The sequence below is a fragment of the Thamnophis sirtalis genome, unplaced genomic scaffold (assembly GCF_051295495.1).
Source record: "Thamnophis sirtalis isolate CommonGarterSnake01/CBP01778 unplaced genomic scaffold, rThaSir2_p1.2 scaffold_13, whole genome shotgun sequence".
Lineage (NCBI taxonomy): Eukaryota > Metazoa > Chordata > Lepidosauria > Squamata > Natricidae > Thamnophis > Thamnophis sirtalis.
Window position 1 is genome coordinate 18,951,231 of NW_028261393.1, and position 126,488 is coordinate 19,077,718.

General features: G+C 41.4%; 6 protein-coding genes and 1 long non-coding RNA gene across 12 annotated transcripts; 2 read left to right on the plus strand and 5 right to left on the minus strand.

Annotated features, from left to right (window-relative positions):
• Positions 1-223: 223 nt before the first annotated feature.
• SH3BGRL3 (SH3 domain binding glutamate rich protein like 3) lies at positions 224-5,083 on the minus strand. Its single transcript, XM_014054528.2, has 3 exons — positions 4,921-5,083; positions 4,031-4,198; positions 224-1,213 (listed from the first exon to the last, which is right to left on the minus strand). Exons 1-3 carry the CDS (start codon positions 4,966-4,968, stop codon positions 1,148-1,150), a joined length of 282 nt encoding a protein of 93 aa, XP_013910003.1. The 5' UTR covers positions 4,969-5,083; the 3' UTR covers positions 224-1,147.
• Positions 5,084-6,537: 1,454 nt separating this feature from the next.
• Positions 6,538-24,064, minus strand: CEP85 (centrosomal protein 85). 2 transcript variants are annotated; one of them, XM_014054527.2, is made up of 13 exons: positions 23,945-24,064; positions 20,791-20,909; positions 18,627-19,309; positions 17,350-17,480; positions 16,600-16,717; positions 15,834-16,019; positions 14,856-15,008; positions 14,524-14,678; positions 13,401-13,518; positions 12,318-12,368; positions 12,120-12,227; positions 10,638-10,863; positions 6,538-8,107 (listed from the first exon to the last, which is right to left on the minus strand). In XM_014054527.2, exons 2-13 carry the CDS (start codon positions 20,843-20,845, stop codon positions 7,944-7,946), a joined length of 2,148 nt encoding a protein of 715 aa, XP_013910002.2. In that variant the 5' UTR covers positions 20,846-20,909; positions 23,945-24,064; the 3' UTR covers positions 6,538-7,943. The 2 variants fall into 2 exon arrangements, with proteins under 2 accessions (XP_013910002.2, XP_087583703.1); XM_087727577.1 differs by lacking the exons at positions 20,791-20,909; positions 23,945-24,064 and adding an exon at positions 19,597-19,768.
• A 2,345-nt stretch (positions 24,065-26,409) lies between these two features.
• CNKSR1 (connector enhancer of kinase suppressor of Ras 1) lies at positions 26,410-65,474 on the minus strand. Of its 3 annotated transcripts, none has more exons than XM_087727064.1 (21): positions 65,325-65,474; positions 62,150-62,307; positions 61,600-61,802; positions 59,678-59,762; positions 54,845-54,886; positions 53,174-53,293; positions 50,763-50,822; positions 50,029-50,097; positions 46,559-46,687; positions 45,214-45,287; positions 41,722-41,855; positions 40,906-41,090; positions 39,821-39,851; positions 38,121-38,293; positions 36,017-36,090; positions 35,247-35,318; positions 33,684-33,757; positions 32,433-32,497; positions 31,974-32,097; positions 30,614-30,795; positions 26,410-27,185 (listed from the first exon to the last, which is right to left on the minus strand). In XM_087727064.1, the coding sequence occupies exons 1-21, from the start codon at positions 65,374-65,376 to the stop codon at positions 26,985-26,987; spliced, it is 2,307 nt and encodes a 768-aa protein (XP_087583190.1). In that variant the 5' UTR covers positions 65,377-65,474; the 3' UTR covers positions 26,410-26,984. The 3 variants fall into 3 exon arrangements, with proteins under 3 accessions (XP_087583190.1, XP_087583189.1, XP_087583191.1); XM_087727063.1 differs by having other exon boundaries at positions 45,214-45,290; XM_087727065.1 differs by lacking the exon at positions 50,763-50,822 and having other exon boundaries at positions 45,214-45,290.
• An 11,683-nt stretch (positions 65,475-77,157) lies between these two features.
• On the plus strand, positions 77,158-84,161 carry LOC148043092 (uncharacterized). Its single transcript, XR_015698267.1, has 3 exons — positions 77,158-77,313; positions 77,712-77,848; positions 83,868-84,161. It is a non-coding gene; the product is annotated as an uncharacterized LOC148043092 (long non-coding RNA).
• A 10,568-nt stretch (positions 84,162-94,729) lies between these two features.
• On the minus strand, positions 94,730-98,306 carry ZNF593 (zinc finger protein 593). The gene is made up of 3 exons (XM_087727068.1): positions 98,069-98,306; positions 95,783-95,845; positions 94,730-95,306 (listed from the first exon to the last, which is right to left on the minus strand). The coding sequence occupies exons 1-3, from the start codon at positions 98,263-98,265 to the stop codon at positions 95,174-95,176; spliced, it is 393 nt and encodes a 130-aa protein (XP_087583194.1). The 5' UTR covers positions 98,266-98,306; the 3' UTR covers positions 94,730-95,173.
• CUNH1orf232 (chromosome unknown C1orf232 homolog) lies at positions 98,306-112,687 on the plus strand. Of its 3 annotated transcripts, none has more exons than XM_087727067.1 (6): positions 98,306-99,730; positions 102,692-102,816; positions 103,592-103,678; positions 105,146-105,243; positions 108,999-109,323; positions 112,263-112,687. In XM_087727067.1, exons 2-5 carry the CDS (start codon positions 102,730-102,732, stop codon positions 109,294-109,296), a joined length of 570 nt encoding a protein of 189 aa, XP_087583193.1. In that variant the 5' UTR covers positions 98,306-99,730; positions 102,692-102,729; the 3' UTR covers positions 109,297-109,323; positions 112,263-112,687. The 3 variants fall into 3 exon arrangements, 2 of the variants coding, with proteins under 2 accessions (XP_087583193.1, XP_087583192.1); XR_015698268.1 differs by lacking the exon at positions 98,306-99,730 and having other exon boundaries at positions 101,800-102,816; positions 112,263-112,416; positions 112,504-112,687; XM_087727066.1 differs by lacking the exon at positions 98,306-99,730 and having other exon boundaries at positions 101,800-102,816.
• Positions 112,688-113,485: 798 nt separating this feature from the next.
• Positions 113,486-116,897, minus strand: FAM110D (family with sequence similarity 110 member D). The gene is made up of 2 exons (XM_014054516.2): positions 116,700-116,897; positions 113,486-116,595 (listed from the first exon to the last, which is right to left on the minus strand). Exon 2 carries the CDS (start codon positions 116,536-116,538, stop codon positions 115,495-115,497), a length of 1,044 nt encoding a protein of 347 aa, XP_013909991.2. The 5' UTR covers positions 116,539-116,595; positions 116,700-116,897; the 3' UTR covers positions 113,486-115,494.
• Positions 116,898-126,488: the final 9,591 nt, after the last annotated feature.

The window sequence follows — 126,488 nt, forward strand, 5'->3', positions numbered from 1 at the left end:
ATAGGAGGTAGTTGTGCCAAACACTTCCTTGCGCTTCTGCCATTCTTCTGGTACATTTGGATTTCATTTTTTAAAAGAAAGATAATATTGCTCAAGTATAACAACGAAAGCAATCGAGTTGCTAAGATTTAGAAAACAGATTTCCAAATGAAGGAATAGAGTAGCCTCCAACTTCTGCATCCATCCAGACCATTTAAAAAAAAACACCACAGAACCACTGGGATGGAGGTTTTTAAGCAATATTTAATGGCATCTTAACAAAAACATGGCTGTTTATACATTTTGCTTTCAGAAATTGAAAAGAAAAGAAAATGCACCTGGTCCAAGTTTGCAAAAAGCCAGTTCCAAAAAAAAAATGGGGGGGGGGGGGAAGCAGGAAACAGCTGAGGCTAAAAGAGAGTGGAAATTGCCTTTCCCCCCTTGGGGAGCAGGAGGAATGGGTTTTTTTTCCCATTGCCAGGTGGGACACAAGGAAAAAAAGCACTAATGGACTAGGAGAAATGTTCTTGGCCCCCCTCTGGAGAACCACTTTAAGAATGGCTGGGCTACCTCACCCTGTTTTAAGACAGACACATACACACTCCCCCCCCCCCACTAACAGCTGGCGGAGAAGGCAACGGGAGCACAAAACCATGTGCAGCACATTTTGCATTGCTAGACAAGAATCGTCCCAGCAAGAGCAGATGTCTGCTGCTCTCTTTCCTGGGTTAAAATGAAAAAGGAACTAGGGGAATTGACATTTGCACATTGAAGGACATATGGTGGTAAGAAGGGAAGAAGCAACCAGCTCTTCCCTTTTAATACTAAGGGCAGTTTGAGCTTGAGAAAGAAAAGGGGGACGGGAGGGAAAGGTAGGGGAAAGCTCTGCTTCCCATGGTCCTTAATTAGAAGATTAGCATCAGTCTACCCCCATAGGCACAGGAGAGGGGCCCAGCTGCATTCGAAGGAACAAATGAGCCAAATGAGCCGGTCTTTGGAGACCATAGTGAAAGAGGGAATGCAATTCAGAGGCAGTTGGAGAAGAGGTTGGTCGCGCAGAGCTGACAATCACTTAGGAGGTGATCCATCTGGAATGCAGAATTTCCAAGTCCTGGATGGTTTTCATGTGGGGAGGAAGGTTTTCACGTGGGGCAGGGAAGAAGCCAGCTCAGGCTAACTTCAGGAATTGCTGCAGGGTGTTCTGTTCCACTGCTTCCACAAACAGTTCGTAGTCCTGTCAGGTGGGAGAAAAGTGTACTAAAAAACATAGGGATATGTGCAGTGAAAGGCTAAGAATTCCTTAGCATCAAACCAAAACAGGCTCTGGAGCCAAACAGAACAGTTTTCATTACAGAAGGTTCAAAGGCCTGTTTCTTGTGCATCAAAACTGATTATATAGCCCTCTTCTTTGTAATCCTCTCTAGATACTTATCTTCACTTAACAACTGAGAGGTTAATCACATCAAAAGTAAGGTTTGAGGTAATGCAATTATACTTACATTGCTTAAATGCAGTTGATACTATTGCTTCCATGTATTTTGTCCCCTTCTATCACAGGGAAAACAATAATTTGGTGGAAACATCTGCAGAATCCCTGGGAGATACACCTAAAGCCTTCAACTAAATGACTCCCTAATGCTTTTGCTCAGACACCAGCCTGAGGGTGTATCCAGTCACAATTACTGTGAAAGCCACAAATACCTTATATATCCTCGGCTGTCTTCCTTTCCTACTAGTCTGTCTGATACAAACTGAGTCACTCCCCACTATGAGCCTTTACTCAGGATTTAGTTAATAGAATAGAATGGAAAATAGAATAGAATAGAAAATGGAATGGAAAATAGAATAGAACGGAAAAGAGAATACAGAATAGAATAGAATAGAAAATGGAATGGAAAATAGAATAGAATGGAAAAGAGAATACAGAATAGAATAGAATAGAAAATGGAATGGAAAATAGAATAGAATAGAATGGAAAAGAGAATACAGAATAGAATAGAATAGAAAATGGAATGGAAAATAGATTAGAGAATAGAATAGAATTGAGAATGGGATTGAATGGAAAACAGAATAGACAATAGAATAGAGAATAGGGAACATAATATAGAATATAATATAGAATAAAATTTAGAATTTAGAATAGAACAGAATTCTTTGTTGGCCAAGTGTGATTGGACACTGCAACTTTCAGCATTAATACAGTCCATACATGCTAGACAATGTCTGAAAAATCCTTTTTTTCACAGAACAAGGCTAACAATCACTCTGACATGATGACATTTTCACAGTAAATGCCTTTAACCTGCAGTATTTTCCTTGTCAGTCTCAGTACGAAGGCACACAATCAGAGATATTTTTTTACAGATACTTTCAGGTAGAGGGAAAAGGAGAGTATCCTTATGCCCACAGGGCTGCTCCTTCTGCAAATGACCCTCGGCTTTGTCAGGAAATGGCTCGGGAACATAATTTAGGCTGGAGTCAATATTCATTTTCCTCTCAAAGAGATGCATCACCATGGTCTATTAATATTTCCTCCTGCTGTCAGCAAACCAAATAACTCTTCCTCACCCTAACATTAATGATTCATTTTATAGTCTGAGACATTTTGTAATAAGCACCCAAAAGAGGATGGAAATATATAGAAAGAGATGGGATTTTCCCTCCCTGTCCTAGCAAGATTCCGTGTCTAGTTTCATGCCAAGCCCAGCAAGATTACGGCTTTCCTTTAACTTACTCAAGGGACTTTCATTGTAACAGGTGCTATTAAAAATGTTTGGCAATAGCAAGAGTTGTCCTATACTTCCTATTTGAAAAAGGACAAAAATTCATTTAAACATTTGCTGGAGGAATTTGAATCTCCAGATGCAGAATGTTGAACTACAATTCCAGATGTTGATGAACTACAACTCCTAGCAACCCCACCCAGCATGGCCAATATCAAGGGATGCTGGGAGTTGTAACTTGGCAATATTTGGGAGGAGAGAAGCTTCCTTTCACCATTCTAAACCATACAAAATGACACAAGTAAGCATGCCACCACAGTCATATTGCACACAAGGAATTGTTACTCTGAGCTACTTCAGACACAGCCCTTGACATGCAGGCCATTCATTCATTTAGCATTAACATCAAAATCTTGGCCTAGTCACAAAATGAGGCTACCAGAGCCAATATTCCATCCTGTGATTGTAGACTAACCTCTTATGTAAAACTACAAATTAATTATTAAAAGCCAGAATTTCCAGCTGGCCTAGCCAAGAGTCTTTTGCTGATAGGGAATTCTGGTTAACACAAGGCCAGCATTCATTGGAGAGCACAGAGAGAAGGGCAACATTCATTCTCATTTGAAAGGGGCAAACAGAACTGAACAAAGTCCAGGTTGAAAGCAAAAGAAACCATGAAGCCCAGAGACGAACAATTAACCTAAAACAATTGTGAGAGACACCAGATGGCAGCACTTAGCCAACCTTGAAAGGGAAAAAAAATTGATCAAGGAGGGATGGGCATAATATTTACCAGGAAATTCAAGATCGCAGCTCAGACTGGGGAGTTAAAAACGAAACACACCCTGGAAAAAGTCAGTGGCACTGGCAAGCCTCCCTCATCTGTATTGTAGCCAAATCCACAGATACTCCCATGCCAGGAGATTGACTCAAGAAGTCAATATTTACCATGATCATGATTCGTTCTTCATCTACCTCCCAACATTTTTATGCTCTTGCTAAAGGCGAAGGAGCTATAAATCCTTGGCTTTACATCTATCAGTACATTTACTTTAAGAAACCAGTCGATTCATTTTGTTGTGGAGGTAGTGGGCATCTCTGCTATTTGTATTTTTATTTTTTTTGCCTTCAAGTCAGTTTTGATTCCTGGCAACTGCATGGATAAGTCTGCAATTTTGTTGGCATTAACCTATTAGGATGCATTCAAGTGGCTCGTTCTTAATGAGATGCAAAACATTTAACGTTGCTACTGCTGTCCCAAGGAAAATTCTCCCAAACAGTAATGTACAATTGAGCACCTACAACCTACAGCCAGGGATCACACTCACCCCGCAGTAGTGGTCCCCGTTGAAAATCTGGGGAGGAATGGCTTTGGGGTTGCCTGATTTGGTCCTCATTTCTTCCCGAAGGGCATTGTCTTGGGAGATATCCACCATGTTGTACTTGATGTTCTTTCCATCCAAGATCCTGGTCACTTCGCTCTGCTGGGATTTGATCTGTGGGGCGGGCATATCAAAGGGGGGGGGGAGAAAGAAGAGGAAGAGAAAAGGGGAAGAGGGTGAATCACCCTGCAGGAGGCAACTGAAATACTAAGAGCCAAAGTCATACTTCCAGTGAATGAATCCAATCTAGCTATACAGGCAGCATTGATCTCCACTAGTGATCAAGGAGATGACAGCCCCCCAATAGGAGCAAGGATGGCTCCACTGCTGGGGATGGGGAAGGAAGGAAGGAGGGGAGGAAGGAAGGCTCCATGTCTCCGGGTGGGGGAAGAGCCTTTGGTAAAGGAAGACCCTCCCTCCCCTTTGTCACAGGATTGGATTTCTTCCCGTTCAGGTTTTCCTCAAATCGCTCAAGGGTCTCCACGGGAGTGGGCGGGAATTTGGAAGCGAATTAAGGAGTGGCTCCCCTTACATTGAAGGGATCCACCCTCGCGGGGAGCCTAAAGGGAAGAGAAGCCCACCTAAAAGCTAAGAGGAAAGCGTCTTTGCCCGCCCTCCAGATGTTCCGGCTGGAGGAAGCAGAGGCGAGCACATCTGGAAGAGCTGGCTGTGGGGGGGGGGGAGGAAAGTGCGGAGAGAGCAGGACCATTTGGGGTGGAGGGCGCGCAGGCAGCCGTCTCAGGAGAAGGGGAGGAAGACCCCCACCCCCGTAGGCAAAGCATACTGCAAAGGGGCGGCACCGACGGGCGCTTGTGGGTGGTCTGCGCTGGGCTTACCTCCCGAGAACCGGTCACCGAAGTGCTGTAGATGGTGAGACAGGCCATGGCTGCTGGTTGCTTCCAGCCGCTCCCTCTCGCTGGGTTGCCCGGTGGTGGGTGGGTGAGTGGATGGATGGATGGGTTGGGAAGGAAGCGAAAGGGTGGGCAGGGCTCCCTCGCCTCCCCAACCCTAGTCAGCACGTGACCGCAGCCAGACCAATGGGCTGAGCGGCCGCGAGCATGCGGAACAGGCGGGCAAGGCAGGCTTCACTCAGCTGCGGCCAGAAGAGGTTGCTGGAGGGGGTCGCAAAAGATTCGGAGCCAGCCCGCTTCCCCTCCTCTTCTCTTCCGGAGCTGCAGCCGCGGGCCTCCTTGCAGATCTCCCGGAGCCTCACGCCCAGAACGCAGCTGGGGTGGCTGCCCAGGAAAGGGGGCGTCTGCTCTGCGGGCGTGGAAGGTCTCTGACTCATTAACTGGCAGCGCTTCTTGATGTGTTTGTGTGTGCACAAATCGTGGTGGATAGAGAATAATTGCTCCACTGATCAACTTAAGTCTCCGTTTCACACATTTTGCCTTTTTTTAAACGAATCCCCGTCCTTCTTAATTTCAGCTCGTTTTATTACCAAAGATGGAAAATGGCAGCTATAAAAATAGGTGGGATCTTTTTTTACTTCTGCTTTAGGCAACTGCTATACTTTTACCCTTAGTTATTTTAATAACTTTGTTAAAAAAATGAATCTGAATGGATATGCAGCAATTTTATTGCTACACTGTTTGCATCAATGAAAAATGAAAATGCTTTTTCTAAATTTCTCATTTAAGAGTCAGAGATTAGGTCCAAAAAATCAGGGCTGGAATTCAAAACATTCCATATACTTTGATTAAAAGCAATTAGGTCAACTCTACCAAAACCGGTTTTCCCCCCATGTTTTTAAAATAATTTAATTTATTCTGAAAGAAATATGTTAAAACAATGAACAGTTGCAGCTTTTCCATAAAGGAGATATCCCTACTTTGAAAATGAAATGTAGAAATTGTGCAGTAAACTACAATCTTACAGTGAAATTCAAAGCAATCCTTGTATTGATATACTTTATTTTAAAAAGTTGTACCCTTGCAATAAAATAACCAGTATATAAACATATTTTCCTTATGTGCAAACAATAAAATGTTATGCCCCTGAAATTTTTCCTATACCTGTACAAAAAGTTCAAGTCAAACTTTTTGCCAAAAGCTGACAATAAAGCAGCATCTGTTGCAATTTCAGATCATAGCTTTACAAACACTATAGCTCCTATTTTTTCAATTGAACTTTTACTACAGGATAGTAAGTTGTTAAAATGTAGAATACTAACTATTATAACTCTATTGCATCTCAAGTGTACCAGAATTTGAGAAATAGCGATCTGCAAACCAACAAATGTCAAATAGTGTATGGACTGATAGAAGGGTTTGAAATAAGGACATAGAAAGATGCTTAAAATAAGGATTGAATCTATACAAAATAAGACAGTCCTCCAGAGAATGGGCAAAGATAAGGAAATAGTGAATTTCATCCAAAAAAGAAAATTGGAATATTTATGACCCTGGGTTAATGATAAATATCCATCTTAATTATATGAAGAAACATTCAAGGGGTTGTCAAAAATATATTGTTTCAAACAATAAATAGCATTGATTACAGCCAACCTTCACAGGAGACGCCACTAAATGAAGTAATTTATCATAAGCAATCTATTTAACTACATTACATAAACATCCATATACTTAGTTAAATTCATCTACAGCTGGGATTGTAATCAAAAGAACTAATCAAAAGAATGGAGAATGCTTGATTTATAGTTCTCTCATTTGAGTAATTTCTACAGGTAAAACATTTGACATGTTGCAGGAACATACTCAGCTTTCTTTTCAAGGTCAATTTTCAATTTTAAGAGCAAGTGTAGACCATTTACATGCCTTCATCATCGATCATGCTACCTACAGTTGACAGGAATTCATCAACATCAGTAGCCACCACCAGCCATGCTTGTCCTAATGGAAGGTCTTTTTGTAAAGTGCTGGCACAGCATTAAAGACTTCTCCAATATTACAACCTTGTGGAGGAATGAGCATTCATCTGTTCAGTCATAAGGACTAACAAATTATCACCTTCTTGTTTCACAGAAGGGCTAGTTTTAAAACCAACCTGTAATTCTTTCTATTACAGTGTGTAAACCTAATTGCCCACATTGCAACAATATGAAAATTCAGTTTCTCTTTTTCCAAACGTTTATTTCTAGGAGAATTAAGGCATTTCAACACTTGAATCCATACATTCTAGAATGTCAAGTTAATGCTTGCATAGAGAACAGTGATATGAAAATAGTTTAAAAAGTGCATCTGCATTGAAAACCTAAGAATCCAGGGCGACAGACTGACATTGAAAGTGTCTATGCCATTAGCAGTGGTCATAAGAAACCTGGGGAACTAGCACAGGCTTTGGAGATCTAATATTTAAGGAGAAATGCTACAACTTCATCATATTAGTTCTAGTTTCTGGAAGGAATTGGAAAAAACCTGAGAGTACAAGATTATCTTACAAATTTCAAAACCCTGTTAAAAACAGATCTTTCTTCTGTTCAGACTTGCTTTACCACAGCTGATTCAGTTTTTCCTACATAGGGACTGCCATTTTATATTCAATCCTAACTCATCAAAGCTTTCGCAACCTCGCAGCTATTCCATTACAAAGAAAGAGTGTCTCCATGATTGCAGTGTCTGAAAAAATGCTTCTGCCATAAATTACAGAAATAAATGCTGGCAGACATTTTCCTGACTGCAGCTGCTAACAGGAACCAGATCCAGAATTGCAGGATACAAAAAAATATTTTTTTTGGCCACGCCTTTACAGGCTCATTGTCCTTAGAGAGCTTTCCTGTCAAGAGAAAATCTGATTTCCAGCTGTGGGAAGCATCTTCACCAGAACAGGTTATAAAGACCTTTTGAAAACTCACCCTGCACAGTACAAACCTACTTCACATCTTCCACATATTTGGCCTTCACTGAGTAATGCAGTTATCACCCATATCTTGAGCATATCTGTCCGAAATAGCAGTCCTCAAATCTTCAATCTCTTTGTGTAACTGTTTTACATCCTCCACTTTCTTTGCTAGCGTGTCTGGTTTCAGCAAGTCTTTTTCTTGTTGAACAGAATAATGTACAGCTGTGAAATCAGATGAAGGCTCTCAGATTAATTAGTCATTTTCCAGTGAAAAGTCAGCATTGGGGATTGGCATCCCTATAGCAGCTATGAAATTGGGGTCCCCCCCCCTAATTTTTTAAAAAAGAATGCAGTTTTTAAAACTCTTATTAATGATCATGGGGACCACTTCCAAGCAGTTTGGAATTAGATGGATAGTGCAAAATACCACAAATGTAACCATTAACACCACAATCTTGAAACTCTACACAAGAAAATTCTAGGGAGCTCCACAAGAAGCAATCATGCTTAAATAAAGTGGAGGGAAGAGTTAAAAGATTTTCTCAGCACAAAATAGTGTTGTCCCCTAACTTCCATAAGGTACTATTAAAGAACATCAATTGGCAACACTGTTCCCTCTAAGGTGCGCGCGTGCGCGGCCGCGCACGTCGCTAGAAACCTCCGCGCAGAGCTTTCTAACTGCCGCGCAGAGCTTTCTACCAAAGCAAACGTGGAGAAGTCCTTTGCAGGCAGCTAGAACTGGCCGCCTGCAAAGGACCTCCCCAGACTTGTTTTGATGAGCCGCCAGTCCTCTTGCTTCTTCTCCTTCACCAGCAAAGCTCCCGCAGTGCTGCCTCTCTCTCCACACGGAGCACCTGAGCTGGCCCCCGCGTTATCCCTCCCCCTTCCTCCTCTGCCGTGCTTTTGAGGCCGCGGGAGCTAGTAGGAAAGCGGCGGAGGTGGAGGCGATGGCAGGGATAACCCAGAGCCCAGCTGAGGTGCTCCGAGCGAAGGGGGAGGCACCACCGCCGCTGCTTTGCCGGTGAAGGAGAAGGAGCAAGAGGACTGGCAGCTTTGAAATGGTCCCGCCGGCTGCAGATTTGATTCAGCGTAAGCAGGGGCCGAACACATGCTGAGCCGACTTTGCGCAGTGAGGCGGAGTAATTCAACCCCCCCCAAAGAACACGTGTCTCTGTGTGTGTGTGTGTGTGTGTGAGAGAGTGTGTGTGAGAGAGAGAGAGAGAGAGAGAGAGAGAGTTGGATCAAAATTGGTGGCCAAAGGAGTGGAGGGAGGGAAGGAAGGAAGGAAGGAAGGAAGGAAGGAAGGAAGGAAGGAAGGAAGGAAGGAAGGAAGGAAGCCCTGCCCCCTGTGAAAAAAACTGAAGATGGAGCAGTGAATGAATAAACCATAAAAGCAACAAACAGTTAATGCGTAAGTAAGCTGAGGAGGAAGTTCTCAACTAAGGAAGAAATATTAGAAAGAAATATAAAAAGCTCAATATGCCAAAACACTTATTTTAGTCTTCATTTAATTACTTGTATTGTAGTCTGATGTAACATCTTTTTAAAGTTAACGTTAGTTAGAAAAGATAGGGTACAAAACTTAAATAATAAAAAAAATTGTACATTCATTTTGAAAAATAAATGCAATACTTGATTAATTTCATATCTTTATTTAAAATAGTTTTGGCATGGCATATGATTTTATTGACTCAGTTGGAAATGATGTGGATGTTGTATCTGATTCTGAGGCATATATATTCTTAAGTAACATAACATATAGCATATTGTCCAAACTTGCTAGACTATTTAATTGATCTTATTACTTTAAAGGGGGAGAGTTTCATGATGAATTATTTTATTACATTTATGTTGTATTTATATATTATATTTATTACATTTATATTCCACATTATATATTTGTATTGTTATTTTAGTGTTTATTGTCAATTTTGATAGATATATTGATATATCAATACTGATTTTAATCATACTAAATAACAATTACTGCTATTATTTATCAGCATTAAATATTTACATTTTTAATATCGAGTTAGTCATATTTTAGAATAATAGAATTATCTTTTAATAGGATAATTGGCAAAATCTAATTCAAATGTGATGGGTTGCATTCCAAAGGAATGTGAGAGGACAGGTTGCCTGCAAAATGCCAGGACCCAGGACCCTGTTGGTGCCATGTCTCTCTCTAGCCAGTCTAATGATCTAAAAGCTGAGCAGAAGTCTTTTTTTTTTCAGGGTGAGCGGAAAAGTATAGTGTTTGAGTAGCACATTTTCATGCCTGGCATTCATCAGGCTGAAACCTCGCTCACAATTGGTGCTTGGCGCTTGGAATGTTGCGCAAATGTCCAGCAGACGTGACAGCAGTTCAAACTGTTGCTCTCTTAGGTGCTCAGGCATGAAACTATGCCGCTCAAACACTATACTTTTCCGCTCACCCTGAAAAAAAATTAGAGGGAACATTGATTGGCAAGATAGGACATGAGGGTGCCTACACGGAGGGCAAGAACAGCAAGTGAAAAAATGTACATGTCGACATAATCATGCAAGTGCTGTGACGTAAGAGATTTGAGTCAGATTATCAGGACCCAAGGAAGGAATGGGAGGATCTCCATGAGGGTGTCCCTGGGTAGGTGCTGTCATGGTTTGCTGTGGACACCATGCTAAGAAAGCTACGAGGGTATTACAATCCCAAAGGATTACAAACAAAGGGACCATAATTTATCACTACAGACAACAGGCTCCTATGACTTACTGTGAATGCCTAACAGCAACGACAAATTGGGATCTTTTCCTTGAGCTCGCTGAGTAACCACACTGTAGACAGAGTGCAAGTCCTGTAGGCAGCTGGCTAGTTCACTATGCAACTCTTGAGTCAGGCTGGCTGTTTCACTTGACTGCAGCTGGCCCAGCTCTATCTGCCGGTGATGCTCCTGGAAGGTCAGGTTTTTTTCCATCAATTCTTGGTTCTGAGAAGAGAGCTAAAAATAAGATGTAAAAAATCAGGGCTTTCAAAAACAATTCCTGATTCTTCACTAGTCATGATTCCACAGCTCTGGATTTTACAAACATGTTTGGGAACTTGGACATCAGAAAGTACATCTGTAGCTTTTGCCTTTATTTCTGAGATCATTCTTAGCATAGTATAGGCCAGGGGTGTCAAACTCGCATTGTCACATTCCCCCTTTGTTAAACCAGGCATGGGAGCGTGGTCAGCGTGTGATGCATCCAGCCTGTGAGTTTGACAGCCCTGGTACACAGTTGGGAGACTGAAAAGTTATATTTGAGGACTGGGATATTTGGCTTTTACAAGGAAGGAAAAAGACAAAGTTTAGATTATTGCATTTGTGCTACCAGGGAAAAATGGTCTTACAAAGGAAAGTGGAAATTATTGAAAGTCTTCTGACAGGAGACATGCCAATCAATACATTTGTGCTTCACAGAACAGAACTTCCAATTTGGAGACAGTTGTAATTTCTCCTCTTTTCCACACTCCAAGAAGTAAATGCAATCTCTCTTTGATTAAGAAAACGGTAATGGGTCAAAATACAGAAAAAAATAAAATTCCTCTAATAGGAAAGACAAACAACATACAATAATATTCCTTAGATACATTTCAGGGAAATAGGAATTGGTATAAATTGTCCTTGCTTACAAAATATTGGAGAATGAAGGAGTTACAGGTGCTTTGCATATATTCTATGGAACTTTTTGATTGATTTGTGTTTCATTGATTCAGACATTTTCGGCACCAGACAGAAGTTTGCAGTACAATAATGCCAAAGATGAATAACATAATGAGCTGGTCAAAAGACTTGAATCATGGGACTACAAGCACTCTCCAGGTCTCATGTAATCCCTCTAAACTGTATTTGTTTTTATTTTGAAGTGATAGAAAGGGGATTTATTTAACATATATAGAGAAATAACATTCTTGTTATCTTAAGTCTGTTTTAATTAAATTTAAATCAAATGGAGTTTTTCCTCATTTTACCTTCTTTTCAAAGTATGGTCCCTAATATTCTACTAAAGGTCAAACTGCAGGCATTAATTTAAAAAAAGATTATGCACTTCTGAACTAATTAAGAGGGAAGGTTTAAGTCAGGCTATAGATTTGAACTGGGAAAAATTAGATGGATAAGGATACCCTAGGCAAAAAGAGAAACTGCAGTAGTAAACTAGTGCGAAGAATCAGAATTGTTAAAACTACCAACGCTTTTTAAAAAAGAAGCTATACCTCTTTCACTGCTCTGCATAGCTGCTGCATTGCATTTTCCTGCTTCAAGGCTTCTGCTCTCAGAGCTTGGGCTGTACCATCATCCTGGGCAATCTGTTCCTCCAGATCCTGGGAGTCAAAGACAAATTGAGATGATGTCACTGGTGAAGTGTTGCTTCAACAAGAAGTTTGCCTTTAATGCTTCAATCAAAAGCTTACCTTTATTTGTGAAGACAAGTGATCCAATTTCTTCTTCTGATTTTCCACAATCTAAATTTAAAGAATCAAAATGATCAAATGTTCCCATACATCTTCCAGCATTATATGCCTGCTGCTGAATAAATGTGCTCACAAGCATTTGTATCCTTGCACATGATCTAATCTAAAGGATTTGAAAAGTTTTAAGCCTGGGGATAATCCCACCTACTCAAATTGCTAATTAGCATAATTTATGGGTTCTTTCAGAGAAGCTATTTTATTGCAAATCTGACCTCTCCCATACAATGCAGCCTTAGTTTAAAACCATATTTGAAGGAAAAGCTAAAGTGCCAAACATCTGTGTTCATCATAAAAAGGTATAATCAATATTTATGCAAAGAGAAAGAACAAAATTAACAACCACATCAAATCTATATAATGCCTAGCTTTTCATGTTATTTTCTTTAAAATATCACATCTTCAATAAATGTATATCACATGTGAATGCATGTATATGTAACATCCACTAGAAGCTACACTAAAATAGCAGTTTAATAGTAATTGAACTTACTTTAAAATTAATTGTTTTAAAATTATATACTCTGTAATTAATCCTTTGTGTGCAAATAGTAACAAAAAGTTGCAGCAAGGAAAAGGCACTGGTGCACTAAGGAAGGGAGAACAAAACTGAGTAAAGATGAAGAGATAAAGAGAAGACATCACCACCAAGAAACAGATGAAAGGATTTTTAAAAGGCTTAAAATAAACTAGGCAAACATCCCACTCAAGACACTGTTTCTTCAAAGACAATGTGGGAAGATTCCTATATTTGTAACTGAAGACTACAGAATTAACCCAGGTATGCTTATTTTAAGTGAATGTGACTGTCAATTTTGATTTTTTGTGATATAAAACTTTGATTGGGTTTATAATCTTGACCAAGTACATCCCAGCCTGATCAATGAAATATTGATACGGGATCCTAATATAAGAATATTGATCTATACAAATGATCATAAGATCATAAAGGAAGAGGATGCTGATCTTCTAATCAATACAGAATAGACACCCCCGTAAGAGCTCCAATCTCAGCTGTGGGGTTACCTTCCTGAGAAGATCAGATTCTTTTTGCAGAGCCTCTTTTTCTTCTTTCTCTCTCTCTATCTCTTGGGCATAATCTTCTGGTACTGAAGGCTTCATTTGCTGCATTTTATCTTGTAAACTAAGAAACAGGAAGTTTTCATTAAATGAAATCAACTTTATGTAAGCTCACCCTTTGAAAGTGAGTCTCATAATTCTGCCTCTAAAACAAATTAAAAACATTGCTCCATTCCAAAGACATGCGCCAATTAAAAAAAAAACAACCCACCCAACTATTAAAGAGACTCTCTGGTCTCAATTTTGTATATGTTGAAGTTTCATGTCTGTGAGAAATTGAAAAGCTAAAACTGTCTACAAACAATGCCCTTCCATTCTCACAATCAAGTCTAAGCAACAAGGCAGGTTCTCTTACCAATGTTACCAAATTCCCATTGTATTCAAAGAAAAACATGATGGAAGCAGGCAAATAAAGATGCCATCAAAGCCTCTTCCAATTTGGTTGCCCCCACCTGACAAGCCAAATGCCCAGTGAGACTGATTTTTGGAAGATGCTCAGAAGGAAGTGAGTCCTAAAATGTGTAATAAATAGAGTGTCTCCAAAAATGAGCACCCAGTTGAGGGAAAAGCATGTATTGGAAGGAGATATAAACACAATCCCCTCCCAAAAGAATTATCCTTCCCTAAACAGCTCACATATTATAGTCCTCGACCTATAACCATAATAAATCCTAATAAACAGAAACAGAAACAGAATAGAGTCCAACATTTTTGTTGTTAGGTGAAACGTTTGTTAAGTGAATTTTGCCCCATTTTATGACTCTTCCCCATTGACTTTGCCTGTCAGGTGGTTATATGACCCCAGGACACTGCAACCATCACAAATAGGAGTCAATTGCCAAGCGTCTGAATTTTGATCATGTGACCACGGGGATGCTGCAATGGTCATAAGTATGAAAAATGGTCATAAGTCACTTTTTTAGGGCAGTTGTAATTTGAACAGTTACTAAACCAACTGTTGTAAGTCGAGAACTACCTGTAATATCTTCTGTGACTACTACTCCCAGGATCTTTTCTGAGTTCAAAGCCCACACAATGTTCTTGTTTTTCCCCACTTCCCTGGTGTTACCTGCGCACTGTGGAAAGCAGTTCCATTTCTTTGTGTTTCTGCACTTCTAGCTGCAACTTCTTCTCTTGGCAGTCAGTGCGAACATCTCTTAGCTCCCTTTCAAGAGTAGTCACTGTTTCTTGTAAAGTGCTAACTGTCTGCTGAGACTGCTTTAACTAAAAGGTTGGGGGTGGGGTGGGGTGGAGAGAGAACAAACATATACATTAGACTTAAGAGGAATTCCTTCTAGCAATTGGGACTATTCACAAAGCTAACACATTTGTTCAAGCTTGCACACCTACAATATCCAGCTACTCTTCAAAGCCAGCTACATCCAGAAGATGCCCTCCTACCTGTTGACTTTGTTTTCGATGATCCTCTAATACTGGGAGGTCAGCAACATAGCGCTCCAGAGTCTCAATTCTCTGCTGCTTCCCATGGTTTTGATCCAATTCCTTTTGGCATTTCTTTTTCAGGTATTCAATGTGCTTGTCTCTGGACTTGACCTGCAGGATAGAATATCAGGGGTAGGTAGCAGCACTTTATACTATTGATTTCAAATGCAAAAATGCCCATGACCTAAAAATAGACCATTATGTAGAACAAAAAGAAGTGATTCTGGGGCATAGCCTATGTTTTAAAAAAACATACTTTCCAGAAACAGTTATGGAACCCACTCTACATTTTACATTAAATAAAGAGCAGGGATTTAGCTTTCTGATGAAACCCTGAAGCATTGTAATAATACTCTAGCCTAACTTTAGTGCAATCATTTTGGGAAAATGTTAATGCTTTACCTTTTGCTCCTTTCTTTTATTAACTCCTAAAAATATCATTTCCCATAGCACTTCTCTATTATACAATAGGGCCGTGATGGCAAACCTATGGCACATCTGCCACTAGTGGCATCCGGAGCCCTCTCTGAAAGCATGCGAGCGTCGCCCAGCTTAGCTCCACCACACATACATGCGTGCCTCCCACCGGCCAGTTGAATTTTGGGTCTCTGCAACACATGTGGGAGACATGCCCGCATTTGCAGTGTGTGTTTGTCACGCACACATGTGCAGGGGCGGTCGCGCGTTCATGCATGGGGGGTGCGGCACAATCCCTCCCTCCCCACACCCTGTTTTTGGTCCTGGGCGGCTTCAGGGTTTCAGCGATTTTGGCACACAAGGAGAAAAAGGTTAGCCATCACTGCAGCAGGGTATGAAATGTATCAAAGCTTGAAGTGTGAATATTAGAATAATGAAATATTACAACAGAAGATTGCATTCCCATATAAAGAAGCAGACATTTCGACATCTGTTGGGGCTTCATCCAAAAAAGCCTACCCTTTCTTCTTGTTTCTTCAATTCTACTGTATGCTTCTGTATGGTCTCTTTGTGAATCTCTTGGATCCGTTTAATACCAGCTTCTGAAGCAGCCAGTTTCCTTTCCAATTCAATTTTTTCCTTATTGAGTGAGTCTGTTTTTTCAGTAAACTGAGCCCGTAAAAATATATTCTCCCGCTGTAACTCCTGCAAAAGATATTAAATAAAATAGTAATAGCCAGAACATCTCCTAAAATTGATACTCATCATCATATTCATTGAAGAATTGCTCAAATTGAATGTGAGCTTAGTAAATACTGGGGACAAGAAGAGAAACACATCAATATTTGAAGGACAAAAAGAATATTTGATTTTCTTCAGTGTGCTCACCAGAGAATCAAGCAGGCCCCAATGCTTAGAGAACAAAACACCTGCATGCTAGTCTAGAGGTGAAGACGCCCACCTCATACTCAGGTGGCTAAGAGTTCAATCCTAGGCAGTGGCAAATGTTTCTCTATCAGGACACAAAGAAAAAATATATGCTGCATACTCTGTATAGGCATTAGAAAAGGCATCCGGCCAATCAAAGCTCAGCTCCATTCAGTTGCCCTGACTGCACTCCAATAAAAGGGATTTTAAAGAAAAAATAATTGCAGAGATTAAAGATTCCTGAAGGAGCAGCTATAGAGCATGTCTCTTCTCCATTTAGGCCTTCTCTAATCCCGCAATGAATTTAAAATTCTTTTCCCAATAGCATATTTCAAGTGCCACCAGTTATAAGGGTTACCTGCATTCTGAAGAGATGCATATCCCCATAAGGAGCAGGATGGCCATAGAGGGCACTGTGGACTTGCATTTCACTTTCTTGTAGTTTCTGCTCCAGCTGGGAAATGTGCTGTCTCTGCCTATGAGAATAAACCCATGCAGTATATTAACACTGACAAAATTAAAAGTATAAAAGGGAACATTAGAGGCTTTCAGTAAAATGGTTAAATAACATTTATTTTTTCATGTTTGTAACTGAGCAGGAAATCAATACATGGACTCAGAGTGATGTATGGGGAAAAGCTAACTGAGAAAGAGTTGTCCACCTCCATAATTCCTCTCATGTCAATAAAAGCCAATTAAATGCACTCAAGAGAAATCACAACTCCCCTAGAAGCAAAAGCTTTGTTATCCTAGTTAAAAGACAAGCTACATCTTAGTGTAACCAGAAGAAGCCATGCATGTCCTTTTTAATAGAGAGGAAAGAAACCCTCTCTTTAAAAAGTGGTGTTCCTCCCCACTCTTCCTATGTTTTTGACACAGCAAACACCAAAACTTCTTAGTATTTGGGCAAAAATAGTCTTGAACAATTTAATTTCTTCCATGGAAATATAAAGCATAAGCTCAACCACTCATAAATAAGTTGTAGAGTATTCAGTGAAGTTTATGATGCCAAAGATTGTTTGCTTTTCTATCAATATGAAATACAATCTAAGCATTGTTACTTTCTGGTGAAAAAATATATAAGGTAAACTAATGTTTAATTCCTTACCTGTCGATGAGAATTTCTTTCTCCAGGAGCAAATTTTCATTTGTGCTGGCAATGCCAACCCACTGAGCTGGATCAAGTGTGTGAAGTGAAGTACTGTTCACCAAAGGATAGTAACAAGGTTTATTTTGAAGCTGGAATTATGACATTCAGAGACAAGGCATGAGATTCAGTTCTCAAAGAGAAAGTCAGTGTTAGATTTTTTGGGAGAGGGGAAGGAAGGAGGATTGTATTTAGATGTTAAAACATGTTAAAACATAGAAACTCCTATTTCAGTCTATATTCAAACACCATCAGGCATATATAATCTCTCTGACATAATTTCATATCATTGTGTGCCACTATAAAAGTACTAAACTATATCTAGAAAATAATGCATATTTTATGGCAGGGCTCCTTAAAACAAGCTAATAAGCCACTCAGTTCAGAAAATAGAAGTCAACAGCCACAATATTTAACTCAACAAAGCCACCCTGAATTCACTTGAACTATATCTAATTTTCAAAAGTTTGGTTCTGGCTTATTAATGTTGCATTTTGGCTGACATAAATAATATCATTAATATGACTCTGGATTGATCACTGGATTTTACAGATCTTGGCTGAATTGGTCTATATATGAAGTTGGTGTAACATAATTATTGTACAATACTGGTAAAATAAATCTGCACCTAATTTGCAGTGATGGACTGTTGATATTATTTTGCTAACATTTGACTTTTTTCAATCAAGGGACTTTCAAGCAATGTCATAATAGTTTTTTGAACTATTAATAACAATTTTAATTTCTTCTCCATTCCCCATTTTTCTTTAAATTATTATATTTATCGATTTTGAGATTGCATTTTTAAAATTTGGTAGTATATATTTGTATTTTTCTTTTATTGATTCGTGTTTAGTACAATTTTATTGTCCCTGCTTCATACTATATCTTTTATTTGTAACCTCTCCTTGAAAAGGTACAGTGCCACCACTTTTCAAAAGTCTAATAAAGCTAAATCTATAGCCCTCAAGTCCTTGTTTTCTTTCCTAAAGGTTTGATTCTGCAATAAAAGCACCCAGGGAATTATTTCTCCAGAAGTACAATACTAGAATATACTAGGCTTTTAAATTAAGACACTTCTACAGATTTCCCATATTCAGCATTTGTTCCCTTTGAAAATTATATGCAACAACATTAGCTCTGGTCTACGTACTTCTCATGAGCCCTGGCAGAAAAGTTACAGGCAGAAAAACTACATATGCAGACATTCCCTATAGACAGAGGTTAAAATAACTTACATGCATCTGTTCCAGTTGCAGTTGAACACAATCTAGATGTTGTTTCCAAGCACTGTGTGCACAATTTTCATGTGGATGTATTGTACAAGATTCCTGCTTTAATGTCTGAGATTGAGCAGCCAAGGGGGTAGAAAACATACTAGCAGCATTAAATCCCAAGGATACTTGCTTTCCACAGACTCTATTGGAATCTGTTGTTTTAGTATTCTGCAGTATTTTATTGTATTCTTTTTCTAGGCCAGCAGAAGTGCTATTTGAATTGCCTGGAGTGTACATCTGGAGTTGGGACCAAGGACCAAGAGAATGCCTATCTAGAAAAGCAGAATGGGTGACTTCAGCATTTAGGCTGATAGGTTTCTGAACACAGTCCACACCTGACTGACCAGAACTACGAAACAAGGAATGATTATAACCATTTTCTGCTGAAGTCTGATTCAGACAAAGAGAATTCTGGTTGATCACCTGGGATTGCCTCACAGTATCAGAGTCATAGCTGGACATCAGTCCTCCTGTGTCACCCAGTGAATTTGGCATTGAGGAAGCCAAAGTGGTCTGAGGAGGGCTTGATTCACTTGCTAGACAAGATGATCTGTCCAATGTGGAGGGCATGACGTGAGCTGTAGGAATGGCCACTTGGGTTTTGATGGGTTGAAATGAAGAACCATAGCTGAGACTGCTGGATGCTAGAAAAGAAAAAACAATACTGGAATTAAAAAACAAAACTTTATAGATTGGCGGATATTTCACTTACCCTGGCTTTTGTGTACACCAATTATCTAGAAAATTGCCCAGAATAATTACTGTTTACAGTAATTATAATAATGATAGCTTTCTTAATGTATAGTGTTATGACTAATAATAAAATCTTGATAAGCAATCAGAGTAAGCATTTTTGATTAAATGAGACTTTGTAATCATGTAGCAATCTAGTTGCTCATAAAACACAAGTTAAAGTTTTGTCAAAACTTACCTAGGAATCGAGACCTCAGATCTTAATTATATTCCCATTCACTGAATTGAAATCCTCATTTGTTTCCAGATATATAAAGGAAGAGGCTGCTATTCCAAGGGAGCAGTTAACTAGTTACTGCTTTTAAATGCAGTAAATGGTTCTATGGCTCTTCTGAAAACAAGTGTATGTTTTTGCTAATCACTATATGGGATAAGGAGAAGTTGAATGCTGAAAATACTGACGTGGAAATACCAGAGCGAACTAGATGGACATATGAAGTTATTCTTAGTAGCGCTCAGATTTCAATACAGGAAAAACAACAGCAGCTATGCTAAACTCTGCAAGGGGCATGGTGTTCTAACAGTGTTTCCCTCTCATGAGATTCACCATATAAATTTCAAATGCATATATAACACCAAATCAGATTATTAGGAATGCAAGTTGATTGTAAAGTTTAAAATCCATTTTAAAAATGTGAGAAAAATGGATTGATCAAAAATTTGTCCAAGAAGGCAATGCAGAAAAGAAGCTTAGTGCTGTTTACATTTTAGTTACAGAAAGCCAGTTTGATTTAGTGGTTAAGATACTGGACTAGAAACATGGAAGTCTGACTTCTAATCCTGCCACAAAAGCCAAGTGGGTGACATTGGGTCAGCGATTCCCTCTCAACCCCAGGAAGATGACACTGGCAAACCATTTCGGTTGGGGGGGGGGGGATATTGCCAAGAAAACTGTATCAATTCTAGGAGTCAATTCTAAATTTAAAGAAAAAACAAAGACAACAAGGGAGGAAATGCTAAATAAAATTACTCCAGGAAGAATATCCCTGGCAATAAGTAGTACTTGTTTCTTAATGTCTAATAGGACAAGTATTTGGAGAAAGGTATCCAAATATTAAAAGAACTGTCAGGCTAGCACATGCAGGAGACAATGCTTTAGAGACTTGGTTGTACAAATGACATTAAACTGCCTTTCAGATCTCCATGCCTGAATATACAGAGACAGAATTATGAGGATGAATCTCTGAATGTGATCCACTTAACTGATCAGACTAATCTGCAGCAACCTGCACAAACTGTTGGGGCTATTCTCCAATTTATTGGTCCTCACTGAGTGTGTTATTTGTCTGAATATTTTTACAATTTCATCTAATAAGGGAAGAAAAAAAATTAAAGGAACTCTAAGAATTAAGGGATTAAAATGTACATTTACCATCATTATTGCTTGATGAGGGGACTCCAACAAATGTTCCCCCAGAGGCCGCCATTCTTGATTTTTGATAAAAGCGTCTCTTTAGAACCACAAATTGATCTGGAATTTTCAGATGGTACCTAGGGAGTTGAACGTAAGAGCAACAATATAACACTTGGATAAAAATAAAAAGGTAACAATCTTCCCAAGTCAAATTTCAATTCTGGTGACTGCTTTCATGAATTTCTGTTTGGATCAGTTCTTCAGAGCTATGATGCAATCAGACCCAACTGAATCAAAGCTCTCCGACTGGTCTGAAACCTTCCAAAATCTCATGTTATGTCCAGAAGACGCTTTGACCAGGATGTTTTTATTCATATATAGAACTCAAGAAGTCTTCAGGAAGGCTATGTATCATCTGACTTTTGAATTAAATTCTGGGCTGCTACTCCACAACAAAGTTTGTAGATCATAAATCCTAGCTCATAATTTTACAATCATATCAACAAAGAATAGCAAAACAGCCAATGTGCAATGCAGACCAAGAGCAAACATGAGCCAACGTATTTGTTTAGTGTGCTATTTTTTAAAAATGAAGCTTATAAAGATCAAAAGATTTATTGTATCATTATCTCAGCTTTTTTCCTCTGAATGCAATTTACTCAGTATTACACCCTATGATAACACTTTTGGATTCTTTTCCTATTATTCAGCTAATTATATACCGACTTATGTCTCTCAACAAATGAACCTTTCGTGAATCTGACAACATAGATCTAATCCATGAAAGGAAGGAATGAGTAAATATTGCTTGTATATTATCTACATAATTGCCAGAATTTTTTCTTATCTTCCATTTGTTTGACTGTGCAATTGTGTCCAAACTTAGCTGGAATTAAATCCTATTGAATTTGAAAAAAAACATTTTATTATTATTATTAAATCTGTTTGCTGCCCATCTTGCTGTGAGGTGACTTTGGGTGGCTTATTGGTTGTATTCATACAACATATTGACCCAATTACTGAGTTCACGTTTGTACAATACAGTAAACTAGCATTTCTCATAATGTGGTCTGCAGATGCCTAGGGATCCCTAAGATCCTTTCAGGGTGCCTATGAAGTCAAAAAAATATTTTAACATTGCTTTAATTTCTAATAAAGTAAGTGCATAGAGATAGATATAAGCTACCTAAACAAAACTTTTTTGCTTATTTTTAAGAATGCAAATTGTTGTGAGGACCACTGGGCTAAACATCAAATAATCAAAGCATTTTTGTTGCCTGCAATCAAGTCAAACAAAAAATAATGAAGCTTAGCCCCTACAGTGTAATGTTAATTACAACATGCTGTGTGAACCTAACCTAGTGATGGCACAGAGTCCCAAAAAGGGAGCGTGTGTGCAGGAGCTGCCCAAGGAGCATGCGCACACCGGAAAAAGAACTTCCAGTTTCCGGCACGTGCATGCAACAGTCAGCTGGCTGGCACCGGAAAACCAGCTGTTCCAGTTTCCGGCACTGCCACATGCATGAAGGCTTGCTGATAATTGTGTGCACATGTGTGCCAGAAACTCAAAAGAGAAACAGGCAAGCGGCGCACATACCAGGCGACATGGCTCCGCATACCACTTCGGGCACACGTGCCATAGGTTCACCATCATGGACCTAGCCACTGAATAATTCATGTTTCTTAATAGATGCTTGTTATCTGGAGTATGTTCTATGGCCCCAGAAAAAGCTGTGTGGGGAGGGGACACCAGAGCAAAAGGATGATTGTGAGGAGAATAACTATAGGTATTTGGTTTGTGAAAGAAAAATAGTATACATACGTACGGCCATATTTTTAGCTCTTTTTATGTGTTTAATTTTGTTCTCTAGCCAGAATCTACTGGAATTGGATGGCCTATACTTTTAAACACAATAAAATAAATACAGGTAGTCCTCAACTTACAACCATTCATTTAGTGACCAAAGTTACAACAGCCCGGAAAAAAGTGACATGACCATTTTTCACACAACTGTTGCAGCATCCCCACAGTCACGTGGTCAAAATTTGAACATTTGGCAACTGGCATGTATTTATTTATGACAGTTGCAATGTCCCAGGGTAATGTGATCACTTTTTGCGACCTTCTGTCAAGCAAAGTCAATGGGGAAGCCAGATTCATTTAACAACTGCAGTGATCCACTGCAGTTATTAAATCCACAACCATGTGACTAACTTAACCAATGCAATGATTCGCTTAACAGCTGTGGCAAGAAAGGTAATAAAATGGGGCAAAGCTTACTTAACAACCGTCACCCTTAACCACAGAATTGTTTGGATCAATTGTGATCATAAGTGGAGGACTGTACATAAAGGTAAGGATTCCCCTCACACATATGTGCTAGTCGTTCCCGACTCTAGAGGGCGGTGCTCATCTCCATTTCTAAGCTGAAGAGACAGCGCTGTCCGAAGATGTCTCCGTGGTCATGTGGCCAGCATGACTAAATACCAAGGCGCACGGAATGCTGTGACTTTCCCACCAAATGTGGTCCCTATTTTTCTACTTGCATTTTTACATGCTTTTGAACTGCTAGGTTGGCAGAAGCTGGGACAAGTAATGGGAGCTCACTCCATTACGAGGCACTAGGGATTCGAACCACTGAACTGCGGACCTTTCTGATAGATAAGCTCAGCATCTTAGCCACTGAGCCACCGCATCCCATGTGGAGGATTACACCTGTAAATTAATCATTCATGTCACCATTATATACCAAGAATATCATTCCAACAAGCAAAGTTGGGGGGGGGGGGCGTGTGTGTGTGTGGAGGTTGGGTGCTTCCCCCATGCAACAAGACCCCCTTCTAGCGCCAGCTCTGCGCATGCTCCAAACTAAGCCGCTTTCCCCAACGTGGAGCCTTTTCGACCCATTAATTCCCGTTATCCCCAGCCTGAAAGTCGAGGCTAGGAAAGATGGACATCGTAGTTGGCGCTGCCTCGAGGTCTCCAATTGGGATAAAGCTGGGGTGGGGGTGGGGGGCAAAGTACACAATTTCACTTTCCGCCCCCCCCCCCCCAAAGAAAAAAGCAGGGATGTCAATTCCAGAGGTTGAAGCACTGAGGAGAGAAAAACGAGAAACTCTTCAGGGCTCTTTTAAACTTTTTTAAAGGAGAAAGTAAATTTTCGATTATTACCTCCGACCCTCGGGCCTCCACTTAAAAGACAACTTTAAATGGAGATTAACGACCACCGCCGGCGGAAAACGGCGCCTCAGAGAGACCGCGGCGGTAACCCTGGCCGGACCCGCGGCTACTGCGCGTGCGCAGCAACCGTTGCCAGCAGGAGGTTACGACATCCCAGGCGCGCGGGTTCCATGAAGAACTCGCGGCGTCCGGCCCGCTGTCTCTCTCTATTGGTCTTTCTTCTCCGATTAGAACAGTCTGTGGTTGTCCAATAGAAACTCTGTTTGGGCAAGAAGCTCCGCCCCTCGCCCCAATTTAAAATCGAGAGCGGGACAAAATTGTCCCCTGCCGCTGGCCGTAGGAAGACTTTAAATCATGTAAGAATGGATCTAAGTTGATTATATGATGATGATGATGAAGATCTCTTAGGGGCGGCGTGACCGGGAACCTGTTGCTTGTGGAAACTGCTCCCTCTTCTGTCAGCGTTCTCATTTTTTTTGCTAGACAAAAGGCAGAACAGCTAAATCTTATTTTTTAATTATAGAAGGCTCAGATGCCCAAGAGGGTTGAGACGGGCAAATATAAGAGAGGGTTTTTGGGGACGGGAGATCTACAAGATGAGTGATTCCATGAATCTGAATTATTAGATCTTTATCCTGTCTTTTTACATATTTATATGAATGCACATACCTGTATACAGTATATACATATACATATATACATACATACATACATACATACATACACATACATACATACATACATACATACATACATACATACATACATACATACATATATAAAAGCCAAGTGCCACTCACTCATCACGAAATCTCCAGAAACTTAAAGCCTACAAACTTGAAATTTGGCACGTATGTTCCCCTTGGCTTCTAGGTGCTCGCTAAGAAAGGATTTGTCGAAATGACCATCAGATCATTAGTATTTCTTATACAGTAAATAACACGCTCTGATGCTAAGGAGTTAGACATTCTATTACCCCTCCCCACCTGAAAAGAACTCTGTTCCAATTGCCAGTTGCCTCACATTCCATTATCTCAGTTCAAACTGGCAGATGTTTCACTCCTTCACTCAGGAGCAGCCTGGGGCTCCTTACAGTACTAAACGCTCACCAAAATGTCTACATCTTATACCTATGGAACTACTACTGGACTTAGGGCGGTGGAAGCAATTTTTCCTTATGTGATTCAATCACTGAGCGAACGGATTGAACTGGAGTGAACTGGATTTCTCCTGCATTGTCCGATCACATAGTTTCGTCGCAAAGCACAGGTATCCAGCTAGTACTGTATATATGTATGTCAACTCAAGGTGGCCACCACGCCTAATACAGTTACTCCTGCTTTCTATTTTTTTCACAACAACCTTGTGAGGTGGTTTGGTCTGTGAGAGGAAGATTAGTCCAAAGTCACTAGTTGGCTTTAATGCTTAAAGCAAGACTAGATCTCAAAATTCCCCGGTTTTTAAGCCAGAAGCTCCACCACTACACCAAACTGGTCCTCTACAATTAAATAAAAAAGAAATGTGGTTGGTTAGATTTGACCCACTGCAAATCAGACATTTCTACCCACTATGTCAGGAATCAGAATAGAGCTGGAAGAGACCATTGATACATATATGAGACAAACAGTTTGTAATGTTATAATATAATTCGTTTAAAAAAAAACAGCCTTTAAGTATTTTTCAATAACTGCAAGGATTTTGGAAAAAAAAATTCAAAATGTGAATATTTTTAAAAGTTAACAATTTTGAGTTAACAAACCAGTTTTCCTCTTGGCCACTGAGCCCTGGTGGCACAGTGGTCAGAATGCAGTACTACAAGCTAACTCTTCCCACAGCTTTTAGTTCCATGGGGCCCAAGGTTGACTCAGCCTTCCATTCTTCCAAAGTCAATAAAATGAGGACCCATGATTGTTGGGGAACAATATGCTGATATTTGTAAATCACGTAAAGGTAAAGGTTCCCCTTGCACATATGTGCTAGTCGTTCCCAACTCTAGGGGGCGGTGCTCATCTCTATTTCAAAGCCAAAGAGCCATTGCTGTCTGAAGACGTCTCTGTGATCATGTGGCCGGCATGACTAAACACCGAAGCACACGGAACGTTGTTATCGTTCCATCAAAGGTGGTCCTTATTTTTCTACTTGCATTTTTACATGCTTTCAAACTGCTAGGTTGGCAGAAGCTGATACAAGTAATGGCAGCTCACTCAGTTACGCGGCACTAGGGATTTGAACCACCAAACTGCCAGCCTTTCTGATCGACAAGCTCAGAGTCTTAGCCACTGAGCCACCGCTTCCCTCTAAACCACTTAGAAAGTGCTGAAAAGCACTATGGGGCAGTGTATAACTCTAAGACTAAGTGCTATTATTATTGCTATTCATTCTGTTTTATTGCAGCTGGATTGTTGCCAAATGGTCATTTTGAAAATGAAAATAAGGAGAGAGAAAAACCATTAAACTATCTTTAGAAACATATTGTAACATTTATTTATATAACTAATTTCTTACATGTTTACAGTATCCCGCTTCGAATGCAAGCTGGCTTTCAGTATAAACTATCATTATTGAAAACCACAAACTGGTTTACTCAGATGTCTCTTGGTTGCTAAATGTTTCCTTTTGAAAGATGCTGAAGGAAATGGCTTGTTTTGAAGAAATCTGAAAAACACAAAGTCTATGCTAGTCAATGCCAGCTCTTTCCCAGGTGCTTAGGCACCAAAAGCCACTTTATCCTTCGTTGGTCTTCTATTTTGCAGTCAGGAAATGTCCATCGTTATGTAAAAATCCAACAATCCTTTCTCAATTGTCACCATCTTTGTAATCCATCTCTCTAAAATGAGAGAATCATTTGGAGCCATTGTTGCTGCCTGGATAAAACTTTTAGATCAATCCAATGCCTTATAAAGATGAAGCTTGTCGTAAAACATTCCTATCCAAAATTTTAGAAATGACAAAACTGCACTTGTGTCTGGTGCTGTGTAAGTCGAACTGGGGGAAGGAGGTTTTAGCTCACAGGCCAGAAGTCCCCCAAATGCTACGGACCTGCAGCTGCCTCCAAGTGGAGGTCGAAACTTGAATCTATTGAGCTATTGTCTTGGTCCAGCTTTTTAGCCCGCCACATTTGTATTTCCTGGTATAACTCCTGATGTTGTTCTTTCCAGCTCCTGAATTTCTCAGAGTTCAATTCGGTGTCCTCCAGTAGAATATCAAGTAATTGGAGCTCAGCAGTTTTGGCCTGGGGAAGGAAAGGAATGTTCTGAGGCTGATGCATGACTCACTTTTACAAGGACAACGGAGGCTCGAATAGCAGTCATTTGGAGTGGCTTTTAAAAGGTTGGCTAGTTCCCTTTCAAGAGAGGCAAGGGCCCACCACCTTTACAAAGCTGTCACAAAATATTTTGGTGTCTCTTGAGCAGCAAAACCCCTGATACATTAATAAACCTCCAGGTACAAACTGTTGTCCCGTGAGGTTGTATTGATTTCAAAATGATTACAGTTTTAAAAGGAAAAACAATATACATATACATATACATATACATATACATATACATATACATATATATATATATATAAGATTTTTACAACCCTTGGTAAGCCCCAATTATGGGAGGAAGCTAACTGCTTCCATCATCTGTCCTTCGGCTCGTCACAAGAGTCCATCACGACAGAAACCCAATATTTTTACTGTTGCCTTTGTTATATTTGTGTTTTTTTATTTGTGCTGATAAATAAATAAAGGGAGACTAGTATAGATCTATTTCAAGCTATTTAGCTTGAAATAGCTAGCTGATGAGAGCTAAATAGCTTGAAATAGATCTATACTAGTCTCCCTTTATTTATTTATCAGCACAAAAACACACACACACACACACACACACACACACACACACACACACACACACACACACACACACACACACACACACACACACACACATATATATATATATATATATATATATATATATATATATATATATGTTATATTTATGCTGATAAATAAATAAAGGGAGACTAGTATAGATCTATTTCAAGCTATTTAGCTCTCATCAGCTAGCCACACCCTTACTGGGAATCGATTCCCAGTAAGGGTGTGGCTAGCTGATGAGAGCTAAATAGCTTGAAATAGATCTATACTAGTCTCTCTTTATTTATTTATCAACATAAATATAACAAATATAACAAAAAGGCAACAGTAAAAAATATTGGGTTTCTGTCTGGATGGTCTCTTGTGACGAGCCGAAGACAGAGAGTGGAAGTGTGACCTTCCTCCCATATTTGGGCATACCAGGGGTTGTGACTTTAAAATATATATATATATATATATATATATATATATATATATATATATATATATATATATATATATATATATATATATATATATATATATATATATATATATATATATATATATATATATATATATATATATATATATATATACACACATACATACATACATACATACATACATACATACATATACACATATATATACATACATACATACATGTGTGTGTGTGTGTGTGTGTGTGTGTGTGTGTGTGTTCCAGCATAACTCTGGAATGCTTTGAGCAATTTCAACCAAACGTGGTACACAGATGACTTACTCTCTGGAAAAAAAAACACTGTGGGGGGTAAGACACCCCTAACACTCCTCGGGGTGAGTGTTCTGTTAAGATACAGCCTGTTGTGCTTTAAAATGGCTTCTACTGTACTGTAAAGTGGATTCTACTGTACAGTGCAGTGGAGTTGCCATGGTAACAGCTTCACAGTACTCCACAAGGGAGCTCTCTCTGGTAAGGGGGAAAATCCAACATTAGAAATTATGTTTGGTCCAGACATTTTCCCCTATAAATAAATACACGGACAATGCCGAGTTATCAGCTAGTAAATAAATAAATAAATAAAACTCCATTCAAAAACAGCACAGGAAACATCAAATCTATTGTGCCAGATTGGATCAATCGCTTACATTATTAAGCCTTAGAAATGTAGAAAAAAGGACTGGCTTTCCCTGGAGTAAAAAGACATTATTATGGGAATCAGGTATGCCTAAGCCCACCCAGTTGAGGAAGTCTTTATAAAGACAAGGAGAGATTCAACCTGGAAATAAGGAGACATTTCCTGACAGTGAGAACAATCAACCCATGGAACAGAAGTTGCCTTCAGAAGTTGTGGGAGCTTCATCACTGGAAGTTTTCAAGAAGAGACCGGACTGCCATCTGTCAAAAATGGCGTAGGGTCTGCTGGGTGGGGGGTTGAACTAGATGACCTACAAGGTCCCTTCCCACTCTGTTAATCTGTATCTGCCTCATATGGGATGTACACTTGGCCTGGATACCAGGCAAGATCTCAGATGGACACCAGGCATGACATTAAAAAAAATCTTTGATAGTTAAAATTCTCTGGTCTCAGATTGATCTAGGTTGTAAAAGGATCACATCAAAACCTTGCATTGGATCCAGATACAGCCTGACAGTGATATATCAGGAGTATGGATGCTACTTTAATTGACTGAGAACTCTTGATGGCTTTACTGTGGTATTTTCCACTACTATTTATTAGCAGCAGCTCTGAGGGATTTCAGACACATCTATTTTCCTTATATGGAAAAACCCAAGAATTGAACTGGGGATCCTCTGCTTAGAATATATGCTACTACTGTCCTCTCACTGATATCCCCAATATATGTACATCATCTGAAGCAAATTCTTATAGCCTTCTTAGTGATACGTTCAGCATAGGACCTTATACATGTAGGGCTTCAGCTGTTGTTAAGCCCCATTAGGGTGTCAAAAAGAAAACTTACTCCGAAATCTTTTCAGGATCTAGCCCCCGACACCTCACAGCTAGCCTGTTGAATGGATCTTGGGGAGATCCTGAGTTAAATCTCTATGTAATCATGACAGTGGTCTAATGCCTTCCTTACTTCTCCAAAGGATTATTGTGAGGCTCAAGCAAGCAAGAGATGGAATCATTTACACCACTCCAGGGGTGAAATGTTCTGAAATCTGCTACTGGTTTGCTTTGCATGCATGCGCCCCAAACACATGCTTCGCAAGCATGTGCACCGCAGGCGCTACCACACAGCGCTGAAAAACGAGGATTAAGAAGCCTTTTCTGAGTCTGCAAAGGTAAGTAGAACAGCGGGGAGAGGTACAGCTGTGCCGCACGATTTAGATTCACTAGGAAGCAGGATTTCCTGCTTTCTAGCGAATATAAGTCATGCAGCACAGCTGATTGTTGCACAGCTGATCGTTGGAACGTTAAAAATTGCTACCGGTTCAGGCGAACCAGTTCAAGTGAACCGGTCCAAACTGGTAGCATTTCACCCCTGAGCCACTCTCTTTGCAAGAAAGATAAACCATGATAAAAATAAAATCCACATTTCACACATTTTCTAGGCTAGGATTCAAGAAAAGTAGCCATTAAAATAAAATAAAAAAATGGAATTCTATCTGTTGTGCCTATTTAGTGAAGTACATTACATTTGTAATCGGGCTTCTTTACCTCCATCTTCCATAACTTTCTTTCAGTAAGCCACCCCCAAAAATGTAAAACAAGTCCTACCCAATCGCTCATCACTCCCCTCCCCCTTAGAGGCATCCATCCCATAAATAGGAGCCATTTCCCAGCACAAAGTTACATTCCACCTGCCTTGAGTGTGCTTTGAAGTGTCCGAATCAGATGTACTTTCTCGTTGATCTCTGGATTCTTGTTACGTTTGACAAACGATTTCCGATAATATTCACGGGTGAACACCTGCTGTTTCCCAATAAGTGATACTCCTCCTTGTTTCAGACACTTGATCAGGGACTGAAGTTCTTCTTCTGCTGGATCTTCATAAGATACAAGATACCACCATGTAACATCAAACCCCAACTTTTTACTTTTATATAAGAACATAAACTAGCCACAAACCTATCTAATCGGCAAAACCCCAAATCAAAGTTTCATTTATTGCCACCTCAAGCACAAAGTCCAATAGTGGTTTCCAAGTAGAAACAAAATTATTTGTGTCCTTTTCTTTAATCAGAGCAGTCAATTTGGCCATCTCTGCTAACTCCATCAACTAAAAACGTCTTTTATTTTTGTGCAGACCTAGCAATTCAGACCTTGCAAGAGCCATGAAACCAGCCTGCTACTTGGGGAAAGAAAGAAAGACACAGAGAGAAAAGTGATAGAGAGAAGGAGAAAGGGACATTTTCAAGAACAGATTGGCACATTTATTGGCATGTAAAGGTAAAGATTCCCCTTGCACATATGTGCTAGTTGTTCCTGACTCTAGGGGGCGGTGCTCATCTCCGTTTCAAAGCTGAAGAGCCAGCACTGTCCAAAGACGACTCCATGGTCATGTGGTTGGCATGTTTAAACGCCGAAGGCACACAGAATGCTGTTACCTTCCCACCAAAGTGGTCCCTATTTTTCTACTTGCATTTTTGCATGCTTTCAAACTGCTAAGTTAGCAGAAGCTGGGACAAGTAACAGGAGTTCACTCCATTACACGGCACTAGGGATTTGAACCGCCGAACTGCCAACCTTTCTGATCAACAAGTTCAGCGTCTTAGCCACTGAGCTATCTTCTTATTGGCATGAGGATGTCCTAAATAATAGTACCAATGGAACAGTCTCAATATGAAAAAAAAAAACAGTTGCCAAATCTTCATTTGGCTACTGACATATGCACACACGTGTCCATACTCCCTGTCCATTTGGCAGAGGAAGATAAACACTGTAGTCTGAAATAGTTGAATGATTCCAGTTGGAGAAAGCTGCCTAAAGTTTCATACCAAACTTCCTGTTTCAGTTCATCAGCTTAGAGATGTTCAACTATTATAGCTTATCTTTCTCCTATTTGCCTTTGCTATGGGAACACTTCAGAAAACTTCTGGAGAAATCTGTCCTATTTCATCCTTCTGCTTTAGAAATGATGTTCAATTATACTTGATTTTTTCCAACATCTCACCTGCCATGTTCTTTCCAGTGCAACTTGGGAAGGTACCAAAGGTGAGCTCACCTGGAGAAGAGGGAGATGCTGTTTTCTCATCTACATTGTCCTGGAAAAGTGGGCTTCCCAGGTTTTGGCTATTCCCCATAGCCCCTGATGGCAACTGAGCCTTCTCCAATTCCTTCTGCTTTGTCTGCCAGAAATGAAGAAAGAAAATAATGGATGGAGGCAAAATATGAGTAAATATGACCCGCTTGAGTTCAACCTCATCACATGCAACATTCTTCTGCAGTGATCTTTTCAATGGTTACATTGCAATTCCTTCCAAACACAGTCAAATGCATGGATTCCCACCTTAAATTTGCATGCTGGAATCAGGGCCTTTTTGGAAATCACAATATGCCTGTTGCAGTTGCCTCTTATTTCCCCAAAATAATAAAATCCCAAATGAGTTTATAAAAAGCATCAAGATATTTTAAAGAACAGTCCACCATTTTTACAATTATGTTCCATCAAGAAGATACTGACCTGATCAAAACTATGCCTAGGAGAGTCATCCTCGTGATCTTCTGCTTCTGTTTCGCTGTAGCAATCTAAGTTGGAATGAGTCCAGAGGGGGGAGGGGGGAAATGAATGGAAACTGTGAAATGGGATGAATTGCACCATACCAGCTTTCTGCCTCCATCCTCAGGAATCTATCATCCCCAGCCACCATGTTCCTTCTCTTTTTCCCTGATCTAAGAGCAATGGTGGCACAGTGGTTAGAATGCAGTATTGCAGGCTAATTCTGCTGACTGCCATGCCGGCAGTTCAAATCTCAGTGGCTCAACATTGTCTCAGCTTTCCATCCTTCCGAGGTCAGTAAAATGAGGACCTGGATTGTTGGGGGCAATAGGCTGACTCTGTAAACTGCTTAGAGAGGGTTGTAGAGCACTGTGAAGCGATATATAAGTGCTATTGTTATTGCTATTTCTCCCTTCCTTTCCTTGGCCCTGGTGATGCAGTGGTTAGAATGCAATATGGCAAGTTGACTCAACCTTCCATCCTTCCGAAGTGGGTAAAATGAGGACCAGATTGTTGGGTGGCCAATATACTGACTCTGTAAACTGCTTAGAGAAGGCTGTAAAGCACTGTAAAATGGTATATAAGTCTAAGTCCTATTGCTATTGCTACCTTAACTCTGCATGCCTTGGTATCTCTGTATGTTCATATTCCCATTGCCCCTCAGCTTAAGAAGGCAAGGACTTGGAGAAATTATCCATATCCAGGTTGACATCATATTAGTGAAATCAGGTAGATATCAATACTAATATTAGGTCAAAATATGATAATGGAGGCATATTTTTTGTCTGATTTCCCCCCCCCCCCAGGGTGGGTGGGTATAGAATTGTCATCTTGCTTCAAGATCTTGCTTCAAGGTCTTCTTGCTTCTTGCTTTCAGGTGAATCTTCCCAAAGGTGCTTTTTCAGATGGCAACTGGACTTTCTTGGTTTTTCTTTGAAGATGTTTTGCTTCTCATCCAAGAAGCTTCTTCAGCCCTTACAGGATAGTGGGGAATGGAAGCTCCTGTCAGAGCTAAAGAAGCTTCTTGGATGAGAAGCGAAATGTCTTCCAAGAAAAAACAAGGAAGTCCAGTTGCCTCCTGAAAAAAACACCTTTGCGACAACCATGACCTGGATGACTTTCAGGTGAATCCCTTATTTAGTATATGTGATGCAGATGTATCATGTCTTATGTACTTGGCCAGGAGAAAATGAGCTACTTTCAATAGGCACTCACCTTCTTGGTTAGATGGTCCAGATTTACGGGACACTGTATATTTAGTCATTGATGTGATCAAACGACTGACCCACCTGGGAAGAAACACAGCTCATTATTACCCCAGGTTGCAAGGTGTCTTCCTCGCAACTTTAAATATGAACTTGCTGAAAACAAATCTTTCTTCAAAGCAGTGCCCTTTTGAGACTTAGTTGCCATATTTTTATGCTTCTGGAAATTGCCAAAAGCCAGCAGCTTCAAAATATTCCCTTATGTCTTTGGAAAATTCTGGCTGGAATCAAATCAGCAAAGCTTTCAAAGAAAGCTGCCTGTTTATAGTGCTTTCCTTCCCTGTTTTATCTCATCAGCAACAATCTGTTCAAACAGGAAGATCTAGAATGAAAATGCCACTCAAGTTAAAAAAGCTCTTTGACACTTCAGGTTTGGATGGAGGTAGTGCTGATCAGTTTTTCTCATTATTATTAATTTTTATGCCACCCATATCTCTGATAACACATCTCTGGGCAGGTTTCTTCCTAGATCAGGGTTCCCTCATGCACATGTGTGCTAGTTGTTTCTGACTCTATGGGGTGATGCTCATCTCTATTTCTAAGACGAAGAGCCAGTGTTGTCCGAAGACGTCTCCGTGGTCATGTGGCCAGCATGACTAAACACTGAAGGCGCACAGAGCACTGTTACCTTCCCACCAAAGGTGGTTCCTATTTTTCTACTTGTATTTTTACATGCTTCCGAACTGCTAGGTTGGCAGAAGCTGGGACAAGTAACAAGAGCTCACTCTGTTACGCGACGCTAGGGATTCGAACTGCTGACCTTTCTGATTGACAAGCTCAGCATCTTACCTACTGACGCTCACTGCATCCCTTCCTAGATCAGTCCCTCCATCATCCATAGCTGAGCATAGAAATCTATTTCCACTCTCGCTCTCATGAAGTACAATATCCCAAATTTCCATAACTTTGATTATACAAAAACAATTCTGAAAGGAATTGCATGCACAGATGAACTGATAAATTATATATAAATTCATAGGTCTTGCCAGTTGGGGAGGTGGACAAGAAGTGGTCAGGCCTTCTTCTCTGCTCCTGTGACCCTCCATGATGGAGTTGCATGCAAGACTTTGGGAACTGCTAATATTCCTGGAGGAACAATCTCAAGTTCTTCACCAGTGTTGATCAAATGCACTAGAGCAGGGATGACAAACTCAAGGCCCAGGGGACCAGATCTGGCCTGCGGGGGCTTAGATCTGGCCCATGGAGCCACACTGAAACAGCGGACTGGCCTGGGCACTCTGCCAGAGAAAGTGGGCTCCCGAGCTCCATATTTGGCAGCCACAGCCTCCTGTAACCCTCTGCTAAGGGTTGGAGGAGGCCGCAGCAGCCAAAAACAGAGCTCAGGAGGCTGTTTTCACTGGCAGAGAGCTTGGGTCATCACAGGCACCAAACAGGAGTGATGTTGAGCTGGCCATGTCTACCCTGGCCATGCCCCCCGCCCCAGGTCAAACACAACTCTGATGCGGCCCTCAATGAAATAGAGTTTGACATCTCTGCCTTAGAGGCTACTCACATGCTCAGATCAGCCAGGGTTTCTGCTGCAAAGATGAAGGGCTTGTACTTCTCATGGGTGAATTGGAAAACACTGGAGAGGAAAAAGAAGTGACAGCAGTGGGATTTCTCACGATTCCTTGCTGTTGGGAATCACACCTATACCCAATTACCAATCTGCATGGATACAGCTGCAAATGAAGCTTGAAAGGATTGTGTAACTAGTGTGACACCCCACTTCACCCTAAATTTTGCATCAGGGTATGGTTCTCTCAAGCCTACCTGTAGTGCCCTCAGATATATAAATGGCAATCTCTAGGCTAAGTAAAGATTTAACATAGATATCCAGTTTGCTCTTAGTGCGTATATCTTGTCAAGTAACAAACCAAATACTTTTGGAGCCCACAAACTACTGAAATATCTCTTCTAGCTAGAATTATCTCTTCTAGCTAGAATTATGAGAGTTTAAAACAGGGGGCAGCAACCTTAAACACTCAAAGAGCCTCAAACAGAAGCCACCCATTCAATTCTGGAGCCAACTGGAAGTCTGGTACCCCCACCATGGAGTCTCCTCCTAGCATGGCGTCCTTTTTCCTCTACCTGTCCTAACAAAAAACCCTATCAATTGTGGAGCCATCTGGTGACAGGGAGCCACAGAAGAGGGATGAAAGAGCCTCATGCGGCTCCAGAGCCGCGAGTTACCGACCCCTAGTTTAACATATCTGAAGAACTGATTCAGAGGTTGTTCCTTCTCAGAAAATGGCTCAAGGGGACCAATGAGTTTGCACTCACTATTTCTTCTTCTGTTCCTTGGTGCTCTCCAATCTGTAGGCAGACACATTGATCAATCCCACGGCCTTCTCATCCTAGTTTTCATAGTCCATTGACAAGAAAAGAAGAAAAGAGGTAGACGTATTAATCTTTGGCCAGAAACAGAAAGATTTGGGACCTTTTATTTATTTGTTTATTTTAAAATTGATTTTCTATTAAATACACTTCTTAGTGCTTTATAAACATTTGTGTTGTCTGGGTATTTAATTTGCTTAACGATATAGATTTACATTCTTAATTCCCTTTTTTCCAACCATTGGTAAAATAAATTCCATATTTGATAGTATTCGGTGTCCTCTTTCTGCTTAATTTTCAATATCAATCTTTCCATTTCTGCACAATCTAGTATCTTCTTCACTATTTCTTCATCTCGCAGTATATCTTCATTTTTTCCAATATCGTATGAAAATAATCCCGGCTGCTGTTAAAGCGTGTAATATTAAATACATACTTTTCTTATCAGTTTTTCTGATATTATACCTAATAAAAACAATTCAGATTTATAATCTATATGTTTCCCTATCATCCTTTCTAACCACCTGTGTAACTTTGTCCAATTTCTTTTTGCTTTGACACCACATATGATAAAATGTGTCCATTTTTGGATTATATTTCCAATGTAATCCAAAAAAAGATTTGGGACATTTTAAAGGCTTTTAATCTACCACACATTGTTTTAAAAGAAGCCAGTCTTTGTTGAATGAATGGAAAAAACCTGAGCTAATTCACTCAAGAAGATTTGATCTACAGAGGCTTGTGATTTTGTAACATTGGCTACTCTTAAAGGAACAACCACGAACCATTCATGCAATGAACTGCTCTCTTTGTTCCTTTTTGTACAAAGAAGCTCTAAAATATTCAGTGACCCAAATCAGAAAACCAAAGCAAAATTTTAGGGAATATATACTACTTTTTTTAAAAAGTTGATTTAAAAATTCACTTTTTTAATGTTTGCAACCTACCAAGAACTCAAGAAGCAAGCATACACTTCCTTGCCATCTTTCCACAACAGCCTTTATGAGCGAAGACATGGTGACCAGTTTAGAATCACTTAAGGAAGTTTTATGAAGCTGGATCTCCCAAGTCATATTCCTGCACCTTAACCACCTTAACTGGCTGTGCGAAAATGCAACACAACTGGAAATCGAGGCTGGTGAAGGCCAGGCTAAAGCAATCACTGATTAATTATCTATCGAACTTATATTCCATCTTTGTTTCTGCACAACTATAAGCAGCATGTATAATACTTGCATTTATTTTCTCAACAAGAACCCTGTGTGGGAGGCCAGGCTGAAAGAGAGGGACTGGCCCCAACTCCCTCTCCTCTCCCCTCTCCACTCCTCCCCCTCCTCTCCTCCCCTCTCCCTCTTCTTCTTCCTCTCCCCTCTCTCTCCTGTAAGGTAAAGGTAAAGGTTCCTCTTGCCAGCACTGTCCAAAGACATCCCCGTGGTGATGTGGGAACCACGAAGGCGCATGGAATGCTGTTACTTTCCCACCAAAGGTGGTCCCTATTTTTCTACTTGCATTTTTACATGCTTTTGAACTGCTAGATTGGCAGAAGCTGGGACAAGTAACGGGAGCTCACTCTGTTACGCGGGCACTAGGGATTCGAACCACCAAACTGCCGAACTTTCTGATTGACAAGCTCAGCATCTTAGCCACTGAGCCACCATGTCTCTCTTGTATTTTCTTCAAATCTCTCTGGAAATGGAAAAGCAACATTCTGATACGAGTCTTCCAATCCAGGTGGAGAGTACTTATCAGCGTAAATCAGGACCACATGAAATGGGGAAACACACCCCCTGAGCTTGCCATTTTGCAGGGCTTATAATTTCCATAACATCACTCAAGAACTCAACCTCTAACATGATATAAGTGGGGGATCTCCAAAATAGTGACCTTGCTCATTTTTTCCGGCACTCATAAACTTGTTATTTTGGCCTACGCATTCATTGTTGTTTTTTAAAGTAGTGTTTAAAAATAAGTGGAAAACTGATACACCGCAAAGGTAGTCCAGCCTCCCTTTGAGTTTACTGTTACCACAAGTGTCTTGGAATGCACTCACGTTGGGGTTGCTGTACCAGTAAAGGTTGTGTCCTTTCAACACAAACCAAAACCGTTTCCATTTCTGGGCCATGAAGCCCACGTGGTCCTTCTTTTTTAAGAGCCAACCATCACAGTCCACCTGTCCCAGTTCCTGGCAGGAGATGCGTCGTCGACTTAGCCGGGTAGTGACTCCTCATTAAAGAAAAAGCAAAAAAAAAAAAAAAAAAAAGATTGCCTAACATATTTTTAAAAGCTCTGGAAGGGACACCCACACCACAGTTAAGTTCAACTGATGGAATGAAAGAACTGGTGGAGTTAGAAGCATTCCTGCTCTCCCCCAGGGCACATTCACACATGCACATCAGTGGTGGGATTCAAAATTTTTTTTACTACCGGTTCTGTGGCCGTGGCTTTGTGGGCGTGGTAGGGGAAGGATACTGCAAAATCCCCATTCCCTCCCCACTCCTAAAATTTCCGCTACTGGCTCTCCAGAACTTGTCAGAACTGACTGAATACCACCTCTGATGCACATGTGCACATCCAAAAGCATGTGCTGTATCTTGCTGATTTTGGAAGGAAAATCAGTGGTGGGATTCAATCGACTCTCACCTATTCGGGAGAACCGATTGTTAACTTTCTAAGCAGTTCGGAGAACCGGTTGTTGGAAGAAATCTCACTTTGTTTTTTTCCACTTTATAGGGCTAATCCTGTAAGGAAGACAGGAAGGAAACATTCTGGTGTTATTTCTAGCCTAATCTTTATTGCCCTGTTTACAGAAACAGCCTCTCTGGTTAACCCTTATTACATTGTAACAGCCCAAGCAACGGGCCCATCGACATGAATGACGCTGAGTTGGCCATGCCCACCCAGTCACCTGCCCACCCAGCTGGTCATTAGGGCAGAGAACCGGTTATTAAATTATTTGAATCCCACCATTGCTCAGGGATATCCAACCTTGGCAACTTTAAGACCTGTGGACTTCAATTCCCAGAATTCCTCAGCCAGGTGGGCGTTAGCATAGCAAAAGCATACAGGTAATCCTTAATTTATGATCCTTAGTTTAGTGACAGTTCGGAGTTAGGACAGCGTGGAACAAAGTGATTTATGACTGGTTCCTCACACACGTTTTGCAGCATCTCAGCAGTGACACAATCGCAATTTGGGCACTTTGCGATTGGCATGAACTTACGAGGGTTGAAGAATTGGGGCGATCACCATTTGCAACCTTCTCAGCCAGCCTCTGACAAGCAAAGTCAATGGGGGAAACTAGATTTGCTTAATGATCGTGTGATTTACTTAATGACCATGGCAAAATAGCAATAGAACTTAGACTTATATATCACTTCACAGTGCTCTACAACCCTCTCTAAGCGGTTTACAGAGTCAGCCTCTTGCCCCCCAACAATCTGGGTCCTCATTTTACCCACCTCGGAAGGATGGAAGGCTGGGTCAACCTTGAGCCTGGTGGGATATAAACTGCCAAATTTCAGGCAATCAGCAGGAGGAGCCTGCAGTACTGCACTCTAACCACTGTGCCACTGCAGCTCTTAGATCATAAAATAGATCATAAAATTGGGTGTGGTCATGTAATGACTCACTTAATGACCACATCACTTAGCAATGGAAGTTCCAGTTCCAACTGTGGTCATAGGTTGAGGAGTACCTGTAGCTTGATATTCAGACACCTGCCCATGGTGAACACAGAGGGATTCCACTTACCCTTCTGTTTCCGTCGAATCTCAGCACTGCCCTGTAGGGATCACACAGAGAGAGAAGAAAACACAGTGACATGATTGATGAGGGACTTGAAATATGAAATATGCGCCAACTCAGAAAGCTGAAACTACCCAAAGAGCTGCTGATTCAGTTCTACAGAGGAATCATTGCGTCTGTCATCTGCACCTCTATAACTGTCTGGTTTGGCTCTGCAACCCAACAAGACAGACACAGACTTCAGAGGATAATTAGAACTGCAGAAAAAACAATGGCTACCAACCTGCCTTCCATCGAAGACCTGTATACTGCACGAGCCAAAAAGAGGGCTGTGAAAATAACTACAGACCTCTCACATCCTGGGCATAAATTGTTTCAACTTCTACCCTCAAAATGACGCTATAGGGCACTGCACACCAGAACAACTAGACACAAGAACAGTTTTTTCCCCGAATGCCATCACTTTGCTAAACAACTTATTCTCACAACACTGTCATATTACCTACTAAGACTGTATTACTATTATTCTTCTCTTCCTTCCTAGTACCTATCTCTTCCCACTTATGACTATAACCATGTGGCTTGTATCTTTAAAATTTATATTGTCTTATTTGTTTCCTAGTATGATTTAACCTATGATTATCACTAAGTATTATATATTATAATTCTTGATGAATGTATTCTATTTTATTTTTCTTTATGTACACTGAGAGCATATCCACCAAAGACAAATTCCTTGTGTGTCCAATCACACTTGGCCAATAAAGAATTCTATCTATTTGCAATCCCCTTTCAAAAACACAATATTCTCTACCTTTTCTCCCCAACCCAGTTCTTCTGAGGCTGAGTGGCAACAGGATGGACAAAGAAGTATCATATGTGCATATGAACTAATCAATGCGATTAAATGTTTGGATTTGGATGTCTGCATTCAATCCATTTTGTAAATAAAAAATTAAAACGTAGCATTGTTTGCGCAGTCCTAATATGAGTAAATTTCACCTAAAATGCCTCTTGTATTAGCATCTTTCCTTGAAGGTGTTAGTCCTAAACAAACGAGTAAGTTAGTAAAAGAACAAAAAAAGTCTTACCTCTTTGGAAGCCGCCGATGCCAGGCCCTGTTGGCCTCTGACAAACCCATTCTCATGCTTTGCAGAGTTTCCTAGTTGTTGCCCTTGCTTCTTGGGAGTGGAAGGGACATCAGCATCTGGAGATTTAGGCCCCATGGCATCTGCTCCAAAGTCTTGCCTTTCCAGAGCAGGGTCAGGCAATGCCTCTGGGAAAACCAGAAAGAAAGAAAGAAAAAACAAGTGGTCAATAAATTAGACCATTTTGGCAGGAGGCTTGAATGGTAAAATATGCATGGAAAGCTAAAGTATAAGGAGCAAATCGATAGGCTACTTCCAGATGTGCTAAACTAGAGAATGTCATAAGTGGCAATGAGCCTACAGACTGTAACATGAAACTTATCTGGTTTTCGAGTCCACTTGGAGTTTTTAAATGATATTCTAGGGTTTTGGGGAGGGATGATCATGGTGATTTCTGAGCTCCATGGGAAAAATGTGATATAAAGGTAATAACAATAGCACTTAGACTTACATACCGCTTTACAGTGCTCTACAGCCCTCTCTAAGCGGTTTACAGAGTCAGCCTATGGCCCCTAACAATCTGGCTCCTCATTTTACCCATCTCGGAAGGATGGAAGGCTGGTTCAACCTTGGGCCTGGTGAAGTTTGGACTGCCAAATTGCAGGCAGCCAGCAGAGGTAGCTTGCAGTACTGAACTCTAACCACCGCACCACCATGGCTCATATATTATTATTTATAATATATAAATTAACAACGAAATGGAAGAGTCCAGGATAATTCTGCAGTTCTTCACTAGATGCAACAGATCAGGCTTCTTACCTGCTCCAGAAAGGACCTCTTCCAGTCCACTGATATTATCCACAGGACACCTGCAATCAATTCCTTTTGATTCCTCCTGAGTGGTGGGGAGATCAAGCTTGGAATTCTGGGTTCCCTCGAACTCAGCGGTCATGCTTTAACAAGAAGGGGGGGGGAATTATAACCTTTGATCTCTATTACATAACAACTACATGTTGCTCACCAGAAGCACACACACACCGCCAGATATCAAACAGCGTTCCCGCAAGATGAATGCATGTAAGGTCCATTAAGGAAAACACCTGAGTATTTGTGGGCACTGAGAATTCAAAGATTGGCTGCCGTCCCTTCTCTTGGCACCAAACGTCACGAATGCTGGATCTCCATTTCAATTTATCAATCCTAATTACCATATTTGTTGGAGTCTAAGACGCACCTTTCCCCCTTAAAAGAGGGTGAAAATTTGGGTGCGACTTATACACTGAATGTAGCCCCACCCACCCACCAGTCCCAACCCTTTGGCCTCTGCCTCCCAGCAATTTACCTCCTTGCAGCAAACGGGGAAAATTGGGCTTGCGGAGGCTGTAATAGGCTATAGCAATCCCTGCAGCCTGAAACAGCTGATGATTGGGAGGCCCAAGCTGAAATTGAAATTGAAACTTGCTGTTTGCTCCACGAGGCAAATTGCTGGGAGGCAGATTTTTTTTTCCTTCTGCTAATCAGGCTGTTTGCTGCAAAGAGGTAAATCAATAACTATAACTGCCTATAGAACGTTCAAATTATTAGACTTATTTTTTAAAGGCTGCTTTGTTATTGTTCTAGACAGCTTAACAAAATGAAGAATCTTTTTAAAATAAATGCTTGATCTGAAGAGGCCCAATGCTATTGTATCTTCTTTTAAGTAGCAGAGAATAACTATACTTCCAGAAAGCACATCAATTTTAACAGCATCTGTACAAGTATAATCTGAAATGTAACACTACAAACAGTGTACATTGTCTGTACTGTTTGCTGTTTGTTGCAAGGAAGCAAATTGCTGGGAGCTAGAGGCATATTTCCCCCCCCCCCTTGTTTTCCTCCCCAAAGCAAGGTGCGTCTTATGCTTCGGAGCGTCTCATACTCCAAAAAAATACAGTATTTTTCAATCCAGCCTTCCCCAACTAATGATCATTAGACCATAGGATTGAAACTGTAAACATTCTTTTAACAAAACAAGCAAATGGTTTTTGCACCATTTTACCTCCCAAACAGCTTATTTATATATCAGCAAGAGAATTTGAAAAAATAATGTGTAAATCCGCAAGGGGAGCATCCTATCAATTTTGGCCCAGTGTGCAAATAATTGTTGACAACAGTTGTGGACAAAATGGTTGGTTGGTTGGCTTTTCTATTCACCAAATAGGAGCTGTATTGGACATAACTAGGCACAAAACATCTGTTTATCAGATTATCAACTACTCTCCCTTCTGTATATATACTTTTATTCCTCTTCTGGGCAGGGTGAAACTCCTGGAGAAAACATCCCAACCCTTGAATTCTCTATGAAAGCTCATGATACCCCATTTGTGGCCCAGAAGCGTTGCTGGGTTTGACGGCAACAGAAGACAAATAGGTCAAGGATCTAAGCTACTATCCCCAAGGACACTTGCAATCCCTCCAATGGAAACAATTAGAGAGAAAATGCCTAAATTTATTATTGGAAAGTTTAAAGTGCAGCCAAGATGTAGCTTGAGTAATGGGAAGCGGGAAGGTCACTAATTTCTTCAAGAGATATTCCATCTGTTCCTTGAACCAGAGAGTGTCCTCATGTTGCAACATTCCCATCAGTGGTTTCTTTCCTATGGAAAGCTTGAGTGAAAAGGGCATTGCATATTTTGTTATGGAGGGCTATGTCACGTCTGCAGAAACACCAAGAAGCCAACCTCTACTAGGAAATTCGTAAACAGTTTCTTGAACCTTTTACTCTATTCTGTTACTCTTATCTTCTCCTGTTGCTATCTACTTCACTACCAAGAGGACAAAAAGGTAGAAGAAAAGAAAGAAGCCATGACCTACACACACCACATTGTCTAACTCTGGTAGGTGGGGTAGTCTGGATCCTTAACAATTGAAGAGCCATAGAGACTTCAACGTTCTACTTACAAAAGCATTATAGGAATGTGAAGTCAACTCAACTCACTAGAGGCTTCCAGGTCTAACAAGCCACCATTGTCCAACTGAAGTGGCTAATTTCAAATACTATGAAAATGATCTGGTTGTTACTGGTTTATTATTGAATTTATTGGCTTAGTTATTTATTTATTAGTTTACTATTATTACATTAGCTTGCCAGAGAAAGAGAAAAAGAATACATGAATGAGAATTAGATGTGCATGTATGCATATAACTGTGCAGAGTTGTTTATATGCAGAGGTTGCATATAAAATAAAGAAGTAAATAACAGAAAATTCTGCCTAGAGTCCAGCCTAGGATATGACGCACTCATTTTAGAGAGGGCAGGGATGCTGCTGCATTTATCGGTTAGGATTTATATCCATTTTTCCTCCAAAAAATGAAAGCACATTATAAAGTATTCCCTCTAGGTTCCCACCCAGCAATAATAACCCTGTGAAATAGTTTTACTTTACTGTTGAATGTATTATATAGATAACTTACAAAACGGGTTAATTTAGTCAGCAGATAAGTAGGTTGGGAGAATACATCTATTATATATTCATTTCCTAAACAATTACTTTGAAGGTGTCAGCACAGATGAAAAATCATTAGACTGAGCATACAAAATTCTCATACCTCGCTAGAAGACAATATTTGCAGCTCAGGGTTGAATTGTGGGGCCCTTGGTGCTCTCTGAGCATAATTGTTTTCTTGAAGACATTTCATTACCCAACTAGGTAACATCTCAGGGGCTAGAAGGGAGCCTGATAGCAAAAAAGCTTAAAAGAAAACCAAAACACCTCCGCACCAGCAACCGACATCCAGATAAGATAATTAAAAGCATGGATTAATTCCAAACTAACAATCAAGCAGTAAACAATGTCCAATCTAGGAACTACCAATCCAGATAAACAAATAGTAAACAACAATGTAATCAGAACTACTAGAAGAAAACAACACTTGACAAGGCAAGTCACTCTACAGAAACATAAAGCACTTCCTTCTAGTACTGAAGATGTTACCTAATTGGGTAATAAAACATCTGCAAGAAAACAGTCAAGATCAGAGAGCACCAAGGACTTCACATTCACATACATATTTTGCAATATGCGTAGAAAACATCTCGGGCATGACCAAAAAACTCTTCTCTTCCCTTCCCCCCAGAGTATATATGAGTCAGGCTAAAGTTAGCCTTCTCTGCATCACAGGAATGTTCTGTTTGCTCTAAGCATTCTCTTCACTAGGCTACGGACCAAGAGCAGGTCCTTCATATGCCCACAGTTCACATCCCACATCACCAACCATACCCCACGGCAACCCTTGCCAACAAACAAGTCCTCCTCTTGATGGAAGTCTGACCTGGATGTTGGTGATGCAGAGCTGGCTGAAGAGTCATCACTTCTTGAGCTCAGGTCCTCTAAGAAAGCATGTGGCTGCTGGGGAGCAAAGAAAGCCAATTAAGGATAGTATCTGTCTCAGGTGAGAAGTAACGCTTCCTGTTGCCAACTGAACTCCACTTTCAGCTTTCCGTTGAGTCACAAATGAAACTCCCGGGAAATCATAACAGTGGGAGATGAATCACTGGTATATTTGGAGATAGAGGACAATGGAATTTCCAAGGTGCCTGTCTTTGCTTTTCTAATGTAAAATCAAGTTGATGCTGTTTGTTATTATTACTATTGGGATGGCCTAAAGGCTTAAGATCTTGGAAAGATAGACCAGAGAGATCTTCGGGGATTGGCAAAGTTTAAGAAGACATCTAAGCAAGAAGGATGAAGTAGGATAATGATGCTGGGTGTTCTCCATTGTGGGGGGGGGCATGTTTAAAAGATGCGAATCTGTTTCATGTTTCATAAAATGTAGATGGGAACCAAGGTCCCTGGTTTTAAGTTGGAAGGGACCTTGGAAGTCCAACCATCTGCTCAGGCTGAAAACCCTACACCACTTCAGATAAATGGTTATCCAACATCTTCTTAGAAACTTCCAGTGTTGGAGCATTCACAACTTCTGGAGTCAAGTCATTCCACTGATTAATTTTTCTGTCAGGAAATTTATCCTTAGTTCTAGTTTGCTTCTCTCCTTGATTAGTTTCCACCTATTTCTTCTTCTCCTGCCCTCAGGTGCTTTGGAGAATAGCTTGACCCCCTCTTCTTTGTGGCCCCCTTTAGGGAAATTGTGTCTGATATTCCTGAGATGTCCCACTATCACAAGACAACCATAGGGACTACATTGCCCCCTAAGATAACCACTCCAATCTACCACATGACAGGGTTTGCCATTAACTCTAAAAAGATGTTCTAACGCTGTGTTTCTCAACCTCAGCAATTGTGGACTTCAACTCCCAGAATTCCCCAGCCAGCATGTGGAAGTCCACACATCTTAAAAGTTGTTCCAATTGAGAAACACTGCTCTAAAGATAAAGAGATGTTCAAAGGACCATCCTTCATCCTTTTCCCTACTGAAAGTGGAGAATTGTGGCTGCTGATTTCATACATGACTTTGGGCAAACAGATGTGTGCTCTTCCATATGAAGCAGAATTGTGCACCAGTCAGTTTCTGGCATTGGCGGACATTGCAATGATTTATGCGCTGTCTTGACATTGCAACATATGCTTCAAAAGTAAGGGCTAAGAATTGTGGGAGTTGAAGTTTTTTTCCTCTATGAAGCAAAAGGTTGGGAAATTTGACCTGTCCCAAAACTTACTTGCGGGTGAAGAGGAGATTCTGGGGAAAGAGGAGACTCCGAAGAAACCAGTGGGATTTTCTTCAGCACCAGAGTCACTCGACTGGATTCTAGAAGCTTCTTCACCAGATTCATCCGGGTCCAACCCACCTGCACAACCAACCATTTGCCTTATTTTTAATGATAAGAACAAGGGTCTTTATTGCTGTTATCTTTTGACACATTAGTTACACACACTGCATTATGAAGCAAGATACAAAGGCATCACTGAGCTGTTTCTTTTAGGAATAATAAAAGGAAACGTAAGTAAGGATATTCAATATATAATGCTCCATATAATTATCGCAGCCAGAATCTCATTTGCTCAAAGTTGGAAACAAAAAAGCCATTCCCTCAAATGCAGAGATCATAAAAAAGGTGCTAGAATGCATGGAAATGGACAAACTAACGATGGAACTAAGAGATAGAGAGGAAACTATGAGATATGGAATAGGTGATATAATTGGCTTGAAATCAATGCATAATGAATACTTGGAAAATATAACAAAAGGAGATGGTATATATTCAGAAAGTCATAGAGATGTAAATATTGAATATATATGTATATATTGTTAAAATGAGAAACTATGAAAAAAGAGGAAAATGTATATGACAATATGTTGTAGTGTGGAAAACCCAAAATTAGAATAGAGAGATACCGATAATGGAAAGTTGTAAAAGTGTAATTGTGATTTTAATGTTTGGAAAATGTTGAATTAAAAACATTTTTTTTTAAAAAAAGGTATTACTATACATACAAGTAGTCCTTACAATCACTTGTTTGATGACCATTTGAAGTTACAAGGGCACTGAAAAAAGTAACTGGCAACTGGTCCTCACCCTTATGATCATCACAGTATCCCCATGGTCACATGATCAAAATCCAAGCACTTGGCTACCAGCATGTATTATTGAAGCATCCTGGCATCATGCAATTGACATTTGAAACCATCCCAGGTTGCCTTCTGACAAACAGAATCAATGGGGGAAGCCAGATTCATTTAAGGACTGCATGATTCATTTAACAACCGCAATGATTTGCTCAACAATTGTGGTTAAAAAAAAGTCATAAAATTGAGCATGATTCCCTTAACAATTGTCTTGCTTAGCAACAGAATTTCTGGTCTCACTTGTGGTCTACCTGTAGATAAATGTGACTTTATCCTTCCAAATCAGACAGGTAGCCATAAGAGTGTTAGTGAGCTCCATTTGTGAAATATTCTCCCCAGCAGACCTGTTTGCTACATATAGCCTTATCTTTTTCAGGTCAAAAAATGTAATTTGCTTTCAAAACCTTTGGGGCAACCTTTGTAGAGCAACTGATCATTGTTTTTGTGGTTAATTTTTTAAGATACAGTATTTTTCGGAGTATAAGATGCACCTTTCCCCCATAAAAGAGTGTGGCAATGTTGGTGCGTCTTATACACCGAATACAGCCATTTTTGGCCTCCCAAAGCCCCGCCCCCGCGAAAAATAGAGGCATTTTTGCCTTCCCCAAGTCCCCAGAACAACTATGCAGGCTTCAGCAGAGCTGGGAGAAGACAAAAATGTGCCAGTTTTGGCAAAAACTAGCCGTTTTCTGCCCATTTGTCGTATAAATGGGGGCGTTTTTGTCTTCCTCCAGCCTTGCTGAAGCTTGCAGAGTACTCCTGGGGGCCAGGGAGGCCAAAAACCTTTTTCCTTATCTGTTCAAAATCTTGGTGTGCCTTATACACCGGTGCGTCTTAGAGTCCAAAAAATACGGTCGTTATTATTTTGTGGTGTATTTTTAAAAAAATCTCTATTGAATCACTGTCCATACTTTCATATGGAATACATCAATAGGAATGCACATCTTCAGAGTAGCTTCCTATAGCAATCATGAAAAACTGGAAGAAGACATGGCTGCTTTCATGAGTCAATGAGAGGTGCTTCGTGCATGAGCCTTTGTGTTCCAAAGCATCTCTTTGCAAGCATTTGCACATTTCTATGCTCTAATCCTAATTCTAGTGCTCATGTTTTGGCTCATGCCAACACGTGATTTTGCTAAGATGTTAGTGCATTTGGGACTTCACATGAGAAACTTAGTTATACAAACCCCCAGTCACAAACATCCCAACACAATTACAACTGGACAGCACCAGAAGGTCCTTTGGCAAATGAATTATTTTTGCAATCAATGACATTTCCCAATTACAAATATGATCAACCCAGGCAGGAAAAAAAAATTAGCTCTAGACCTTAGTGAGTCACTGCAGAATGCATTTGGGCAGTGCACTTTCTATTAACTTAAAAGTTAATACACGTGAGCTAATGCAGAGATTAGGCTGTCCGGCTATTGTAGGAGGAGAGCTGTTTAAGTCCGTGGGGGCATAAAAACCGCAGGACGCCTTGGGCACCTTTCCTGACTAATGAAATTTTATTAAAAGCCAGCAGCTTTCATGAGTCAGTCAAGCCTCCTATTTTACAGAGGACTGTTCTCTTATTTGAAGAACTGCCCTGATTTATTCCATCTTAAAGATACACAATCACAGGAAGAGAAGCCAGGAAATACTCAAAGTCTCTCCCACATAATAAGGATCTAAATCCGACTTTAATTATATTGAGGTTTATATTGATATACATATATTAGCATATGGAAACTTTTCCATCTTTTCTCCTTCGGAAGTAGAATAGAATAACAGAGTTGTTATTCCAAACAGAGTTGGAAGGGACTTTGGAGGCCTTCAAATCCAACCCCTTGCTTAGGCAGGAAACCCTATACCATTTCAGACAAATGGTTATCCAATCTCTTCTTTAAAACTTCCAGTTTTAAAGCATTTACAACTCCAGTTGTTCCATTGATTAATTGTTGAGTCAGGAAATTTATCCTTAGTTCTAGGTTGCTTCTCTCCTTGATTAGTTTCCACCCATTGCTTCTTGTTCTACCCTAGGTTGTCCAATCTGGGGTGACCCTGAGAACACAGATAAACCTCCAAGTGCTTCAATGACCCGCTAAAAGGATGCAAATAACCAGGTGTCTGCAAGGAATATAAACCTTCCATTCCCCACTATGGTTTCAGAGCTGAAGAAGCTTCTTGGATGAGAAGCAAAACATCTTCACAAGAAAAATCAAGAAAGTCCAGTTGCCGCCAGAAAAAGATTGTCCAATCTCTTCTTAAAAACTTCCATTGTTGGAGCATTCACAACTCCTGGAGGCAAGTTGTTCCACTGATTAATTGTTACAACCTGCCTCCAAAAGTTGTGAATGTTCCAACACTGGAAGTTTTTAAGAAGAGAATTAGGGAGAGATGCTTTCCTCGGCCATAAAGGATCTCCCCATCTTCCAGCAAAACAAATTCATGCAGCAGAAAAATTAAGGCAAGTGGTAATTAAGGTCTGTCCCATTCAGGTTAATCTCTCCCTTATACAGTCACTCAGCACCCCAATTCATCCTGACCCAGGAACCAAGCAGAGAAGAAGCCTGGACTTACCACCACCTGGTCATTGACTTGGACTATTTCATCACCTGGGAAGACCTTGCTGCACTGGTCAACAGGAATCTGGAAGGGGAAAAAAAACAGGAGACCCTCAAGGACAAGTCCGTGGGAGCACAAAAACCAAAAGAGTCTCGTGGCACCTTTCCTGACTAATGAAATTTTATTAAAAGGCAGCAGTTTTCATGAGCTGCAGTCAGTCCAGCCTGCTATTATACAGAGGACTGTTCTCTTATTTGAAGAGCTGCCCTGTTTTATTCCTTTGGAGGGAAAGGGCTGAAAAGGCAGTACGGATGGATTGTATAATTGTAGTAAGGAACTTTTTGGGCAGGCACAGTCAAACTCTTGGGGGTGGAGGAGGAAAGATTCCTGCCCAGGGGATTAAGTATTAACTTCAAGCTTGACCTTTTGGTTAATTCTAGCTCAATAAAGAATGCAAGGGAACGAAGGAGGCAGTTGTGCCAAAGAGAGGAGGGGAAGGGATAAATGGTAATTAGCCAAGTATGATGCAGAATCCCCACGGGGGGGGGGGGGGGAGAAGCAATAATGACCATTGGACTGAGCCGCATTTTCACAGGCAACGGTTTGAAGAAAGAAAGAGGAACTGGCCTGTTGCACAGGAGGGTCTGTTTTAAAGACTGGAGTTACGGGGACCCTGCTAGTCTTGGGAGTGTCTTGGAGGGGGGAGAGGCAGAGCTATGGGACTGAACCCGCTCCCACCACACACTCACCTCTCGGGCAGTCCCCGATATCAAATGGAGACAGGAGGGCAAGGACTTAATCTCTAGGCCCTGCAGAGAGAAGATTTAGGAGACACGCTTATCAGCTCAACTTCTGGCTCCACAACAGACAGCTGCCTTGCTTGTACATTCAGTTCCTGGCACCTCTGTCGAGTCACTGGATAGCAATGGCTCATGGAAGGAGATCAGCCTTTCCGAATGCACCACCCTTCAGATAATTTGACTGCATTCATCTCCAGCCAATCCCCAGACTGGCTGTGGAGGGTAGGAGGTACAAAACATTGAAAGGAGGTCCAAAGCATCCAGGTTGAGGAATGCCAGATGAGGCAAAACTAGCCGAGATGGACCAACCCAGTGGAAGACAATTTCCTATGTAAACAACTGTGACATGGATCATATCTAGGTCACAGCTTGAGGTTGTTAATTCCTGGATAATTTTATATATGTATAATAATTATAAACTGCACATAGAAAAACTATCCAGGAATGGGCAACCAAAGCTGGGGCATTAATCATGGTTCTTTTTTTTTTTAGCAAAGGACCCTAAAATAAAGGGGGGGTGTCAGTGGTGGGTTTCAAAATTTTTAGAACCTCTTCTGTAGGTGTGGCCTGCTTTGTGGGAGTGGCTTGCCATCCATGTGACTGGGTGGGAGTGGCTTTCTGGCCATGTGACCGGCTGGGAGTGGCTTGCCAGCCATGTGACTGGGTGGGCGTGGCCAACTTGTAAAATGTGGTGAAACTCACTTAACAATTCTCTTGCTTAGCAACCAAAATGTTGGCTCAGAAATTCTGGCATTTGAAGCACGCAAGTCTTAAAGTTGTCAAGTTACAAGAGCCTTGCACCCCTAACCCTTTAGAAAAAAAACCCAGGGGTGTTCATACTTGACAACTTTAAGACTTGTGGACTTCAACTCCCAGAATTCCTCCTCCAGTCATGTTGGCTCAGGAACTCTGGCATTTGAAGCACGCAAGTCTTAAAGCTGTCAAGTTACAAGACCCTTGCACCCCTAACCTTTTAGAAAAAAAACCCCAGGGGTGTTCAAACTTAACAGCTTTAAGACTTGTGGACTTCAACTCTCAGAATTCCTCCTCTCACTCTTCATCTTGATGATGTCCGGACGGACGGGGGGAGGGAGCTGGAACCGGTTCTAAACAGCACTGTAGATTTGTGGAACCTCTTCTATAGAAGAGGTTAGAACTGGCAGAAACCCACCCCTGGAGGATGTCCACATAGAGATTAGCTGCAACAGGTCAAACTTGTGTGGTACATGGGGGAAGTTCCTGTTCCAGCCATTGCAAGATAAGATTGATAAATCAGTTGGATCTAAGCAGAGTACACAAAATTGTCCGCTATAATGTCCTGCCTGTCAAGGGCTTCTTCAGCTTCAACCACAATAATACAGGGGCAAACAATCCATACAAATTCAAGGTAAACCGCTTCAAACTTGATTGCAAAAAACATGACTTCAGCAACAGAGTGGTCAACGCCTGGAATGCTCTACCTGACTCCATTGTTACATCTTCAAACCCTCACAGCTTCAACCTTAAACTGTCTACCGTGGACCTCAGCCCATTCCTAAGAGGTCCGTAAAGGGGGGGGGCGTAAGCGCACCAGGGTGCCTACTGTCCCTGTCTTACTGTCCCCATTTATCTGTATTTACCTCCTTTGTTCATGTTTATGTTCATACCTATACTTGTATCTTATAAACAAACAAACAAACAAATAATAAATACATAAATAAATAAATAGGCCCTTTTCTGAAACCCCTGGAAGAATGACTCCATAAAGGCATCTATATAAGTTCTCATGGTATCAGTCACATGATGGGACCTGAAACAAGACGTTGCAACATGAAGTTCTTCAGGAGGCCTCCACACTAAACTCTTCTCTCCTTCACCCCATTCTTCATCTGCCCTGGCAATGGTCCTTCAACATCCCAGGTCCCCTGAGCACACTCAGGCTACTTTGGCTCTTCCTTTCTCTCCCTTGATGTTTTCTCTCTTCAGACATTTTAGGCACTTCCTCAAAACAATCAGATCCACCAAAGATATCTCAGACCTCTCTCTTTGGTGTGGGAGCTTACAAGACTACCACTGTGGGCCAAACCCTTTTGGATCTGCAAGGCAAACCTTATTTATCACACAAGATTTGTGTGGAACTGAGTAAATCACACAGAGAGGAAAATATGTGTGAACAGGTAAGAAGACAGTATGCACACTAACGGTTTTGCTCATGCCACCAAATCTTGCTAAGACCCCCTAATGAATACCCACAAGAGAGGAAAGAGATATTTGTAGTCAAGAACAGGTGTAGAATGAATAAGTACAGTATAAAGCTGGTGGACTTTGACTTCAGCTCTTTTTGCCCAGAAGAGCTTTAATACTGACAGTGCGACGCTCACCAAATTATCTTCTGGACCTGCAGGTTCAAGTTCCACCGTTTCCAAGGTGGCTGTTTGATCTAGGAGGTTCGCTGGGCTGCAGTGCAAGATATGCTCACAGATTCCAGAAATGTGTCTTCCCTGCAGAGTAAACAGACAAAAGCTCTGGGGAAGCATGGCTTGAACTGCCCTGTGCAGGGGTGTCCTCAAGAATGACCACTCTAAGCACAAGTGAGGTCCAAGGAGCCCCAACATATAAAGTATGGACCTGTGAAATGAGCTCGGCTATAACTGGGCAAATGCTACTGAGTTATTTATATAGACCTTCTGCAGATCTTTTCAGATCACTTAGGAAACAGTCAAAAGGGAAATCTCCCTTACATAGAAATAAACAATGCTCCTGTCATTTGCACAGGTCGCCTTCAGGACAAGTGAGGGAAGCCGAATGTCAACTTGCAAAGCATCCCTGGCCTGCTCTCAAATTGCCATAGGAAAGAGGTGGGGGGTGGGAAACTGATGAAACAGCACGGCAGCAAAAGACAAATGCACATTCCAGACTTATCTCTCTCAAGGCTGTATCCCAGGGTTACTTGAAGTGGCTGGAGGGAAGTGATCTCTACAACCCATGAAATTGCCCCATTGGAGAATGTGATTGTTGACACACCCTGGGGGGAGGGGGGAAACAGGGTCATGATTGGGGTCGTAAATTATGTGGTGTTAGAGCTGGCTTCACTTGGGAACGTGCCAACATGAAGCTCCTAATAAATAACTGGATTTCTTTCGGAGCTTGGCTCGAGGCTCATGATTTAATTAAGGCATCCATGGGAACCCTGAGAACTCCCCACTAAAGATACGGTGATAGTCACCTTCTAGAAGGCTTTGGTTACACCGTTTGTGGTTCACAGCAGTCCGGTACTGTGTGTAGTTTAAAATTGGCCCCAAATTAAAACCCCTTCTACAACCCCTTAAAACAACTTCTTATGAGACCTCCTCCCATCAGATCAAGAGGTATAGTTTCGACCCTTATCCTTCACAATTTGCCCATGCCTGTCTGAGGATGGATGTACAGAAATAAAATATTTCCAATAGACAGCTGGCTGACCAGATAGTCTAGCTTAGAGGTCTAGATTAAAGTAAAGGTTCCCCTTGCACATATGTGCTAGTCATTCCTGACTCTAGGTGGCGGTGCTCATCTCCGTTTCAAAGCCAAAGAGCCAGCGCTGTCTGAAGACATTTGCATGGTCATGTGGCCAGCATGACTAAATGCTGAAGGGGCACGGAACGCTGTTCCCTTCCCACCAAAGGTGGTTCCTATTTTTCTACTTGCATTTTTTACGTGCTTTGGTTGGCAGAAGCTGGGACAAGTAACAGGAGCTCACTCTGTTACATGGCGCTAGGGATTCAAACCGCTGAACTGCCGACTTTTCTGATCAACAAGCTCAGCATCTTAGCCACTGAGCCACCACATCTACATTTTCTTTAGTCTAATTCCCACAAGTTCATTCTTTTGTGTGTTAATTGGAGAAGGAGGAGGACTTAGGAAGATACCTGCATCTCCACCACTGACTTTTCAGATGAACCCATTTACGATTCTGTATATAAGAGTCTGTTGAATGGCTATTGACCCATGGAAGGTTGGGGAATTTGCAGTTTCAACACTGGGGTGGGGACCCAGATCTTTTCACTACTTACGATCAACAAAATTTGGTCCTCTCTTTCGGATACAGTGCACTCCTATAAGGACAAATGTAAAGAAAAGTACATTAATAAAAGCTGGGGTTGTTGATTCAAACTAGACACCCTTTCTAGTTGAAGTAGACAACTTTTCACCAAGACCAAAATGCATTCACCGAAATGCAGATGGCATTCCAATCCTCCTCCTAGTTGGATTCATGGCGATTCCAATTCAGAGTGGCGCATGGAATGTGGAGACCCATGCATTGCCCAAAGCTTTAAACAGAGTCAACCAGGAATGGGCTTTAATTTTAAAATGGTCACTTTATCAGCTTAAGAACAGGAGGCATGCATCTTATTACTGTGGGAAATATGTATATGAAGTTTTACACAACTGTTTTAATAAAGGATGAGCATAATTCATCGTGATCATCCATGCATAATCTGTGTCTGAAAGCAATTTATTCCTATATATACTGTATATGTATGAGCAGCTCTTAATCTTGTTGTTATTGCTCTCTTTTTCACTTAATGCCTTTACTTGAATAAAAGCACATTATTTCAACAAAAAATCCCAGCAATCAATCATGGAAAATACAGGAAATTCTAAATGGTGACATTCAGGAATACCGCAAGTTCAGGTTTTAGTTGTTACCTTACTTGTTTTAAGCCCAATTTTGATCAGCTAATATCACACACTCGAGTAATTTTTAAAAAATTAGCTTTTGCTTGTTCAAAACAAAGATGGAAGGAACCTTAGAGGTCTTCTAGTCCCACCCCCTCCTCAAGCAGGTGACCCGATACCATTTCAGACAAATGGCTGTCCAATCTCTTCTTAAAAAGCTCTAGTGATGGAATATCCACAACTTCTGAAGGCAAGCCATTCCACTGGTTAATTGTTCTGTTAAGAAATTTCTCCTTAGTTCTAGGTTGCTTCTCTCCCTGATTAGTTTCCATCCATTGCTTCTCTTCTTGCTTTCCGGAGCTTTGGATAATAGGTTGACCCTCTCTTCTTTGTGGCAGCCCCTTAGATATTGAAAGACTGCTATCATGCCAACCCAGTTCCTCTTATTATCAGACTAGACATACCCAATAGCCAGTTTTTTGTATATTTTAGCCTCCAGTCCCCTAATCATCTTTGTTGCTCTTCTTTTTAAGGCTGTGCCCCTCCCATTAACCTTCTTGCTATTTTCCTATCAATTTCACAATCTTAACAACACTAATGCAGTCAATTTCCATTATTCCCAATCAATTTCACAATTCTAATAGGAGTTGTATAGGAAGAATCTGAAAGGGGAGGAGGAGGAAAAGGAAGAAAAATTTGAAAGGAAATAACATTAGGAAGAATGTTGGAGCCCGAATGGCTTATTCCTTCAGTATGTTAGTTACCATCCTTAACAGCATAACATGATATAAAATTTCACCTCTTTTTCAGCTCACGGTAGAGTACTTTACACATAAAAGATATTTAGCATACAATACAGAGCCAGTTTGGTGCAGTGGTTAAGGCACCAAACTACCAACCAGAAGATGGTGAGTTTTAGTCCTGCCTTAGGCACAAAGTCAGGTGGGTGACTTTGGCCCAGTCACATATTCTTAGCCCCAGGAAAGAGGCAATGGCAAACCACTTCGGAAAAATCTTGCCAAGAAAATGGCAGCGGTTTATCCAGACAGTTTCCTATTGAACGATGAAAACAAAAGAAGTGGAATTAGAAAAGAGTCCCAATCAAGTTACTGATACTGGTAGTTAGTGCCAATAATATTGAACTAAAGATTTCCTAACTATGGCAACTTCTAGACATGTAGAATAGAATAGAATAGACTAGAATAGAATATAGACTAGAATAGAATATAGACTAGAATAGAATATAGAAAATTGAATATAGAAAATAGAATAGAATATAGAAAATAGAATAGAATATAGAAAATAGAATAGAAAAGAAATAGAATAGAAACTTGTCACTTTAAATGTACACTAATCAGCATACATTAAAATGAAATTTTGTTGCATTCAGTTCTCAAAAGATATGCAACCATTATGCATATACCCACCCATCCCACACACACATATGACACAAAGAAACATCATAGTCTAATTCGGATGTATATATATATACATGGTGGGAGGAGGGGGGAAGGATCTTGTGAGTTTACCAGATGGATGGCATAGAGAACAAAGATGTTACAGAATCTGGCAGTCCTGCTAGAAATACTTCAAAACCTCCTCCCAGAGGGGAGCAACAGAAAGAAATTGTAAAGTAGATGTGTGCGTGACCCGTCAAAAGCGCGGACGGCAAAAGCGCGATCGACAAAATCGCGCCTTTGACGTCATCACAGCGCGACGAAAAAGATCGAAAAATTCAAATAAAAATTAATAAAAATTAAATTAAAGCAAGCCGATTCACATAAAGGTAAGGGTTAGGTTTAGGGTTAGGGTTAGGGTTAGGTTAAGGGTTAGGGTTAGCTTTAGAGCGTTAGCGTTAGCGTTAGGGTTAGGATAAGGGTTAGCGTTACGTTTTTCATTACTTTAACGGTTAGGTTTAGGGTTAGGTTTAGGGTTAGGTTAAGAGTTAGGGTTAGGGTTAGGTTTAGGGTTAGGTTTGGGGGGGTTAGGGGAAGGTTTTAGCTTTATTTTTACATTTTTTCGATCTTTTTCGTCGCGCTTTGATGACGTCACAGCGCGCTTTTGTCGAGCGCGATTTTGTCCTACGCGCTTTTGTGGTGGAACCGATGTGTGTGGGTCTCTGACAATGCTTTGAGATCTAAGCACATAGCTCTTATAAGCAGTATCCCAAATTACGGGAGGTGAGCTTCCTATAATTTCTCCACTGTCCTTACCACTCTCTGTATGGACTTTCTACCTGAGGCACTGCTGCCACCAAACCAAACAGCGATGCAGTCTGTTAAAATGCTCTCAATCGTGCCTCTGTAAAAAGTGGCCAGGACAGGAGATGCAAATGCTGGTTTGCATACTTCACTAAAATTAAGTTCGGAGAAAACCAAGATACATAGGTATCAACTCTAGAAATCTCATTAATCTACAAATTTCCAAGCAAGTAGAAGGTGGCTAAAACAGAACAGTCAACAAATCTAGTCGAAAACTTCCTTCCTTCATAAAGACAGAGAGTTACAGAAACTGTGCTTAAGATTCATATACAATTATCTCAAGTTTAATCTCTGTATCTTCAGGTGAAACTAGGCAAACTTCCTGTTTCTCCCTTCTCCTCCCACACTGCCCATTTAAAGCTACACGTTGTCCTGCATTGGAGCAATTCTTCTATGTGCCCTCCTAGCCTTTCTCATGCTTTCTTCCTTTGGTTGAATGTCATTTCCAGCATAGCTATCTATTGTGAAATCTCCCCAGTGAATTCCACAGATTCCACGAAAGAACAACACAGATACTATGAAGATACATAAATAAGGAGAGTGAGGTGGTAGGAAACCCAATGAATATTCTTAGAATGACCCCTGAAGAACCTACCTTAATTTGTAAATCTCCCTCCTAAACAGGTCGTACCTTTCAGCCCGTTTGTTCCCTTTTAGCAGGAACATCTGAGAACTCCAGAATCCAGCCCTGCCTCCAATCCCAAAGTGTGAGTCACAGGATGACTTCTATAAAAGACAACTGGCTGGTCTCCTCTTCCAACTTTGTTTACTCCTTTCTCCTGTCCTTATTCCTCCCACCCTTCCTGGTCAGCTGCCATTTCTGTCAGTTCACTCAAGTTCAGCTTCTGTACTCTCGTTTTCAGTTAGCCAGCATTAAATCTCAGGCATGGGTAGTTTTTCATCACCTCCTAGAATAGATGCCTTCGCCATCTTCTCTAGTTTTCCTATGAGCCAGTGGTCGTAAACCAATCACATCTTGCTCAACCATCATTCCCAGCCAGATTTCTTAAAGATGAGAGTTGCTGGGAGGCAAAGTTCAGTGACATAGGATCCACCTGGATGCCTCTTTTCCCAAAGAGCATCTAGTTGGGTTCCATCTGTTGATAACTAGATCATTTTAATATATAATAGGTGGAAGAAATATACTGTCCAACAGCTTCCAAGACATGAAACATGATTATTGTTTCCTCTTTCATCACAGTTAATCTGTAAGAATACCTACAGATTATATCCTTACAAATGTTTATATTGTTTTTAATTGTTTCCTAATATGATTTGATAGCTTATTAGTAACCTGGACTATCATTAAGTGTTGTATCTTTTTGTTCTTGATGAATGTATTTTTATTCTCCTTATGTACACTGAGAGCATCTGCACCAAAGACAAATTCCTTGTGTGTTCAATCACACTTGGCCAGTAAAGAATTCTAAAGATTCTGAAACCATGGTTATTTAACTTCCAGTTATTGTTAACTAGAAGTAATAGGAACTTTCTTCTAGTACATCATAACCAGATAATTGCTACTAACCATGGTTAATCTGTATGCATTCACACTATTCAACATAGTTGGCATTCACGTTGTATCAACTTTTTTTCAATTCTGTTGCACTCTTCAAAACACTCCTGAAAATCAAACTCTTTGCAAGATTTCATTTGAACTGGTATAGGTTCTCCTGCTTGAGCAGGGGCTGGACTAGAAGACCTCCAAGGTCCCTTTCTATTCTATTCTATTCTATTCTAATATAGTATATGAATACCATCACAGAATAGAGCAATTACCCCATTAGCCACACAACATAGAAATACTGAACCATCCATACAATCACAAAATCTACAGGAAATCAGGAAAAATAGATTTTTCTTAAAATGCTCTTCTTGTTCCCACTAATTTGCAGGGTGTGTGTATAACCTATCTCTGGGCTGTAAAATTCTTCCCCAACCAAAGTGCTACCCACTGCTACCTACCTTCTGCACAGTCTCTGCCAGATCACCACAAAGCCAGATGTTGTCTCGGCTGGCTGAATAATCATGCAGGTGGGAGAAGAGATACCTGCAAGAGATGATTTGTAAGCTCCCGGCAAGATTCTGCTGCACAGGCAAACTACAAGAGGCCAGATGGAAGAAGTGGACATGGCTAAAAGTCCTTTCTGTTTGCATGTGTTTTTTTTTAAAGCAGGAAGGCTCCTATTCACATGCACTGATTCACTTCACAGGTTAGCCTAAAACAACTATATTTCTAGGGCACTCAAATTCAGAATAGGCACCCTCATACACTAAAAGCAAAGCAATAACCAGCCCTCTTGACTTCAGTTCGACTAAACTATGTAAAGTGTACTAAAGGCCAGATGCTAACTTCAATATACAGTATTTTGGCAATTTATCAGTGTTTTTCTGCCAGTGCCAGAAAGGTGTTGGTGGAAAGAAAGAAAGAGAGGGGGGGAGAAAGGAAGGAAGGGAAGAGAGAAAGAAAAAGAAAAAAGAAAAAAAGAGGGAGGGAGAGAGAGAGAGAGAGAAAGAGGAAGGAAGGAAAGGAAAAAGAGAAAGAAAAAAGGGAGGGAGAGAGACACAGACAGAGAGAGAAAGAAAAAAGAGAGGAAGGAAGAAAGAGGGAGGGAGGGAGGAAGGAAGAAAGAAAGAGGGAAGGAAGGAAGAAAGAAAGAAGGAGGGAGAGAAGAAGGAAGGAAGGAAGAAAGAAAGAGGCAGGCAGGCAGGCTTGAACTTGATTAGGTTCACATGAAACCATTTTAATATATTCTTTTCAGATGTTTTGAAATATGATTGGATGTTAATATTTGCAATCCAACCCATCCAGGAAACCTCAGATTGGGAAAGGTTTTTTCTCATCCGTCCTTTATCTTAGGAGAGGATAGCTGCTTTTTTTCTTGAAGAGAATCTACAGAGGCACAGGTCAGTAACGGGTGGGGTTTACAAAAACAAAGGTCAGGACCATAGCTAAAAATTGTCAGAGCCATCTGATCTCTCCTTCTCTGACATCCCACCTCGGGCTTTCAGTTGCATACCTCTCCCAACCACTCGACAAGAGTCCAAAGCAAACTGCACTTTCAAGAAGTGGACTGCGGTTGTTTATTGAGGGTAGCCCTGCCATGTTTTATCAAGATGAGAGCAGCTTTGGATATGCACACCCTTCCCAGGTAAAGGTAAAGGTTCCCCTTGCACATATGTGCTAGTCGTTCCCGATTCTAGGGGGCAGTGCTCAACTCTGTTTCAAAGCCAAAGAGCCAGCGCTGTCCAAAGATGTCTCTGTGGTCATGTGGCCAGCATGATTCAATGCTGAAGGCGCATGGAATGCTGTTACCTTCCCACCAAAGGTGGTTCCTATTTTTCTACTTGCATTTTTTACATGCTTTCGAACTGCTAGATTTGGCAGAAGCTGGGATGAGTAATGGGAGCTCACTCTGTTATGTGGTGCTAGGGATTCGAGCTGCTGACCTTTCTCATTGACAATCTCAGCATCTCAGCATCTTAGCCACTGAACCACCTACCCACCCTACACCCTTCCCACAATGGTGGGATTCAAATAATTTAACAACCGGTTCTCTGCCCTAATGATCAGTTGGGTAGGCGTGGCTCATTAGTCATGCGACCATGTGGGCGTGGCCAGCTCAACGTCACTCAGGTCGATGGGCGCTTCGCCTTAGCTGTTACAATGTAATAAGAGTTAACTGGAGAGGCAGTTTCTGTAAGCAGGGCAATAAAGATTAGGCTAGAAACAACGCCATAATGTTTCCTTCCTGACATCCTTACAGGATTAGCCCTGTAAAGTGGTTGTGGGGGGGATTTCTTCCAACAACTGGTTCCCCCGAATAGGCGAGAACTGGCTGAATCCTACCATTGCCTTCCCAGCATCTAAGCAAATAGGTGAGTACCTGTTCAGCCATAAAAAGAGGCCTTTAGCAGCACTGATCAGCTCCACCACAGATGCCAGGAGATCTACGCTGGACTTTTCAGTAGCCGCTCCGTGATAAGTGCTCACTTTCCTGCGACTCAGAATGCAGACCTCGATCGTCCGAATGATCCCTTGCAGCTTCTCGGTGAGTGTCCTCAGGTTGGAGGTGGTCAGCTCATAGTTCTACAGAGAGGAGTACACAGGCCCAGATATTGTGTAAGGAAAGCAACTTTTCACCTTTTCTCTACCAAAGCTCATCGGTGGTATTCTACTGGTTCAGACCGGTTTGCCCGAATCGGTAGCAGAAATCGTGACTGGCCACACCCACCTGCCCCAGCTCTACGGCATCCCATTTAGGCCACCCCCCTTTTTTTTTTGCCAAAAGCGCAATCACAGAAGGCTGTGCGCATGCACAGAGGTGGGCTCACATTTGCAAACCAGTAGGGAAGGTAAGTGAATATCACCCCTGCCAAAGCTATCGTCCATCCACATTGAGGGTTCACCGGGATTTGTTTTCCGTAGGCACTCACCAAGACACAAAGCTGTTCCACAGCTTCCAGGAGGAGCTCCTGGTGGCCGATGCAGCTCACGCCTAGATTCTCCAAATCCCGATAGGATAACCTGAGCAGCCTCTTCCCGGTCAACTCCCATGTCTCCACGGGGTAAGCTTGTAATGCTGGATCCAAACCTAAACAGAGGATGCAAAGCAAGTGATTTCCTGGATTTCATCAAACTGGTCCAAACCTTTTGAGAAGAACCGTAGCTTAGATCAGGGGTCTCCAACCTTGGCAACTTTAAGCCTTGTCGGCTTCCACTCCCAGAGTTCGCTCCCAGAGTGAAGCTGGCTGAGGAATTCTGGGAGTTGAAGTCCACAAGTCTTAAAGTTGCCAAGGTTGGAGACTCCTGGCTTAGGTCATCACACACCTTGCCTCAAAAAGTAGCCAGCTACAATCCCTGCAGTAACAGGTGGTCCTCAACTTACAACACAATTGAGCCCCCAAATTGCCATGGCTAAGCAAGACCATTGTTAAGTTGCATCCCATTTTACCATCCCTATCTTTTTGCCACTGTTGTTAACTGCAGTTGTTAAGTGAATCATGCAGTTGTTAAGTGAATCATGCAGTTGTTAAGTGAATCATGCAGTTGTTAAGTAAGCATGGCTTTCCCCACTGACTTAGGTTGTCAAAAGATGGCTGGGAAGGTTACAAATGGTGATCACATGACCCCGGGACAGTTCAACTGTTATAAATATATGCCAGTTGCCAAGTGCCCAAATTTTGATCACATGACTATGAAGATGATGCAGCGGTCGTAAATGTGAAAACTGGTCCTCAGTCACTGGGGCCACTAATCAAATAATGTAAACTGAGGACTATCTGCTCAATTTCCCCCTTTCTCTTTAAATGTCACTTCTCAGTTTGAAAATTGCTTGGGGTTGTTTTAAGACCATCATTGCTTCTACTTGCCCCACCAAATCTAGCAGAGAGGACCTGATAGGAATGACAGCAATCAGGCTGAGAATAGGAATAGGAATATTGGCCAAGTGTGACAGGACACACAAGGAATTTATCTCCGGTGCATAAGCTGTGAATATACACTTAAGCAACAAAGTGATAGGTCATAGATCATAAATTATAGTCGCAATCATTAATCGTATGATACAAACAACAAGTGATAAATCATATGATACCAATAGGAGAAGATAGTAGGAAAGATGAGAAAGGATGAGAAGGATAATAGCTATATAGCCTACAACATAGAATAAGGAGAATTTTTCTGAGTGAGAACAATCACCAATGGAACAGAAGTTGCCTTTGGAAGTTGTGGGAGCTTCATCACTGGAAGCTTTCAAGAAAAGATTGGACTGCCATTTGTCAGAAATGGTCTCCTACTTGGACATGGGGTTGGACTACATGACCTACAAGGACCCTTCTAACTTTCTTTGGCCACAACAACCATCATTTGTCATTTCTATGTTAGAAAATGTTCAATAGACTACTCAGAAATGTTCACAGGGTGCATGGTCAAAAAAGTCAAGGTAATGGCCATGATGTTGCATTTGAAGCTCCTCTTGATATGTGCCCATAAAAACTTTGCCCTTTCAAGGTGGCTATTTTGACTTTTTTTCACCATACCCTACAGACACTGCCATCACTTGAAAGACAATTTGCAAGCCCCTGAGCCAAACTCTAACAGCTGCATGAAGGCCTGATTCACTGCTGGACATCAAGATCTTATAGATCAGAGTTTCCCAAAATTGGAGGCTTTAAGGTGGGGAGTTGGTGGGGAGTTCTGGGTGTTGAAGTCCACAGGTCTTAAACTTGCCAGACTGCATTAGACTGATGGACGGAATGAGAACAACTTTCGCTGTTGAAACAACAACAGCGATAGTTTCATTCTATCATTAGCCAAGGCAGAGAGATAGTTTTACATCATTGTTTCTGCCCTATTTGAATGCACTTGATGATTTAGATTGCTGGTTTAATAAGATTTGCAGTTTTAAATTAGCTGAGTTTGTGCTTGAGCCATGGGGAGGGTGGGGCAGAACAAGCTTTTTTTCCTTGAGACAGCAAAGAATGACTGGCAATAAATAACAGTATATTGAGGATAATAGAATGTGGCAGATGACATATAAAAGCCACCTAAGCATGGTGCTAAATGCATATATACGCACATATTGCATATACATACCCCTAGGTGTTATGTTTATATATCCTTCCTCTGAACGCTCAAGGGACTTTTATTTGATCTTCCCAACAATGTGGTGTAGGTTGTGAGGTGCCAAGCGCGGAGTGAATCTTAGCCTCCTCAGTCCTAATTCAATATTGTAAACGCATGGGATGGGATGGGGTGGGGTGAGGTGGGGGTCAGAGTGGTGGATATAATACCTTGGTCCTCATAAGGATATTGAAGAGAGCAAGCATCACCAATCCACCAGCCCATTCAGAGCTGCCCATGTTCTTTTAAATCTAATCTAATTCTCTTGCAGATTTAAAGTTTAGAGAGGGAGAAAGAGAGAGAGAGAGAGAGAGAGAGAGAGAGAGACAGAAAGAGGGGGAGAGAGAAAGAGAGAGAGAGACAAAGAGAGAAAGGGAGAGAGAGATACGGAGAGAGACAAAGAGAAAGAGATACAGAGAGACAGAAACAGAGAGAGAGAGAGAGAGAGAGAGAGACAAAGAGAGAGAGGGAGAAAGAGAGAGATACAGAGAGGGGGGAGAGGGAGAAAGAGAGAGAAAGCTACAGAGAGGGAGGGAGAGTGATACACACATAGAGAGGGGGGGCGAGAGGGAGAGGGAGAGAAGCGCTGTGTTTAAGGAGTTGAAAAGAAACAAGGAACAAGGTGGGGTGGGGGTTTGTCACCCCCAAATGTGTAAAGCTCCTCTTCCCCAGCCGGCATCGCATCAATACCTGAAACGATCAACTACATTTGGACACTAACTAGCCTCCCTTCCCGAACCCAGCTGGGCAGGACCAACCTTGCCCTCCGCAGGAATGCAGGGGGCACCTGACTCCGGTTGCCATCCCGTCCCTGGCAGGTGGGTTCCTCTCACCTGGGGCCGCAAGGGGGTTAGGCACAGAAGGGTCGGAGCGAGTCTTATTGAAGCCCACCTTTTGGGGGGGGAGGGAGCCCTAATCCATCCACCCACCCACCCCGGAAAGCCCGGCAGGTCCTGCCGCCGCCGCCGCCGCCGCCCCCCCCCCTACCTCGGATCCAAGCCAGCACTGTCTGGGAAGTCCAGCGAGAGACAGGCTCCATACTCGGGCCCCGGGCTCGGGCCCTCCCTTCTGTTCCGGCTAGAGGCTTCCGCGTTGGGAGAATCGGGGCGAGCGCCCGAGACGAACCTGCCCGTTCCAACAGGTAGTCGTCAGACGGCTGGCTGGTTGGCCCAACCTTCTGTCAATCACGGGAAACACCCGCCCACTTGTCTCTCTCTTACAAGAGATAGTAGTAGTTGGTTTATTTTTTTTTAATAAAAAAAAGCTGGACTTGAAATTATTTAGTTTTTTAGGGGGGGCTTGCCCTCTTTATATGAAGCCCCCCTCCCTTCGCCAACACTCAAATGCGCATAATTTCAGGCGACTCAGGTGATGCTCCTGCTCTGCTTTCCAAACAGCCCAACAAACAAACACACACATACACCTCTGCACGCACCTTGCTGGACTTTTCGGGACGGGGGGAGCCAGATGCTCAACTTAAAGTTGAGGCTGCCTTAAAGGATTAGGCAACGACGGCGGTGATCTTAAGCGCCCTTCGAGAGGGAGAGAAATTCCGCAATAATCAAAACCGTTTTCCACTACATTTTCCCAGGAGTTGAGCTTTTAGTAAATCTGGGCTAGTTCTGCAGCCAGAAGGGGTAGAATTGCTTATATTTTTCTTTCCAAAAAATTCTTTTATATATATATATATATATATTATTTTTTTAAAAAATATGAACATTCCATCTTCCTTAAACAGTGTGTCCTCTGAGTATAAATATCTCTGTGCAATAACCATCACAATTTACAACATCATTCACATTAGTATTAATTTTCTAATCTTAGAATTATGGTATATGAAACAGTTGAACATAGTAAAATCTTTTCATTTTTCACTCTTAACTTATCTTCTAATAAAACGCATTAATAATATTTAATATAATAATCCTTATCATAATATTAACAATTAGCATACTAATTATATCTTTATCTTAACATATTTTCTATTCTTCTTTAATATCCTTTTATTTCCAACTTCCATTTTTATTCTCTCTAACCATTGATAAAATGACTCCCATACCATATAATATTCAGTTTGTTCTTTCTCCTTAATTGCCAGCATTAATCTGTTCATTTCTGCACATTCTAATATTTTCCTAATCACCTTCTTGTCAGTAGGGATCTCTTCACTTTTTCAGTGTTGTGCAAATACAATTCTAGCTGTGGTTAATATATGAATAATTAAATATGTGTTCTCTTTACGATAAGTTTCAGGTAAAATCCCCAACAGGAATATTTCTGGTTTTAAATCAATGTGTTGTTTTATCATCTTTTCCAGCCATGGATGTATTTTTGTCCAATATTTTTTTGCTTCTACACATGCCCCCACATATGATAATAAGACCTAGGTATATGGTGGCACTTCCAACATTTAGCTGACTTATCTTTAAACATCTTTGCCAACCTCGCTGGTGCAAGATGCCTTCTATAAAACATCTGATACAAATTTTATTTATATGCAATTGACATCGTTCATTTATAATTCCTATCCTACAGTCTCAGCCTTTTGTCTAGTTCGATTGTGTGACCATTTTTCCCCCATGCTATCATTGTCTCCTTTACTTGTTTGTCTTCCAATTTTATACCCAGTAGGTAACTGTACAGTTTCTTTATCAATCTTTCTTCTGTTCCTGTTAGTATCTTATCTAATTCGATTAATTCTTTATTAAAAAACCATATGATTTGGCATCTTTCTCTACAATAGAATATCTGGAATGAATCTGCACTTGTGAATACCATGCCATATCGATCCCTTATTCATGTAGTTCTTGTTTGGTTTTGAGTTCTCCCTTTTCATTCAAGATATCTTTGAAAAGAAGGACTAGGGGAGACATGATAGCAGTGTTCCAAGATCTCAGGGGTTGCCACAAAGAAGAGGGAGTCAAACTATTCTCCAGGGCACCTGAGTGTAGAACAAGAAGCAATGGGTGGAAACTCGTCAAGGAGAGAAGCAACTTAGAACTGAGGAGAAATTTCCTGACAGTTAGAACAATTAATCAGTGGAACACAAGTTGCCTCCAGAAGTTGTGAATGCCCCAACACTGGAAGTCTTTAAGAAGATGTTGGATAGCCATTTGTCTGAGATGGTATAGGGTTTCCTGCCTAGGCAGGGGGTTGGACTAGAAGACCTCCAAGGTCCCTTCCAACTCTGCTATTGTACTGTATTATTGTATTATATCTAACAATATTTCCCATGTTGATAACATTTGGGTGAATCAGTGTTTCCATTGTTGAAAGCCAAACGGGTATCCTCAAATAATGTGCTCTTTAATTTTTTCTTATACTAACATTAATGCATTTCTTATATAATGTCTCTGAAAGTAACCATGTACCTTATTTTTTCCCATACCACAAGAAGGCATGCCAACCTAATTGCAGGTCATGTCCTTCCAAAGTCAGCAGTCTTATGTGTCTTAATAAAATCCTTTCTTTCATCCACGTTAATACTGCGGCCTGATAATACAATCCCCCCCCCTCCAAAATCATACATACATACAGAGAGGATTATAAAAATTGTAAATAATTATGTGTGTAAATGTAAATATGCACATGTTTCTATAATTCCAAAAATCCAATTACGTGTATCCTGTTGCAAAATGTGGTCTAAATGCTAAAACAGATTTGATGCAGTATAAAAAGGAAACTCCTTTCCTCAATCCATCAATCACTCCCAAACTTCAGGAGGAAACAATAACCCAGATGATTCCAGCTGGTCAGTCCCTTCCAGGTAGGCCAGGTGAGGAAACTGGCTCTCCAAAGTTTGACTAGCAGTGTAATAGGCTATACAGTAACAGAATCTTGAAAGCCTGACTGTGTTTTTCCTTCTCTCCCTCTAATCTCCTGGAGAATGCGGGTGGAGCCAATCTGAGTTCCTTCCTAGGGTTTGATTTGTTTCCCAGGATTAGAACATGTTTTTATACGTGTTGGTGCAACCACCTGTGTTTAATTTCTCCAAGGTCATCTGTGGCTCTCTGCACATCTGCTGACGGTCCTCATTCCTCCTCTGTGATTGGGATGCAAAAATGGAGACAAATAAAAAGAGCCAAATTGGTATAAAATAGTGGTTTAAGGCAGCGGTCACCATGACGTGAGTGACATCAAATTGGCCACGCCCACCCAGTCACATGACCACCTAGCCAGTGGTGGGTTTCAATGTATTTTACTACCGGGTTACTCTCCGCACTTGTGAGCATGCGTCTCCTACCACTGTCACTACTGGTTCACCCAGGGGTGGGTTTCAACCGGTTCGCGGCGGTCGCCGCGAACCGGTTGGTCGGCGAACCAGGAAGTAAGTAACTTCCGGGAACGGCAAAGGGCCCACCCGCCCGCCCACACTCCTTACTGGTCTTTGAAGGCTTCTGCGCTTCCACGCAGGCGCATGGCACATACAGCACCTGCAAGATTCTCCGTGAGCAGCTGGATGGCACATACAGCACCTGCGCGAGTCTCCACGAGCAGCTGGAGCATCGCACAGGGGCTAAGACACATGCGTGAACTGCACGTGTGCATGAGGACACCGGTTGGAACGGGATTAGCAACCCACCCCTGGGTTCACCCAATCCGTGGCGAACTGACAGAAACCCACCTCTGCACCTAGCCACGCCCACCCAGGCTGAGCAAGGGTCTGAGCAAGGGGTTGGGCTAGAAGACCTCCAAGGTCCCTTCCAACTCTGTTATTCTATTCTTTTCTATAAATTATGATCCCCCATTGTGGTTATAAGCTGAGGATTACCTGTGCAACCTCCAAGTCAAAAGGAAAGTATGAATAGGGTTAGCAAATATTGTTCCAGGCAATAAACAAGAATGCTGCATTCCACAGCACTCACATCGCAGTGCAGAGATTACAGTATTCAATGATGATGCCTCATTGTCCAGGCACAACAATGTTGGGGTTTTAGTCACTCTCGTGGAAACTCGTGAGTCTGATAGGAGGAGATCCTGTGCAACTCCCTTCTCAAAGCTGCAGGCACGCACATGTTAATATGTTTAAGAGAAAGATATTTCCACACCATCAATAGCCGAAGCCAATATAAATATTTATAGTCCTGTCGGGAGTACAGCTTTCAGAATGACTGACCCAGCGTTGGCTCCGTGACATATTCATGAAAAACAGAGTATTGTGCATGGGAAATGCTGATGTGAATGGTTTTTTAAAACTTTTATTTTGTTTATTTATTTTCATCAAGCATCAATTAGATGCTTTTTTTTTTTAAACAATGTACTGTCTTCATGTCTGTAACTTGTTTGTCTTCCCCTCCCCCTGAATTGTGAGCCGCCCTGAGTTCCCTCAGGGAAAAGGGCAGCATACAAATAAAGTATAACATAACATAACATAACATATAGATAACAGATATAAGTATAGACATTATGAATACATGAAATGAATACAAATACAAGAGAATATTAGGACAGGGAAGGCAGGGGACACTGGTGCGCTTATGCACGGCCCTTAAAGACTTTTTAGGAATGGAGTGAGGTCGACAGTAGACAGTCTAAGGTGAAAGTTTTGGGGGTTTGGGGAAGAAACCACAGTGTCAGGTAGAGCATTCCAGCCATTGACAAGTCTGTACTGAAGTCATGTTTTCTGCAGTCAAGCTTGGAGCAGTTTACCTTGAGTTTGTATCTATTGTTTGCTTGTGTGTTGTTGTGGTTGAAGCTGAAGTAGTCATTGACAGGTAGAACATTGTAGCAGATAATTTTATGTATTACACTGAGATCGGATTGAAGACAGCGAAGTTCTAAGCTGTCTAAGCCCAAAATTTCAAGTGTGGGGGCGTAAGGTGTTCTGTTGCGAATATAACATTGTTGTTGTGTTAACCACCACAAGAGGGAAACAGAAAAAGCAGAAAAGAATGCCATACCTAACCCATACATCATCATCTCTGCTGGGGCATGGATCTGTCACTGGGCAATGGTAGAATAACGAGAGGCCCTTAAGAGCCACTCCAGGAGTTGTGTGCCTATCAGTTTAGAAACGAATCAAGGATAGTCAAAAAGAAAAGCTGAAAATCTTTGTGCACATTTCAAAAGCACAGACATTGATACAGGTGGCCCTCAACTTAACACCCCAATTCAACCCAAAATGTATATTGCTAAGTGAAAAATTTGTTAAATGAATTTTGCCCCCTTTTATGACTTTTCTTGCCACATTTGTTAAATGAATCACTGCCGCTGTTAAATTAGCAACACAATTATTCAGTGAATATGATTCCCCCATCGACTTTGCTTGTCAAATGATTGCAAAAAGTGTTCCCATGATCCCGGGACACGGCAACCATCATAAAGATGAGTCAGGTTGTCAAGCATCCAAATATAAACCACAAGGCTGTAATGGTCATAAGTCACTTTTTTCAGTGCTGTTGTAATTTGGAGCAGTCACTAAGCGAACTGTTGTAAGTCGAGGATAACCTGTAATGCAAAGAAAGATAGGGAAGCCAAATGCAGAAGAAGTTTCCATAGCTGAAGAATTCTACAGCCATAAATACCAGGAATTTCTAATTCAGCTTCTTCCTCAGATAGAGTCCTTCAGAGTAAATTTAGACCCCAAGGACAAGACATTCTGACTTTCCTGACAGTTTTTAACTTTGGATTCATATTGTTGTTATTAGTTGTGAAGTTGTGTCTGACCCATCGCAACCCCATGGACAACATTCCTCCAGGCCTTCCTGTCCTCTACCATCCTCTGGAGTCCATTTAAGCTCACACCGGCTGCTCCATCCAGCCACCTCATTCTCTGTCGTCCCATTCTTTTTTTGCCCTCAATCGTTCCCAGCATGAGGCTCTTTTCCAGGGAGTCCTTCCTTCTAATTAGGTGGCCAAAGTATTTGAGTTTCCTCTTCAGGATCTGGCCTTCTAAAGAGCAGTCAGGGTTGATCTCCTCTAGGACTGACCGGTTTGATCACCTTGCAGTCCAAAGGAGTTGCAGGAGTCTTCTCCAGCACCAGAGTTCAAAGGCCTCCATTCTTTGGCACTCAGCCTTTCTTATGGTCCAACTTTCACAGCCATACATTGCAACATTTAATGATGTTGTTGCATTAATTCATGTCTGAGGATTATGCCCAACATTGAACCCTGAAGAAACCAAAGAGGCTTTGAATACTATATAAGCCACTAAAAACAAATTAATAAAAAATAATTGAGCTTTGCCGTTTTAATTATTTAACTGACTTAGATGGGCGGGGTTGAGAAAGATACCATTGCGTGCTCTCTCCTGCATACCTTGATCAGACTAGGCTGCCTTCATGCTTGGGGGAATCTCTCTCTGTAATTTCAAATTACACCCATTTATTACAGACATATTTTTACAACGCCAAGAATTTTGAGCCCAAGCTCAGCTTACAAAGTGCACCACAGCAAGCACCAACAACTTGGAGAGTCACAAAATTTGGAAAGGAATATTCTGAGAAAGTGATTGTTTTGGACCAAAATGTTCTGACCCAGGCAATAAAAAAAAGTTAATAACATCTCTACATTGATCTTAGCTTCTTCTTGCTAAGCTAACTTTGAACAATTTAAATCATTCCTGATCTTAAGCATAGGCTATCTGGAATTTCTTGGTCCCGTATTTGTTTTGTATATAGTCAATCCATTTTTTCCAGTCTCGTTTATATCTCTCATTTGAGTGATCTTTAAGATATGCTGATATTTTAGCCATCTCGGCTAAATTTGTAACTTTCAATGTCCATTCTTGAGTTGTAGGCAGGTCTTTCTTCTTCCAGTATTGCACCACCAACAGTCTTGCTGCATTATTAAGTGCAGAATCAAGTTAGTCTCTACCGCTGTAAAGTCAGTACTTATACTTAGCAAAAATAACTGAGGAGTAAACTTAATCCTTCTTTTAAAGATATTTTGCATAATCCACCATATTTTTATCCAAAATGCCTTAACCTTTTGGCAAGTCCACCATATATGAAAATATGTAGCATCGAGAGAACCACATCTCCAACATTTGGGTTGTAAATTCGGATATATAGAAGCCAGCTTTTTAGGATCTAAATGCCATCTATAGAACATCTTATAAAAATTTTCTCTCAGGTTTTGAGCTTGTATAAATTTCACGTTTCTTACCCAAATTCTTTCCCATGTATCCAACATTATGGGTTCTTCAATATTTTGAGCCCATTTTACCATACAATCTTTAACTAGTTCTGTTTCCGAATCCATCTGTATTAATACATTATATATCCTCTTTATATGCATTAAACTTTGGTCTCTTATTTGTTTAAATAGATTATGAAGATAATATGGATGACTGCTGGTACAGCCATTTTATGCATCTAATACAGGTAGTCCTTGACTTACGACCACAATTGGGATTGGAAATTTCATCATTCAGTGATGCAGTTGTTAAGGGAGTCATCATGCGATAGATACCCAATTTGGGTACATCAATATCTCTTGCAGAGGATAAGATTTTTAGTCTTTTGTATTAAATACATTAGATATTTGTATTTCATTTTGGGAACCTGCACACATCATTCACAATAGCAATATCACTTAGACTTATATACCGCTTCACAGTGCTTTACAGCCCTCTCTAAGCAGTTTACAGAGTCAGCATATCACCCCCAACAACATGGGTCCTCATTTTACCCACCTCGGAAGGATGGATCATGGAAGGCTGGATAAGGAAGATAGGTTAACTTGATTAAATAAATAGTATGATTATTACTGTTATTAGTATTGATATCATGGATATTAATGCAATGAATATTGTTGTAAACACTTTGATTATTCTTTCCTAAAATGATTTGTACCCAGTCAACACACTGTTCAATTGAAATTGGAATTTTTGTATGTTAAAAAATAAAATGAAAAGTTTTTACAAAAAAAAATCCAATACCTATACCAAGACTTCTGTATAAACATATGCATGTTCACTATAAAATTAATTTTAAAAAGAGAGATGATAGTACAATTTGTGACCTTCCCAGATGGCTTCTGACAAGCAAAGTCAAAGGGAGAAACTGGATTGAGTTATTGTGTGATTTACTGAACAACTCTAGGGATTTGTTTCACAACTGGCAGAAAAGGTGGTCAAATTGGGCTTGACTCACTTCACAATCATCTTGCTTAGCAACAGAACAACTAATCAATGGGACAACTTGCCTCCAGAAGTTATGAATGCTCCAACACTGGAATTTTTAAAGAAGAGATTGGACAATCATTTGTCTAAATTGGTATAGACCTGGGCAGGGGGTGGACTAGAAGACCTCCAAGATCCCTTCCAACTCTGTTATCCTATCCTATCCTATCCTATCCTATTCTATCCTATTAACTTTGAGCCTGTGAAAACTGAACTGCCAAACTGCTGGCAGTCATCAGTCAGCAGAAGTAGCCTGCAGTATTGCATTGTAACCACTGTGCCACCACGATTCATTAGAGATGGGGACAGATGTGGATTAATGTGTTGGTGATGTTACCTAGTCAGGTAATGACATTTCTTCAAGTCAACAACCAAGCTTGGAGAGCCCCAAGGATACCATTGTTCAACTATGACCTACAGAGTTTCTCTCATATTTGAACATGTATCTGCAGATGATCCATTGCCAAACTCTGATTTATGCTGTGGTCAAAAGCATCCAATGAGAATGTTGTGGTTCAAATGAAGAAGAAAAAAGAAGGAACCGCTGCCTTTTAACTTTTGAAGATTGTTAAATGAGAAATGGAAAGAAAAGAGGAGGGAGATATGATGGAGGGATAAATAATGCATGATAATGGAAAACATGGATGGAAAAAGGCTTTCTCCATTTCACATGAAACCAATGAAGCTGAACAGTAAGAAGGTCAGGGCAGAAAAATAGAAAATTCCTGTACATAATTAAACTTGGTAATTCAGTGATATAAGATAAGCTGATCTCAGTTTGGATGGCTTTTAATGAAAATTAGACAAGAGAATAAAAAATATAGAGGATAAAAAATAAAATGGGGTAAAGGCTAGTGGAAAATAAACCCAGAGAAGGAGAAATGCTTTTAAAGAAAGCTTTAAAATACTTTATTAGTACTGATAGAGAGTCTAAAATATAGAGAGAGGAAAGAGAGAGGGTGGGAGGGACGGTGGGAGGAAGGAAGGAAGATTGTAAACGTTTCTTAAAAATATGGAATTATTTAAAAACAAGAATAAGTCCACTGACCTCACCATTAGCTTTACTGATAAATTCTTTTTATTTCATGGATAAACACAGCAAGAAAAATCAATTCACTTATGTCAGTATGGTACATAAGAGTCAGAAAATAGATTAAACACATAGCAAGGACTGCTTAGTTAAAGTAGGAATTTACCACAATATACAATATTTACAAATTGCTCAAGAATAAAATGTGATATCAAGAAAAGAGGGATTTTGGAAGGATGACAAAATTCGAAATACTTTTACAAAAGGTTTTTTATTACGAGGGATTACATATATATGTAAATTGTTATTATAAGTATAATCTTTATTGTCATTGTACTTAAATACAACTAAATTGGTTTGAAATGTTGAATATTGAAATAGCACATGAAGATGGAATAAATTAAAAGTTACTGGTATATGATGAAGTTGATGCAAAACAAACAGGTAATCAGAGCACAATAATGGAAAATACTATGGAAAAGGTTAATAAAATATACTCCGTTACAATTTAAAGGAAAAATGGTATAAAATGTGTTCTAGAAAATAACCCCATTGATAATTGCCAAGATAGGCAAATCATATTACAATAAAAGTTGGAAATGCTACAACAAAAAAGGAACACTTTATCATAAGTGGTGGACATGTAAAAGAAACTCAAAAGTACAGGAAAAAATACATTATTCAGAAAATTTTAAAAATAAAATTTGAACTGAACCTATAAAGATTTTATTAGCTATGATTTCAGAACATGAAAAATGGAAAACATCCCAATTTGAGGAGTCCTTGATGCTCTCTGAGCTTGCTTGTTTTCTTGCAGATGTTTCATTACCCTAACTAGGTAACACCATCAATTCTAGTTACCTAGTTAGGGTAATGAAACATCTGCAAGAAAACAAGCAAACTCAGAAAACACCAAGGACCCTTCATTTCAACCCTGAGCTACAAACATTCTCCTTTATTGGTACATGCCAATTTATCCAGATATATACTGACAGCTGAAAGAACAAATTTGACACAACAATGGAAAAGATGAATTTTACGGACAATACAAAATTGGGAGACCCAAAGGGGAGAAAATTGCAGCAATGGTTAAACTAGTATTCTGTAATAAAAATCTAGCCAAATTTAAGCACGAATTAGGCATCCTTATATACTACACCTCACACAGCCAAGGTAACTTTAGATATTTGGAATTTGGTTTGTAGGGGGGGAAAATGAGACAAAAGAATAACAGATGAAATCACTTAAAAACAGATATTTGAAGAGCCAGTTTGATCTCGTGGTAAAGACACCAGACTAGAAAGCAAAGGACCGTGAGTTCTAGTCCCTCCTTAGACATGAAAGCTGGCTGGGTGACTTTGGACCAGTCGCTCTCTGTCACCCCAACTCACTGCATGGAGTTGCTGTTGTGGAGTAAACAGGAGGAGGAGGAAGGAGTACTAGGTAAGATTGCCACTTTGGGTTATTTCTAAAAATAATAAAGATGGGATGTAAACAAATAAATAACAGATACCAGCCATAATCTTCAGTGTAGAGTACAAATATTTAAGTTGCGGTTAGTTGTGAAAACAAATGGAGAATACATTGCTAAAAAGTTTTTCCATAGTGCCTTATCAAGTAAAGGAAAAAATAAAGCATCATGGAAAAACTTTTTAGCAATGTATTCTCCATTTGTTTTCACAACTAACCACAACTTAAATATTTTTTTAATTGTTGTTTTAATTTTTATTTTGATGTAACATTCTTTAAAAATTGTTAAAAGCTTAATAAAAGAAAATAAATGCACTGCTATAAGGGAAAGGACCAAAAATTGATGTAAAATAACTAGGGGATAATCTGCCTAGGATTATACCTCATACTTATGCCTGTTTTGTAAAATAAATCACAGTTAGCATAGTATAGAAGCAATGCGTTATTGTTTGATTACCACAAGGGTTGCATTGGGGTTTTGTTGGCCAAACTCGATCAAATTATGCCCCAGTTTCCTGTGAGAGTCTACTCCAGATATATTGTGTGAAATCTGAGTCTAAGCTACTCCAGGTAGCAAGTAGAAAACTCTTGGAAGCAGAATTGGAAAAATGTTCTTCTACAAAACAGAAGCTGAATCAACTTCTTTCCCTGAATCATTCTGAAATGATTGCTTGTTTTTGAAAAGCGATTGACAATGTTTTCCAAATACTTTTTCCATGGTATTTTTTTTTATAAAAAGAGCTGCATCTTTCCCTATAATTAATCTTTGCATATCTTACCTAGAGTTGCCTATCTAGAAATTATCATTTAATCAAAGTACTTTACTGCTCACCATGGTAGACCTTCAAATGAACATCAGCAGCTGAATTTTAGTTATTGGGCTTCAGTTCCCACCTTACCCAATCATTGACCTGGTTGGTTGGGTTGATGGGATCATCATCATCATCATCATCCCGTATATTTATGGTGGACTTGGAGTGAAAGAATCTTCCAGGGATGGATTGTCCTCTGTGATCTAGAACACCTGGTACTCCATGAAGGTTTGTTTCACAACATCACAGTGGAAGCTGGTTTTCAGAGGTTCTCATGATGTACATTGCTTCCAAATTTTGCTTCCCCAATAAAAGCCGATGAAAAAAAAATTCTCTTGATGCGTGGATCGCGTGCGGTCAGCGGAGCAGGGAGTGCTGATTCCTTGTGACAGCTGCTGCTAAGGCAAGCAGTGGCAGGCTCATCATTGGGCAGGAAAGGAGGAGGGCAAAATGAAAAAAAAAACATCTCTTGCACACAGCCGACCAGTGTTATTGCTGGGAGATGATACGCAAGGACCAGGATCTTGAACCCCCTAAACGGTATGTGCATTTACATCCATTGTCTTAGCATCGGAGGAAGACATGAAGAGAGAGAAGATAGCAGGTTGGAGAATGCTGAAGTTGGTTGAAAACGCATGGGAACCAGGGAACGTGTTCTATCAGAGAAAGTGATGGCGGCATTTCACATACCATACATTTCAGGGAGTTGCCTTGTTGTAGACAAGGATGAGTCTGAGATGCTCATTAAATTAATGAGTAACTCAAACAACAACCCCATGCAATTAGCGCCACGTCTTTTGCCAGAAGAACTTTGGGGTCACAAGAACAGTGGTCTACAGTCAAGTCCTGCAGACCGTTTCGCTGCCAGATATCAAAGGAAGTTCACTGCGGTTCCCTTCCTCCTGTTGTATCCTAAGCTTTTCCCTTTCCTTCTACAGCTTGATTCTCGCCACAAGAAGAGAGTTAAAACCCAGAAGAAGAGAGTTAGGAAGGGGAGTTCTCTCCCTCTCTCTTTTCTTCTGCTATGATCTTCCGCCTCCGACGTCTGACCCCAGGATACTTCCAACTGTTGCAGGTAAGCAGAATTTCCTCCTGTGTTAGAGACCAGAGTGACAGAAGGACAGACAGGCAGATAGGAATGATCTTGCTGGAAAGTCCTGAATAATGTGTTCAGTATCAGAAGCTGCAGATCAAAGGGATCTTAGTAATCCAGGAAAAGACAACAAAGAGAAAAAAAGTAGCAGGTTTCCCTCTTTTTCTTGCGTTCAGGCTGTGAGGGCAAGACCCTAAGGTAGCCCTAAACATTCATGAAGAAGAAGAAAGCCTTCAAACGTATGGAAAGATCAAGGTTTGCAGCAGGGCATACTGATTAAGTCCTCACTTAGGAAGAAACTATCTTCAAGGATGGCTATGGGGAGAGATGGGGAAGAAAGCAATTATGATTTAGTAGTGAAGGAAGGTTAACATCTGAAAGTGGAATGAAAATCTTATGAAAAGAGGGCCACGTTGGAATCCCTGGAACTCAAAACGGGGACTTCTCTGCACTGCAATATTTTGTTATGGACTCTGCCAATATGTGTTGTTTTATGGGAAAAAATCACTTTGCTATTAGATAGAATTCTCTATTTACCAGTAAATCAAATCTGAGTCCAGTTTGAAGATAAGCAGAGCAGAGGTTCAGACACAACTCTCCAGACATATCAGCGTCTGGGTGAGGATTGAACAGGGATACAAGCTGCCTCGTTCGTGTCTTTTGACTAGGAAGTATAACATGTTTCGTTTCAGTTACTGTATTTCAGTCATTTCTGCATGGGCCTGTCTGGGTGTCCTCTTTCGAGATGATGCCTACAAAGGTGTGGTTTTAAAAAAGTCAAATGATGGCCACAACTATGAGATCAAAGTTCATTGTGTCTTTTATAGGAATCATCACACTGTGGTGGCTGACTGACATCTTGATTTTGTGGGCTATACCCTGCCAATATCCCTCAAAGTTGAGGTGGTCAATTTATGATACTCTTGTTATTTATTTGTGACGGGATACTCTTCTGTTGTGTTGGATTACATCCAGGTCTGGAATGGCCAAGAAGCACACACATATATTGGTAGTACTTAACTTATGATAGAATGGAATTCTTTATTGGCCAAGTATGATTGGACACACAAGGAATTTGTCTTTGGTGCAGATGCTGTCAGTGTACATAAGGAGAAAAAAATACATTCATCAAGAATAAAAAGATACAACACTAAGTGAGTCAAGGTTACTAATATGCTATCAAATTGTACTAGTAAACACATAAAACAATATAAATTGAAAGATACAAACGACATGGTTATAGTCATAAGTGGGAAGAGATAAATACTAGGAAGGAAAAGAATAATAATAGTAATACAGTCTTAGTAAATTATTTGAAAGTGTTTTGGGAATTATTTGTTTAGTAGAGGGATGGCGTTCGGGGAAAAACTGTCCTTGTGTCTAGTTGTTCTGGTGTGCAATGCCCTATAGTGTAATTTTGAGGGCAGAAGTTGAAACAATTTATGTCCAGGATGTGAGGGGTCTGTAGATATTTTCACAGCCCTCTTTTTGACTCGTGCAGTGTACAGGTCCTCAATGGAAGGCAGATGGTTTGCTTAATGACTATTTAAAGTTACCACAGATCTCCACCAGGGAGTTTATTACTCAGTTCTGAAGTCTGTTCCTCTCCACCGGAGGTCACATGACAGCATTTTGGGTGTTTGGTAACTGGCACACATTTACAGCTGTTTGCAGCAGCCTATGCTCAGGAGATGACATTTTATGTTTTTACCATAAACTAGCATTTACTTCTGGTTTTCAGCAAAACTAGCCCATAGCAAACAATTGATTTGTTTAACCACAAGTTATGTTTGCTTAATGACTGCCACAGAAAAGGCCATGAAATTGGGTTGGTCACATGCAGGGGTGGGTTCCTGCCAGTTCTAACCTCTTCTATAGAAGAGGTTCCACAAATCTACAGTGCCATTTAGAACTGGTTCCAGCTCCCTCCCCCCCCCGCCCATATCATCAAGATGAAGAGCAAGAGGAGGAATTCTGGGAGTTGAAGTCCACAAGTCTTAAAGCTGTCAAGTTTGAACACCCCTGGGTTTTTTCCTAAAGGGTTAGTGGTGCAAGGGTCTTGTAACTTTACAGCTTTAAGACTTGCACACTTCAATGCCAGAGTTTCTGAGCCAACGTTTTGGTTGCTAAGCAAGAGTGTTGTTAAGTGAGTTTCCCCACATTTTACAAGTTGGCCATGCCCACCCAGTCACATGGCTGGCCAGCCACTCCCACAAAGCAGGCCACACCTACAGAAGAGGTTCTAAAAAATGTTGAAACCCACCACTGGTCACATGCATGATCACATTGATGACTGTCACCTGTTATGACCATTATAGTTGTAAATCAAGGGCTACCTGCCTTTTGTCCTTTCCATTCCATTGATTTGTTTTGCACAATTCACCTTAACAAGTGGATTTGGGCGGCCTTCAAAATTTAGACATTTAGACATTTTTTTTAGACATTTAGACATTTATTACGATTTATAGGCCGCCCTTCTCCCTGAGGGGACTCAGGGCGGCTTACAATCACGGGAGGGGGGTGCAATAATACAAAACAAACAGTGAGTAAACAAGATAAATTATAAAACACCAACTTGCATTCAACAGTCAAGCAACACTCGGGCGGGTAATTTAAAAAACTTATCCCCAGGCCTGCTGGGAGAGCCAGGTCTTAAGGGCTGTGCGGAAGGTCTGGATGGTGGTGAGGGTACGAATCTCAACGGGGAGATCGTTCCACAGGGTCAGAGCTGCAACAGAAAAGGCTCTCCTCCGTGTAGTCGCCAGTCGGCATTGACTGGCGGATGGAATCCGGAGGAGGCCCAATCTGTGCGATCTTATCGGTCGAAGGGAGGTAATCGGCAGAAGGCGGTCTCTCAAGTACCCAGATCCACTACCATGGAGTGCTTTAAAGGTGGTCATCAATACCCTGAAGCGCACCCGGAGATCGACAGGTAGCCAGTGCAGCTCGCGGAGGATAGGTGTAATGTGGGCGAACCGCGGTGCGCCCACTATCACTCGCGCGGCTGCATTCTGGACTAACTGTGGTCGCCGGATGCACTTCAAGGGCAACCCCATGTAGAGCCCATTGCAGTATTCCAGCCTAGAGATCACAAGGGCTCGAGTGACTGTTGTGAGAGCCTCCCGGTCCAGGTAGGGCCGTAACTGGCGGACCAGGCGAACCTGGGCAAATGCCCCCCTGGTCACAGCCGACAACTGATGGTTAAAAGTCAGCTGTGGATCCAGGAGGACTCCTAGATTACGGACCCTATCTGAGGGGTATAAAATTTGACCCCCCAGCCTGAGTGTTGGAATGTCAGCCAAATTGTTGGGAGGGAAACACAACAGCCACTCGGTCTTGTCCGGGTTGAGTACCAGTTTGTTAGCGCTCATCCAGTCCTTAACGGCCTCAAGGCCCCGGTTCATCACGTCCACCGCTTCATTGAGTTGGCACGGGGCGGACAGATACAATTGTGTATCGTCCGCATATTGATGGTATTTAATCCCGTGCCTCCGGATGATCTCGCCCAGCGGTTTCATGTAAATGTTAAATAGTAAGGGGGATAAGACTGAACCCTGCGGCACCCCATATGTTAGGGGCCTCAGGGACGATCTCTGCCCCCCGACCAACACCGACTGCGACCTGTCCGAGAGGTAGGAGGAGAACCACTGCAAAACAGTGCCTCCCACCCCCACCTCCCGCAGTCTTCGCAGAAGGATACCATGGTCGATGGTATCGAAAGCCGCTGAGAGGTCAAGGAGAACCAGGATGGATGCATGGCCTCCATCTCTGGCCCTCCAGAGATCATCGGTCAATGCGACCAAAGCGGTTTCAGTGCTGTAACCGGGTCTGAAGCCGGACTGGAAGGGGTCAAGGTAGCTAGCTTCCTCCAAGGCCCGTTGAAGCTGGAAGGCCACCACCTTCTCAACAACCTTCCCAATAAAGGGGAGGTTGGAGACAGGACAATAGTTGTTTAAAATGGCTGGATCCAAGGATGGTTTCTTCAGGGAAACCTGAAAATTAAAGTAAAAACAGTTGCAACAATACAAAAATTAAAACACATGGCAGTCAAGAAAATATCCCATAAACCAGAGGTGGTATTCAACCAGTTCTGACTGGTTCTGGCAAACCGGTAGCGGAAATTTTGAGTACTTTGGAGAACCAGCAAATACCATTTCTGGTTGGCCCCTCCCCGAGACTATTCGCTGCCTCCTGCATCCCAGCTGATCGGCTGGGTCTTCTTTTGTTGCCCTGCACAGGAGAATGGAGCTGGAAAGCAGGTTAGTGGGGGAGTGAATGGGGATATTGCAGTATCCCCTGCCATGCCCACAAAGTCACACTCATCAAGCCATGCCACGCCCGCCAAACCACACCCACAGAACTGGTAGTAAAAACAATTTGAATCCCACCACTGCCATAAACGATAATATAAGCAAGAAGTGGATCCCTGCACACGCTTGGATCCAGTTCTTTTGGACCTTCTGAAAGGCTACCAGAGACGGGGCCATCCAGATTGCTAGAGGGAGAATGTTCCATAAAGGTATGTCATGGGAGAAAAGCTATGGGCATCCTGCTAATCCTTGCAGAAGGGAGTCCATGGACAATGCAAACCCGAATGGGTTTTCTTCTGAGCAGGTTCCCCGGAGTACAGTAAAACCTCTTTCCCTACTAGGGAGGAGGCAAAACTCGCTTGTTTGCATTTTAATGCAAAGGTTCTAAAATCATAATTGCTAAAGCTTTAGGCAAAAGGCAATTATTCCAATTATTATTATTATTATTGGTGTAATGGTTTAAGGCACCAGGTTAGAACCTGGGAGACCATGAGTTCTACTCCTGCCTTAGGCACAAAGCCAGTTGCATCACCTTGAGCCAGTTCCTTAGACCTCAGAAGGCAGCAATGGTCTTGGCAATGGTCATCATCATCAAAAAGGCAATGGTCATCAAAAAAGCACAACAAAGAATGTTATTTCTGCACCAACTCAGGAAGCTCAAACTGCCCAAGGAACTGCTGATACGGTTCTAGAGAGGAATTATTGAGTCTGTCATCTGCACCTCCACCAGGTTTGGCTCTGCAACTCAACAAGACAAACACAGACTTCAGAGGATAATTAAAACTGCAGAAAAATCAATTGCTACCATTCTGCCTTCCACTGAGAACCTGTATACTGCATGAGTCAAAAGGAGGGCTGCAAAAATATCTATAGACCCCTCACATCCTGGACATAAATTGTTTCAACTCCCACCCTCAAAATGACGCTAAAGAGCACTACATACCAGAAGAACTAGACACAAGGGCAGTTTTCCCCGAATGCCATCATTCTGCTGAACAACTAATTCCCACAACACTGTCAAATAATTTACTGAGATTGTATTAATATTCTTCTTCGTCTTCCTAGTATCTATCTCTTCCCACTTATGACTATAACCATGTGGCTTGTATCTTTCAATTTGTATTGTTTTATTAGTTTACTAGTATGAATTGATAGCTTATTAGTAACCTATGATTATCACTAAGTGTTGTATCTGATGATTCTTGATTAATATATTTTTATTCTCCTTATGTACACTGAGAACATATGCATCAAAGGCAAATTTCTTGTGTGTCCAATCACACTTGGCCAATAAAGAATTCTATTCTATTCTTCTTTATGTACACTGAGAGCATTTGCACCAAAGACAAATTCCTTGTGTGTCCAATCACACTTGGCCAATAAAGAATTCTATTCTATTCTATTCTATTCTATTCTATTCTATTCTATTCTATTCTATTCTATTTCTGAAAATTACAATAACTAGTTCAAGCATTCATCAGAAGCTAACATGGACTCAAAGGTATATGCATACACTCATACAAACACATGTACACCATGACAGCTTCTGGAAGAGTATACCTATCATGTGCTTTCTCAAAATCCAAAAGGTATTTTGGGTCACCAGGTAGGTTCAGCCCCTCCCCCCCCAAGGGTTGCATCCCTCCATTTAAAAGGTTTAAAGTACTTTCCCTTAATGTATTTTCCAACAGATGCAGCTGGCCAGTACGTCTGAATCAGAGCCTGAAGACCGGCTGGTGAATCACTTGGCCCTGATCTTAGCCATTATGGGGTTGAGCCTTTCCTACTACAGCGCCCGGCAGCTGTCTGAAGAGATCAAGCCTCCTCCAGAACCTTTAGGGCCAGCTACCAAACAGGAGTGACCCAGACCAAAGAAGATGGCAGAAGCTCTGGTACTGTATTCAACCTGTGGACTTATGAACATATTTCTGGTGGTGTTTGAATGCAGCCTTTAGTAGCGCAATTACAAGGTGAATTGCCTTTGATGTTCTTCTCCTATCATGGAAGGGTAGTTCTCGAAACTCTTTTCATCTGTGCTTGCTTTGCTTTTCTGGATTCTCACCCAAAAGGATAGATGGGCCCCAATCAGAGGTGGGTTCCTACCAGTTTGCACCAGTTCGGTAGAACCAGTTCGTCAAATCTACCGAACCGGTTAGAAGAGGCTCCACCAGTGGACCCGGAAAGCAGGCCACACCTACAGAAGAGGTTCCAAAAATATTTGAAACCCACCACTGGCCCCAATGTTTTCAAACCTACATTATTTCCCTTTAGTGGGGTCCGCACCTACAACAGGGGTCTCCAGACTTGGCAACTTTTAAGGCTTGTGGACTTCAACTCCCAGAATTCCTCAGCCACAAGTCTTAAAGTTGCCAAGGTTGGAGACCCCTCATCTACAAGGTGGCAGGGTTTCATACAACTATCTTAGCTGAAGATCTGGTTGATTCACAAGTCTCTCCTTGGATCTCAGCCTTTCTTGGTTCATAAAGAGCCTTTTCTATGGCTGTATCACCTTTCAGGTAATCTAGGGAACTTAAAAAAAGAAGAAGAACCCAGGATGAAGGCAATAGAGTTGAATAGTTTGGGGAAACCCAGTGATTGTCTTAGCATGTTGTAAGATATGAACAGTGGAATTGTTGTACAGTAATCTGGAGTTTGGATTTAGCATCTTGTATGAGTCTCATAAAGAGAAGAAGGGCCTTCCGGTTATGGAAGGTTAACATACCATAGAAATAATCTGATGCTGATATAGAAAAGATAAATGGATGCAAACTGATGTAAAGAGTGGATCTCTGTCCTGCATTGGAACTGGCAGCCCAAAACCCTTATGAGGCTCTTGTCAGGACACTCCATGACTTTTAGAGAAGGATAACTTTGCTTTACTTTACTCGCGGTGGCTCAGTGGCTGACACTGAGATGGTTAATCAGAAAGGTCGGCAGTTTGGCAGTTTCGCAGTTCAGCAGTTGGAATCTCTGGCACTGCGTAATGGAGTGAGCTCCCGCTACTTGTCCCAGCTTCTGCCAACCTAGCAGTTCAAAAGCACGTTAAAAATGCAAGTAGAAAAATAGGAACCACCTTTGGTGGGTAGGTAACAGCATTCCGTGCGCCTTCGGCGTTTAGTCATGCCGGCCACATGACGTCTTTGGACAGCGCTGGCTCTTCGGATTAGATACGGAGATGAGCACCGCCCCCTAAAGACGGTGATGATTAGCACGCAAGTGCGAGCGGCACCTTTACCTTAACCTTAGTTCAAGGAAGGAGCATTTTCCCAGGTAGAGCCTGGGCAACTCATTCCTGGAAAGCTATACAGTAAAGTCATTGGAAAGGCATGGCTAAATTTGGAGCGATTTGTTTTGTATTTCTGAAGGCTGGAAATCAGGATATCTTTCGGGAGTGTCTGTGTGTGTCAAAACATCGATATGGGGATTGAGCAGTCTAAGCCTTACCCATTTTTTACAGGCATTGAAGGTGCAAAATTCATTTTTAAAAAGGGGTCAGGGCTTTGATCAGAGTGTCATAGTCATCACCTGACCTTGGACTCTACGGGTGGAAATCGGAAGCCCTTAAGAAGCAAACCACTTTCCCATTTGCCCTCATAATGAATTCCCAGCTCAAATTCCCCATTACTCCAGATCACAGGGACATCTTATACAGCACAGGTGTCAAAGTCGCTGCATCATGTTGCTGTCATGAGATGTATCACAATGTTTTTTCCCCTTCAAGGACCTGGGGTGAGCTTGGCCTCTGCCTGACGCATTGGCCTGCGTGCTGCCAGTTTGGCACCATTGTTACAGGCACAATATACTGACAGTTTCATTAACATCTTTCTAAGCAGTGACTTAGACCAGTGTTTTTCAACCTTTTTTGTGCAAAGGCACACTTTTTTCATGAAAAAAATCACGAGGCACACCACCATTAGAAAATGTTAAAAAAAATTAACTCTGTGCCTATATTGACTATATATAAAGTAATTCTCCCACGGCACACCTTACACTATGTCACGGCACACTAGTGTGCCACGGCACAGTGGTTGAAAAACACTGACTTAGACACACACACACACTGGATCATTTTGCTGCTTTACTGTATTAGTCTTCTGTGGGTGGATTGGGAACGGCCTCTCCACCCAGTGAATGGCAGCATGGCCAAAAGTATGCTTCTTGGTTTCTCTTGAGATTGTTTGGAGGTGGCTTCACTTGTGATCTCTTGCCCCCAGGTGTTGTGGTCCACCAGTGGCCAGCGGAGCTGGCAGCATTTTCAGACAGTGAGGAGGTTGGGGAGGAACATGGGCCAGTCCTGGAGTCTGGGGAAGGCTCTGATGAGGGCTCTGTGTCGGAGGCAGAGATAAAGCCAGGGCTATATGCCAGTTATCAGCTGCCTTCAGAGTCAGACATCAGTGAGGCAGATGAGCAGCTGGAGCCTGTTTCCAGTGTGCGCATGTGCAGAGTTGCCAGACGAGGGGAACAGCTAAAGAACAGGGGTTGACTGTAAGGGAGTAAGGCCACAGGTGGACGATGAATGGCCCCTCCCAGAGTAAATAAAAGAGGAGCGAAAGGGGAGTGGAGTTTGCAGGAGACAATTAGTTCACTTAATTGTTTCGTGATTCTCCGAGACTCCTTGCCGAGTTTTGCCAATACCAACCTGTCAGCTCTCCAAGCCAGATAAGGTTTGAGATTGTGAATCCTCCCTTGAAAGATTTTGCTGGATGTTGTAAATTAATAAAAGGGGTTTTTTTTTGGTCAGGACAAGCAGTTTGCTTCATGCTCTTGGGAAGCCTCGGTCAGAACACCAGGTCCATTTTTCTTCATTTTCTAGCCAAGATGCGTGGCTAACTTAAAAGGCAAAAGGTCATGAAACATTATCCAATGTGCACTGAGGAGGGAGAGGGAAAAAGATGGACAATTAGAAAATAAAAACAGATCAACCCTGGGTTCCGCGGTACAGATGGAAACGGAGAACTCCAAGGAAAAATCTCTTTGTGGCGTTCTAAAGAAACGGGTGTCCAACGGGGTCATTTCCTTCCTTCTAATCTACGACGATGGGAAAATTTTGGGGAGAAGGGAAAGAGGGTTAGAACGGCAGAGCAAGTGATTGTGTAATGTCCCTGTGCCTTTAGGCAGAAAAGCTGCTTTATGGGAAACTGCAGCTTGCCAGCATTACATAAGAGAATATGTGTCCAGACATCTGTGACCCAAATAACATTAAACCGGTGATTAGAATGGAGGCTGGGGATTCAGAACATTCTTTTTTCGATTAGAATAATGCATCAACAGAGCAAGGCGGGAGGGGGAATGAATGAACAGAAGGTTGGATGGCGTTATATTTCTCTTTCTATAATGCATTTTTAAAAATAACCCTCCTGTATCAAGACAATCGCATCCAGGGTCAGCTATGATCGAATCGGTCTGGGCCCAGTGGTGGGATTCAGCCATTTCGCACCTATTTTGGAGAAGCAGTTGTTAACTTTCTGAGCAGTTGGGGGAACCAGTTGTTGGAAGAAATCTCCTTTTGTGTTTTTTCCACTTTACAGGGCTAATCCTGTAAAGAAGGCAGGAAGGAAACATTCTGGCGTTGTTTCTAGCCTAATCTTTATGGCCCTGCTTACAGAAACTGCTTCTCCAGTTAACCCTTATTACTTTATAACAGCTAAGGCGAAGCGCCCATCGGCCTGAGTGACGTTGAATTGGCCACGCCCACACGGTCACATGACCACCGAGCCACACCCACCCAACTGGTCATTAGGACAGAGAACCAGTTGTTAAATTATTATTATCCCATCACTGGGTCCAGCCATACCTGAGATCTTTGCAAATATTATACAGAAGCTTATTTTACCAGCAGTGATTGGCCTTTCCATAGGTAACTGCTGGGGAACCGAGTCTATCTCCATGGCAGGAAATGCAATCGCTTTCTCATCAAAGTTATAATCGCTTCCTAAATGCAGGATCTCCTGTTGTTATCTTTCCATCTCGGGCTCCTACTATTCACACCAAAATTCTAAAGAACCGACAGCCCCAACTGCTCCATTTGCTTACTGCATCCAATATCAGTAAGTTGAATGGAACACTTTGTACCTGCTTGCAGTAAGGGGTCCCTACCTCTTTATTTTACAAGAAAAAAACCCTGTTTTAAATATTCTGTGTCATTTGTGGACCCCTCCAAAGCTAATCCAGCCTTCGTTGCATGATTGACCACGATCAACAAATGTTGATTCGTGTCCCTAAGAATTGCAGTTGCTAAAAGCTATTTTAATATATATTTTTCTATCTTAGGTGAGTACAAAGTAACGTTTGAAATGCCTAATAAAATATTTCAAAGCAGATTCTGTCTTGCGTAATTCCTTGCCTAATTCATGACTCACCAACAAAAAAAAAATACATCTAATAGGACACATGGGAAGAAAGGTTATGTAACTTTGTATGCTTTATACAGGCTGCTGGGTTCTGCTGTTTTACAGCTAAAATGCTAAATATTTTACTTGGAGGAAAAGCTATGTGGTGTGGAAAACTGGAACACCCTTGTTTTTCTGAGTTTGCACCAAACAAAAACAAAAATCAAGAGCAAACACAGTTTTGAATGTTATGTTACATTCCAAGAGTTCAATTTTGCATTAATCTGGTGCTGCAGGGTAAACGCCAGTATTTAGAGCATATTATAATTATCTATCTAGTCTCAACTCCACAACAAGGAACATGCCCGGTGAAATTTGCATAGATCATACCCAGCTGTCAAGTGCAGGAAAATCAGAAGTCCAGGCAGTTCCAAGGAATATAAAGATTTATTGAAAAATCTTTTTCGTTTTCTGCAAGAACCTGAACTGCTAATGCTCAAAGCAAATTGGTGGTAGATAAGAGTCAATGGAATTCAAGGTGGGCTGAAATTAGATCTTTTGTAGGTACTAAGGAACTCAAGGCTGATGATGCCTTTGATCCCTACCCTTGAGCTCAGCTTGATCATCTCCTCCATCAGCATTTATACATAACTGGTCAATCTATAATATTAAGACTACATCCTACTGAAAAAAGAAAAGAATCTTTTGAGCCAAACAGGATTCTTTTTTTTCTTAAGTTTTTTATTTTTCAATATATAAACATTTCATCTTTCTTTAAACAGCGTGTCATCTGGGTACAAATCATTCACATTAATATTAGTTCTTTAATCTTAAAATTGCAATATATTAAGCAATTGAACATTATTAACCTATTCATTTTCTCTTAACGTATCTTCTAATAAGTGCCACCAGATACCTGGAGCTTACTATCATATGAGGTGGACATGTGTAGAAGCAAAAAAATATTGGACACAAATAAAGACATGGTTGGAGAAGATGATAAAACAACGTATTGAGTTAAAGCCAGAAATATTTTTGCTGGGGATTTTACCTGAACTTTATAATAAAGAGAATACCTATTTAATTATCCATGTATTAACGGCAGCTAGAATTGTATTTGCACAACATTGGAAGAGTGAAGAGATTCCTATTGATGAGAAGATGATCAGGAAAATATCAGAATGTGCAGAAATGAATAGATTAACATTAATAATTAAAGAGAAAGAGCAAACTGAATATTATAAGATGTGGGAAGCATTTTATCAATGGTTAGAGGGAAAAAAGGGAAATTGGAAATGAGGAAAGAAGACTAAAGAAGAGTAGAAAATATGTTAAGATAGAGATATAAACAGGATGATATTGTTAGTATTATGATGAGGGAGATAATTATGATCAACGTTAGTATTGTATTTTTATTACAAGAAACTGGATTCTTGATGATTTAATAATCATGTTTTAAAGCATCATACTAGAAACCTGGAGAGTGTGGATTCTAATTTTGCCCTAGACATGAAAACTGGCTCGGTGACCTTGGGCTAATCGGTCTCTTTCAGCCTAACCTCACAAGCTTGTTGGGAAGAAAATAGGAGGAAGAGGGCCATTGATATGTTTGTCATTTTGAGTCACTTATACAAATAATGTAGGTGGGATATAAAATAATTAAATAAACAAAGAAATACTCGGTTGAATTCTCAAATTGGCCATCAATTCAATCCATTCACCCCGATGAATACTATGATATTTGGGATAATTGGTATAAATGGTTGCATAACAGGAATAAAGTTAATTCAGCCAAGAAACAATAGAGAAATGTATAGAACTGTAGATGAATGTATATAAATATAGAAGTGATATAAGATTGATATATACAGGTATGATGACACAACAATGTTAATGTGATGATTGTAAGATGTTATAGAGAGAAAATAATCAATAAAAAATTGATCAATAAGGAGAAAAAAAAACAACCCCTGATGGATTTCTAACCAGGTTAAAATCTGTTTAGCAGTTTGAGAACCACCAGGCTTCATTGCTGCCATCTAGTTGAGTGTCTTATGCTGCCATTTCCTTAATAATAATGTTCATTAATAAGTTAATTAAAATTGACATTATTGTGTGGTCTGTAATTTAATTCTATTTTTCCTCTTCACGCCATCAAAGTCCCGTCTCTTGTAACCAAAACTTTGTATCTCAGAAAGGGGGTCCCCAAATAGATTTTGGGTCTTCCCCTCCCATTGCTTGCTTCAGCTTTACTTTCAAGGCACCCTCTAACACAGTGGTTCTCAACCTTCCCAATGCCGCGACGCTTTAATACAGTGCCTCATGTTATGGTGACCCCCAACCATAAAATTGGTATTTCAGTTCCTAAGACCATTGAAAATGTGTGTTTTCCGATGGTCTTAGGCAATTCCTGTGAAAGGGTCATTCGAGCCCCAAAGGGGTCCCAACCCACAGGTTGTGAACCACTGTTCTAACAGATTTTTCATTTAGTTTAATAAAAAAGCACCCATATAAATCTGCCTATAACAGCTGTCAAGAGAAAAGCTGTACTCATTATATATGCAATGCCAGATTAACCTAAGAAATTTAAATAGATTTGCCTTAGTATGTTGTGTCATCAAGGAAAGCCATAAATGCTTGGCTTGAGCATAGCATGTTATGTGAACATAATTATATGCTCTGAACCCATATTTAGGGCTACAAAATTTCCCAACATCACCAAGCCAGTTTTCATGTCTAGAGCAGGATTAGAATCTCGTGCAATAAGTTGGTGTATTTACCCAAAAGCACTGTGATTTTGCAAGATAAGGCCAGCTTCAGTTTTATTATCCAGTCACTCAATTTAAAGGAGTTGCAAGTAGCATTTGATGGTAATAACAGGCAAAAAAAATGCTTTCCTAGGCACCACATTGCTAATTTTTAAATCCATCCTAATACCCCTTGTGATATGTTTGGTTATTTCAACTATCAATACCTTCATCTTTGAAATAATATCCCCTAACCATGAGGACTAGAAAATGCAGAACCTTGGGAGTGTAGAGGGAGGTAACAGAATTAATCACAATTAATAAACAAAATTTAATTTAACACTTTGTCTCTACCATACAGCAAAAGAAGAAAAACATTTTTTCTTTCTTCTTCCAAAGAAGAAAGCTTTTAGCTTTGCTGATTCAGAGCTAACAATATGCAGCTTCAGCAGATGTCAATGGCTAAATGTGCACCCTGGGATATGTTTAACTAATGTAGCAAAGGATTAATTCTGTTCCCAGTGTGCTGTTCAGATCATCTAAATATTTTAATGGAACAAATCCTCCATTCAATGGGAATGTGAGATGTGATCTAGTTCACTCATCTAAATTATAATTTGGTTTGTTTTTGGCTTATGCAAATCCATTCCTCTGGCTTTGTGTTATTTGAAAACTATGTTAGAGTGCTCAACATATCACAGCAGAAAACATCAAAGCAGTTATCTGTGAATAACCATGGTAATACAACCAGCATAAGAATTGTAGAAAAAAATAGCTAGGATATTTCCACATGGCCTAGAATGTGAATGAATAGGAAAAAATGTCCTGGGGAAATGGGGAGGGGGGAATATGTGGAATCTTTGATTTTTTTATTTTTCCTTGGATATGGTTAGTTCTTTGAGCTAGAACAGGCTAAGTGTCAGACACGAATAATCAGGGCATTCGTTGAGTTCAAAGCACAGAAGAGTTTATTACTGCTACCTCTATATAGGAATCTAGTGGCAATGAAATGACTCCAAACTGATAACATGTTTAACCCCACTTTCCAGCTCAGCCTGCTCTTCTCCTACAGCAGAGGTCTCCAAACTTGGCAACTTGGGGACTTCAATTCCCCGAATTCCCCAGTCGGCATGTAAGAAACAGAGGAATCATGGAATGTTACTGTATCATTGTAATGTTTACTAACAGAATCTTGAAAGCCAGTCCAAGAATATCTCTGCCGTATATTAAACAAAATCCACGTTTGGCTGAGTTTCTTTCTCATCATTTCTTCATGCTCTGGGCTGTTCAATCACCAAGTCCTCCTTAATGGTTTGCTCATTCCTTTGAAATTCCTTTACAAATCCCAAAATTGTCTAACCTGATATAAAATCAAGGCAACAGACGCTAGATATGAAATGCTGATCAATACAATTATTTACACAAATTATAAGCCACAGGCTGCAGTTATCAGAGAAAGCTTCATGTGTGACACTTATGGATTGCAAATTTAATACTAATTTATCAGCAGACTACAGAACAACTTTATGAAGGGAAAGTTTGGTAATGGCAGATCTCCACATCCCACAATTCTGAAAATAGCAGTAGCACTTAGCAATAGCATTTAGACATATACCACTTCATAGTGCTTTACAGCACTCTCTAAGCAGTTTACAAAGTTAGCCTATTGCGCCCAATAACCTGGTTCCTCATTTTATCAACCTTGGAAGGATGGAAAGCTGAGTGAACCTTGAGCCAATCAGGATCGAACTGCTCGCTGAGGGCTGAGTTAACATGCATTTTAACCACTGCCCCACCACGTCTCCTTGCCACTTGCAGTTAGGAAATCAACTTAATATATTGCAAAGGTGCAAGTACATCCCAGAATATACCTTCCCTACTCCAGGTTGACATTGTCTTTCTCCTCTTTGTAAAAGACATTTCAAAGTACATTCTCCAAATATTTCACTTCCACAAAACTTAGAACATTGATTTTTATAGAAAATGTTACGAGAAAAAATGATATAGAATTACCAAATTGTAAAAGCTATGTAAATTAAAATCTAAATTTCCTTTGGCAGGAAAAGATGTTTGTGTAGATGAAGGATGATCCAAGTGTAACACCACAACACTGAACTAGAAATAAGTATGATTCAAAACAAGATAATTTGCTTTGCTAAAGTTATAATTGTAGCCTATTAACCCTAAACTAAATTGTGTGGTCACGTATCCATGCTTTTTATCTCTAGCCATAATGCACTGTGCCTTCTTAAATTGTTTCCAAGAAGGAATCTCATGTACTGCCTGTTTCCAAATAACTTTGCTTTGTCTCCGATTTCAAAGATTAGATTGGAAATTGGGATCGAACACAGTTCTCAGCTCTAAGTGAAAACAATGATTTTAATACATCATGGAGAGAAGCAACAAAGGGAGATTGCAATAGAACATGTTTCGCGGCTGGCTGGGGAATTCTGGGAATTGAAGTCCACATATCTTAAAAGTTCCCACAGTTGAGAAACATCGTTTTAGTCATTTGAATCAGGTCTTTTCCTGTGTTTTAACCTTAGTAGGGAATGAGGAATTGGTTTGCTTAGAGGAGTTGTGTACAAGTCTCAGGAAGTATCTAAGGAAAGAGAAGTCTGACATGACCTGCCCACTCTGTTCACACCATCTGTAGGGCTCTTGCCTTCTCCCAGGTATTAATCATGGCTACCCAGTCATCAAGACATGGTTCACTTCTACCATCATGTTTCTGTTCTTAACCAACATTCTATCTCTGAACTAAACTAGAATTTGTCTTCCTTTCCCAGGGATTCATCAGTGGCATAGACTTGTAATGCTCCAATTTAGAGAATTTCCTCTATTGAACAACCTGTCTCTACTTTCAATGTGCAGATTAAACCAGGGAAAGAAAATGCACCTATTTTCAATTTCTAGGCATGCTTAATGAGAGATTCTCATCCATGATTTTTAAAAGCTCAAACCCCCAAAAAGGTCAAAATGGATTCAGTTGCTCCTCTTCTTACAAGTTACAGAAAACATTCTTCAACACACATTCAAATCAAACCCCCAAAGCAAAATAGGCAAGGATTAGCCAACCAGATTGTCAGCTCATTTATTAAGTGGGCTCAATGGAAGAGTGGAACATTAAGAGCGGAAAGCTGAAAGTGTACAGTAACATTTAAAACCATTGTAAGAGAGAATCAAAAACAAGTTCATTGGAGCAGGGTGGCTCCTGCCTCTGTCTTGCTGCTGAAAATGTCTTTTTCTCCATCCAAGAAGGTTGATCTTTCTCATCTGTATATACCGTATTTCCTGGACTATAAGACGCACCATAGTTTTGAAGAGGTAAATTTAAAAAAAAGTTTTTGCACTCTGCAGACTTCTCAAACCCTCTGCACACCTCGTTTTTTGCCAAAAAAAAAAGGGGGGGGTGAGGCTGTAGAGCTTTGGGGGAATTGTAAAATGCTCCTAGGGGCTGGGGGGGGGAGAGAATGAGCAAAAATGGGCCATTTTTTGCAAAAAAAATGGGGGCATGCAGAGCTTTGGGATGCTTGTAGTGTGCTCCTAGGGGCTGCCCCCCCCCCCCAAATGAGCAAAAATGGCCCATTTTTGCTCGATTTTACCCTCCCTAGCTCCCAGGAGCACTTTATAAGCCTCCCAAACCCTCTGCACAACCATTTTTGCAAAGGGGGCAGGGTTTCAGGAAGCCAAAAATGCTCTATTCAGTTTATGTCAGATTTTCACCCTCTTTTTTGGGGGAAAAAGGTGCGTCTTATACTCTGAAAAATATGGTACATTTTAGTATAAATACTGCAACATACTGAAATAAATAGTACAACTTTGAAAATAGCATACACCAAACCATCTAATTATACCAATGCTTTCACTATCTTAGTTATCTCCAGATTTTTCAGATGGGGAAAAAATAGTCCTTGTGCCTTAGCTGGATTCATCCATCTCATCAAGAGGTTGTGTGTGGACTTCAATTTTCTTGGGAGGAATGTAAGATCCCATTCCAGCAGCCCTCTCAGCTTCCTCTTGGGTGTAGGGCTCCTCACTTAGCTGTTTCAGTCTTTAAAAAAAAACAGAAACAAATCGAAAAGTTTTGCAAATACTGATATGAGCCACGGTAGCGCAGTGGTTAGAATGCAGTACTGCAGACTACTTCTGCTGATCACCAGCTGCCAGCAGTTTGGCAGATCGAATTTCACCAGGCTTAAGGTTGACTCAGCCTTCCGTCCTTCTGAGGTTGGTATAAGGAGGAGCCAGACTCTTGGGGGCAACAGGCTGACTCTGTAAACCGCTTAGAGAGTAAAGCACTGTGAAGCGGTATGTAAGTCTAAGTGCTATTGATATTGCTATATGCCAGTTGATGAAGGACACAAAATCTGAATGGAATCCCATCTTCTTTGCCACTGGCAAACATTTTGATGATATGTTTGCTAGATAAATGTGACAGGCAGGCCGTTCAGAAGAGAGTTCAGGTTCAACAAAATGGACTGATAATAGGTACCCACCCCCACTACCCAATTAAATGAAGTTAATTACCTCTTTTTGTGAACTTTTGATCTGAAATGATCCTTCATACTTTTTAAGTCAATGAAGTATCGCCTAAGAAGAAAGAAGAAACAAGCAAACTGTAAACTGATGGGAAGCCAGTTGGGCCTAGTGATTAAGCTGTTGGGCTATGGGCAGGGAAAGCTGAATTCTAGTCTTTAGGAGTAAACAATACCCCAATCAAGGAACTGCCACACAAACAAACAATAAACAGCCCAATCAAAGGACCTCCATCACTCGCACCAACACTGACAAGGCAAGCCATTAGAACAGGGGTAGTCAATCTTTTTATACCTACCACTCACTTTTGTATCTCTATCTCCGCTCACCGGTTCCACAGTAATGGTGATTTATAAAGTAGGGAAGTAACTTTACTTTATAAAATTTATAAAGCAGAGTTACAGCAAACCCCTACCACCCACCATGAAAGCTGGAACACCCACTAGTGGGCGGTAGGGACCAGATTGACTACCACTGCATTAGAAGATAAAATGAGAGCAAACTCCATTGCCTACTAGCTCTGATAATGTTACCTAGTTTGGGTAATGGAATGTCTGCCAATATCAAACAACACTAAGGACCCCTCGGGCTAGTCTTTCTTTAGTGCATGACTTTGGGCCACACTCTTTTAGCTACAGGAAGAAGGCAAGGACGAGACATTTTTGAAAAATGCTGCTTTTAATACCTGCATTAAGTTGTGAGGAGTGAAGGCTGGTTTGAAAATAGTGAATCAATCAATATCCCAGGATACATTTTGCTCCAATGCGGTTACTAGCCAGTTAGGCCAAAGATAACTACAGACCACTCCTTGAGATTTCACTTTCTAAAATGTTCTCATCTTCTCAAGGGCAGACTCTGTTTATAGATAAACAGGGAAAAGTGCACTCTGCTTGGAATACTGGTAGTTCCATTCCCTACCACTAACATCGAAACCTAACGTCAAAGTTGCATCAGCAAATGTTTTTAATAATATCTAACACTAACCCATTTTCACCACTGATGTTTAAATCTTGGGTTTCAGATCCAAACTAACAAACCTAGATTGGAAAGAACCCCAGACAGCATTAAATGTAGTTAAGATTTGTGCCAGTAAACTGTTCAAATCAGGTTAGAGCTGTAGGCACTCAGAGTCCGCACAATAGGAGGATGTAGTAGTAGTATGCATTATTGAGTTATTTAGAAAAATTAAAGGATAAAAATCTAAAAGAATGCATGAGAATAAAATTTTCTCTGAGATTGGAAGGAGCTGTTTGAAAGTAGTAAAAAATGATGGGTGACTTGCCTCTGACCTCTTTCTCAAATTTAGGCTCATTGGATTGGCTGAGTAGCAGAAAAACCAAATTAATTTGCAGACTTAACCCCTTTTGAACCTTAAAAGAGAACTGTGCTACTGGACTATCATAAGCTGTTCTCCATTACATGCCCTTCCCTAAAATGGAAATAATGAGCTGTACGTGATTATCAAATAAAAAATTTAAAATAATGATTAGATTTGGGCTGCAGTTTAAGAAACAACTTCACTTATCTTTTCTCTCCTTCCACACCCCAAAAATTGAAAGGAAACGTAAGAGTCCGACTTCATCTTTGCTCCCTTTGTCTACAATTAAGACTCCAGGTTTGGACTGCAAAAATCTGGATGGGACGGCAAAAATAATGCAGAAATCGCTGGTTCTTTCTTACCACTTAGCAACTGCCTAAGTGTTGAGGGGAGGTGTTATTTTTTTTGCATCCTAAATTTTTAAAACCCATAAAATAGGACTTATTCAGCCCTTTCTTTGAAAAAGGAAAAAAAAAACAGCTTTTTTAAAGCTTTCCTGTATGCATTCTGCAGTTAAAATCTTACATTTTGATAGGCAACTCTCATTTATGTCTAAAAGTAGCATTTTTCAAAATTGGCTACTTAAAGCCAAGAACCTTAACTCCCAGAATTCCCCAAACAACATGCTAGCTGGGGAATTTTGGGAGAAGTCCACCTATCTTACGATAGTCAAAAGTTGAGAAACACTGGCTTTTAAAGCAGGGGTCTCCAAACATTGGCGACTTGTGGATTTCAACTCCCAGAATTCCCCAGGCTGGCTGGGGAATTCTGGGAGTTGAAGTCCACAAGTCTTAAAAGTTGCAGAGTTTGGAGACTTTTGCCTTAAAGGCACATACAGTTTTCTATCCCACAACCGAAGAAGTTGGTCGGGTCTAATTCTTATCTCTATATGCAAGGGGTATTCCACGGGGACCAATCCCTTCTCTCCCCCTTCCCCCCGCCTTTCTCTCTTGACGCACGCGCAATGCAGGCAGTAGTGCTGGGCATTGCCAGGCAGGTCGGGATCCAGCTCTTGGCGCAGCAGCTTCGTCGCGTTCTCAGGCAACATGTCGTGGTGGATCTGATCCAGATCTCGCCGCCGCCGCTTCGTTTTCCACTGGCGGGCCAAGGAATGCGTCTTATGCGAACCCGTTCGACGGGAGGACTTGGGAGCCATGTTCCAATTCCGAACCTCGCCGGAGAGAGAGAAAGAGAGGGGGGGGGAAGGAAGCTTCACTTCCGCTTCCGCTAGGCGCGCGTGACGTCATCTCATGGCGCTATCCCCTGAGCGTTTCCCAATTGATTTGAATATGAATGAGATGAAGTGCCATAGCCAATCGTGGTTATGAATGAAATGATCAATGGAAGCGCCAAGGAAACATAACTCTATGAATATATTTCTGGATATTTAATATGTATCTTCAATTTGGGGAGTTGAAGTGCACATATCTTAAAGTTGCGGAATTTGAAAAACACTGAATTATCCTAACATCAAATATTAATTGCCCTCATTTACAAAGATACAAAAGTTTGCAATTACGGTAAATCAAATTTAGGGGATAGCTGTTATGGTTGATTAACAAACAAGCAACATGACCTGAAATTCATTAAAGGACTTTTCAAATCATCCAAGCATACTTATTTGTTGAATTTATAGCATGTATGTATTTCTGCTACAGAATGACATTCGAAGCTGCTGGCAATTGCATAATAAATTTATTTAACATAGTGGTGTAATTGGGAATATTGGTGTGATCCTAAACATAAAAGTGCCATCTTGGCTTTAGTGATGGCATCTGTGTGTGGTTTCCTTGGTAAAAATCATGGCTTTGCATTGTCTTTTCCCAGGATATTTTAATATGCACCCTCTTCTTCCAGTGCTGGAGTATTTCCATAGCACAAGCATCTCCAAATTCCTCATTAAACTATTTGAAGCCCACTTATAATTGTTCACTTTTTTAGATTCAGAATACATGATGTGGAAAATATCCTAGAGGTAATCTGTTCCAATGTCTTGTTCAGGGCAATAATCCATTACTAACCCCTGAAGTTCCATTGTTTCCAACAGAAGAAGGCAAGGAAGAATATTCAATCAGCATCCTGTCCAAAAAACCACTACCAAAAATCTCACCTCTGTTCTACATAAAAAGATCTGTCTCTAATTCCTCCATTCATTTATCAATAGATATGTCTGGGTGCCTTTCTGAGGGTTTAGTGCATTTATTACATTTATATCGTTTTCACCTTTTGTTCATTGGTTGTTTCAAAAATGTTATTTTTTAAACTGATACTAGGTAGATTTTTTTTTAGTTCTGTTGTTTGTTAAACTTCCTGTTCCTTATTGTAACACTTCTGTTGTTAGCAACTATATATTGTATGTAATGCAATGCAGGGTTTTGTTAAAAAAATAAAACTAATACAGTTTCAGTCTATTTCCTAATCTGATTTGCAGGTCTGAATCTACCATTCTTTGAAAAGAAAAGCCATCTTTCAACGACTTGCCAATTCTTTAGCCTTTCTTGGAATTCCACTTTAAACCTTTAAGATGAACATAACTAGAATGTAATTGCATCCCATTAAAAGGCTGTGCTGCACTTTACATCTTAATGCTGAGTCACAAAAAGTGACCCTTTGGATCTAAGGTACTGCTGTGGTTTTTGTGTGTGTGAGCGTGCACTTTCCTGCTATCCAGCTGATCCTCTGTTTCATTCAAAGGTCATTACATTGTATTGCTCTACATTTCTCTTGCTTTCAAAGTTGATCATAATATTCTGTTTCCTGTTCTATAATGTTAATACATAACAAGCATACATGAACACTACCTTATGTTATAGCAGGTGACAATTCTCTGGGAAAGGAGTCTGCATGTCAGAGTCATGAAAGATGATCTAACTGCAAAATTATGAGTAGCATTTCCATTTTGGGTGTAATGATGAAAAGAATTCTTGGGAGATTTAGGCTTAATGGCCTTGGATCTTCTTGATTCAAATCTGCAACAAAACCCCACTCATTATCCCAACCCACATTTTTTAAACCCACATTTTTTAAAGTACTAATAAAAAATCTCCATGGTATACAAAAAGATAAAAACAACTTGTATGGGAAAATATATTTTTCCTTCTTAAGAATCTATAAATTTTAGCTATTTGAATAATCCAAACATTATAAATAATACTATTAGATTAGTTACAGGCTGCAAACAATGGGGTGTAATGCATCAACTCAAGATGTGACATTTTGACCCCTCTTTGGGTGAGTGAACTTAAAATTATTTATTAATAGATTTGCATGAATACTTAAATCTAGTAGCTTTTTATGCCCTACGTTTCCATCAAATCAATAGCTTGCCACGGGTTGACTAGCCTGACTGTTTATCCCTATGGGAGAAGTGGATAGCTTTCTAAGCTGGAGTACAGCATACACATGTGCTCATATGGTCTCCAGTGGTTGAGTTATATATGGCAGTATGCAATGAAGGGGTAGTACTCTGGTTTTGGGGTGATTTGGGACAGAGGATAGATTGAGAAGAAAGTCTTCTCACACATCAGTTCATTAGAAAAATAATTGTTTTCTCTTCCCCATCTCCAAACAAGCATCAGAATTTCTCAATGCTGTGATTTCCAGTGTTCCTGGTGTCCTTTGAGCCACAGTCACCCTCATCGAATGACATGAGTAGATAAATTGATTCCAAGTTTAAGTTTGGGTGTCAGACCTGGGCCTTCAGACCTGCCACATTTTCTACTGTGGGAAAATGGGAGGCGGGATTATATGGAGTATGGGAGAGATATAGTCAAAATAACATTCCTTTCTCAGAGAGTCAAGGTCACCTTGCATGGCAGCTGTGATGAGGTGACTGGGAGGCATCTCCCGTTTGGACGGTGCCTGATTGGGTCATGTGATGGACAGGTGGGTGCTGGGCAGGGACTTGAACTTTCTTTTGGATGGGGAAAACCTGGAAACTTTCAGATTCGGGTTTTCCCAGATGTGCCTATGTGACATCTCTAATAAAATGGAATTTTGAGGAACCTCAAGCCTCGGAGTCTTCTTTCATTGGAGGGTGTTATTTGGAACCCGGGCAAAATTCACTTGACAACTCTTGGATCTAAATACACTTCCCAATAGACTTCAGTTTTGTGAGAAGCCCATTTTTGATGTAGAATGGCTATGAGAAGCATAGCACAAATGAGGCTATGGCATTCGCATATGGTTGTCAGCACAAGACAAAGGAATAGCTAGTTCGTTAGCAATTTGTTATCAAGTTGCTGCACCAGGCTGAGAAATAATAAGACGTTTACTGATATGGAAAGGCAGTGGACAGGCATTTGTCATTAGCTAAGGGGAGAAGGGCCCCAGCAGAAGCAAATTGGGTGATGGAAAGAGAACACCTCCCTGTCTTCTTTTCAACAGTTAAAGGTTGGTTCCCACTCGCACATATGTGCTACTCATTCCTGACTCAAGAGGGCGGTGCTCATCTCCGTTTCAAAGCCGAAGAGCCAGCGCTCTCCAAAGGCGTCTCCATGGTCATGTGGCCGGCTTGACTAAACGCCGAAGGCACATGGAATGCTGTTATCTTCCCACCAAAGTGGTTCCTATTTTCCTACTGTATTTTTACATGCTTTTGAACTGCTAGGTTGGCAGAAGCTGGGACAAGTCACGGGAGCTCACTCCGTTATGCAGCACTAGGAATTCGAACCACCAAACTGCCGATCTTTCTTATCCACAAGCTCAGCGTCTTAGCCACTGAGCCACTGCGTCCCTTCGTTAGAGCATAATCTGGACAGGGACAGGCAACCCAGCTTCCTTGCAGGTTTTAAAACACTATTTGGACCTTTGGTAGAGTGGGGAGGAGAGTTTGGCATTCTGCCTAAAGCAGAAACTAAATCCAGGAAGGAGAAGATGCCGGTCTGCAAGGCTATCAGCCCTACAAAATAATTTATCTGTCAGCAGCTATTTTAAGCCTGCTGCCCAGCTCCGACATTCCGAAGCCTGTTCTTGCCGGAGATCAGTTACAGGGTGCAGACAATGGGGTGTAAAGCAGCAACTTAGGAACGCTTTCCTTTACAATTTCCTTGTGATTCCAAAGTGGAGAAACAGTCATCTTGGGATAAGGGAACTTTTGAAGTGGCACATTCTGAAGATAAGGGGGATTGCTACATAAAAAAGGGTGTTTGCCCATAAAGAAAAGTTTAATGGACAAGGGTAGGCTAGAAGGATTAATTTTCCACGTGTGAAATGAAGAAGACAACCATATTTTTTGCAGAACTTATCTGGGGGAGTGGGGTAAGGTGGGTTGCCTGGTTTTTTCCAAGAGCTGTCATCCATTATTATTCTGGGTCAGCCATGTATCTGATTCTACTTTATTCTTTGAGATGAATGCTGAATGCTTCTGAATTGTTAATGAAGACACCAGATCTAAGGAGGAGGCAGCTAGAAACAGGTGTGAAGTAGCAGGACACACTAGCTTCTAGCTGAGCTACTGATACCCCGCAGGGAGCCTCCAAAGCAGCTGAGTGCCATGCACAATGGCCACTGGAACTTAACTTGCCTAGCACTTGACGCAAAAACTGAAAAAGGAAGTGTAAAGCTTGAAGCTTCTCTTGCAGAAACCAAGACCACAAAAGCTGAACTGGCTGTTGCAACAATGACTCAGGGATTCTGGAGAGCCTACAAGACAAAAGTAATGCAAGCCCTTGGTGGAGAGCTCCAGGAAGAGGATCTCCAAGATGAGGTAGAGCAATCCATGATCAAACCTTTTCTTTTTCCTTGGTCATAGAACATGGGCTTTGTTAGCTTTCCCACCCATTCCAGGTGGATGGACCTTCGCTCCTACTGTTTTTCAGCTGGCAAAGCCATTGGCAAAAATTCTGGGGGTTAAAGGTCACACATCTGGAAGGCAATGGGGAATAGAGTAGAGTAGAACAGAGTAGAATAGAACAGAACAAAGAATAGAGTAGAACAAAGAATAGAATAGAATAGAATAGAATAGAATAGAATAGAATAGAATAGAATAGAATAGAATAGAATAGAATAGAATAGAATAACAGAGTTGGACGGGACCTTGGAGGTCTTCTAGTCTTTGGGATGGGGGAAGGAAGGTGTTGAAAGATGATTTGCAACACTTCATTTTGCAGTTGCAGTTGCAGTTAGACTTATATACCACTTCATAGGGCTTTCAGCCCTCTTTAAGCAGTTTACAGAGTCAGCATATTGCCCCCAACAATCCGGCTCCTCATTTTACCCACCTCGGAAAGATGGAAGGCTGAGTCAACCCTGAGACGGTGAGATTTGAACAGCCGAACTGCAGAACTGCAGTCAGCTGAAGTAGCCTGCAGTGCTGCATTTAACCACTGCGCCACCTCGGCATTTCAAAATGGAGTAAGGCCGCTCAGCTGCCTTTATTCTGCTCTCTCTACTGCATGAAGCCACAGATTCCTGTAGAAGCAAAAGGCCACCATTGCCTATTCTTGCACCAACAATTCTCAAAAGTTGATTTCTTATTTCAGAGCGAGAATCCTCAGCTGGTGGAAACCACAGACTCCATAATGCTGTCAGAGGAGGGACTGAACTCCGTTTCTCAGTTGGCTCGGCGGGTAAGAACAGTCACTGTCCTCATCCAAAGAGCTAAAGCCTCTTTTAGATTTCTGAAGTTACGGTTGCATTACAGAAAAAATGGCTGTGCAACCTTTGAGGCCCAAACGAAAAGCAACTCGTGACTAAGGTTATGATCATGCTGGAATAAAATGGCTGGCTCAGCCTCTGAGAGGAGGGGAATTTGAGGAGAGGGGAATCTGTGAACTCGAAGTTTATCAGTAACAATAATGCATCAATATCTTTCCAAAGTCAGCAGGGCTTTCAAAAAGATTGTGCAGAAATATTTAAATTGTAAATGAAAAATTGCTAGCTGGGCAAATAAGAGATAGCCCCCCTATGGTGTGAAAATATATCAGTTTGAGCATGTTAGAAGAAGGAATAAGTGGATTTTCAGTGAAAATTAAGTGTTCATCCAAATGACAGGTAGTTAATTGAATTGGATTGGATTAGATACTTTATTTGGCCAAGTGTGTTTATACACATAAGGAATTTGCTTCCCGGTGCAGATTTGTATGGACATAAAGGACATTTCAGAACTGAAGCCATAAAATAAAGGGATGTCCCCTATTTGAAAAGAAACAGTATTGCAAATCTATTCAAAACATTAAAAGGCAGAGACATTGCAATGATTACAAAGGTGGATATTATCAGTGCCACGGTTTTCCCAGTTGTAACAGATTTTGTGATTGTTACATCATCAGAAAGGCAGAATGAAATAAACTGGATGCCTTTGAATTTGGGGTGCTGGAGAAAACTATTGAGAATACCTTGAATTGCAAAAAGAGGTCATTATTTAGTTAACCCAATGAAAGCACCAATAATGAAACAACCTGGAGCACATCATGCAAAAAGGCAAAAATCACTAAAGAACCCCGATGTCCCTTACTGAGTTTGATAGCCCCGGAGAACACGCTTTTTAAAATCTTGTTTTCAGAAGATCTTGGGGGACTTTGAGGCAAAAAAAAAAAAAAAGGAGGGATAGAGAAACCACTTTGTGGTCCAAAAAGGTCACCCACATCTGACCTAGAAATTATCCATCATCAAAGAGATTTCTACTCAGCCCAAAGAAAACGATTCCTCTCTTCTTGAGCATCCCAAAGCTTTTTCAAAAGGGAACTGGACTTCTTTGCTTTTTCATGGAAGAAATTTCACTTCTCATCCAAGAAACTTCTTCAATTCTGACATCTTCAAGGAAAAAGCAAGAAAGTTCTGTTGCCTTTTGAAAAAAGCACCTTTGGGACAACCCTAACCTGGGTGGCTGAGAATCTCCATATAGACTCTTACTGAGTAGTTGGGTTGAAAAGTTCCAGCACACCCTATCCATTACAAGTCCAGAAAGGAAAACCATCATACAAATGCTTGATTCAAAAGGAAATTCCATTGAGGAAAGGGCTCTGAAGTTTCTCTGAGGAAGCCTCTTACTAGGATGTCCACGAACAATCCAATTATCCGATTTTTGTATGTAGGTCCAGGGAGCTGGAGCCAAAGGCTGGAGGACCATGTCATCATTGTTCAGTCGGGAGGATGAAGATCAGTTGCTGGCTCCTGAAGCAGCTGCAGACCAGTAAGAGATATCTAACTAATTACAATTCTCAAATTGTCTTTTTAAAAAATAATTCATTCTATTTTATTTTGATTTGAACATCATCTTCCATTAAACAGTGTGTCGTCTGGGTACAAATATTTTGTGCAAATATTTTATACAATAACCATTACAATTTACAGCCATATTTATTATTTTATCTATTCTTAATACTAATATTAATATATACCATACCTAATACTATAATAATCATCTTCTTAATTTATTTAACTTTGTGAAAACATTTTCTCTATTTCACTCATCTGCTTTTTTCCACTTTTCATATTTATTCTGTAACCATTGGTAAAATAATTCCCATATGTTTTAATAATTGGATTGTTCTTTTTTTTAAATTTTAAGTGTTAACCTATTCATTTCTGCACATTCTAATATTTTCCTAATCACATTCTCATCCGTAGGAATCTCTTCATTTTTCCAATTTTGTGCAAATACAATCCTATTTCTCAAATTGTCTGAATAGGGCAGATATACACCTTCATTCAATCACTTTTTATCCTCTTTGCTGTGATCTTCAACTTTCAGAACTTGTAAAATATGTGGACTTCGACTCCCACAATTCTCCAGTCAGCCAGACAAATATAAGAGAGTTGAAGTCCCCATATCTTAAAAGTTGTCAAGGTTGAGAAACACTGTTTTAGAGGGATAGCATATACACAGAACTATCCCTTTACCCAGAATGCCTGTTCATTTTTTATAGTCATAACAGGAACTTATGGAGGAGAACTCCTCCCTCCAAACGCAGAGCGCCCCAGATTCTGAAAAAAAAAACACCAAAAAAATCACCATCAATCAATTCACATTCTTGGCACTTCATTAAAAGCCACAAACTACCCTGAGTGCTTCACTTCCTTATGTTTTTCTGATATGAGCTGTTCTTGGCTACAGTTGGCAGAGAAAGCTATTGTTGCCCAAAGAATCAGGAAGGAAATGCACTGGGCCTTCAACTTCCTTATTTTTGTCTAGAAATAAGTGTTAGTGTTTTGTTTTCTAGTCACGCCCACCTTGCAAAACCAGATTCATGTTAAGGAATGTTGGCTTGGTTTTGGTCCCATTGTGGTTGATGGTTTTGCATCCTTTTGTAATTACGTTCAAATATGAGCCCACCCTTGGGATACTGCATTCAGTTCTGGTCACCATGATATAAAAAAAGATGTTGAGACCCTAGACAAAGTGTAGAGAAGAGCAACAAAGATGGTAAGGAGTCTGGAGGCTAAATATGTACAATGAATGATTTAAGGGAATTAGGTACGTCTAGTCTAACAAAGAGAAGGACTAGGGGTGATATTATAGCAGTATTTAAGGGGCTGTCACAGAGAAGAGGGAGTTAACATTCTCCAAAGCACTTGAAAGCAAGCCAAGAAATAACAGAGAGAAGAACATTAAAGAGAGAGTCAACCTAGAATTAAGGAGAGGTTTCCTGACAGTGAGAACAATCAATCAGTGGAATGGCTTATTTCTGAAAGTTGGGAGAGCTCCATCATTGGAACAGTGGTGAAATTCAGTAGCTTCTGGCAGGTTCTGGAGAACCGGTAGCAGAAATTTTGAGCAGTTTGGAGAACCAGCAAATACCATCTCTGGCTGGCCCCAGGAGTAGGGAGGGAATATGGATTTTGCAGTATCCTTCCCCTGCCACACCCACCAAGCCACGCCCACAGAACCAGTAGTAAAAAAAAATTAATTTCACCACTGCATTGAAAGAAGAGACTGGATAGCCATTTGTCCAGAATGATATAGGATCTCCTGCTTGAACAGGGGATGGACTAGAAGATCTCCAAGGTCCATTTCAACCTATTATTCTATATATGGGTATAACCCTACTGGTGCCCATCATAACAGGGTCCCTGCAAAGTAATTGCAAATATTCCTTGTTCTCTCTCTTTGCCTAGCTAGAATAAGTCAGCTGTTCCTTTTGGCCTTCTGCCCTCCAGTGGGCAGATAAAATGTGGCACACTGTGGTTGAATGGAGTCTTCAGCCTCCAAGTCATTCATTCATTCATTCATTCATTCATTCATTCATTCATTCATTCATTCATTCGTATTTATTATAGTTGCTCAACTCCAATGGAGGTTTAAACTAAACCTTCAAGCTATACAAAAACTCTAGAAAATATGGTCTTTATTTTTATGGTATCTATTAGCCTCCATTCATCATTTTAAAAGCTCAAATGAGATTAAAAGGGTAAAAACTGCAATTATTAAATCTATGAAAGCAAAGCAATATCAGATACAACAGTGAAGACCTAACTGGGAAAAGTGCTCTTTAGGGAAATTACTAAGTGGGCATACAAAACTCACAAGTGGCAACAGCATAAGAAAAGAGAGATACGTATCTACTATCAGAAAGATCTTCCTTTGCACACCGTACTATAACCACACTCACAGGTAGGTTGCCAAACATGCCAAGTTCCAGATGTGGGCCAGATTGTACTGCATCGGCCTTACATTCTTTAGGATTGGTATGTACTAATGTTAATGCAAGGCTTTTTTGGATTAAGATCACATTTCCAGATAGTTTCCCACTTAACTCAATAGATGTTTTTTTTACTATACATTCCATCTATGATAGCTATTAAAGGTATGTCTAGTTTAATGAAAAGAAGGACTAGGGGAGACATGATAGCAGTGTTCCAATATCTCAGGGGCTGCCACAAAGAAGAGGGAGTCAAGCTATTCTCTAGGGCACCTGAGGGCAGAACAAGAAACAATGGGTGGAAACTAATCAAGGAGAGAAGCAACTTAGAACTAAGGAGAATTTTCCTGACAGTTAGAACAATTAATCAGTGGAACAACTTGCCTCCAGAAGTTGTGAATGCTCCAACACTTGAAGTCTTTAAGAAGATGTTGGATAGCCATTTGTCTGAAATGTTATAGGGTTTCCTGCCTAGGCAGGGGGTTGGACTAGAAGACCTCCAAGGTCCCTTCCAACTCTGCTATTGTATTGATGCTTTTATAGCTTAAATAAGCCTCTCATCTGAAACCAAACCAATTACTACAATATTGTTTTAGGGAAGATCAGAGAATATATTTTATATGAGAAACATCCATTTCGGTTTCCATTACTCTTGGGAAGGGCTGGAAAAGACTTATGTCTGAAATTCTGGTGATCCATTTCCACTTGGCCAAGAACTGGAGATGAGCTGCATGCCCTCGCCTAGGGGTCACCAACTTTTTGGACCTCAGGAACCACTACATTCATAATTTAAAATCCTGTGGACCACTAATATGATTTTTTAAAAAATAATAATATTTAGTGCAATATAAAAAATGCAAATAATTTTTATGCGGACCACCAAAATTTTCTTGCAGACCACCGCTGCCCTAGCCTACAGTCAGGCCAGAGGTAGGTTCCTACCGGTTCGGACTGGTTCGGCCGAGTAGGTAATAATTTGGCCGGCCACGCCCCCGAACTGCCTTCTTGTTTTTTACTATTGCACATGCGCACATAGTGTGCATCAAGCATGCCCGTGCCCGAAGCACATCTCTGACTGAACCAGCAGTAACAGAAGCTGGGACCCACTCCTGAGTCAGGCACAACTGCCAGGAGAATCTTTAACTGTAGCTTTGCTTCCAACTAAGAGCAAATTGAAAATTTGGCTTGGCCATAAGCAGCTTCTTGTGCTTCCGGTTTTATTCTTAGAATTTGGGGGATCTATATTAACACATTGTCCAATGTAGCTTTAATGCCCCTCCTTTCCTAAATTCTTTTCTCCTTTCAGTCCTCTAGCTGCAAAACCAGCAGAAGAAGAAGCTGAGAAGAAGGCTGCTGGCCTCTGGGATGTCTTTGCTACTAAGTGGCAGCAAACTTCAGCTCTGGAAAAATTGACTGCCAAGGTGGACTCCAGCGAAGAAAAGGTGGAGGGCAGTGGGGGTTCTGGGGTGATGCCAGCTGAGGAAGTCAATGACCTTGGCCACGACAATGACCTCCGAGAGGCTGAAGGTGTGGCCTTCAAGTGGAGCTTCGTAACCAACAAACTGGCTGAGTTGAAGAACAAGAATATTCCCAAAAGTAACTAGGACAGACACAGAAATGGAGGACTTTGAGTGAGTGATCCTTTCTCAGTGATAACAATATATTTTATTATTTCCCAACAGCTTCCTGAAAAAACAGCATTGGGCTTAATGTGAAATATTCAGTTCCAGATATGGGCATTGTTTAGGATGATAACTTTATGAAGCCTTCCCAGAGTGTGTGACTCTGATGCCTTCATTCCATTTCTCTCATTTTCTCCTTAGAAGATGGTTCTTAGACTAATTAGATTAATGGACATTTAGGAAAATCTCCCTTGCCAGAGACTGTGGCCTATTAAAAAAATGAGCATCTCCTTCTCTCTTTCCACATTCACCTACTTTGACTTTCTAAGAAAGCTGCTGTCGCAGGACAATTAATCCAAGAGTCCAATCTATAGCGGTCTACAAGCTGATTCTCTGATAATTTTCTGCAATTGTTAGACTTGGATGGAGATGTACTGACCTAGGCTTCCCCAAACCACGAAAGTCAGAAAATTGGGAAAGGAACATTCTGGGAAAGTGATTGTTTTGGACCAGAAAGTTCTGACCGAGGCTTCCCAAGAGCATGAAGCAAACTTCTTGTCCCAACAAAAAACACTTTTTATTAAGTTACTGTGAATTCTGCTCACTCAAATCCAGCAAAGTCTTTCAAGGGAGGATCTACAGTCACAGACTTCATCGAGCTTGGAGAGCTGCCAGGCCAATGTCTGCAAAACTTGGGAAGGAGTCTCGGAGAGTCAGGAACCAATTAAGTAGAATGTAGAATGTAGAAGTTTATTTATATGCCGCCCTTTTCCCTGGGGGGACTCAGGGCGGCTCACAACCCAAAGGGGAGGGGGAGACAAACTTTTAACATATAAGACAATACATAATTAAAAAACACAACATTCATACCATTCGGGCGGGTTACAGTCTTAGCCCCAGGCCTGACGGGATAGCCAGATTCTGAGGGCTGTGCGGAAGGTCTGGAGGGTGGTGAGGGTACGAATCTCCACGGGGAGATCGTTCCACAGGGTCGGAGCTGCCACCAAGAAGGCTCTCCTCCGCGTAGTTGCCAGTCGGCATTGACCGGCAGATGGAACTCGGAGGAGGCCTAATCGATGAGATCTAATAGGTCGTGTGGAGGTAATTGGCAGTAGGCGGTCTCTCAAGTACTCAGATCCACTACCATGTAGGGCTTTATGGGTGACAAGTAGCACCTTGAAGCGCACCTTGAAGTGAACTAATTGTCTCCTGCAAACTCCATTCCCCTTTCGCTCCTCTTATATTTCCTCTAGGAGGGGCCATTCATTGTCCACCTGTGGCCTTATTCCCAAGTCGACCTCTGTTCTTTACTTGTTCCCTTCGTCTGGCAACTCTGCATATGCATATACTGGGAACGGGCTCCAGCTGTTCTTCTGCCCTGCTGATGTCTGACTCTAAAGGCAGCTGATAATTGGCATACGGCTCTGCCCCCCCCCCCTCTGCCTCCGACACAGAGCCCTCATCAGAGCCTTCCCCAGACTCCAGGACTGGCCCATGTTCCTCCCCAACCTCCTCACTGCCCGAATCTGCTGCCAGCTCCACTGGCTGCTGGCCAGGCCACAACAGGAGAAGTCCTCGATACAGATCCCTGCTGATTAGACCTGTGCAAGACCTATCTCACAGACTTACGATGATAAAATGAGAGAGCTCCATGCATGGAAATTCCAAACTCTTCTCACAAAGAAATGTTTGAGGCAAATGTTGTTGACCAACTGTAGTTAAACCTGTGCAGGGAACCACTTTCCAATAACTGATAAAGGCATTTGGAATTTGCCAAGGAGATCTCCAAGGTGCTTGGTGCTGGTGTTTGCAGTGCTGTTAGAGCCTGGAAATCCTGTTTTCCAAGTTTATTTATAGGATTTATGTGCTGCCCATCTCATCCAGAGCTGAAGTTCAATTCCTGGCACCTCAGCAAAGGCTGGAAAAGATCTGAAGCCCTGAAAAGCTGTTGTAAACAACAGAGAAGGTACCAAGCACCAAGGATTAAAGGCAGTTTGAGCTTAGGGAGTTTCCTTTATCCCTGTTGGACACAGTTATGAGGCAAAAGTGCATACCTTGTAGGCAAACAATGTCTCCAGTTCAATCGCTGGTATCTCTTAGCAGGGCTGGAGAAAAATACAGTGTAAAGTCCTGTTTTAAGGTGGGCTGGTTTGAAGATGATTTCAGATCATCCTCAAATCGGGAGGGGGAAGTATAATGGAAGACAAGTCCAAAATCAGGGTAAGATAGCTTTCTAGGTTCATAACCAGGGTGGGCTTCAAAAATTTCAGCAACGGCTTCTCTGCTCGGTTGCTGGGTGGGCGTGGTCAGAGTGGGTGTGGCCTAGTCGGCCTCCTGCACCACAGCAGGGAGGGAGCTTTTCTTGAGCCTCTGAGAGGGCAAAAACTGCCTACCCTGGGTTCTGGAGGACTTCTGTGAGGCCCATTTCCTTTCCTCCCTGAGCCTCTGCACGGGCTCTTCACTTACCTCGCATCCAAAAGGGCCGCGTGGAGACTCCTGGGGTGGGCGGGGCCAGCCAGAGTGGAGGTTCTTCAAACCAGCCATAACATTAGCTATAGGTTCTCCCAAACCCGTAGCAGGTCACCCCTGTATTATAACTTATAGAAGCTAGTAGTTTAGATAGACAAGTATTATAACCCTAAAATCTGTAAATAGATTAGCTAAATAGATTGGCTCATTTGGCTAAATATGTGGAATAAGAGTGAATCCAGGCTGCAAAACTAGAGTGTCCAAGATTCTGCTACGATCTTCACTTATTCCTGGCATCTCTATCTTACTGGACAAAATGTTTTTTCCTGTTGCAACACACATGGGCAACAGGTGACTTTCAGAAAGTATTTAGTCTCTAACCACTCAGCTCAAATCTTTGTGACTAATAGTGCAGTACGATGGGGGGGGGGGATAAAGCTTCAAGCATCTAATGAGATCCTTATCTTCTATGAACCAAGAATCATCAACAGAAAGATTGAAAGATTGACAACTCTATCTTATGGATCTCCACTCTCAAAATGTTCCTGTTAAAGCTGGCACCATTTTTAATGAAGGTAGTATCCCTGGATTCAAAGTGTTGGTTTGTCATGCTGTGTGTAAGACTGTCTACAGGTGAGTTCAATGGTTCTCTCTCTGCAGAACTTTCAGTCCACACACCAAGCAGACAACTACCTCATTAACACCATCATTTTCCTTCAGATCTTTGCTGATGACTATCATTGAAAACATCGCAATCTGTTAAGATGTTCCAGATACGTATCTAGTGTTTCACTGCTTGAGAAGAGGCTTCTGTTCAAACATGGTGTCCTCTGCTTCTCTTCCCCCTTCCCTGTCTGTCCCAAGAAATGTTGAAATTAAGTGTGTTGAAAATTAAATACTTTAATAGCCAGAAATAGCTTCAGATTGATCATTGCCTTTTATGTCATGGAAATATAAGTTCATAGATTTCATTGAGGGCCACATCAGGGTTGTATTTGACCTCGGGGGGGGGGGGGGAGAGTGGGCATGGCCAGAGTGGGCATGGACACTCAACATCACTCGTGTCGAGGGTGCCTGTGGTGGCCCAAGTGCTCTGCCAGAGAAAACAGGCTCCCGAGCTCCGTTTTTGGCTGGGACGGCATCCTGCAACCCTCTACTTTAAAGCAGGGTTAAAGCAGGGTTTCTAAAGGACAAGACATGTTCTACAGTGTCTTCGGCTCTTAAAAATGACCACATTTACACATTTTGAAATATAGGCTTGCAATTTATAAGGTTGGAGCTTCAATGGTTCATTTTAATGGAATCTTCTATGTTCACGGAATGGGCTAGAATAAATGTAGTTAAATGTAGGTTTTATATAAAAGGATTGTGATATATCTAGCTACCACAAGGCGGCAACAGATAGACTGTCATCCGAAATTAAAACCTTGTTAACTTTCTGCAGAACAGTAATACAGAGTTTGTCAAGCAGCATTCATCATGCGCAGGCTGTAATTTTTCCTGGACATTGGATGGAAAATATCAATTGTCTCAGAAGGCATATAAGATCTGTGCAAGCACAGCGTTTCTGAAATGAACCTTCAGTTATAAAGTCACCTTGCACAAGCGGATGCCATAATAATGTCTGAGATTTTGAGCATCCACCTTATAAGAGAGGAAGTGTTACCATTTATTTATTTGTTTTAAGAAATGTATACGGCTGCCCAACTTTAGCAGATGCAACTCATGGCAGTTCTACAAAGGATATTTAGACAGCTCACAAATCATCTCCACAACTTTACACCTGACTCTTTAGCAGGTGTGATGTTTGTTGGTTTGTTTTTTGCAGCTCTGTTGTGAAATGATAAAATAAGCTCTGAAATCAGTTTTTCACTGGAAACTGAAACCTTGACAAGACCCCGGGGCAAGCCATTTCTCTACTGGCAGAATTCTTTGTCCTCCTTCCTTTCTCCTGGCTATTTATAAGGAGCCCTAGTGGCGCAATGCTTAAAGTGCAGTATTGCAGACAAACTTTGCCCACAGCCTGGAGTTTGATCCTGATGGGGGCTCAAGGTTGAGTCAACCTGCCAGAATGAGAATCCAGATTGTTGGGGACAATATGCAAACAATGTGTATATTCTAAACTCTCCAGAGAGCCCTGTAAAGCGCTATGGGGCGGTATATAAGCCTAAATGCTATTGCTGCTTGTTCTTCCACTGCTCTAATGGGTCCATAAAGGGTAAGGGTGGTTTTACAGCTTTGTATCCTCCCCCAGCAAAGGCAGACAAGTTTATCAACAATTTTTTTTTTAATTACAAACACTGGGAAGCAGAATCATCTTGCAGCACAATGAAGCAAGCCATACAGGCTTCGACAGAAAGGAAGAGCCAAGCACACTGGACGTGAACCAAGCTATCAGGAAAAAGAAACCTTGGATGATTCAAAAGAGAACTACATTCAGATAATTCTGCCAAGAGGAGTGGAAATTCTTTAGAGCTCAGCACTTTGTTAGAGGTCTAAATAAGCAGTGATTAGCAACCCAACCAGCCAATGTACACAGGGGTTGTTTGTTAGCAGGATATTGGGAAATATCTTTGCAACAACCTCGTAGAAAAGGTGCTAGTTGGTAAACCTAACGTTCCACTTTAAGAAACTTCATAGGTGAGTAGAGATTTGAACCCATCCTTCCTGTGTTCTATGCTGCATCACAATGCTCTCAACCAATGAGGAAAGAAAGGAAAACGTATTCATCTGCTCTGGATGGCAGCAAGAAATTTTAGTTCTTAATTTAGCCTGGAAACCAATGGTGGGTTTCAAATAATTTAACAACCGGTTCTCTGCCCTAATGATTTCTTCCAACAACCAGTTCACCAAACTGCTCAGAAACTTAACAACTGGTTCTCCTGGAGTGGTGCGAACCAGAGGTGGGTTGCTGCCGGTTCGGGTGAACCAGTAGTAGCGGTGGCAGGAGGCTCCGCCTGCCCGCCCGCCCGCTTCTGTGCATGCATAGAAGCGTCATGCACACAGAGGAGTGCACCTGAAGCGGCAGTAAAAAAAATGAGTAACCCACCTCAGGTGTGAACTGGCTGAATTCCACCACTGCTGGAAAATGTATCCTTATTGCCAAGGATATCTTTAGGGAATACTTTCCTATTTGAGGCCCTCCGCCCAGAGGTGGTATTCAGCCGGTTCTGATCAGTTCTGGCAAACTGGTAGTGGAAATTTGGAGTAGTTTGGAGAACCGGAAAATACTGCCTCTGGCTGGCCCCATCCCAAAACTATTCGCTGCCTCCCGAGTCCCAGATGATTGGCTGGGTCTTCTTCTGTTGCCCTGCATAGGAGAAGGGAGCTGGAAAGCAGGTTAGTGGGATGGGGGGGGGGAATGTAGATTTTGCAGTATCCTTCCCCTGCCACACCCACCAAGCCACGTGCACCAAGCCACACCCACAGAACTGGTAGTAAAATGTTTTGAATCCCATCACTGCCTCCGAATTTCAATTCTCAGAATTCTCAGTATGGTAATTAATCATTATTATGGAGCCATGACTGGGAAAAATTCAGCAAAAGTTCAAGACCAACTGGTTCTCAAAAGTATTCCTTTGACAAAGACATGTTTGGCGATATTCCCTGCTCTGTTTCCCATGGTGAGCCTTGCCACCCCACTCCAAAACAGTACTTTCCCCTTACACTTGAGATCAAGGGAGAGCCTTGGACGCCCAGACCCTTATGAGTTCATACTGTAGATTCTTTGGACCTTGTCTGGGCCCGCTGACAGCTGTAAAGCCATTTAATGACACGGGCGTTTCGCTCAACCACCGAGACAGATGCAGGCAGCTTGTCACTTGGGTCTTCAGCAGACAAGGGCTCCCCATTGAAGGAAAGTCCATCGTGTTCAGAACTAGCTGACCCAATGCAGAAGGAACCAGCTTCCCAACTGCCTGGTTTGAAGCTTTCGATTCCGAGCACCTCGACCAAATTCCGGTCCAAGCCACAGTAATTAAAGAACCGTTCTTTCTCTGAAAGAGGAAGAGAATAGCTCAGAGTCAGCTCTTTCTTGGCTTCTGTCTGGTAATGGCCTGAGGAAGGAAAGGGCTGGTCAACACTGAGATGAGAATCGGGCTGGGTTTTTTGACTAGGCTCAGGCTGACAACCCATGAATCGATCTGACATGTCCACTGAATGTGCAGTCCTTGCGTCCTCCTTCTCTGCAGGTACCCAAACCATGGAGTTCTCTTCTTGGGTCACTTCCAGATGTCCCTCTCCTAAAAGACTCCTTGAAGGAGAACAGTTATGAGGTCCATCTCTCAGTGGGCCCTGAAACAGCCACTTCATTAGGTTGTACCCTTTGCTGTTCTCCTTGTTGATCAGAGAACAGTCGCGTTTTTGCCGGTAGATGACAAGCGAGTCAGGCCTGAGTAGGCGCCTGCTACCCCCTCGCCGCGCGATGGGGGACTGAGGAGAAGCGGGCTGCTTCTTGGGTCTGAGGCCATCTTGGTCTGCGGTCAAGCCCTGAGGAAATTCACTCTGCTGGTGGAGGGTTAGGGGTCTCCTGCAGCATGGGGAGGACTGGGGTGTGTGGCTGAGCAGAATTGGCTCTTGACGGCTGTTGATCACTTGCCGAGACTTGACATATTTGGCTTTGTCAGCTTCCAGCCTCTCCACGGCACTCGGCGTCCGCCCACCGCTGCTCATCTCCAGCTGCTTACGCAAGTAGTCAGGCCCTCGTGTGAGCAGGCCCAGAGGGGAAAGTCCATCTCCTGGAGAAAGAGGCCTCATGCTGCATCCACCGTTTCAGATATTGTGCAATTTCCCAAAAACCAGGCTGTTTTTGGTCTGCAATAATTGCATAAACAGATTATGACTAACAGGTTAAAAGAATTGGCAGAATTTTGTCCAACACCATACCCTGGGGGGAAAAGGGTATATGGCTGTCCTACATGAAGCTTTAGCTACTCATCCACAATCTCTTCTGCAATGCTGGAAACCACTTGCTGACTTGTTTCTGTTTATTGGAATTCAGCCACGCTGCCAATGAAGAGTGAAATCTTTCAATGTAGGTAGAACACCGTTGGATGCTTGCCATTCCACGATGCTCCTAGAAGCAGAGAAGAAGATTAATGAGAGAATGCAGATACAGAATGGCATTTCCTATCATGTTATGATTCTTGCAAGATGAGAATTGCTGGGAAATTCAGACACAATTAATCAGCAGTGATTAATATTTTTATTTTTTTATCCAATGAAGTGAATGTTTGTTCAAGCGCTGACCTACCTTTTGGGAAACTCCAATGTTCCGGCTCAAAATGGATTGGCTGCAACAATGCCAAGTTGTAAAAAGTCTTAAAAGTAAAGGTAAAAGTTCCCCTCGCACATCTGTGCTAGTCATTCCTGACTCATCTCCGTTTCAAAGCCAAAGAGCCAGCGCTGTCTGAAGATGTCTCCATGGTCATGTGGCTGGCATAACTGACACAATCAATTCAACTTGTTTGATTAGTTCTGTGCAAGCTTGCCTATTATGTAACTCAGCTAATTTGGCCAGGTTAGGCTTTAATATACTATATGCTGAAAATGGATATATTCAGTGAGTTGAGTTTCCATAACGCAGGAAGCTACCCAAACCTAATCATAATCAAACTCAACATATTATGTAAATGCATCTAGTACATCTTAATAATAATAGGTAAAGGTAAAGGTTCCCTTCACACATATGTCCTAGTCATTCCCGACTCAAGGGGGCAGTGCTCATCTCCGTTTCAAAGCCAAAGAGCCAGCACTGTCTGAAGATGTCTCCGTGGTTATTTGGCCGGCATGACTAAATGCCGAAGGTGCACGGAACGCTGTTACCATCCCACCAAAGGTGGTTCCTATTTTTCTACTTGCATTTTTTACATGCTTTCAAATTGCTAGGTTGGCAGAAGCTGGGACAAATAATGGGAGCTCACTCAGTTACGTGGCGCTAGAGATTCGAACTGCTGAACTGCCAACCTTTCTGATCGACAAGCTCAGCGTCTTAGCCACCGAACCACCGTGTCTTATTCCCATTTTGTTCTATGGTTTTCTGAATGTTCTTGCTTAGGATAATCTTCTTTAACTGCAACTCTTGTGATGAATTGGGTTTGTTAAATTCCATAATTCCTGACCAGCATGAATAAATGATAAGGGGATTTCAGCTAAACACAAGATAGAACTCTTGATAGTGTCCAAGATTCAGTAGCAAACAGACTGTCTTAGAAAACAGCATTTCCTTTCATCAGATATTTTTAAGCAAAGCCTGATGACTATGCATTATGTTCTGTAACTGCAGGATTGGGTTTTTCAAGCAGCGGCCACCCTCACCATGTCTTAGCATATGGGGGAAACTTATTCCAAAAAGTAAGCAGGTCTGGACAAAAATTAAATCTGATTTCCTTTAACATAAGTTACATTGGATGACATACATTTAGCCAGTTTTGGCGCAATTCCTCATTCTAATCCCATCTTTGGCACAAAGTCAGCTGGGTGACTTTGTGCCAGCCCTTCTTTCTCAGCCCTAAGAAGAAGGCAAGGGCAAATCACTTCCAAAAATCCTGCCAAGTAAAGTGTAAGGACTTGTCTTGTCATGAGAAGTCAAAACTGACTTGAACATAGCAATAGCACTTAGATTTGTATACTGCTTCACAGTGCTTTACAGCCCTCTTTAAGTAGTTTGCAGAGTCACCGCATTGCCCCCAACAATCTGGGTCCTCATTTTACCCACCTCGGAAGGATGGAAGGCTGAGCCAACCTTGAGCCTGATGAAATGCCAAATTGCAAGCAGCCAGAAGTCAGCAGAAGTAGCCTGCAGTACTGCACTCTAACCACTGTGCCGCCATGGTTTTGAAGATGCAAGAGTGAATGATTGAATGAATGAATTTTTCCCCTTCTGCTACACTAAATATAATCAATTGGTAACAAGAATTGAAGGGCAGAAATCCATTCAAGACAAGATATTTCGAAACTGCTTGCAGCAAAGTTGGACAGCTAACAAAAAGCAGAGTGATAGGATTAGAAGCAACCCCTCACCCACAACCCAACACAGGATGAAAGTCATTAGGAATTCCCCAACACCCTTTCAGAATACAAGCCCCTTCATTGCATGACCCCCAGAGCAGTGCAAACTGGGAGCTCAGATAAACAATAAGCGAGAGGTTGACCAAATTAGCTCAGAGAAGCACCTAGGCTTTGCATGTCCTCTTCTGGCCTATATAGCCAGCTATGACCCCTACATGACCCCATAGGAACCTGACAACAGTCAATAGAATATTAAAGGACATGTTCTTGCACAGGAACAGGAAGCTCAAATACAAAGCCCAAAGAAGGTATAAAAACCCACCCACTCTCAACTCCATTTCGTCAGCTGCCCAGAATCACATTCTTCTGCTTCATCAATAAAGGGAACATCTCTGTAAGGGCTCCTCTCCTAACTTAAGAAAGCGAAGACTCTTGAAACGAAGTATTTCAAAAGGAACCTTTTATTAAGTAGAATGGCAGCCATTGAATTCAAAGCAACATCTGAATCCTCTTAGGCAATGCAAGCAGAATTAAAGCAGTAGAGACCCCTCCCATTAGTTAGAATGCAGATTTTAGCCAATACACACGTGTGAAGATGTTTCCTTTATCAACTGCCCTGAGAGCCAAATAAACATACATTCCCATGGCTATCTTCCGTTATTGTACATTAAAGTGAAACGTCCCACATGGTCATCATAAACATTCCCCGCAAAGGTGAGGGGATCTCAAGGCACTTTGGTGCCAGGAAACCAGTTGTAAAAAATCAGTTGTCACAGGCACTTCTATTAAATCGACTCCAAGGCCCCTCTCCTCCCAAATGAATGGCAGTACCACTTTGATCTCTTTCCAATCAGTCTCCAGCCTCCATTTTATTTCCAGTGCTTTCCTCCCGATTGGAACCGAACCAGATGGATATTTCTTCCAACCATCTAAAAAGAGACCAGTTCTCTGTGCCCACTTCCCCCCACCCCCCGATTAAAATCCAAGCATCCTGTTCTAAAGCATCGGCAACATTTCTGGGCATTGTTTTATGAAGAGGAAGCGAGCATGGTGGTCCACCTCAGGCCAACCTTCCTTTAGGAACTGAGATTTTGCTTCAAATGGCATGAAACAGAAAGGAAGTCCATAACACCCAGTCTGGCTTTTCTAACCTCTCACTGTCTCCATCTTCCTGCCTTAAACTTGGCTACTTTCATACAACTGGTTGCCCGGAGCAGGGTTAGAAGAGCTTTTGTGCTCATTTTTTTGCTTGTGGGGTTTGCTTTGTTCTGGGAATGGCTGAGCCTACAAAGATAAGGCTGCTAGTTCCTCTATTTTTTCCTGCTTGGCTTCCTCTTGAAATCACTGTATGAAACTGTGAGACTCATTTGATAGCCTGCCTAGCAAGCAGCAGCAGCAGCTGCTTCTTCTTCTTCTTCTTCTTCTTCTTCTTCTTCTTCTTCTTCTTCTTCTTCTTCTTCTTCTTCTTCTTCTTCTTCTTCTTCTTCTTCTTCTTCCTCCTCCTCCTCCTCCTCCTCCTCCTCCTCCTCCTCCTCCTCCTCCTTCTGAAATGAATCTTTCTGGAGCATCTTTTAGCCCCACAGAGCATTTTAAACATGCTGGAATAAGCATGAAAAAGACTGGCGTTTTAATGTTGGAGCAAAAAAATTAAATCTTTCCCTTCCAAGATGGCTGCACGCATAGATGCTACAGCTTTGAACTCGGTGGAGTGTGTAGGCAACAACTAGCCTATGACCAGTGTTGGGTTCTGGATCCCGGTGCAACCGGTACGGTGCAATTGGGCTGGGCATCCACCACATGAATGCGCACAGCGTGCGCATGAGTACTTACTATCCGCGATGCTCCAGCTGTTCGGCGGAGCATCGCATAGGTGCCGTACGCTTCATGCATGTGTGCAGAACCCCCGAAAACCTCAAATACTGGTAAGGAGGGCTGGTGGGCCCTCCGGAGCACCATACCGGAACAGTACCTGGTGCTCCTGGCAGGCACCGGTACACCCGTACAAGGGGTGTACCAGTCGTAACCCACCACTCACCACTGTCTATGACGTTTTTCTATTGGTCCACAATAGAAAGTGTCCTCACATACTGCATTACAGTATGGTACACTCTGGTTTAACTGTTGCGGACAGGAAGGCGCTACAGAGAGTGATCAATTTGGCACAAGAAACTATTGGTTGCCCTCTAACACCACTGGGTGACATTGCCAGGTCTCGCTCCTTTAGCAGGTAAGGAAGCTATTCAGGGATGATTGACATCCTGGTCAGTGTCTCTTCGCACTTCTACCATTGAGCCGAAAACATTAAAGCATAGACAGCCGAACAAATAGGTTTAAAAATAGCTTCTATCCTTGGGGTGTCAGACTCTTAAACACAACCACAATCACTACACACACACACACACACAGAGAAACGTATGACTAGTTTTTCTTTTTCTTCCCCCACTAATGACTTGCATAGGGATTATTCTTTATACTATTTATGTTGTTTGTATTTTTTGTCATGGATTGCACCAGCGAGGTTAAAACCAATTTCGTTGTATACATGATGTACAATGACAATAAAGGCTACACTACTTATCTAGGGCCAAGACTTTGGCTGACTCTAAGTGATGTTGCCTGACTAAGTGAAGTTTGCCAGGAATTGTATGGAATAACTTGGTGGGTTAGTCACTGAAGGGAGCCACAGAAATGACCTTAGAGAAAGAATTCGGAAATTGTTCCAACAGCAGAAGGTGCTAAAATATGCTTTGAGGCAAGGAAACTATTAGGAAGAGACTTAGGCTAGCCCCTCCTTTAATCCCTGGGGTATAAGATGGGAAATCACGGTCAGGCTTATAGTGCAGTGTTATAGTGCAACATCTTTTCTTAATAGAAGATAGTACTAATCATTTTGAGGACTCTGTTGATCTGGCCAACCTTGAAGGGCTGACAGTCATCTGCCCTTCAATTCTTGTAGCATCTCTCATTCTTGGCAATGCTTGACTGAGGCCTGTTGAGAGTTTGAGTTTATGAACAGCTGGAGAGACTATCCTGGGAAAGATCTTGGAGAAGTCTGGGAGGGTCCAGAATGGATGGAAATGGTAGATCACTGATGAGATCTGAGTGTGCTAGAATCCAGCATGACCAATGGAGGAATTCTACCATTCGGTTTCAAAGCTGCTTGCGGAAGTGTAGCCAGATAGAATTCAGTGAGTTTCTGAGATCTGAATCAGGACTCCTTTGTGTATTAACCAATCAGAATGACATGATGGAAATAATCTACCTGAGAATATCCATTTAGGATGTGCCTGTTGAGTTGAGCCGAGCAGAAAGAACTACAGAAATGTCTTCCTGTTCACATTTAGTGTTTCCTGGCCCTACGGTTTTTCCACAAGAGTAGGATTTTGATGCACTCTTTTGTTCTTGATATACCTCTGACTACACCTATATATCCCACCCTTGGCTAGTGGTAGGAATCTTGCAGTAACATAAATAGAGAAATCCATAGACCAAATTGAGTAACAAAGAATGGAGGCCTTTGAACTCTGGTGCTGGAGAAGACTCCTGCGCGTCCCTTGGACTGCAAGGTGATCAAACTGGTCATTCCTAGAGGAGATCAACCCTGACTGCTCTTTAGAAGGCAGTTACTGAAGAGGAAACTCAAATACTTTGGCCACCTAATGAGAAGGAAGGACTGGAGAAAAGCCTAAAGCTGGGAACGATGGAGGGCAAAAGAAGAAGGGGACGACAAAGAATGAGGTGGCTGGATGGAGCCACCGAAGCAGTAGGCAAGAGCTTAAATGAACTCCAGAAGATGGTAGAGGATAGGTGGGCCTGGAGGAACATTGTCCATGGGCTTGTGATGGGTCGCACATGACTTCATAACTAACAACAAATTCTCCAGTCTGAAGTCTTGCAGAAGTCTCAGAACTATAGCTCCAAGAGTTACAGGTCCCTCTGTTGGGAATCCTGTGAATTGTAATCCTAGCTCATCCGAAGTAGGGGTCTTCAACCTTGGCAACTTTAAGCCTGGCGGACTTCAACTCCCAGAATTCCCCAGCCAGCTTTGCTCCTGATCTGAAGGATATCAGGTTGGAAAAGATAATTGCGCAATGCTGATGCAACTAAGTAAAATTATTGTGGCCTTTGGCTCTTCAGGTTATTTCTAGTTCCCCAGCCATTCATCTTTCCTAATTTTAAAAGGTGAATGAATACCAAGCAAATTAGGCTGGAATGAAAAATGGCTGAGACTTTGCCTTCCTTTCCAGATATTCTCTAGTTAATCATTCGCAGATACAGGAAGATAGTAGATGGAATTGTTACAGTGATGGTCATAGGTCCTTTTAAAAAAATGATTTTCAACCACTTCTTCCTATACCTGCCACACTGATCTTCTTTTTAATGGGCTGGCTGCTCCCGTACAGAAATTAAAAAAGGGAAAGATGGTACAACTAAAGCATGGCAGATATGTGAGGGAGTGCCATTGAGCTCAACAGGTAGAAGGCAATGATTCTATACCCATTTCTGCCCTTCATTGAGATTGCAGGTGGTTATTTATATACTAGGTAAAGGTTCCCCTCACACATATGTGCTAGTCGTTCCTGGTTCCAGGGACCGGTGCTCATCCATGTTTCAAAGCCGAAGAGCCAGCGCTGTCTGAAGGCAACTCCATGGTCATGCAGCCGGCATGACTAAATGCTGAAGGCGCACGGAACACTGTTACCTTCCCACCAAAGATGTTTCCTATTTTTCTACTTGCATTTCTAATGTGCTTTTGAACTGCTAGTCGGGCAGAAGCTGGGACAAGTAACAGGAGCTCACTCCATTGCAGTGCTAGGGATTCGAACTGCCAACCTTTCTGATCGACAAGCTCAGTGTCTTAGCCACTGAGCCACTGCGTCCTTATTTATATACTAAGGGAGAAGCAAATGGTGTTGAAAAGTCTAATATTCCACAGGAGCCAATAGATACCTAAACTGGATTCACCCCCAACATTTAGCAAAGCTAACCCAGAACCATTTGGCTTTGGGAAACAGAATAGAATAACAGAGTTGGAAGGGACCTTGGAGGTCTTCTAGTCCAACCCCCTGCTTAGGCAGGAAACCCTATATCAATTCAGACAAATGGTAGTGGTGAAGATGCTGGCCTAGAAACCAGGAGACTGTGAGTTCTAGTCTTTCCTTAGGCATGAAAGCTGGCTGGGTGACTTTGGGCCAAGCATACTCTCAACCCAACCCACCTCACAGGGTTGTTGTTATGGGGAGTATAAGGTGAGGAAGAAGAAGTATTATGTATGTTCACCACCTTGAATTACGTCTATAGTAATAAAAGCCTGATGAAACTCTAGTAAAACCCTCCCTGTATAATAGCACTAATAATTGTCCCATTCAGTTTTGATACAGATTGCAGATGCTCTTCTGCCTTTTGGCATACAAACTGCTCAGGATGGAGAACCTAGTCAGCTGTTTGAGACGCCCAAGTGAAATTTCAGTCATTGCACAACTGTGTTTCTTCACTTGTTCCTAACCAGTCAAGCAGAAGCCATGTGCTGAACCCACTCCCCCCCCTCTGAAAAACAAGGGAGCCATTTTCTGCGTTGTCTGTTCTATATCAACTTTCCTAAGCTCTCTCTCTTCTTTCCCCTTCTGCCTGGGCAGTGGTTGATGGCCATGTTCCCTTTTTTGATCTATTGTGGTCCGCCAGTGGCCAGCAGATTCGCACAATGGGGAGACTAGGGAGGAACATGGGTCAGTCCTGGAGTCTGGGGAAGGCTTTGATGAAGGCTCTGTGTCGGAGGCAGAGAGGGGACCGGGGCCATATGCCAGTTATCAGCTGCGTTCAGAAGCAGACATCAGTGAGGCAGACGAACAGCTGGAGCCTGTTCCCAGTGTGCACATGCACAGAGTTGCCAGACGAAGGGAACAAGTAAAGAACAGGGGTCGACTTGGGAGTAAGGCCACAGGTGGACCACGAATGGCGCCTCCCAGAGGAAATAAAAGAGAAGTGAAAGGGGAGTGGAGTTTGCAGGAGACCATTAGTTCGCTTAATTGGTTCCTGACTTTCCGAACTCCTTGCCAAGTTTTGCAGATATCGGCCTGGCAGCTCTCCAAGCCAGATAAAAAATTCTAGGTTAGAAATAGGTTGACAGTGCCAAAGCTGTAAATCTTTTCATCTTTTCCTATGTTCCCTAAAGATGAAAGATGACTGAAAACGTAACTCCTATGAGGCATTGCTTCACTTTTCCTCTTAAGAAACATAAAAGTCTTCTCATACCTATTATTCTAATCAAAGAAAGTAATATTTTGTCTCACCTGCAAACCTTCAAATACTTCTGAACGACAATATGGTCAATGGGAACTGAGGTTCACTACAATTATGCAGCAATATTTACAGTCTTATACAGGGAGTGCTTGACTTACAACCACAATGGGGCCCCAAAATTTCTGTTGCTAAGCAGTTAAGTTAAGCATTTTACCACCTTTCTGGCCACAGTTGTTAAGTGAATCACAGGAGCCGTTAAGTTAATAACATGGTGAATATGGCTTTCCCCGTTGACTTTTTTTGTGAGAAGGTCACAAAAGGTGATCGATCACATGACCCCAGGATGCTGCCACTATCATAGATATGAACCAGTTGGCAACTGTTTGCATTTTGATCACATGATCATGGAGATGCTGCAATCATTGTCGATGTGAAAAACAGTGCGGTTGTAACTTTGAACGGTCACTAAACAAAAGGTTGTAAGTCGAGGACTACCCATACCCCTGTAACAATACATGCATTTATTATTACATATACACCCATACGCAAACACATATCCTTACATATATACCTAGTTGCAAACATTTTGCAAATGTTTGCATTAGATAATTATAAAAAAAATTGCAACTGTTTACTGTAATAACAGTATACTTTATATTTTGGTCAGGTTGTTGTTGTATTTTGCAATTTGTTTTTTTTAAAAACATGAATCTGTTGTTGAATGATTGCATACATGTTTTCACTTCTATTTGGGCCTCAAGTACTTTTGCAATGTTTTTCTTAAGTCCCCAAAGCATTCAACCTTGTTTGAAGGCAGGATGTCTTAGGTTCAACATTTGCTATTTCTACTTGGAAAACAAGCTCACATGAGTCTCAGAAGCCCCTTCCCCCTCAAAAGAGGTCCTGACGTAGTTGTACAGTCTTCTGGGAACCCAGCTGAGCTCCCAACTTGGCCTGGTCCACAACTAATGATTGACCTGAACAAACATCAAGGAGTTTGTTTCTGGTGCACCAAAAACACCTGAAGCCATTCACTCTGCAAAGTTCTGGAATAACATCATATCTCTAGCGTTATGGACCTAATCAAACATTGTTTGCTGCCAGTTGTGGGGACAAACCAGAGACTCTCCTTTGGGGAATTAGACATGCCCTAGTGAGGTAGTCCTGTCCAAAGAGAGTTTCTGTGGTGATCCTAATCGAAAAGGCAGCTTGACTTGCTTGCTCAATCTTTCTTGGAACTTGGCTCACTGACAGCTAAGAGGTAAAGGTAAGGGTTCCCCTCACACATATGTGCTAGTCGTTCCTGACTCTAGTGGGCAGTGCTCATCTCTGTTTCAAAGCCGAAGAGCCAGCGCTGTCCAAAGACATCATGTGGCCGGCGTGACTAAATGCTGAAGGTGCATGGAACGCTGCTACCTTCCCATCAAAGGTGGTTCCTATTTTTTCTATTTGCATTT

Bases quoted from the DNA above. Each gene is read 5' to 3' on its own strand.
- SH3BGRL3 (XM_014054528.2), bottom strand. From the start codon at position 4,968: ATGGCCTGTCTCACCATCTACAGCACTTCGGTGACCGGTTCTCGGGAG. The intron at 4,199-4,920 runs GTAAGCCCAGCG...CCCGCCCCACAG, and splicing joins CGGTGACCGGTTCTCGGGAG to ATCAAATCCCAGCAGAGCGA. The intron at 1,214-4,030 runs GTGAGTGTGATC...CCCACCTGACAG, and splicing joins ACGGGGACCACTACTGCGGG to GACTACGAACTGTTTGTGGA.
- CEP85 (XM_014054527.2), bottom strand. From the start codon at position 20,845: ATGGCGGCCTCTGGGGGAACATTTGTTGGAGTCCCCTCATCAAGCAAT. The intron at 17,481-18,626 runs GTAAGTTATTTT...TCATAATTCCAG, and splicing joins TGCAACTGGAACAGATGCAT to CTTCAAAATAAACCTTGTTA. The intron at 12,369-13,400 runs GTAACCCCACAG...CTTTAAATTTAG, and splicing joins AATCTGATCTTCTCAGGAAG to ATTGTGGAAAATCAGAAGAA.
- CNKSR1 (XM_087727063.1), bottom strand. From the start codon at position 65,376: ATGGAGCCTGTCTCTCGCTGGACTTCCCAGACAGTGCTGGCTTGGATC. The intron at 50,823-53,173 runs GTGAGCGTCGCA...TTCTCTCTGCAG, and splicing joins CAGGTCCAGAAGATAATTTG to GGCCTAGAGATTAAGTCCTT. The intron at 50,098-50,762 runs GTGAGTGTGTGG...TTCCCCTTCCAG, and splicing joins TATCGGGGACTGCCCGAGAG to ATTCCTGTTGACCAGTGCAG.
- ZNF593 (XM_087727068.1), bottom strand. From the start codon at position 98,265: ATGGCTCCCAAGTCCTCCCGTCGAACGGGTTCGCATAAGACGCATTCC. The intron at 95,846-98,068 runs GTGCGTCAAGAG...CTTTCTTCTTAG, and splicing joins CACTACTGCCTGCATTGCGC to GCGATACTTCATTGACTTAA. The intron at 95,307-95,782 runs GTAATTAACTTC...TTTTTTTTAAAG, and splicing joins TCAAAAGTTCACAAAAAGAG to ACTGAAACAGCTAAGTGAGG.
- CUNH1orf232 (XM_087727066.1), top strand. From the start codon at position 102,604: ATGCACAATGGCCACTGGAACTTAACTTGCCTAGCACTTGACGCAAAA. The intron at 102,817-103,591 runs GTAGAGCAATCC...TTCTTATTTCAG, and splicing joins AAGAGGATCTCCAAGATGAG to AGCGAGAATCCTCAGCTGGT. The intron at 103,679-105,145 runs GTAAGAACAGTC...TTTTGTATGTAG, and splicing joins TTTCTCAGTTGGCTCGGCGG to GTCCAGGGAGCTGGAGCCAA.
- FAM110D (XM_014054516.2), bottom strand. From the start codon at position 116,538: ATGAGGCCTCTTTCTCCAGGAGATGGACTTTCCCCTCTGGGCCTGCTC.